This window comes from Cydia strobilella, chromosome 4 (genome assembly GCF_947568885.1).
Source record: "Cydia strobilella chromosome 4, ilCydStro3.1, whole genome shotgun sequence".
Lineage (NCBI taxonomy): Eukaryota > Metazoa > Arthropoda > Insecta > Lepidoptera > Tortricidae > Cydia > Cydia strobilella.
In genome coordinates, this window is record NC_086044.1 from 9,690,256 (window position 1) to 9,834,434 (window position 144,179).

The 144,179-nt window shown below is 36.7% G+C and overlaps 1 protein-coding gene and 1 non-coding gene across 2 annotated transcripts; one reads left to right on the forward strand and one right to left on the reverse strand.

Moving 5' to 3' along the window:
* The first annotated feature begins 6,129 nt into the window (after window positions 1–6,129).
* On the forward strand, window positions 6,130–121,207 carry LOC134741026 (neuroligin-1-like). Its single transcript, XM_063673755.1, has 15 exons — window positions 6,130–6,381; window positions 56,643–56,701; window positions 59,163–59,507; window positions 60,872–61,089; window positions 65,117–65,272; window positions 80,885–81,073; window positions 81,991–82,076; window positions 84,506–84,673; window positions 103,978–104,098; window positions 105,127–105,323; window positions 105,990–106,112; window positions 108,808–108,953; window positions 114,953–115,080; window positions 115,412–115,561; window positions 115,647–121,207. The coding sequence occupies exons 3-15, from the start codon at window positions 59,317–59,319 to the stop codon at window positions 116,552–116,554; spliced, it is 2,781 nt and encodes a 926-aa protein (XP_063529825.1). The 5' UTR covers window positions 6,130–6,381; window positions 56,643–56,701; window positions 59,163–59,316; the 3' UTR covers window positions 116,555–121,207.
* An 18,581-nt stretch (window positions 121,208–139,788) lies between these two features.
* On the reverse strand, window positions 139,789–139,861 carry Trnat-agu (transfer RNA threonine (anticodon AGU)). The gene has a single exon. It is a non-coding gene; the product is annotated as a tRNA-Thr (tRNA).
* Between the last annotated feature and the right edge of the window lie 4,318 nt (window positions 139,862–144,179).

Consider the following 144,179-nt stretch of genomic DNA (forward strand, 5'->3'; position numbering starts at 1 on the left):
ACTCAATTTCCCGATGCCTTCTCTGGTAACTTTGTGTTACTTAATTCTTGATTATTGTCTAGTATTTTTACTCAAGAAGCGTCCTGATGACTGGGACTTTTACGTACAAATGTACAGTCGCCATCAGATATATCGGAGCGGCCAAGGTGTTCACAATATCTGAACACGCACTCTGACGCCTTGATAATAGAGGCGGGTTCAGGTATTTGTGAGCGCCTCGGCTGCTCCGATATATCTAATGGCGACTGTACATAAAAGCTTAGATATAATAATAATAATAATAATAAGCCCGCAGGGCAGCTTGTGGCGAGCTGTTGGGGAGTGACGACCCCACGGACCCGAGTGCTCCAGAGAGTTGGTCAGGGTCTCCGTCTCCGGCGTGTCTTCGTCGGTCGGAGTGGACCCCAAGGGGACCCGCAGGACGCTCAGCTCTGGCTTGCCTTCATTGGCCGTCCAGAGGGGAGTCGCAAGAGCTATATGCTCCAGGGGTGGAAGTGAAAGATGCATAAGACGCGAGTTGGCACAGTGGCTGCTAACAGCCACTGGGTAGAAAGCGGCGCACACCTCTCGACACCCCTGAACCGCTCACACCGGTGTTGCTCCTGGTCGTCTTCACGATGGCAGTTTCAGGGGCCCATCTAGTCAGCGGCAAGTCACCACCTGCCTCGATAACGTGTATTAACATTGTTATGGCAGGTGTCCGGAGTTCTTTACAATAGCCCAGTCTCATTGTCCACCCAAACTTCAATCCATAGACCAGTATACTGTTCACTTTTTCTGCAATAGGTCCAATGCCTGCTGCGACCGGTTCTTGGGTGTCTATTGTTGCGCCTATGAACGGGTTCCAGCAGGCGTTCTACATGACATTAAAGCTCTCCAAGGGGCCTCTACGTGTTGGATCTATATCCCCACGCAAGCCTATCAAAAGACCGGGATTTATAGACCCGTGATATCCAAGGAGATACAAATAATAATAATAAAATACTTTATTGCACACTACAAAATAAAGGTTACAGAGAACACATTGGAATTTAACGGCGTAGGTTACAACAGGCGGTCTTATCGCTAAACAGCGATCTCTTCCAGACAACCTTCAGATAGCGAAACGGCGAAAACATAGTTAAGTGTACGGGTGGCGCAAAAAAATAAAATGAAATTAGCAAAATTTGTGAAAACAATTTAGACAAATATAATAAAATACATAAACTACAACTATCCAATAAATCATACACTACATAAATTAATACATACATTTTATATATAACTTATACCTATATATATATACGGGTATGTCGAGGTAGCCATAACAGTGAGTTTCATAGAGAGTACGGAAGGATTAAGACTTAGATAAATAATGTTCCTTTAAACGATATTTAAATATAGAGAGGGATATAATTATATAACCATCACGTAATAAGATTGTAGCACGCCTTGACGGCGAGCATGGTTGACGGTGGACGGAGATGAGTAGGGGCGGTGCTGGAGGCCAATTCGAACTTACAATTTGATGTCAAATTGATATCTAGTTGATGTTATTTTGTTATCATTGCTCGTGCATCTCGCTCGCGCCAATACCTGGCGAACAAGTACGAGCGTAATGCACGAGCGAATTATGACAAAATTACATATATATAATATATATACCTATAGGTATATAAAAATCAATCAGTTGGTCACGGCATCACGCGTGAACGGGTGGACCAATTTCGCTAATTATTTTTTTGTTGTGTTTGTTTTGTTATTATTGTCAGGAGAAGGTTCTTATGAAAGAAAAAATTAACCCTGCAAAAAAAATAGATATAAGTGAAACGAAGTTTGCCGGGTTATCTAGTCATTTATAATATATAACATATCATTTGGGCATCAAAATGTAAGTTAGAATTGGCCTCCTGGTTTTGTGCCGAGCGTTTAGATATGCCCCAACTTATAAAGTACTGAAACAACAATCTTATTCTCCTTCTTTAAACCTCCTTGTTGTGATAAACACAATAAGGGCTGCATAATCATTTAATCATTATGTACTTAATCACATTATAAATCACATTATTAGAATCCCTTTCTTTTGATACCTCTGTCGACTAAAGCGCGGTTCATATTTGTCTGACGTGTCGTGTTGTATTAAATGTATGAAACCGATATGCGTCACGACACAACACCACACGACACGACAGATAAATGTGAACCGGGCTTAAGTGAGGGTGGGAAGCATTTTTTGAATGATACATTATTGGTATTTTTTTAAAGAATAATCTACTGACATATCATTTATCAAAATCGGTTCAGTCGTTTAGTATGAAGGTACATGGCGACGATCATACATACAAATATAAGCGACTTTTTAAATAATTTAAAATCCTATAATTTTATTTTATTATCACCTCACCAGTTCCTCTCCAATATATTAGTAGCCCTTTAACCCAAGCCAATAATATAAAAAAAACATATTACCTATCAGATGATACGTCAGAAGCGTTTTGAAATTTTTGAAAAAAATTTGTTACGAGCAGTCGAGCAACCTATATCACTAAGATTTCACTATTTTCCATTTAAACAGTTACGAAACACATTTAGATTTTTTTAAACATTTTCATTATGTATATGCCATATTTGCTACCGGCGTTCTATTGTAGTTATTATAAATAAGTAAGAACTTAAAAGCATTGTCGAAGTTTACTTTAGTATAAAACTCCATGAAAGCCCCAGAATGTCACCCTTCCTTATCTTGCCGAGACCTACAGTAATGTCAAGCTGCCCTCAACTCCCTACGGCCCGGGATACGCGTTGTCAACACGGGATGCAGAAGACAGCGACGCATACGTCACCATTTATTGCCTACGGCACGTCCGCCCGTAGTTTGCTCCAATTTCCCGCACCGATTTGTGAAATCCGGTAAATCTTGACTATTGATTGTCATCGTAAAGAATAATCTATTAATAGAAACCTAGAAATACGAGTAAAAAACAATAAAAACCTATTGTAACAACACCAATTGTAACATTAACCTAGTATTCAATTTTATTTCTTATATAATTTGTATGATTGCTCTTTTTATCTGTTAACAGAATTAATTTAGTATACAGTAGGTATACTATTATTGTATTGTCTTCGTTCAGCAGTTCCACCTCATCAAATGTCAAGAACCAAAGTACTATTAGTTTCAATTAAAATAATCAAGTCACCATAGGCAGCAATTTGAGGAGCTCCCTTAATTTCGCCAATATCCTATCATTCGATTCTAACCTGATGACAATATTATAGGACTAGTAACTAGTAAATAACCCTTTAAAAAACAAGTATTTTCGAAATCAGTCTAGCCGTCTCCGATCGATACAAATTGAGAACCTAGTCATTTTTGAAGTCCGTTAAAATATGTCGAGTTTAAGCTGTAATTTAACATAATAATGATTTTGGGTTTATTGTTGGCTTCGGTTGTAATAATATTATAGGGCTGATAGGAACAACGCCAAGGAGGATAATGCGAAATTGGGAAAACCTTCATAATGGGTATGTAAATTTACTCGTAGTCACGGTCCGACTGGACTAATATGCATAAGGTTACTTAAGCCACGGAAAATCCCATATTTAAAATGTGTATTACCACGTGTTTTTAGCATTAGAATGAAAACGGTACAGGTACAAGTTAAGTATATAATAATCTTTTCATGATATGATTCATAAAAGAGTACATCATAACTACTTTCTGGCATACAGTCCGCCGTTTGTATGGTGTTCTTTATTTGTGCAATAGTTTAAATAAATAAATAAATGAACTACTAAAATACCTATTGACGGTGGAAATAATTTATTTTTGAAAGTAAAATCCGTCGAGTACGTTTAAACTTTGACAAGAGATGCTCCGTTGCGCTTTACAGCTGTTAGGTAACAGGTGTTTTGTTTAGCCATATGAGAAACACTGTAGGTATCAGTTACTGAAATCTTACTTATATTGAAATAACTGTGGTCTCCGAGTTAGTTTATTAAGGAAAAAGGTTTTGAATGAACTTATATTTCATAACGTAACTGTAAAGGTTTAGCGCCGGAAGGCGGGATGCCAGACTTCATGAACGAGAGAACATCTTCATATTTACGAGATAGCTTATCCGAAGTAATATTTATTAAGTTCAAGTTTCTAAGAAATTTTGCCTAAAGTCGTTAATTCCCATTTATATACCTACTCATTTCACCTTGCACCGTCATTAGCAAAGTACTCATTTATTTATTTCCCAAAGAACATGCACACTGAAATAGTTTTTGTTTGATAAAATTAATTGATTTATCTCGAGTAAATCAAATATTAATTACATACTTACTTTTAATTAATTGTCTCATTTGTACAGATAAAGTACCGCTATCGCCAGTTACAAATCCTGAGGGGCTCGCTCCACAATGAGTTCTTTGCTGTGGAATGGATTGTGCGATTTAGCTCCACGAAAAATGTATAGCCGTGGGGCCTGATTGAGAGCGCAATAAATTTGCGTTGCGTTTCTAAAGTTAGACTACACGAAATAAAGACCCCGTCTTCATCGATTAGGAAATATACGCGCAATGCAATGCGCGTCTATAACAGAAGAGTTATTTCAGTTATTTGTATTAATAACTTACAATCAGACTTTGCTTTTTGAATAATACTCGTGAAATGGCAACGAAGTTACAAGATTTGCAATATCCCGAGCAACAGTTTACGGTATTTGTGTGTAACAACACACAAATACCGTAAACTGGGATTATGTTGATTCGTGGGGTAACATTGATCATCGACTTTAAATTATAAGGAATTCGTTTCTGAACGCTTTCATCATCTATTTCGGTTAAGCATGCCAACCACATCACGAAATGTTTAGTTCGCGTTCAAAATTAACTGCCTATTCCTCAACAATCGATGATCAATGTTGTCCCGCGAATCAAAATAACCCCATTTTTCGGTACCTATTATGAATTTGCGCTTCAATAGAAAATCTAAAATGTCAATAACTTTAAGCTCTCCAAGTTTATAATTTTCATGCCTCGGCAGTAAGTAGGCGCAAATTTGCTATCCGATAATATCAGTATGAATTTAAATTTACTTGTTTTATTTTAAACCTACTTAATAATGAAATAAAACTATGAAAACGGATTATATCGCGTATATTGAATTTATAATACATCCCGACGTTTCGAACTCTTTACAGCGACTCCCACCCGTCACCCGTTGACCACGAACGCTGTAAAGAGTTCGAAACGTCGGGATGTATTATAAATTCAATATACGCGATATAATCCGTTTTCATAGTTTTATTTCATTATTAAGTAGGTTTAAAATAAAACAAGTAAATTTAAATTCATACTGATATTATGACTCCCACCCGTCACCCGTTGACCACGAACGCTGTAAAGAGTTCGAAACGTCGGGATGTATTATAAATTCAATATACGCGATATAATCCGTTTTCATAGTTTTATTTCATGAGTAACTATCGCGGTAACCTACTTAATAAGTTTAATATTATGTTTTGTATATTTAGTTATTTTGTATTGTTTTTATACCGTATTTTTTTTGATCCTCATTTCAAATTTAATTTTAAGTATGTCACATATCATATGTAACATACAATAATTTATAAGGCATATAAAGTTTTTGTAGGTATCTGTCTCGTAGGGTAAAATGTCAAGAAAACTTTTAAAAAGGCATGCCCTCGCAATATCAGTGTTCTGTGAGTGTGATATGATATCAGTGGCCGGTGCGTGTATGCGTAGGTGGGTGGGCTGGGGGCTAGCGGGCGGTCGAGCGGTTGGGGCGGGGTGTATCGATTCCTTCGGGGGCGCGTGCGCCGAGGCGGGCGCGGGCGACGGCTCGGGGGCGAGCGAGCGCCGCCAGCCGCCAGCCGCCAGCCGCGCAGTCCGCAGCCGGCCACAGCCGAGCGACGCCGACCCAATCACACCGGACGATACACTTTCCCCGCGTAACATTCACCGCGTCAACACTAACAACCTCAAACCGTTACACTAACTGGAATTGCCCTAGTGTAACATCGCCTGAAACTGTTGAAAGTTTATCATACATCGTTGTATTAACTGATACAAGCAGATTTTTGTTAAAGTGATAACTTTATTTATGATAATACGAAATATTTATAATTGGACCATTTTATTAAAAAAAAAAAAAATGGTCTAAAGAGTTATGACCCACGATAAACTTAAGTAATCATATCATAATTTGTGAAGTGTTACGATGCGTAATATTTTAGTGCTTCAATATTAATATCTCAAGTGTTCGTGCCAGTGACTGAAAAAATAACTAAGCGTTGCTCACAAGTTCACGGGTCGTTAATTCAGTGGAGGAGAGAAACCGAAAAAAGAGGTCTTCGCGTCCGTTCATCGGAGTGATAAAATTTATGACAAACGGTAAGGAAGATAGAGATAAGGGTCGGGTACGTTATCGCGGGAGCGGTGGCGGCCGGTGTTTCACCGCGTGTCGATGGAGACTTGCGCTAATTATCGCAACTTGTGAGCACCCTCAGCGCGCTCTTATCAGCTGACGTGTATATACACGCTACGTGCTGCGTGCGAGCTCAGCTGAGCTGCTACGGCGTGCAGGGGACGAAGTCACAGTCTAGGATTTACCAGTATGCCATCTCCGCATCCTGCGGAATATAAATGCTGACTTTGAAAGAGGGTTATTAATGTTATTATCGTAGCACGTACTGTTATTTTGTCGAAACAAATAAATCACTCGTTGTGTAGGGCCCCAATTAAAGAGAGTCGACGGATATAAAAGGATGCAGCTAATAAATTTCTTGATTCCGGTTTATGATAGCTTCGCGCATAAAATATTTAATATAAGAGTAACTCACCAATGTACCTATAGTAGACCCTCTGCGCCGTAATAAGCATAAAAATACTAGACGGCCGCTAGGCACACCGGGTTCAAATTTGCGTATAGATTTATGAGCGTGTCGTGTGTCTCGTGGAGATATACGCGGCGTGCTCATCGCGAGCTTCGTGTGTAGCAGGGGTTGTTGACTTGACGTAGATTTGCGACTCTCAGGTGATCTCTAAATGTACACGACATTTGTATTAACTTTACATTCATATGTTATTAGTATTAGTTAACTAAGAAAATTTTGAGTCTTTTCCGCGAATAGCAACGAACGCTTTCATGTAAGTAGTAGTAGTACGTAGCTAATACAAAATAAGGCCACTTTTTATGTATTGTAATGTAAACAATGGATAAAGAAATTACGAATATCTTATTAAGAAGCACATTGAGAAAACCGCGATTCAACTTTTATAATTTCCATTCAACATTTGTGCTACAGTTGGGAAAGTTCGAACAATAGAAAGCAGCAGTCGTTAAGATAAAATAGGGTACCTCATTACTTTTTATAACTTTAACAAATAAAGAAAGAACTCCTGGGGAGCATAGAGTTTGCATCAACCGTGTTCTGCATGAGTATAAACATTATCTGCAGACGAAGCATGTCGACTGAACAAATCGCCCCGTGATGCGAGAAGTTAAATTTTGTGTGAAAATTACGAACGTATTTCTTACACCTCTGGTAAACGATAATATGTCGAGATAGCGGAGAGCCATGCCCGTCAAATCGGCGGCGACAACGGCGTAATTTAAAAATTTCTCGCCCGAAGTTGGTTGACCACCCCTGAATATGCCTTATTCAACCCTTTTGCATACAAAAAAACATGACTAGGGGATTTGTGATGAAACTAATGACAGAGCGAACCTAAACAATATTAAAATATGATTGCAAGAATTCCTGTGTTTCTAGTGTTTGCATAGGACTTTTTTGATATTGTGATGAAAGTATTTAGAACAGGATCGTATTGAGAGAATGCTAGTTCGATTGCATTATAAATCTTGGTATCTCTGACTCGTATTTAAGATCATTTCAAGCGTCAGCAATATCGGAGAAGGCGCAGCATTCGTTTCTTGCTTGTTATCAAATACGCGTCACCATAAGAATCGCTTTCAAATCGCTTTTAAGAGTCGCTTTGTAAGCAAGATTGCAACTCTTAATGAAGGTGCATCATCCTTTGAGCGTTGCATTGAATGGTACAAGCCTATGATTGTTAAACATGCTTAAATGCGTGTTTGAAATGAAAGATAATGTCATGTTTTCATAATAAAAAATATGATTCATTATGTTGGCATTTTTCTATTTGTTATGGATTTTTTTGTCATCAGATTTTTAATAAAATTTTGTAAATTTGAAGAGGTCCTCGTTCTGGGCGGAATAAATACGAAATCCTAATTTGGGACAAAATGTACCTATTTATATGATTGTCCGATTAGTTACCAAGATACCATATGTTATCGTAACTAAGCAACATTTTTAGTACATACGGTGAAATTGAGCTTATATTGTACAGAATAGTTAGGATACTCTATCTATCCACCAAATTGTATCAAAATCTGACACACTAAATTTTGAGGGTGAGGGATTATATATATAATCTCGTTTTGATATCATAGTGAAATCGACTAGTACCTACATTTTAAATAGGCTTCCTGTCATGTTGTAAGAAAACCATTAAAGGTGCCTTGACAAGCGGAATATTAGAGCTAAGGATCATTTTTCCACTTCAATTTTCCAACATGTGTATAGACTAAGTCATGAATTAACCGTCCCTACTAATATTATAAAGTAACTCTGGTTATTCTGTCTGTCTGTTACCTCTTTACGCTTAAACCGCTGAAACGTTTAGATGAAATTTGGTATGGAAATAGTTTGAGGCCCAGGGAAGGACATATTAAGGTAGTTTTTTATTAGCAATCATCATTCCACGCAGACAATGTCGCGGGCAGAAGCGAGTATGAAAATAAATAATGTGCACTCAACTCGTAGTACTATATAGTCGTACATGCTACGGAGCGTGCTACGCCGTAGCGTGCCTTCTTAGCACTTTGTTCTCGTAGCGCTTACAAGAGTCAACACTACAAAACACGCTTCTCTAATTAAATAGCAGGAGCTCGTGGTTCACCGAGGATTTTCTCGTATTCCTAAACGGCTGTAATCGCTGAGGTACATAAAAAAACTTCCAGGAGTTGATTCAGGTGGATTACAAGTTTCAACTCCTAAGGCTTTACTTATTCTCGTGTAGCAAAACTTCCCTAAAACTTTATCCAGCTTAAAAAGTTGCTTTTTATTTTATAATTAAACGCTTTTGTCGGTATTATACAATCGTTTGTGGGAATAATAAATCCGTTCCCTATAGGTTTTGTAACTTTATTCAGGTCGCGAAGTGGGTCGTAAGAAGGTGTTAAAGAGTGAATTGGCAAAAGGAGCGGATGAATGGAATATGCGAGCAGGTGCGCGTCAGCTCGCTGGTCCAATCGCGTCCGCGGTGAATAATGAATGAGTCCGGAGCGGGCGCGGGCGCGGGCGCGGGCATATCGCTCAGCGGTTCATCGCTGACGCGTCTCACTAACTCACACGCCCAATCATCGCCATTCCGTCGATACTCATTCATATTTAATGTTTATCCAACAAACAATGTGAACATTAATAATCAATCAGTCACAACAACTACAACTGACTGATAACGCTTTTGTATTTATATTGCCGACATCATATCCGAACAGATGGATGACGTTTTTTTGAATTTTTATTTAGGTAGTAGTTTGTGTTTTTGATGACGAGATAATATTGGAAATAAGTTAACTAACGAAATAATTAGTAACATTAATTTTAAGACAGACACACAGACAGACACACATTATTAAAATCTACATTAAGTGCCCCAGATATTTTAATTAAGCCCGGCGCCAACTGCGGCATGAAAAGTATGATTCTGCCCGATTCATATCTCAGTCTAGACGGTTAAATGTAAAAAAAAACGATATTCTCATTTAATTATCTTCTTCCGAAGTCGCAAATATAAAAAGGCATCGAAGAAGAAATTGTTCTAGTTTAGTTCGCATTTTGCTTGATCTTACGTATAGGTATTGAAATGACAGGCCATTCAGTAAAATCTTGGTAGTTGGTTTACCTGAACAAAAATAACAATTTACGAATTGTTTCTCTACATAATTTATGGTCGAGAGACTAACTAGACATATTTATTATTTAAAGAAATATATTTGTAACTATATTATACTCGTATTGTAATATATAGCTACCACAACTCTAAATCATAGCGCCAGAACATGTAAAATGTTTCGATTGTTTGGCATATACATTGTTTTTAATCTAGATAAACGAATTAAATATCTGTCTTTTAAATAAACGGATTTATTATGATTTATTTAAATACCTTTTATTATACTACGGCAAATCAAAAGAATGAGATATGGTTATAGTAGTCTATGTACTTATACATACCTAAAACGTATTGCACCGTAGCGTCGATACTTCTATAAGACGATCATAGCTAATACTAATGAAGTCTAGGCGGACAAAATCGCGAGCAGTGACATATAGGTATACCTACTTGTAATAATATTAGCAGTAGGTATATTATTAAAAACCGCAAACAGTAGGTATGTATAGTATATTTCTGTGCCATATTTGTGTTCTGTGTTTTGTACAATAAAGAGTTTATACATACATACATAATTATCAGTTAGCTCAGAATGATGAGCTGAAAGGGTACGCATTGCTAGAACGCCAAAAACATATATTATTACCACACAATCTGTAGTAGTAGGTATTCAGAATCAGCCGAATATAACTTAGTACACTTGATTTAAAACATTATAGAAGGTATCAAACAAATCAATATATGTATTTACAGTAACGCTTCACATGAATAGGAAACGAGTTATAAATGTTTATTTACTTACTCATAAACATCATGCTCTTTAAGTAGGTCTGTTGCTTTTTCCAAATGTAGTTTATTTCATACTAGCACAATCGGATTAAGTCTCACCTCGAAATCCTTCCAAAGATATGAAATTTGGTATGTATGTTGTTAATTAAAGGTCTCTTTTTTATATCCACACTATTTGAAATTTGGGGACCTCGAGGAATCGCAGCCATCTTGGAAAATGTGTACCATCCTGGAGAAATTTGCGTTTTACTCTAAATATACGTTCTCTATGAAAATATGGTGTATAAGGCAACATTAAAGCTTAATAAATTCTACACGAAAAAGTCCTAGATATCTTTGCGGAAAAAATACATCTTGTTATAGAAGATAATAGCTGAATCCAGATTTAGCGCTTATATTCTTTCAGGGGATATTCTTTTAATATGAAACTTGGAGGAATATGAATTCCACTTTTGTCTATACATTTGTATACGTTCTACTCCAATATCAACATTTTACTCGACTGCGACTGCGAATCTGTTCCAGTAATTATAATGTAAGGTAGAGATAATTAACGATTACGCGTGCTCACCATACTTTTAACTTCACTTAGTAATTTGATTTGAAAACGGGACCTTATTACTAAAACTCCGCTGTCCGTCTGGCCAGATGGCACCAGGCTGTATCTCAAGAACCGTGAACTCTGGTCAGGATATAGCCTCTCTCATTCCTTGTCTGGTCATTTGGCGATACCCATACCCAGGTCCACTTCTTACTATGTTTCTTTTTATAGCTGTTCATTATTTTGAGATTGTAGGTAAAGGCTAGGTTTATCAAGCGTTTTCGTTGTCATTCCTTTCTCCAGTGCTGAATTTACCAATGACTGCATTTTCTATTTTGTCGATTGTCTGGTTTCCACCATTTTCTTGACTTTTCTTGCCTATTTTGCTATTAGTCTACCATGACAATAATGTTTTTATAAGCAGTTTCTAGTGTAGTTAAAAGTTGCCGGTAGAACTCATCTTCTTTAGGGTTTCGTACCCAAAGGGTAAAAACGGGACCCTATTACTAAGACTCAGCTGTCCGTTCGTCCGTCTGTCACCAGGCTGTATTTTATTAATCGTGATAGCTAGACACATGAAATTTTCACAGATGATGTATGTCTGTTGCCGTTACAACAAATACTAAAAAGTACGGTACTTCGGTGGGCGAGTCCGACTCGCGCTTGTCCGGTTGTTCTCTTAATTATATCACATTTATAACGACTGTAAAAATCTTTTTAATACAGTTGCTCAAAAAGTGCTACTTTACGTGGCTGTTTAGCGTGCGGAAAGTTGGTTTTCGCGAACTAGTGCTATTTACTTTTCCATTTTTTTTAAATTTATACTTGTTCCAATTCATGACTACTTATTGATGAGTGTTAATATTAGTTGCCTTTAAACGTCGTAATAAACATAAAAACCTACTCCTAATGTAAGAATACGAACAATATACATATTTCATATTTTATTACTTTACCTCTTCATCATTATAAGAATTATAACACGTTTATTTTTTAATGTTGAAAAACCGTTCTTAATAAGTTGTCTGAATGGAACGGAACGCCTGTCAAAGAAGAGGCGTTTTTTCTTACTGCAAGAATGTTTTAAGTTTCCAAAGGCAACATTCGATATTGTTTTTTGTAAATATACGATACACAAATAATCGTAAATAACGATATTTAGGTAATAATAGTACACTGTTTTATATTTACAATTAACTCCTAATGTAGATAGAGAAAGCCAATTATAGGAACTTACAGGTAGTGACATAATATTAAACTAATATCATTACATATTAGACAAACATTACAATTGTTTATGTCTAATAGAACATGCATTTAAAAAAAAAAACCTGTCATTGAAGTGGGTTCAATAATAATAACAAAATCCATTCTAGTCAAATAAAAGCGAAAAAAACACCTCTTCACAATGTCAATGATGTCACAGAATTAATAATATAAAAGTTTCGAATTCCTTACTTGTTGTTTTTCTTATTTTTTCGCAACTATATTAAAAAACGTCGTTCGATACACGTGCGAAAATGTCATTCTTCACTCGTCCCGAGTCTTGCCACTCGCCTACGATCTTTTTGATACCAAATACATATATGTAAAATAATACTGCTTGCACTTGGCGGGCCATAATTCTGTAACTTAATTATATAAAACAAAGTTTTATTCTATTCCATTCTATTCTATTCTATTCTGTTCTGTTCTGTTCTGTTCTGTTCTGTTCTGTTCTGTTCTGTTCTGTTCTGTTCTGTTCTGTTCTGTTCTATTCCTATTCTATTATATTATATTATATTATATTATATTATATTATATTATATTATATTATATTATATTATATTATATTATATTATATTATATTATATTATATTATATTATATTATATTATATTATATTATATTATATTATATTATATTATATTATATTATATTATATTATATTATATTATATTATATTATATTATATTATATTATATTATATTATATTATATTATATTATATTATATTCTATTCTGTTCTGTTCTGTTCTGTTCTGTTCTGTTCTGTTCTGTTCTGTTCTGTTCTGTTCTATTCTGTTCTGTTCTGTTGTGTTCTGTTCTGTTCTGTTCTGTTCTGTTCTGTTCTGTTCTATTCTATTCTATTCTATTCTATTCTATTCTATTCTATTTTATTCCTATTCTATTCTATTCTATTCTGTTCTGTTCTATTCTGTTCTATTCTGTTCTATTCTGTTCTATTCTGTTCTATTCTATTCTATTCTATTCTGTTCTGTTCTGTTCTGTTCTGTTCTGTTCTGTTCTGTTCTGTTCTGTTCTGTTCTGTTCTGTTCTGTTCTGTTCTGTTCTGTTCTGTTCTGTTCTGTTCTGTTCTGTTCTGTTCTGTTCTGTTCTGTTCTGTTCTGTTCTGTTCTGTTCTGTTCTGTTCTGTTCTGTTCTGTTCTGTTCTGTTCTGTTCTGTTCTGTTCTGTTCTGTTCTGTTCTGTTCTGTTCTGTTCTGTTCTGTTCTGTTCTGTTCTGTTCTGTTCTGTTCTGTTCTGTTCTGTTCTGTTCTGTTCTGTTCTGTTCTGTTCTGTTCTGTTCTGTTCTGTTCTGTTCTGTTCTGTTCTGTTCTGTTCTGTTCTGTTCTGTTCTGTTCTGTTCTGTTCTGTTCTGTTCTGTTCTGTTCTGTTCTGTTCTGTTCTGTTCTGTTCTGTTCTGTTCTGTTCTGTTCTGTTCTGTTCTGTTCTGTTCTGTTCTGTTCTGTTCTGTTCTGTTCTGTTCTGTTCTGTTCTGTTCTGTTCTGTTCTGTTCTGTTCTGTTCTGTTCTGTTCTGTTCTGTTCTGTTCTGTTCTGTTCTGTTCTGTTCTGTTCTGTTCTGTTCTGTTCTGTTCTGTTCTGTTCTGTTCTATTCTATTCTATTCTATTCTATTCTATTCTATTCTATTCTATTCTATTCTATTCTATTCTATTCTATTCTATTCTATTCTATTCTATTCTATTCTATTCTATTCTATTCTATTCTATTCTATTCTATTCTATTCTATTCTATTCTATTCTATTCTATTCTATTCTATTCTATTCTATTCTATTCTATTCTATTCTATTCTATTCTATTCTATTCTATTCTATTCTATTCTATTCTATTCTATTCTATTCTATTCTATTCTATTCTATTCTATTCTATTCTATTCTATTCTATTCTATTCTATTCTATTATATTCTATTCTATTCTATTCTATTCTATTCTATTCTATTCTCGGCTCGGCTCGTGGCAAGATATCTCGGTACTCGTGAAGTAATGACATACTTTCCGCACTAGCATCGAAATGTACTATTATGCACATGTTGTATACGTTTCTTTAGTACATGGCCTTATTAGAAACTGATTTATGCATACGAGTCATAGATTTTTGACGAGTCTGCCTTTGAGTCATCTCGTTTCTATGTATGAAAAAATATTGCTTAACTTGACTTAATTAAACTTGTAGAAAATTCAATTAGCTTTCGTTTTGTGTAAGTAGTCATGTCGCTAAGATGCAAAGTTTCTAAGATATGTGCAATACTGATTTAAGTATTTAAGTTTATGTGAAATCAAATGGGACCTTCTAACCCCTTTCTCCCCCTCGGTTCAAGGGCTACGGCGGGGCACTTTTGATACATATTATGTTCACCTCCAAAAATTGTGTTCTAAGTATTTCCCTCTATACCTACCTTCTTGTTGCTTGGCCTATACGGTGTTCTAGCACTATTATAAACGGTTACAGAGCTAAGCTGTTAATGGATATATAGCCTATCGGTGTACAAATATACATGTAAAAACAGATGACATGATAGGCAGCGTCCGGTCCGGAACGGACGGGTAACAAATTGTGGTGGCGGGGCAGGTGCGTGCCGGCCGCACTGTCACTCACCTTGAGAAATGCACCCTTCAAGATCCCTCTCCAACCTAAATAATTACTCCTACGTCAGCAGTGGACCTACACTCGAACGCCAATTTAATATGTATATTTGTTTGTGATGTGATATGATATAATATAACTCAGGCCGCATTCGAACTTCAAAACCAAACTTGATTCGATATTGATTTGACATTATAAAATATTCTCGCTCGGATATATGTACCGTGTATAAGTGCGAAGCGAACGCAATGCACTAAGAATATTATCAGTTTGTAGTCAAATTAAGACGCATTTTTAAAGTTACAATGCGTTGTGTTGAAGATAAGTTAAAATACGTTTTCTGCATATCGTAACTGAAAACAGTTGTTTTGTATAACAATGCCAATGTATGTAGTTCTGAAATGCTAGACTTATACCTACTTAACAATAGACAAAGGATTAGCCGTTCGGGGCCAGCTAGGAATCGAAATACTATAGCAATCGAGTAAAATTATAAAGAGAGTGACCTAAACAAGAAACAGAGTAAGAGTACCCAAACGCCTTCCAGAAGGCCGACGAACCGCAGAGGTAGAGGCAGGCCCAAGCTCAGATCGTTCGACGGTGTATACTAGGATATTAGGACCTTAGAAGTCAAAAATTGGAGAAGGAAAGCCACGAATAGTTCCGACTGGAGAGATTTGCTTGACCAGGCCAAGGCCCACCCGCGGCTGTAATGCCTCAGACGATGATGATAAACTAAACGAGAATCTTTTGCAATTATTAATATTATATTATTTAAAGAGCGACAATAGTTGGCAAAAAAAACTATACTCATCCTTTTCTTTTGGGTTGAAGAGGCGAGATGGCGGGAGCGCGTTTTCTTTCAGATTGTCGGGTTTATGAATAAAAATCATATTCCTGAAATACGGGGCACAGTTTTGTATTGAATAAAATATAAGTATTTTTTTTGTACGTACAAAAAAGATTACACGTTGCCCCTCCTCCCTGAATATTATATTGCGATTCATTCCAGTCACGCTTGTCGGTGCTGTTTATTCACATTCGCTTTGGTGGAGGAAAATAATGAAGAAACTCCTTCCATCTACCCGGCTACCCAACCCATCGTTTTTAAGTAATTTTTAAGTTAGAAAACCGGACAAGTGCGAGTCGGACTCGCCCACCGAGGGTTCCGTACATTTCAGTATTTATTGTTATAGCGGCAGCAGAAATACATCATCTGTGAAACTTTCAACTGTCTAGCTGTCACGGTTGATGAGATATAGCCTTGTGACAGACGGCCGAACGGACAACGGAGTCTTAGTAATAGGGTCCCGTTTTTACCCTTTGCTGGGTACAGAACCCTAAAGAACACAAAACATACCGACAAAATACATAAGGATAATCCAACAAATATATAAAAATTCAACAGCTAAAATACGAATAGAAAGAGATGGTCAACTATTTAACATGCTGAAAGGAGTGAAGAAGGGAGACCCCTTATCACCTAACCTGTTTTCTTGGCAGGTGGCTGGAGCTAAGGGCAACCAGACAAAACGTCTGCACAGAAAGGCTAGCAGTAAGTAAGCAGTAAACTAGACCAAATTATTTGTCAGTTAGGATAAAGTGTTTAAGTTTGGACCTGGCGTCTGGCTTGGAGGCTAATTTGACATGATTTCATGTTAACTCGTGACTTATGTCAGTTGCTATGAGTTACGAAGAGTAATTTTACATTTGCGGCAGTGTATTAATCACCTAAATATGATAGTTGTTATGGGACATATAAATTATACAGATTTGTGGCCGCCTTCGAGTTTGTTAACGGATTCACCGAAAAGGGTCTTATCCTAATTTCTCTGAATATGTTTAATATTCATTACACTTAAGATGGCTGATTGGACTTTAATACAATGACCTCAAACTATTTTTGTCCTTAGGAGCCAATTCAAACTTACATTTTGACATCAAAATTATATCTAAATGATGTCATTTTTTCTTCATTTGCCCGTGCGTCTCGCTTTGACCAATATTTGTACAAACAAGTACGAGCGAAATGCACGCGCAAATGGTAACAAAATAACATCATTTTGATGTCGGAATGCAATTTCGAATTGGCCTCTAGGTTTGCCTTTGATTTGAAATTGAACTCACTCCCGATGAATGAATGAATGAATATGTATTTATTGCCAAAACAGCGAATACAGAAAACACAATATCAAAAAAGTTACTAAACGTTATACCTATAATCTATAATCTTAACCTAATATCTGTAACTTAATAACTAAACATTTGCTGTGACAAATGGACGAAAGTACCTATACAACGGTTATAACGTTAAAAATATATGTATTATCATTTAATTTAGCTTTTAATACCTTGAAGTATCTCTGTTTTTTTTCCCTACAATAGTTTCTCTTGCCCCATGGTTTCTCTTATCCCACCTAACCATAAGACATACATATAGATATATTAGGTATATACCCGAGTGCGGATGTTAGTTCGCTACCCGCTAGTTAAATCTAGCTCTCATGTTTACAAGTCTCCCACACTGTCCATAACAACCTACTCTACTTGCCTTAGCACCGGAGGAACGCAAGTGTATACAAAGCCCCATTTAGACAATATCGAATATTGCATGCGAACTTGAACAGTCTAAATGGGGCTCCATGCAAACCCGGTGTCGACGAGACGCATGAATTATTATGGCAGGGGCGGCAGCGGGTCAGCTAATTGATTCTTGAACTTTACACTCACAGTCTCTTTGCCTTCGCACAGTGAACCGGACAGTCCGACTGACAGCCTAATAGAAAAGTTTCTCTACCTACTTACGGTTCTTTAGTTATTTGCTACCACGACCATGACCTTTAGTAGTGAATTATTTAACAGTACTTATAGTAAAAGGCAAAGTTAAGGCCTCACATATAACTTTAACGACCTTGTGCAAATAAAAGAGATCTCTGAAGCATTGCATATATTATGATCAGATTTATATTTGAGGAGCGATACGCAACTTTGGCAGCTGGCATTAACAGTGGCATTGCCACCAGTTGTCAAGCTTTTCCATGGTATATAATTTAGAGGTGATTTTGACTCCCGCCGCCATCTTGGTCGGAGTCACCACGTTTTCGCATCTTAGGTACTTACTTACAGGCTAATTCGAGTTTTATTTATTCGATCTCTTTTCGATATGATACTGATCTGTCAGTATCAAAAGTGACGTTTTTGGTACAAAACCAATACAAAACAATACAATAACAAAAACAATATAAAAGGTAATCACGGTCCATATCCCGAACAATATAAGTCTTTATTAACTTGTTTCTAATAATTCTATTGGTGCTCTCGATATCTCACCGATTTAGGCTTTTGCCATTTGGCTACGGAGCCCTAAAAACTCTTTGAACACACAACAGCCTTTCTGTAAAATGGCTCCATCGAAACCGTCGATGATTTCGCCAACATCAAAGTGAGAAGAGAACTAGCCTAAATCGGTGAGATATCGAGAGCACCAATAGAATTATTAGAAACAAGTTAATAAAGACTTATATTGTCCGGGATATGGACCGTGATTACCTTTTATATTGTTTTTGTTATTGTATTGTTTTATATTGGTTTTGTATTCGTCATGTCTGTCAGTCCGTATGTCAGTGTCACAACCACTTTTTTCCGAAACTATAAGAACTATACTGTTGAAACTTGGTAAGTAGATGTATTCTGTGAACCGCATTAAGATTTTCACACAAAAAAAAACAATACATTTTGGGGGTTCCCCATACTTAGAACTGAAACTCAAAAATTTTGTTTTCATCAAACCCATATACGTGCGGGATATCTTGGATAGGTTTTCAAAAATGATATTGAGGTTTCTAATAAAAAAAAAACTAAACTGAATAATTTGTGCCAGAGACACTTCCAAAGTGGTAAAAAGTGTCCCCCCCCTGTAACTTCTAAAATAAGAGAATGATAAAACTAAAAAAAATATATGTACATTACCATGCAAACTTCCACCGAAAATTGGTTTGAACGAGATCTAGTAAGTAGTTTTTTTTATACGTCATAAATCGTAAACCGCAATTTACCATTCATTCAATCAACTCGAATATAAAAAAGTACGGAACTTCAGTGCGCGAGTCCGACTCGCACTTGGCCGGTTTTTTATTATTATTTGTTTTACATGGGTTTTTGTATTAATTCATTATTAAGAAGCCTTAGTTTTGTTTCGAACTCTTAAGAGGTCCGAAAGACATATTGCCATATAATTTATTTGCAACATTGTACACTGTAATTGACAAAGTGGTTGTTACGCGTTTTACAGGACAGAAACAGGCTGGAAGTGGGCTGGAAGCGTCCGCATGCCACATTACTCTAACGCGAGGTACTTGACATAATTAGTGCTTACCATGCCTACAGTGAGATATGACGACAACCGCGGCATGCGGCCAGTATGAATCAATTATAGTGCTTGAATACAGCAATTCGTAATAGGATATTTTGCAACTCCCTCTCGTTAAATCATATCAGATATAATAATATATTATATAACAGCACCATAATTGTTCTGTGGCTTGTACTTACAACTATACTGATTTCTTGCCAAATATGTAGAAGTTTCTTGTTCATGCGTGAACATTAATCGTCAATAAGTTGACGATTAATATTAGCTTCACTATTTGAGCAGGGCATTAATTTTTTTTTATACCACGTAGGTGGCAATCAAGCATACGGCCCGCCTGATGGTAAGCAGTTACCGTAGCCTATGGACGCCTGCAACACCGGAGATATTACACGCGCGTTGCCGACCCTTTAAAAACCTGTACACTCCTTTTTTGAAGAACCCCATACTGTAGCCCCTCGGGAGAACCTCGGCAGGGAGCTCATTCCACAGCCGAAGCGTACGCGGGAGGAAATTCCTCTTAAACCGCACAGTACGCGACCATTTAGGTGCTAGGCTGTGAGGATGAACACCCTGCCGATGGCGAGCGGTGCGGTGATAGAAAGCGGCCGTTGGCATCATGTCAAACAATTCTTCAGATTACAGCCCATTGTACAAGCGGTAGAACACACACAAGGAGACGAAGTCTCTCCTTAGACTTAAAGGTTCAATACCGCTTGTGAGTTCAATACCCATTCTAAAAACACGTAACAATTTACCTGACCATGTTATGCCTAGTACTTGATTCTAAAGGTTTTCGGAAGTCGTAGCTTAGACTGTAAAGGTATATAAGAGTTTTGAATGATTCACGGTTAGTTTCACTAGACTTATATTGACCGGGATATAGACCGTGATTACCTTTTGTATTATTTGTGAACATGATGCATGTAACTGCGTCGAAATGTCGGGAGCTCACAAATAATACAAAAGGTAATCACGGTCTATATCCCGGTCAATATAAGTCTAAGGTATATAAGATTCGGGTTACAGAACAGACAAAGGAGGTTTTAGCTTGAGTCTGAACGTCATTTTACATGAGAACCACCCGTGTATGGAGGGTAGAGGTAAGGAGAACAATCTACGTGTCTGAAAAGTGTCCATCAAAAAACTTACATAAGTGGTGCCAGTGCCACAATACATCGCGAACAAATTTTTGAGTGATACAAAATTACAAATCACTGACAGCGCACTTCACTCCGTCAATCACGTCTAAGTACATGTCATGTCCTTGTGCTACCCTAGCGCCACCGGAGTGGTTTTGAACTATTATTTACAGCTGCCAGCTGGACACTTTAGCAACAGTTCTTCCATAAGAGATTGTTCTCCTGAGTACTTTTGACAATTATTTGTCGTAGCTAGCTAGTAAGTTGACTAGTATATTAAAAAGCCATCAGATATCAAAGACTATAAAGATACTTAATAATACATTAGAATTAGACCAAGAAAAGTCTGCAGAGATTTTGACAGCACACGCAGTGCCAGTGTTATTTATACGGCATAATTTCATAGAAGTTTGACGTTTAAAATAACACCTGTACTGCGTGTGCTGTCAAAGTCTCTGCAGACTTGTCTTGGTTTGACTCTAATATATTTAGCGATAGGAACGTATGCTAAATATACTAGGGGCGGCGCGCTAAACGAATATGTAGGATAAGTTGAAGCTTATTTTTGGTAACTTTTTCTTACAGTGGTAATCATTACTGAGTTAAGTTCACTTCAAAATTGGTAAGCCATTATGAAAAGAGTTTTACAGAACTAGCCAAGGTACTCTTGATATCGGCATGACTCATTGGTCATTGTATTGTATTACATTTTTCAAAATAATGTGCTAGTTTAATGTTTTACTTTGCGTCCTTGCTATAAGTACTGCACCAAATGGCAAAAAAATTGACACTGGCAATAGCGTGGTGACCCGGGTGACGACGCAAGCATTACGATTATGATAACGCTTAGCCCTAGCGCTAATCAGATCGATAATAGAAAACAATTTAAACATTTTGGCGCCCCATTAAGAGACGATAAAGTATTTTATTTAAGAAAAAAAAACCTACTTCGCCGCCCCTGCAGCCTGCCGCCCCGGGCCATGGTCCCCTTGGCCCTAGGGTAACTACGCCCCTGATAGAAAACGCTAATCATAAGTGAAATAATGTATGGAAATAAATACGTGACTTTTTGTTGCATCTGCCATCCCGAAATATTTTTTCTTTTCGATCGGCGTTTGTATTCGTAGATATAGTGCCACATAAAATAGTACAAATTAAATAAAATGGAACTAAAAAATTTCCATACTAAATTGTTGCCATGTTTAAGCATTTTACGTCAAAAACGTGACAGTTACTTAGGAAGTGGCGACCTCATTTATTTTATACAATTTCTTGTCGGACTTATACGTACGGTTGTCATCTAGGCTAGTCCCCGTCTGTGGTTTTAGAGTAGATACTTTACTTTCGGTATATATATATATATGTAGACCTTAGATATTGTACTTATATTGCCGTGCGTGTCAAGTGTCAACCCTGATTGTTATTCATTACAGTTTAAATACGTTCTCAAGTTTGTCGAGAAGTCTGTGTAAGTAGAGGAATTGGTAATTAAGGTTGATTTGTTATGAGTCGTTAGAGGCGCGAATTTCGTCGGAACACATTTTGAACAAACTTTGTTTGTTAGATGGAAGTCTATGTGCGGGCCGTGCCTAATTATAAAGCTTGTGAGAGTGTTGCTGGCCGGAGCTGGTCCATTCGTTATTAGGACGGTCTCGCTGAAGGAAGTTTTAATGAAAGTGCTGCTGATGGAGATTTACTGATACCTACCTACACGCCGCACGTGTAAGAGCTCAAAATGAACGGAATATGGTAATTTTATATCATACATTAATATATCGAATACTGTTATCGTTACAGTAGGGTTGGTATCGTACAACAAGCAAGGAATTATATAAATAAGTCATGCATTAAAAATAATGTAAGTACTTATTCCTATACTTACTAAATATTTTACATATTTTCAAAACCGGACAAGTGCGAGTCGGTCTCGCCCACTGAGGGTTCCTTACGTTTTAGTACATATTTGTTGTTATAGCGGCAACAGAAATACATCATCTGTGAAAATTTCAACTGTCTGGATATCACGGTTCATGAGATACAGCCTGGTGACAGAGAGACGGACAGCGGAGTTTTAGTATCTAATAGGGTCCCGTTTTTACCCTTTGGGTACGGAAACCTAAAAGCCTTTCGTTTTTAATTTACGGAACCATTAAACCTTAAGTATCCATTAGAAAAACGACGAACATTCTACCTTACACATGAGGAGGCGTTGAAAAACGTATCAGTAACAAAATAATTGGCTGTTCACAGCTTTATTAGGCACGTCACTTATATTGCCCGCGAGCGCTCTCCGCGGCCCCCACAACACAACACATCACCTGTTTATGGCCCCATAAAGTAAAAATTTCATTCTTGGCTTGTCTGTACCTATATATTTTATGGGTCATTCTTGTTGATCGACACCATGAGCTTTACCTTCCCTATTTCAAAATGATGACGGCGGAAGCTTATGCCTGTTTATGTTTATAGAGCTTTGCCATCAAGTTCATTTTTACAGGCCCAATGACAGCTAACTGATATATGATTCTTATATCTTTCTAATATCGGTTTGATGTCAATGTAGTTCGAACGTTCGAATTGGCATATATGTTGCCTTTACTCTCGATATTACCTAAATATATTGTTAGAAAAATAAGTAATAGGTAGATCAAATAACTGAAGTTATTGGAATTCAATATAATTGAAACTATAAATATATCTTGTTAGCTAATGTTATGTCTACCTATGAAGACATTGAATAAAATAAATGAATAATTAAATAAATATTATAGGACACTTACACAGATTGACTATAAGTCCCACAGTAAGCTCAAGAAGGCTTGTGTTGTGGGTACTTAGACTACGATATATTTAATATATAAATACTTAAATACATAGAAAACACCGATGACTCAGGACCAAATATTTGTGCTCATCACCCAAATAAATGCCCTTACCGGGATTCGAACCCAGGACCTTCGGCTTCATAGGCAGGGCCCACAAAAATGTAAAATAACAGCTTAATAAACTGCTAAAATTTAAAGTTCTCGCCAATATTCGAAGTGCGGTGTGACGTTGTCGTTCTAATGCTCCTCTCCCCGCGTTCCCGCTCGCAAACAGCAACAACTTGTTTGTAGTTGACGCCATGCTTCGCTATAGGGTGCACAATACGCCGTCTTACAGCCAAACTGCTGTCGTGCTGATAGGGACCAAATGGCAACATATCTATGGCCTGTTCAGATAGATTTTGGGACAGCGCGAGGGTGTGATGCAGTGATACATACCACGCGGGCCTATGCCTTTGCAAATGAAGGTACAGACACTGTTATACATAAAATAGAAGGATGCTTTCAACAGCGTGGAAAGAGACGTCATTCTTGGTGAGGTAATGGAAGAGAGAGGGCACCTGTTCTTTCAATTCCTTCACCAATGCTATTCAACAACTAGCAACTTGCTATTTAATGCGGTTTCAATTTTGTCGCAGGTTGGTGCTCAGCAGGGTGATCCATACGTGCGATCCACTTTTGCTTGGCGATACAGAAGATTATTTCTTCTCTGGGTGCACCCCTAAATGTTTGGTACTTGGACAATTGGGGGTGATCCAGAGACTAAGAAGTTAAGATTGCTTTTTCCTCTTTTTTTTTGTTTATAGTGTCACATAATAAATAATCGAGTAAAGTTTGATTAAAAGTCCGAGTTAGAGGATACTTTGGGAATTAATTGTATCGAGCGAAGTGTCATAATTCGTATATCGGAAGCTGTGTTATTAAAAATAATATAATCAAGAACTATGTACATATATTTTTTTCACGTCTACGAATATCATTGTCTCTTAGAAAAATATGATCATAATCATAAGGGATACGGAGATTTTTCGCCTTCTGACTCAGGGAACGGCCTTAAAACATATTTTACACAACTCTGTTTCTTGCTAAAATTATTCTTTTTATATTTTTTTGGGCGGTTGGGCCCCGTTGGTGAAATTAGTGTTCCCTACGGTTAATACACATTTTTTTCAAATTCGAATAGATATTTAGAATACATAATCCGAATGTCTATTTCTTTCATATTTTACACTTGTGGATATATGCCAAAGGATTCACAAATACAAAAATTTCAATCGTGAAGATGGGTTTAAACTGTCAAATGTGTGGAATCCTGTGATTTGTTTGTGTAAAAAACCAGTGATATCCGAATCAAACACGCGTAGTGACACCGTGAGTGTAGTGTGTTTGGACAGACCAACGAGTGTGAACGCGACCGGACCAACAAGTGTGAATGCGACCGTTGGTAACGTTGAAAGTGAACGCAGCCGACGCGCAAGAATGAGGGTAGACAGAGCGCTGTCTACACAACTTTGACACCCACCCGCTATCTTCAGTCACCCGTGAACATGATGCATGTAACTGCGTCGAAATATCGGGAGCTCACAAATAATACAAAAGGTAATCACGGTCTATATCCCGGTCAATATAAATCTACGTCTACGTATTAACATGTTTTTTTATTATTATGATATTGGAGGCAAACGAGAAGACAAATCGCCTGATGGTAAGCGATTACCGTCGCCCATAGACACCCGAAACACCAGGAGGGGTTGTAAGTGCGCTGCCGGCCTTTAAGAAGGGGGTACGATTTTTTCTTAAATGTTTAAATTAAAAGGCTTGTTTCAGCTTGGGCAAAAATGCTTTCGTATGGATTCCGGACGTTCTCCCCTGAAGGTCCCATTTCTCAACAATTTCCGTGTTTTGTGAGCAGATTCGGTAGGTACATACTTAAATTTCTTTCTGTTGTTTGGTTTTTTGGAAAATGTTCATAGTAGTGGAAATAGGCACATGACACTTAAGACCATTGTAAGTTCGCTGTGATAATGACTCAACGAAATAAGTTTTTTTATAAGTTTATTAAGCTTATCGCGAGGTCTACAGCTCTCAGAGCCCCTAAAAATATGTCTGGTTTTTTTTCAAAGGCATTATACATTAATTTATTTTAAAGTTACTCGCCAAACTGCTAATGCAGCTTGTTGGCGTAGTAAAGTACGTATGAGTCATGTAACTGTAGGTACATAATAAGGCAATTTCAATATGTAGCAGTCCCATTACCATTCATATAGCAGTTGAATGATCATTTGTAATCTATTTGAATCGATGAATCTGTAATCGATTGACTAGGTTCAAATTCTGCGTAAGTATGTGGAATCTGTACGGCAGGTTTACGCCGGAGTGGCTGGCGGCTGTGGAGGATTATCCTAATGCCCGCCTGGCCGCCCCGGACGCGACCCGTCGTCCGGCCGTCCTCTGAGAGCAATAACGTTAAATGCATTTTTAAATTAAACGAACTTCCAGCGAGCCATTGGGCTGTGGAGGTTCGATTTTTTTGCTGATAGAAAATCTGTTGCACCATCATTTTTCATTTAATAAAAAGCTTTGCAAAATTTTGTATTTTGTATTTGTATACTCATTAAATGTAGAAGATTTATATTGATATGTATATACGTTACCATTATAAGTTTATATAATAAGTGCCTTAATCAGTTAACTTAAAGTGCATAATACCTTTGTTCTGTTCGAACCTACACCCTATTCCATTTTCGCATCTGCAAGGAGATAATAAACGTGCATATAGCACTTAGCAACGTATAATTACATTAACGTTAGACTAGAAGGCCTTTTGTCAGCCATATTTAATTTTGATTTAGCTGGAGTGAGCCCTTTGACATATAATGTTACTTTGTAATTGATAGCCTTACCCTACCTACCTATTACATTTTGTAGGATTTGAGTGTTTGTTGCGAAATCTATTGTACAATTTGTACTATTGTTAGCGATCCAACCTTTGTTATCTAGCGCGGATGCTACGTATAAAAACTATGAATTCAAATGTATGTGATTCTTATAAAACAATACTACTCATGTCAACAAAGTCATGTAAAAATACGGTAGTAAATATCGTTTAATTTCTTATAAAATTAGTTTTTATGTATACATCTACAAGAGTCAAGAAATAGTTCACGCCAAGTAAGCGCGTTAACAACTATTTAAAGAGGTATTTAAAATTTTAAGATAATTTGTACTGTTTTTCTCTTAGCATGTGGAATTTTGATCAGCAGGCAGCATCAGCAGGCAGGAAATATGTGTGGTCAGATTCTTCACTTAGATTTACCAACTATAGTTAGGCTACACTACTTGACAGACTAGACATAAAAATAACCTACCTATACGTACAAAGCATCATATTTACTTACCTACATGTAATTTTATATAGTAAAATACACCTTTTATTCTATTTTTATTCTAATATTTAGGTAAACAAGAGAAGGCTGCCTACGCTTACCCCCGCTTAACTAAGTAAATTATAGAGCCGCAGTTAATAAGCAACATACCTCATAAATCCTAAACCCGCTAGGAGTTTTAGAAACTCGCATAAATTTTTGCGTATACGAGTCCGACAGAGGTGTCCCTAATTAGCAACCGGTGGCCGGCGAAAGCGAGCGGAGACCGGTTTTCAAATCTTCCATTGTAATAAAAGAGCGACGGGTTGTCAAACTATAAAATGTATTGTTGTGGAAAAGCGCAATAAGGTAAATGCAGTGGTATTAACGCCCCCTTAAGGCAATTTTAGAATCGACCATAGTTTTTAAGTATACAGGTTGCCCTCAAATATAATTTTCCATTTTTATATGCTAATATTATGTTTATAAAAGGTAATTACTATAATCCTTTATGTACACGTAGGTTATAATTTATAAAATTACTGAGTCGATTGTTACTACATAATAATGGCTGTGAAGTTATTTACGATTTTTAAGCAGCTATTTCCTATCGTGATAAGTTATGTGCCCAGCAGTGAGACCTAGGCTGTTGTGGTGACGTAGTTTCCATAGTGGATTATTTTGAAAATTTCTAACATTTTTATAGGAAGAATAAAATTTTCTATTTCCAATATAAACGAATTCTTATGGTTGTTTTTACCAATTCCTATGAGTCGGTGATAAAATATGTAAGTACGAACATAAAATGCATTACCGACTCATATTTTTTTGTAATTATGTAACATAAAAAAAAAGCAATTTTAAGTTATAAAAAGTTTCACATGAATGTTGTTACTGCACAACATCAGTTCTCCAAAAATATCATAGCTGTAAGTAATTTTACAACGCTTAAATAAGAAGACTAGATAATAACGTGTATGTCGGTAATAGATTTTTAAAAAGACTAATTGTTTGAGATTAAACAGGTCCATAAAAATACTTGTGTTGGTATGTTATAATAATATAAAAGAATGAAAAACTAAACGTTACGCAGTGGCCGTTATAGACTAACGGATCGTTTATAGCTGGCTGCAACTAAAAGTAGTGACGCTATCACCGTACTATTTTAATTTAAAGTTTAATGGTTTTAAAAGCCTTTTTTTTAAATAAATTGTGATGTAAAAAACAGAATTTACAATTGAATGAATACACTTAGTAATAAAAAACCGGCCAAGTGCGAGTAGCAATGTATTTTTATGTGAAACGTGAGTGAAAGGTAAATTGCGGTTTACGATTTGACGCATTAAAAAAAAACTACTTACTAGATCTCGGTCAAACCAATTTTCGGTGGAAGTTTGCATGGTAATGTACATCATATATTTTTTTCAGTTTTATCATTCTCTTATTTTAGAAGTTACAGGGGGGGGGACACATTTTACCACTTTGGAAGTGTCTCTCGCACAAACTATTCAGTATAGAAAAAAAATATATTCGAAACCTCAATATCATTTTTGAAGACCTATCCATAGATGTACACGTATGGGTTTGATGAAAAAAACAAAAGTTTTGAGTTTCAGTTCTAAGTATGGGGAATATTTTTTTTCTCTATTTTTGTGTGAAAATCTTAATGCGGTTTACGGAATATATCTACTTAATAAGTTTCAACAGTATAGTTCTTATAGTTTCAGAGAAAAGTGGCTGTGACATACGGACGGACGGACAGACAGACAGATAGACATAACGAATCTATAAGGGTTCCGTTTTTTTGCCATTTGGCTACGGAACCCTAAAAAGTAAAGTACAGTAGTCAATTATTTACATTAAACATATCTTTTAAACAGAAAAGTCACGTACTTACTTGAAAGTACCTACAAGCGCCAGTATGACGCCACCCGCGTCGTGATTTGCATATTTTTTTCGAACTACCACTCAAAATAACGTTAAACCACCCGATACCCAAGAAACAAAAGCTTGTGCAAGTTTACCTTCCTGCCGCTTAAATAGATAGGTAATAATCGGCAAATTTTCGATCGGTCGTTTTTAGCTGCGTTTATCTTATATATTGTTTGTGTATTATTCTATGTTTATTCTATTCGTCCATATTTCCAGGTGTCATAGAACATATTAACAGGAAGAATTCTCAATGCAACACGTATTAGAAAAAAAAAATTAAGTTTTGGACACTAATATTTTACTAGGTCTCATGCTGTAAAATAATGCATATTACTAATAAACCAAATAATAATAATACATAAGTTATTTATTTCGATAACCAGGATCCACATGTTGTTAGTTACATATTTTATGTTTTACTTACATTTTAACAGAGGTTAGTAGGTTTATAATGAAAAAAATGTAGATTAAATCAATTAAAATTAAATTGCAAATTAAATAACATTACATTGAAAATTAACTAAATTACATTATTGTCCATTCATGGATCACCACTGAAAGCTTCCACTTGAGACTTGAAATAACCAATGAATATTTACATTATATAGCTTGCTATGGACTGTTGCGAATTAACGAGGGTTTTTTGATGAATTCATTATTTAATGACCTTTATGCCTTTTTCGGAACAGGTAGTTCTTATATTTTTTTGCGAAACGAGATATAACGAAAAAATCGCATTCTATTTACTCGCGAGTTTAATTACTATTTGGCTAAGCAGGGTACTAAGCGTACGGCAGAGTTTGTTTTGTTATAAATCAGCAGCCACTTTCACAAAAGACCCCGCTGTCCGTCTGTCCGTCTGTCACCAGGCTGTATCTCATGAACCGTGATAGCTAAACAGTTGAAATTTTCACAGATGATGTATTTCTGTTGCCGCTATAACAACAAATACTAAAAACAGAATAATATAAATATTTTAATGGGGCTCCCATACAACAAACGTGATTTTTTTTGCTGTTTTTTTCCGTAATGGTATGGAACCCTTCGTGCGCTAGTCCGACTCGCACTTGGCCGGTTTTTTATAAAATTGGGAACCGAGGAATATTGATAGCGTATTCAAATTTTAATTTCAGCAAAATCTTTACGCTCCTGAAAAGTAGGTAATTATTATTCTATCTCAGCGACTTAATTAATTGCTCGGGAGGTACCAACGAGATCTTAGATATTTAACGAGGGCAAGCAAGCATTTAGAATTTTCGAATAACTTTCCACTTAAGTCTGATCAACATTATTCGGTTTAAACAAAACTCCAAATTTACTGCGTTTACCGTAATAATAAGTCGGAAGCCTTCCTAAAAAGGCCCTAATTTCAGATTTGTCTTTTAAGTATTACTTAATTTTTACTTGACGCATTTGACAGGGACTTCCGAGGATAGGGATACGTGGAAGAATAAGAGGGAGGCCTTTGCCCAATAGTGGGACAATATGGGCTCATAATAAATATAAATAAATAATATTTTTTGTTGTATTGGCGGAAATTAAACAGTGAGAAAATTATATTTTCTTTGTATTTTAATGGGACAGCCTTTGTTTCTTATTGTTGTGTTGTTCGGCGTCTTCCTTTAACATTGAATATGTCCATTTCTTTTAACAAACAACAAGAATAGCAGCTTATATTTATTCATATTTTATTCCTTACCAAAAGCAATAAAATATGAAAACAAATGTTTAATACATTAGGTGTCCGAAGACCTGATTATACTCGTACGAGGACTACAGTCTCATACTACTAATGTAATGTTGCATAAACAAGAAAGGGAAGATTGTTTACTTCGACCAAAATCATAATTGATTTTCGGCATGTTGAAATTGTAACTTTTGTAACTTAAAAGAAATCGTCTTTCTCACAAAGCCATGATGTGATATGCGACTAATCCACTTGCTAGCTTAGTCGTTCAGTTTTATCTCTTCCGGGGGGCCTCCAGTAGGTATATTGGATGGATTATCAAGTAGATTAATTCTTTGGAGTTAAATTAAAGATTTCTATGTATCTGTATAATATAATGCCATACGATTAAATAAATAAAATGCGACTATTAAAATTATAGCGGATCAAGAAAGGCCCATAACGAGACATTACTTTGTTTTCTGCTGTTAACTGCTTAGTATCCTTGTTTTCATTATATATTTATATGTCCACTCAACAATAAATCGAATTCTTTGTTGACAAAAAATATTCCGTCCATTTAGTTAGCTTCGGTGTTGAAAAACAAGTGAAATTCAGTCAAGGTAACATGGAAGCGTGGCGGAAGCGGGCACATGGATACTCGATGGGGTCCCGGTACATTTGTCACAGTGATTAAACGACGTCACAGACAGGCAAAATCGTCCCGAAAAGGTTTTATACAGGCTACTCGCATCACTTGTTATATTGAATTTTTAATATTCTTGCAATGAAATTAATCATTTATTTAGCAATTTGTCAACCGTTATTGTGTTAACGTATAGAGTGGAAAAAATACACTAGATCTTATTTATCAGTGCATAATAAATAGTAACATAGCTAGGTGTTAGGTGTTCATGAAATGTCAGAATCCGAACACTAGTTGAGTTAAACTTCAGCCTTTAATGTTCATATCATAAAGTACTATCTTCTTATACAGTATATCATTTCTATCTTAGTATACAATTGACAAATTACCTTTACATTTAAATCCAACGACAACGCTTATTTCGCTACAGTCGTACTCTAAGCACTGTTGACGCCGCAACGTTCTGTGTTGAATTTTAATAGGTCTTTCTAACTTCTTAATTGAAATTCTAAACGGAATTGTTCGCTGTGTGTAATATTCAATAATCTCCAATAGGTATTTTGTTTTGTAAAAAGGGTTATTTAGCCTTGTTCCCACTTAATTAAAACTTATTTTGGTTACCGCCTCGTATAATAAATAATTGGCTCAAAGTGGGCGGGAAACCACACGATTTACGACTATGTATTGAGTATAATGACGCTATTGTTTTAGCTTCGGTTCCGTTAGATTTCCGTACCTGAAAATAAAGGAACCCTAAGTATCATTCCTTTATTGTGATCCAAAACATACGGGGCCTAATGAATTCTAAATACTTATTCCATTCTTTTACAAAGTTTTTTAGTAAGAAGTGAGAGACAAAAAAATTAAACTGTCAGTTGTCAGTTGCAGTTTGTTATTGTCATTGTCATTATATTATTGTCAGTTTGTTATTGTCATTATATTATTGAACAAAGATTGAACGCCTTTTTCTACTGACAAGGTTTGCTTGACCAACTATATTTTAATACAGTAACATTGGTCCAAAATACAAAATTTAATTTAAATTTTAAAATTATTATATTGTGATTAGTATGTTGATTATATGCCGATTTAAAGTAGACTATCATCATATAAAAAAAAACTGTTGGAGCACAATTACCTAATGGGGAACAAATTAGGTGCCTACTTTTAACGGTAGCTATGTTATAAACTCAGCCTGGCTCTATATGTATGTAGGTACCAGTACCAGCGATTAAGTCTGCCAATATTTATATTTAAATATGGCTCTTTATGGGGTTATTAACTAGATAACAAAAAGAGTATCTTTAATAAAAAAGCCGGTTAGTATAACAAATGATTTTATTGATTGATTGATTGATAATGTCTATCAGAAAATAACTAGCTATACTAATTTTGTATTCGGTATAAAATGAAGTCCATGATTCTACCTTTTAGTCTATAAATAAACCCATCCATTTAAAGTGTCTATTAGCAACAGCCCTAGGGAAAATTAATTGAGTCCAGACAAGTTGTTTCAGTACACTCAGGCTAACCCAAAATAAACAATGTGCTTTCTGCTCTTTCATTGTTTGTTTCATTCATATTTTTTATTTAATTAGAAAAAAATAAAGAGGGGAAGATTTGAAGGAATGTTTGTAGTAGGCGCAAAGGAAATCTTTTAATTAATCATTACAAATATTGTGCAAAGAATAAATAAAGTGGTCTTCAAAAAGATAAATAACAAGGCCTCAAAACTGGTTCATTGAGTACCTACTTAACGAATTGTTACGAATTATGTATGTACGAGTAGGTAAGTGATATTGTGTGATCTGTTTATCTATATGTGTATATAGCTTATGTTATATATAGCTATATTTTTCTAAGGTAAAGTTTACTCAAACGCGAGATTTTTAACGGAAGTTGTAGTACTTTAAAGTTATCGGTGTCGAAAACACACACTGGTATTTTTTTAAGTTAAAATTTTATCTTCCTTAGGAAATTTTTTTTAGGAAACTTCGTATGCTCGACATATTTCACATTCTCGTCCGTTGGACCACTTTTTTTCAAAATAATAGTTACCTTGCCATAAATTTCCATTTTAAGTGACATATGATTAGTCCCCCGTAAATCCCATTACGCAAAAACAGCTGTTTTTTACACATTTTGGTCGGTATGACGTACCCACATTTTCAAAGTTATTTATTTTTATTTTCGGATACGGTGACCTTAAATTTTCTTGGATGTTTGCCGATGCCCATATCTTTAAGATATTTTTAAACATTTTTACTGCCATATTTGAATAATCTCATGACCTCTCTGTAAGATTTTGTGACTCAGCGGGCCGTCATTTTCTTCAATCGATCTCTGCCAGGAAACTGGCTAATACTGGAAGGTTTACCTGAACCAGACTTTACAGCAGTAGTTTTTATAAAGAACAAGGATGTAAAAATATTATAAACATATTTACCTCTAACTCGCTTCCACAAAATGTTCCACTATCTCCGCTTTCGGCCATAAAGAAATAGTACTGGTGAAATTACATACAGTTTCGCGATGGTGTTCTTCTAGATTGACCACAATTTCAAGAGAAAGAATCAAATGCCCATGAAACTTACCGGATTAATTGACAGATATATAGACTTTAAACTGGCAGTTGGATATAATTTCAGTTTTATTTTTGTTTACTTTTTACATGTTCAAAACTTTGTCCAGATTTCACTCCGCATACGTTATTGTATGTACCTTTTACGAAAAGTTTTTTTTTATGGCGTTTGATTGAGCAATAACATGGGTTTAATGTGTATAATAATACCTACACTCAAAACCGACCGCCTTGTCCGTCCATACAAAGTTATGGTCAGGTCATATTTTTGACAAAATCGATTTCGCCTGGCAAATCGTGTTACTTTTTGGCAACCGGGTTTTTTACCTAATTTGACCCCCGAAATCTTGACCGGAAGTGAGATATTCATAATGGCGGCCATTATTACCGACCCTAATGAGTTCCTTGTATGGAGACCCATATTTTTTGAATATTTTTTTTAATAATAATTATTGCAGAAAATAGCAGTAATAATAACACGTATTTTTTGAAAGTTTAGAGTACCCATCTGCTATGGTTTGAAATATACAGCCCTTTAAAGATTAAACAAAAGCTTTTTTAGGTTTTCGTAAATAACTCTTAGCAAAAAATATTCTTGTACACAAGTAATTTGCATAAAATTACCTACAAGAAAGATTTCGTACAATTTTTCGCTAGGAACAATATTCAGAGATATTAACGCGGGTAAGTTAATTATCAGCAATTTTAAGGTTTCTTTTTTTAGGTTTTCGTAAATGACTCGTAAACTGTGGCGCATAGCAAAAAATATTCTTCTACACAAGTAATTTGCATAAAATTGCCTACAAGAAAGATTTCGTACAACTTTTCGCTAGGAACAATATTCAGAGAGATATTAACGCGGGTAAGTTAATTATAAGCAATTTTAAGGTCCCTTTTTTAGCTTTTCGTAAATAACTCGTAAACGGTGGCCAATAGCAAAAAATGTTGTGTACCTTAAATAATCTACACAAAATTTTCTACAAAAAAGATTTATTTCACTTTTCGCTGGGATCAATATTTAAATAGATATTAAAGAGGGAAAGTTAATTATATCCAATATCGTTTCGAGAACGGCGTTGTCCCAGTGGTCTCGGAGAAGACTACGGGGACACGGGGACAACGCCGTCCTCGAAACGTCGGAGGTAAATTTAAAACTTATTTTACGCGATTAAGTCCCGTCGTTGTAAATAATAATGAGTAAAAATCGTGAAAGTTTAAATCAGTGTTATTCTCATATTTCTCATACTAGACGCTTTGACGGGGGAATGGTCATTTTTTGCTTATTTTCTTGAATAACTTCTAAACTGTTTATCCTAAAATTATAAAAAAAAATATTTGAGTTTCTCACAATAAGCTCTTTCATTTGATATGAAACACGATATAGTTTGAAAAACTTTATTTTTAATTTTCTCATTTACCCCCCAAAAGTATCCCCCTTGTTTAAAATTCATTTGTTTACATTACGTGTCCGTCTTTGGGTAACAAAGATACATATGTGTACCAAATTTCAACTTAATTGGTCCAGTAGTTTCGGAGAAAATAGGCTGTGACAGACGGACAGACAGACGCACGAGTGATCCTATAAGGGTTTCGTTTTTTCCTTCTGAGGTACGGAACCCTAAAAAATAAATAAATAAATAATAATTAAAGCCCTTCGAGTGAGTTTTGTAACATAACGAGGCCTTACAACAACTGGGAATTCGTATTGCGGTGCGCCGCTGACGATGACATTTTCCACCTTTAAACGACTGTATATTTTGAACCATACCAAATAGATACACAAAATTTTCAGAATATACGTGTTATTTCAACTGTTATTCTTTGCAATAAAAATTATCAAAACAAAATTAAAAAATATATAGGTCTCCATACAAGGAACTCATAAGGGTCGCTATATAGCGCAATAATGGCCGCCATCTTGAATATGTTACTTCCGGTCAAGATTTCGATCGGGCAACTGACAAATTCGGATTCAGCGGGGTCAAATTAGGTTAAAAAGTCCGGTTGCCAAAAAGTAACATGATTTGCCAGTCGCATTAAGAAGGAGAGCGATCTTAGATTTTTTTTGTCTAGACTATTAACCGCTTTCATTGCTTTTGTGCTTTACTGTACCTACCAAGTTCAGCTGTTATCTACTCGAATCTGTCAAGTTTTGTGGCGAGACGAAAATACAAGCTTTATTTGAACATTTTCAATTTGTGCACAGTTACGATTACTTGTTACTTTGTTCCGTTAAACCTTTTAAGACGCCCTCAATTATCTTTGATGGCCGTGACCCTTTTACCTTTGACTCGCGCTCGCTCAAAGGTTCGGGACCTTCTATGCTCAGCGGCTTCAAAGAGCACTGTCTTAAATTGCCGTTCTTTTATATTTATGATTTGGAATCAAAGTTTCTGAATTGAGTAGCCACATTGCCTTCAACTTAACATCATTGTGTAGTTACAATTGGTTGCATTAAAATACATAATAAATAAGTGCATTCAGATATTTATGCGGTTATCATAATGCTGGGAATTTGGACGTCGCAGCAGAGACAGCCCTAAAGCTTCTGCGTAAAAGTTTTATTAGTTGCATTTAATACTTATAATTATGCGCCTGTGCAGTGGCATGAAATATCAAATGACAAAATACATATTGTACTTTAATAAAATTAGTTTTTTTATTTTATTTTTATTTAACACAAAGTACAACACAACAATTTTCTTATAATTATATTCCTCGCCAAACTGCGATTGCAGTTTGTTGGCGAGATAGCGCTCATTTTTACATTTTAAACATTTATGCACTTAAAAAACTAAACTTAGATACTATCCGAAAAGCGAACATGCATGGCGACAGTTATTATTTTATCTTTTTGTTCAATTGTCACTACTCCTTTTAAACTATTTTAACAACTAATTAAGGTAAAAACAAATATAGTTTACAGCTTTAATATTAGGGTATCTTTTCCAATAAACTTTTTTTAACTCATTTTTAAATTTAGCCATACTACATTTATTTTCTTTCCTTAGGTAGTTAATTTCGTTATCAAAAACAAATTAGTCCTTTTGCTATAAGAGTTTTAGCAGTTTTGTACAATTTTTTAAGCCTTATGCTCTTTGTTCTATATCTACTTTGTTTCAGCACCTTAAATGTATCATCAAAACAACCCCTTACCAATAGTTAAAATTTAATGAGCTAAGCAATTCACTTCATTCAATCACTACATGAAGTGGCTATACCGAGTTGATGGCCTTTAAATCCAGTTGAGATAAATTACCGTCACTGACTAAATTCTAAAAGCACTGGATGGAACTATTAGCTAATTTAGAAGCTCTATTATGATGTGCGCAGTCATGCAGGAATGATGTGGACAACCACTGATTTATGCCAAAACAGATTAATCAATCATTTTCAGTTTTCCCAGTTGAATTTATGTATAGAAAAGCCTGCATTTTTAGACGCAAGACGGAAAAATAATTTCGGTTTAACGGGTTTAACGGTTTAGTTATACATAAATATATTATATTATATTTTTTGATAAAGTAAGGCCGCCAACCACAGTAACCAGATAAAAATGTAAGCAAAATAAACCTTCAAGGATTGAAAACTTTTTTATTTGAAGTACTTATTATTCGTCAATGTCATTGAACACATCAACTATCAAACAGGAATAAACATTTACCTAGGTACACAAAATGGCGGCCCTAATATTGATAGGTATCCATTGTCCCGACAGCTTTCTTGTACAGTTTTTTTTGATTGTATATGATTTACCTGTTGTACAACAGTTTCCGTCGACGAACTGACGATATTATTCCGTAGGCACGAGAGATAAGGATAGAGGTAATAAAAGCTGGCTATCGCAATGTAACTCATCTTCTTCTTTGAAAAAATAACTTCCATCAAATTTATGATGTTTTCGCCGATGGCAAAAGTGTCCTGAAAGAGCATGGTGTTGGTCGATAGTTGCTTTTAGTAAAGTTTTTGTAAAGTGATAGCTGGGCGAGTGATGCGCTTATAGGTATTTCCATGTTTAACATTGCTATTTGCGAGGAGAAACCATAACAAAAGGGTGGAAAGGGATCTAGCTGAATTGATAGAGTCGTTACTGCATCAGCCGTTTTATTTGTTATTTTTTCTGTTCAGCCCGTTGTACATCACGAGTTGTTTTAGTCAACAGAACTCTTTGTTAGAACGGTTGGTGAAAAACGTTGCTTTTTTATAGTCGACGTATTTATGTGAGACTGTTTACATATTACTACATAGGTAGTCATAGTTTTCGGTGGTGAATTACTCTTTGTGACTTTAGGCACTTAGGTAAAGTGCGCGGTTGTTTTATGCGATAAACGCAGCGTTAAGCGCAATGCGTTTGCCGCACACCCATTTTACATCAGATATTTTAATGACACTATATTATTTTACGCGGTAAACGCAGCGGTAAGCGAGTTGCCATTTTCCCTACATTCCGTTGACGCTTGCGTTCAACGCTGCGTTTATCGCATAAAACAACCGGATGCAATGAAAATGCTCGTGCTAGCTTAGCTTAGACTATTTAAAGGTTTCTTCTTAAAAAAAAAATTGTATTATATAATCGTTTGAAAAAAGTAAACTCCAGTCGTGCCTCGGAGCTGACACACTCTTTTTATTTTTTTAATAAAATAATTTTCCTAGCTTGTATTTAGCCATAGAACATTGAGTGGTCACGTAACATAACGTAAGGTTTGTGATCTTATGCGACAACATATTTCAATTACAGATATTAAATGATTTTGTATTGCCCTGGAGGTGGAAAGTAAAAATAAAAAACGAGATTAATTTGTGTGCAATTTTACCTTTATTCACTTTGAGCTTATTTGGATGCCGATTTAAACGGCTCTGCGCGGCTTGCAAACATGGTTGCGATTGACGTTATACAATTTCAACTTTAATGAATAACCGTACCTATTTTCATTGACTGTTACAAACATAAATAATGGTAACCATTCTTAAAATGTCTACATGAATCAGTGTGCCAAATCCATCCTAAATAAAACGCATCTAAACCATCACTATCCCTACTAGGGTACTTTTTTATTTTATTTTATTTTTTTATTTTATTGGTATTTTTTATATTTAACTATTTATGTTCGTTTCTCTACGCTTAAACCGCTGAACCGATTTAGAAAATAAATATAGAGATCATTATTGTGAGTGATCATTAGTGTGGGAAAGAACATAAGGAGTATTTACACTGACAAAGTAGCGTATAGAAACTACGAGTAGTATCTTATAATGTTACGTCTGCAAAGCGTTTTTTATTACGGACTATTGCTAATTTTTAAGGCATACCACACCCAAGCACTTGCAGTTGAAAACGGAATCTGTTTTATTATGCTTTTCCCATTCATAACTCGTAATTAAAAGCGTAATTGTACACCCTGTGACAATGGCTGTACCGTACAATTACAATTTATAACGAAAAATATAAAAATCTGTTTGTTGAATTTAATGACAGTATTTAGGTACACAACTTCATTAGTTCAGTAGTTTAGCCCTGTGGAACACTGACACATTTATAATATTTGTATGCATTAGTAGGTTTTAAGCAAATATGTTGAATTCAAAAATAAAATAAAAATTACATACTACGTAAATTGATGTTATCTGTTTAGCAATTACATTTTTATACCACAAAATCCAATTTGTTGGCGTCGCTGATCTATTATTTCAATTATACTGAAATGGGCGCATAAGCATCTAATTCAGCCGATTTAAAAGATTTATTAACAAAAGAATGTTTCGATTGTTTTTGTAGAAACGTAAATGAATTAGGTATTAGAAAGAAAATACCCTTATAAATGGCAGCCATCTGTTATTAAAGACGTACAATCTTGGATTTTAAGGCGTTAATCTTTGTAACTTTAAGGCCATTACATTGATGGCGACTATTTTATAAGTAAGTATTGTAATAACAGGAACGGGGGTTACGAACCTAACAAATATTATTAGAGAACTAGAGGAAAGGGGACGACCGGTTCTCCATTAAATGTATGTGTAAAATATTTCCTAAGTCATTATTTTTTAATGGTATAACGAAACTTACAAAATTCAATTTATGTTTGACTATTTACGATACACATACATATTATAAATGATATGGGAAAAGGCTAGGCGAAGAAGAAGACATACATATTATCACGACATCGACTTCGTAGACAACAAATATAAACGTAGTTTTGCTCTTTTGATATTGACATCATGGAAAATATTTTTATAAAATTATATTAATAAAATGTTTTTTTAACTATAGCTATACTCGTAAGCTCCTAACTCATAAATTATCAAGAAATCAAATGAAGGACACAATAATCATGGACAAATCAAATTGTGTAATTTTTTTTATATAATATTTACAGAAAATAGTAATCTCTATTTCCTATTAACTAATTTTTCGCCGCATTTGTCATTCCGATACATGATTACTTTTTTATTGGCGTTTGTCGAGAAAACGATTGTCAATTTTGCTTTTACTTTGGAATGGTGTCAATGTTGATACCATAAATGAATTCAGCACCCCCGATTTATACGAAAACGTTACCAAACCCTCCTAGCAGCTTCACTGATGTAGATAATAAAGATAAAAATGAGAGCCTTAAATAAACCTTCAAGAGCGGATATCTCAAAAACTATACAAGATATCAAAAAACTTGACATAATAAAACTTGTAACAAATTAAATCGCTTTCCATTTTGTATAAGTGGCCATGTTGCTCAGACGCTAGATCTCACACTCAGACAGTTTCCGAGATATAATCGAAAAACCGAAAAAATAAACCTTCAAACCCCCCCCCCCCCTTCTCCCTCCCAGCACCAGGGTCACGGTCGGGGACTTTTGATATGTTAATCTCCTAACCTAACTAGTCCAAACAAAGGTACGAAGTCAAAAATTGTGTACCTAGCATTTCCCTCTATACCTTCTTATTGCTTGGCCTCTATCCTGGCAAAGCTGTCTGTATTATTGTTACGTAATATTTTTTAAGAATAGAAAACCGACTTTAATGGGGGATGCCGTTGAGAGGTTACTTATTGTTGATGGTGTACTCCAGACAATGAAATGAAAAAGACAGCACCGTTTGCCTAACTAAAAGGAGGTAAAACCACCCACTTTTCTAGTAGCATTTCGTTTCTGTAAGGGTCACAGTTCTAACCTAACCTAACCCAATATTCTGATAGCATTTCGTTTTTGCAAGGGTCACAGTTCTAAGCTAACCTAACCCACTTTTCTGATAACAGTTCGGTTCTGTGAGGATCGCAGTTCAAAAAAGTTCCACTTCATCAAATGTCACTTTTTTTTGTAAATGCTGGATTTATTGATGGAAATACAAAAATCACTATATGTATGCCTTTACATTTGAGGAGTTCCCTCGGTTCCTTATGGATCCCATCATCAGAACTCGAGCTTGACAATAATGCGTCTTGAAAACTTAACTTGCTTAACAAACATATCGAAGAGGACAAATCGCCAAACGTGAACTATGCGTCATTGAAGAGTTCCGTTCTGATCATCATCAGCAGTTCCACTTCATCAAATATCACTTTTTTTAAATGTAAATGCTTGATTTGTTGATGAAAATACTAAAATCACTATATGAGGAGTTCCCTCGATTCCTCATGGATCCCATCATCAGAACTGCGTTTTGACAAAAACGGGACCAATCTGTATGTATATTATACTTACAATCAAAAAAAGAATTTTCAAAATCGGTCCAGAAATGACGGAGTTATGGGGTAACAAACATGTTACCAAGATGACTTTTCCAATCCACAAAAAATGGCCGGCTAAAAATAATATACTTATCGAAATTGGGCGTCAGCCAACTGGCTAATCATGAAAAATTACCAAGCTTTTAAAATTACCGGAACTAAGAATAAGCCATCATCGTTATCATTTGGTGTTCGGGTCGTAACGAGAGCAATTTGTATAACAAATGGCATGACACCGTCCAACATGCTGAAACATCGATTACCATGGCCAGGCACGGGACTAGGAGAAAATTTCCCTTACATTCGACGTATTGTTCTTTTGTAAGAAGAGTAATTGTCTTTGAACGCTTAGTCTAGTTAGGTAGAATGTGGCCACCACGACAAAGTATTTTATAGTTGTAGCTTGTAGTAGTAGCTTCCGGCCCTTCGTTTTCTATGGAAAGCATCACGTAATCACCGGTCATCTATCATACAAAAGTAAGCGTCGGAAGCTCCGGCCCGGACCCGGCCCGGTTTAACGTGAGTCATCCTTTAATCATTCAAGGTTGGACACACACAAGGTAGGCATTTGAAACACATACGAGTATTATCCAAATGTTGTAGAGCTCGGTACACTAGAATTGATTTTTAAATTCATCCACTACGGTTGCTTCCAAAGCTGTTTTTTTTCAACTACAACAATTACACCACTTTAAAAAATATATTATATGATCAATTGTACCTAAACTTGTGTGCCTTTTAATATCTAGGTAATAGGGAGTACAAATAAGTAAATTAAAATCAAAGTCTTGTTCACTCCAAGATCAAGTTAATTATTTATTCACTGGATTGAAATTCTTTAATTAAGGTCAAAATGACCAAATAAATGCATAAAATAATATTCATTGCTTTTCATGTAAACCAGCAAAAACTAACTCTACGGATATGAGAAATAAATATATTTTCAAGAAATATATCAAGTACATTACAGCCTACAATACAAATTAAAAATACTCATACCAAAATAATTTGTTTCGCACGCACTATAAAATAGTGGAATCCATTTTAAAGCAATTGCCTGGAAATTCAATGTGTTGGAATAGTACGAGATTCCCATTTCAAGTGTTTTATGTACTTGTACCTATGTGTACAATGGGCTGCATGGGCTGCAGCTGATGTGCTTGCACTAATATCACTAGTCTTATATGACTAACCGCCCGCTTCGAACAATGCTTATAAGATGACACGGCTCTCGCCGTTTCAATCAAAAACGTCACTTGACACTGACAGATCAGTATCGTATCGCTGTGACAACTTATAAGCACTGTTCGAATCGGGCCGTAATATTGAACGTATCTATCATCATATACCTACTATATACTATATTTTAATAATGCAGGTGTACGCGGTGGGTAAATAGTATTTTATACAATCGTGATATAATAGAGAGCTTTTCAGTCGAATACCGTGTTTAAGCAACGAAGCTTGCTGAGTTGCTTAAGTAAGGTTCGTGATTGAAAAACTTGATTATATCACTATTGTATACAATACTTTTTCTACGAGACAAAAAATAATACTTTCAACTAGTAGGAATAGGTAAACAAAGCAAAACTATACAGCTAAGATACGCGAGCTGCCGCAGCCCGCGATACCTTCATACTCGTACGCGCCCCGGCCGCCGGGCCCGGCGCCCCCGGCGGGTTGGTCAACGACACCTCGTAACTCATGAGTCATGAGGCCCTGGTACCTGCTCCTTGCTAAATTCAATTTTAATACAGTTTTTTTCTCGATTTTGGCCACCGTAGCCTATGGAGACTAACAAGCAACGCTAAGCGGTTTTCGTAGGGTATGGATGTTGCTATATGAAGGGTGTCACATGCGCGTTTCTGACTTATGAAGCAATTGTTTCTAATACAACATGAAATGAACTGTTTTTGTTGGCCAACCAATCACAAAGCAGGGCGACGCAGCAGCGTGTTTAAGTAGGCTAATTTGCATTGAATCGAGTCTCTTTAAACAAGAAATATTTTATCGAAATGTATGAAGTTCTATTTTCAAAAAATTTCAATGTCGGAAGTGCCATAGACTATCCAACGTTGAAAAGAGTAAGGTTGTAGTGTTGCATATGAGGTTGTAATACACAGATTATATAATAGTCGACGAGTAGAAAAAAAAAGTTTCGTTTTAATGATTTTCGAAATTCGAGTTGTAATTAATAGAATAGAATATAATAGAACAGAATACATTTATTAAAGTCACATGATGGTAGGTTACATAAGAGAGTGTATTAAAGGAGCGGAATTTAAGGACTCAGGGTATATAATACAGGGTGTCATTTATAAATGGCAATGAAAAACACTAGGCATAGGACCTATTTATGTAGGAAATTCACTATAGTAGCCTTAAAATATGGAAGATGTACCAACTCTTGCCATATTTCCTTGTATTTATTTATTCTTAGGTAGGCAGTTTTGTTGTGTTGGTTTTGTAGACTTAACAAGCTGAAGGGAATATCTTCGCAGCACTTAAGAAGAAATGTTTTTTAGCAAAAACTCAAAAACTGACATTACTAAACTACGTATAAGGGTTCCTAGTTGACTACGGGGACCATAAAAAGCAGTGGAATCGGGTATTTCCAAGCAATATTGTTAAATCTGTCACATTCCAAAGAGAATTGTTTCAGCATCCAATTAAAATTCTAAGAAAACGGCAATAATAAGAGAACGGTCGGCGACCGAACGCCAAAACTGGCCGTGACTGTCAGTCAAAGATAAGACAATTTGCGGAACGCACAAAATGTTAAAAGACAAACTTTGTTGTAATTTTGTCTGTTTACCAAGGCGACACTTTTATCTACCTCTGTGCATCAACATATTTTTTTAAAGGCTTTTCTTTTTAATAGTACATTACTACAGAGGCCGGGAAGTAAGGGGTTGCCGGCCGAATGCATATATACGGCCGAACGTAGTGAGGCCGGATAGTTATGAGGCCGACAACCCCTTTTCACGCCGATGTGTGTATAGTGCTTTTCTCAAACATGCAATGAAATAAATAAAGAAATCTCCACGAAATCAAAGTTTTAATTCTAAAGAAACAAAAAGTAAACTAGGCACAAAATATAACTACCACTTGTACCTATCTTTATCACACGTGTCGTATATTTTACACATGTAGTTAATCAATTTATTACACAAATGTTCAAAGGTATATTTATGTATCTTTGATTTTTCGCCTTGTATCCTTCTGACTGTAGTTTTAGCCACATAACTAAGATTACATCGTTTTTTATGTTGATATTATGCTTCACATACATCGTTGCCTTAAACATGGAGTATAATTAACAGGTATTCATTTAATATTTTCGTCGGAACTCATATTAAATAACACAATAAATAACGCACAATAAATCCAATAAAATATAATTACAGATACACAATGAAAAATGTTCAACTTTACCTCCAAAACGATTAAAAAACCACTAACGCGTGTTTGAGTAGACATTTTTACCGCTAATATTTAAATGAAATATGTTTGTCAAAGGACTGTCTCATTTCAAACATAGACAGAGATAATCATACTATCTTTGTCTTACACTGGTACTAACACCCAAAAGAAAAGGATGAGTATAGTTTTTTTGTTCTTATTTACTGACAAACTGGTTTGACCAACTATATTTTAAATCTGTATTTGTAGGTAAATTTGTAATTAAATATTATTGGAATTTGTTGATAATGTTTTATTTATATATTTTTTGTAAATTCGATACAAATAAAACTGCAAAATATATTAATAATCGTTTATTGTTTTTTTAAGGGGTATTGGCAGAATGTCATTCCGAACCATAAGCAAATATTGGTTATAATTTTTTTTTTGGCTGAATGCCATGATGCTGTGTCTCAAATATATGTGAAATGGAAATTAAAAAAGAGCCACTTCCCGGCCTAGGCCTGCAACTTTGTATGAAATTTCATTACAGGCCCCTCGTCTAGCCGCGCCGGAGTCGTGATACTTCCCAGCCTAATATAAAGAACGTAATATCAATATTACATAGCATGTTTGAGAAAAATATAATACATATTCTTATATGTATTACAGTATATATTTAAATAGGTCAATGCAGTTATAACATTTAGGTAAGAATAGGCTGTTGCGTTCAGACAGCAGACAGAAAATAAGGTATATAAATGATTTGATTCGCAGTTTTGTTCTTTTGTGCATAAACTTAAAAGGGACGAGTGTGGTTTCGTTTAATTGATTTTATATGTATTGCCGGCATTACTGGCCGCTTGTATATTTTTGTAGCGATCCGGGAAGAGTCGCACACTACTTAAGTTTCCTAAACTATATTCTATGGCTTTCACGTTTGTCGTATTGTTACTAGTACATTTAGTGTTGTCTTTAAATTGGAATTTCGTGTTACGTGAGAATTAGGAGAACTAAGCTAAAATGAACATTATAGTACATAGTAGTAAAGTACTATATTTAGGTAAATTTTTGGCGTTTTATATTTTATGATAATTATGATCGAGCAGATCGTGTCATTTTTGTGATAAAATTTTGTGATTTCGTATTGATATTATTATTTAATATTGAAATGTTAAAATAATAACTAGCAATTAAACTAAACGTATTAAGTAATTAATCAGGTATAGTAGTTGCGATCAGATATATCGGAACGGCCAAGGTGCTCCAAAATATCTGGACATGTATTGTAACGTCTTGATAATAAAGTCTTTCTTCATATCTGTTGGCGACTGTACCTAAGTGTGATTTTGATTTATATTTATCGGCTTTATTTGCAGCAATGCTTAGTTTAAATCGGAATATAAGCTGCAGAAATGCTGCATTGTTTATATTGGTATATGAATAGATAAATTATCTATTTATCTAAAAACTTCTTGGCAATAGAGAATACAATACGGAGACAGATATACTTTCAACGCCAAACAGATGTTCCTTAAATGGACACAGTTTCATTTATAACATAAAATATTGAACGCGATGTAATAGCGGAGGGCGTAAAAGTCGGGCACGATGGCGAGGTCGGCGAGTTAATCTAGTTTGTTCACCGGCTGCGGCGAGGGTGCTCGAGCACCGAGAGGCCCAGCACAAATAGCCCCACATTTCTTCCTACACACCACTCGAGGAGACAGCCGATATCGCTCGAGCTCTCCACCTTTATGAGACAAGTACCGGAAAACCTGTGTCACCGCATCCGTTCATTTCGTCGTATTTCATTATGAGTTTTTTTTTACGGTTGAATTCGGTTTACTACAAAAAGTTTAAAAATAGAACCGTTTTTCCCCCGAAGGGTGAAACGCGGATATTTAGGTTCCTGACGAAGCTTGAATTGAACCACATTATGAGATAACACCCTTGTAATTCAGTCCTAATTAAGGGAATTTATCTGCGCCATCTATTTCGCCACTCAAGTACCCTAGCGCTTGGCTGCATTCTCCTCAGTACCGTAAGCCGTTTTTTACCCTTCGGGGGAAAAACGGTTCTATTTGGGTCTTCGTGCCTTCGCTTGAACCACATTATGAGACGCGTGATTATGAGACCTCTGCAATAAGTCCCATCTGGAAGAAACCATGAAACTTGGCATGCGCGTGCATGCCAAGTTTTATGCAAGCTACGTAGCTTATGTAACAACACGCCAAGTGGTTAACGGAAACAACGAGACACGTGATTACGTTAATTAATGTGAATTTTAATAATATAATCCGGTACAGTGCTATCTATGAAAAAATGCTGCTCAGGGGTTTGAATAAACTACAAATTTTAATAATCTTCACCATATTGTCATTCTTAACCGAACACTAGCTTTCATGACTTTATATTAATGAGATATAAGAGATGCTACCTCAATGGGTCAATAGAGGGCAAAGTAGAGGGCAAAAGAGGTAGAGGAAGAAGGAAGCTAGCCTGGATGGACAATATTAAAAGCTGGACTCATATTAACGACGCTGCCAACCTGAGCAGATTGGCACAGGATAGGAATAAGTTCCAAGAGATGGTCGCCGACGTCCGATGAGGACATGGCACAAGAAGAAGAAGACCTCAATGGGAGTGACCCGAGTGACGTTTTGGATTTGATTAATTGTAGTTCATTTCAACATCAATTCTCGAAAGTCCTAATGATATATATATCGTTCATACCATGTAAGAGATTATTATACTGATGGGTTGAAATGAAATGAAAGTTTTTCGAAGGTCCAATATTATAAAACGTTTTTTCACATTTAAACTTAGGCAATAGGTATCTATGAATTTTCTGCTTGTTTCAATATAACTTGTCTGACAAAACGTAGTAGCACTGCAGTTACAGCGTAATAATTAATAATTTGTTTAGTAGGTCATCAGTCATCAAGCATCATTGTCACGATTTTGCAAGGAAACTAAATGTGACTGAAACTTGAATTAATATTATATATATTACCGGCCGGTATTACAACGAGATTCGGAGCAGTATTTAAATTGTACAATCTGTGATGGTTATATGATACAATCACCCATGTTTATTGGTGCGCCGCAAATGCGAGTCATGTCATGTCATAAGGCATCACGTCATTCACGTCACAATATGAGTTGCGCAGTGTGGTGGAGGATGCACCGCAGTGGGCAAATCACTGGTGCGAGAAAAGCCAAAGCCTAAATGCAAGCTCTATAAATACTTAAACTATTTATAGATAGTATTCATTTGGTCGTATAATTTCATAAAAAGTAAATGTTTCCAGTGTCAATTACTATCCTCTTATGAAATAGGCATTATTGAATACGTACCCAAGTCTGTAATCGCAATGTGAGGAGTTATTGTTTCGAGGTTGAGCCAGCACGTTTTAGTCGCAAATTAAAGTCACACAAAACGAACCATACGTTGGTGAAATACTAAAACACAATAGATGCCGTTAAGCCAGCATGAATGTTAAGCCATTCTCCACGACGATTAACTTTCAGCGTACTTCTGACTAGTACCGGGGATTAAGGTCGTGAGTCCGTTATTTATTGACTAGAAAGAAAATATCAGGACAAATACATTTTGAAGCTTTCCTAACAATACTAAATTTGATAAAATAGCACATATAACACAGTTTGATAGCATATTACTTTTCAGTAAGTTACAGAAGACGTACTATTATATAACGCGATAAGTATATTAAATATAAAGTTCTGTAATTTTTATCAGACACCTCGTTAACTACTTTACCAAGACTAAAGGCGAGTTGTTCCAGCCTCAATGAACAGATTCATCAACGTCACGCAGCAGAGATCTATGAAATTTCCCATACAATAAAATTTTGCGAACGCTTTAGCGGTGGCAGACGGTTTGGTGCAACCGACCCTAACTAACTGAAAAGATGTCAGTCAAATATAACTTAAGTTAAAAATCAAAACAGGTGGCTATTTAACTTAATTAAAACCATTGACTAAGTAAGGCTACTTTACCGAAAACCGCAATAAAGTGTGATTAGCAATTTAGATTAAATTGGTTAGGTCTCAAGTGTAATGGGTATGGAGTTGATCGGGTATCGTGGTGGAAGACGAGCCCGACCCATTACGGCGTTGCGGCGGCAGTTGTGATTGATGACGCCAATTCGCCACTTGTCCGGGCCCGCAACGCGCGTCGTTTACCGGCCGGCTTCGCCCGTCCTCGTGCCGACAACCTGCGACGATTTTTAGGGTTCCGTACCTCAAAAAAAAAAACGGAACCCTTATAGGATCACTCGTGCGTCTGTCTGTCTGTCCGTCTGTCACAGCCTATTTTCTCCGAAACTACTGAACCAATTAAGTTGAAATTTGGTATACATATGTAAGTTTGTGACCCAAAGACGGACATGTAACATAAACAAATGAATTTTAAACATGGGGGCCACTTTTGGGGGGTAAATGAGAAAATTAAAAAATAAAGTTTTTCAAACCATATCTTGTTATATATCAAACGAAAGAGCTCATTGTGAGAATCTCAAATGTATTTTTTTTTATAATTTTAGGATAAACAATTTAGAAGTTATTCAAGAAAATAGGTAAAAAATGACCATTCCCCCCTTTATTTCCGAAACTACTGGGTCTAAAATTTTGAAAAAAAATACACAAAATAAATCTTTACCTGTAGATTACAGGAAAAACTATTAGAAATTGCAGTCTAGCGTGAGTAGGACTTAATTACTTAGTTTTTGATCCGACCCCTACGGGTTTTTTAAAGACATTTCACTCACGTTTCGCATAAAAACTACATTGTCTAAATTGTGTTATGTACGGAACCCTTGGAACGCGAGTCCGACCCGCACTTGGCCGGTTTTTTTCAGTCTATTATTTACAAGGGGTATGAACTGTTAACTTGAAAACGTTAGAATTAAAAAAAGGGTTACATATCAGAATACCGAAAACCGATTTAAAGATGACTCACGTTAGACCGGGCCGTGTCCGGGCCGGAGCTCCCGGCGCTTCGTTTTCTATGGAAAGCATCACGTGATCATCTGTCATGTCATAGAAAAGTAAGCAACGGAAGCTCCGGCCCGGACACGGCCCGGTCTATCGTGAGTCATCCTTTACTTAATGTTGAATCACCTATGCTTGAATAACCAATTTTTAAATTACCTAACGATCATTTTACTTAAACATTGACTGACCTAAGTTTATAACACCTAATGCACGATATACCTAATGCACGTTTTACCTTATGCACGTTTCACCTAAAGCCGATATACCGAATGCACGTTACACCTAAAGCTATTATACCTAATGCACGAAGCACTAATAGCTGATATACATACCTAATGGACGATATACCTAAAGCTGATAGACCTAATGAACGATGTACCTAAAGATGATTTACCTAATGGACGAAATACATAAAACTGTTATTGTTTTATTCTTCAAGAAGCGGGTATTTAGGGTTCTCAAGGGTCGGCAATGCTTAAGTGGCTCCTGTGATGTTGCTTACGTCCATGAGCGACGATGACTGCTTCCCATCAGGCGGCTCGTCTGCTCGTTTGCTGAATATCACATAAAAAAAAAAGTACCTAGGTAACGAACGTTATACCTAAAGTTGATATACCTACTGAATGAATTACCTAAAATCGTTATACCTAATGAACGGTATACCTAAAGTCGATATACTTTATAGCACGGAATTCTTATCATTTTGCCAAATGATCAAGTGGCAACTCAACCTAATGAATCGTATGATTTCCCAACCTTACAGTAAAAACTATTTATGTTTTGATATCAACTCAAAAAATACACTTTTTAAAACGCTACGTCTTAGGTAGTAGAATGATTTCGTAAGTCTAATACAAACCACAAACTTTATTTTTATAAGTTAATATCATGACGATGAAATAAAAGTCAGTTTTGGCACTGTTTGGTCGCAGTTAACCTAACACGCTCCTCCTTCCTTTGCTCGTCGTCGCACCTATCTATTCTCGACTATGTCAAATGACTGTGTTTGTACTTTGTACTGAATTACACAAAATGGATTCTTAATTTTGTTTCATATAAGTAATACATCATTTAACAAAAAATACAATAGAAAACACTCAGTACCGAAAAGTACCGAAGTACCGGGAAATCCCGGTTCTTTCCCCGTACCGGAAATGTCAGTCCCGGTTCCGCATTCCCTCCTGCTTGGAAGCAGGCGAGATCACTGTAATTGTCAGTGTACTTGTAAGTAAATGACGAATTGAACGTTCTAATCGCGATAGCAATGCGAGCTGCAAGTTGCAGCCTGCAACACTGCTACAATGGCTGGTTTTTTTTTTCAGGCAACTATTGGCCCGTAGATACATACCTTTATGAGTATTATAAAATATATCTTAAAACTAAAAAACACACAAGTATGCGATGCAGTTCGCAACCCCGCAGTGCCAGGAAGCCGGCCGCGGAATCGCCGGAACTTGACACTCTACGGCCAAAACTCCTCCTTGGTGAAGGTCGTGTTCAGTGTAGTTAAAAAAAACCCTGAAGTTATTCAACGGCTGATTTTCTGGAATTGTAGGTAAGAATGGATATATTTTATCAACTCAGTAAAAATCTAAAGAGGACACTTCAATATACGTCACTTATTTATATAACAGGGCTCAGGGTAGTGGGTTAGGACTAAAAAACATGGTTTCCTTTGTTGGTAAAATAATAATCTGATATATAATTATACAGTTGCCAACAGATATATCGGAGCGGCCTAAAATATCTGAAAATGCTTTTACAATAGAGGCGTGTTCAGATATTTGTGAGCACTTTGTCCGCTCTAATATATCTGATGGCGAGTGTGCATTGCCTAACTATTTATAATTTTAAGTATTTTAACTAACTATACTTATTACGTTTGTTGTTTTAGACTTTTACATCTTCACATCTGTTTCTAGATACTTACACAAAAAATTGCGAGAGATTCACAAGCACTACCTAACAACATAACATACCTAATTATTATAAAGAGAAATAGGCTCCAAGAATACTCCTCTCGTTTCCTCTGTAATTGCGTACTTAGAGTATTACCTGAATCAAGAGTATTTATTTCATAAAACAACAGCTCGGCTCAGCAGTTTTCTCAATCTTGAAAAAGCTTGTAGTAGGGTATACCTATATAATTATTTAATTAAGCAAGTATCTGAAACAACTCTCTAGCGTTAAATGTTGTACGCTTTAATCTAATTGCTTACCGTGTAGCGCTTCTGTAATGAAACCTTCAAGTCAGATAGGTAATGAGTTCTTTTGGTATTTATCAATTACATTCTATGCAGGTAATATATACGCGATGTAATTTCACCGGGTAATCATAAATTAATTAACACTTTGTCAGCACCTGCTCTGCACGTTTCAGAATGTACTAGAGTTAATCCAACTTTACACGTTCGCAAGAGACACAAACTTTCCTAACAAATTGGGACACAATCAGATGTGTTGAGGGTCGGTGTTCACATTGTATTATTAGAATGAGATCGGACAAATTTTGTGTTCGTTCGTTGTAATATATCAGCGTGTTGAGCAGTAGAGCATGTAATGATGGGTATGTAGTGAATGAAGTTTAAGACGGCAACATTTATGCAAAGCGGTTGAATGGGCAAGCGATCGATCACAGAGCGCGGCTGGCACCGGGCGCGAGCTCGGCAGAACGCGTTATCTCCAGCAAGGCGACGTGTGGGTGCCACGCGCAGCTCGATCACGCTTAAAAAGATTAACATGTTACCCGCAGATTGATGTTTCCCGAAATTGACGGCTGAGATTTATTACAAAATATTACACGCCGTTCAATTAATATACAGTAAATCTGGCCCTACCAGCTTTCCGAGTGCGTACCTACCACAGCGGGAACGGCTCTCGCTCTGTTGGTGCTCGAAATATGCAATCACAGTCGTCTCATTAGGCATCACGCTCGCACGTTGGTGCGCGTGAGATGTTTAATGATACGACTTAATGGCGTAGTAAATAATAGTTAGTACTAAGGTGTACCCTAATTTATTAGGAAGATCGTTCTTTATTTGTCATGTCTGTAGAATCTACGCAGTAACGTTGGCAGTAATATTTTTAAGTTGTACAAATTGTCACATTATGAACAGAATGTGTAGGTACCAGGGAGCATGACATGAAAAAGGATGCGGCATTGCTAAAATCCCTTAAAACAATAAATCTACAAACCTTTCAAGATGAAATGTCCTCCATAATGACCTCATTTTAGATATTTCGAGAGCACTTCTGTCCCGCGCTTATTCTTTCGGATGTCCGCAACAAAGCCCGACCATTTTCATATGCAAATTAATAGCACTAATTAAAAAGGTTTGCACTGAATTATTTATTGTTATAATAACAACACCTTGATTAATTTGAAAATATTATATTCTGTATTTTTGTCTGTTGTAGACAATAGCAAATGACGATTTTCTTTTGGGATTTGATAACACGTTATAATAAATACGATGCGTCATACGCGAATTAAAAAAATATTGCTACGCAGCAATGATGGCATTTATAGGTACTTAACGTACCAAACTAAGCGTAGCGTTCGTAGTAAGCTGCAAAGTTAAGTGACCCCCCCCTGCATAGAAATTTGTTTGCAGGGGGGTCACTTAACTCTGCAGCTTACTGTAGGTACATTTTATTAACATGTCTAAAGTTAGCAAGCAATCTAAAGCAACCAAAACAATTTCGTTACCTACCTAACATCAAACATGTGGAACGTGAGGCCGTTGGCTGCATTTAGAAATGGAATGACACCAAAAATTAATTTCATCAGAAAATTTCAGTCAGCGTATGGTAGACATAAAACAAACTTATGCAATACTCCGCTAATTGTCATGTTTATTCAAATATTTAATATATGTTCTTTTATAACCGTATCACTGTACTTAGTCGTATTTGTATCATTAAATTAAACTCATGTGTTGACGAGACGTCAAGGTTTGTGATGGGAAATGAGGGACAATCACAAAGCTCTTGCGTGTCATGGCTGTGATTGATGTCCGTCCCGGCTCTTTGTAAGTCGCTTGCGCAACTGAATAAGGGTAGGCATGCGGATACATTTATGAATACCTATGTTCTAGATTCTAGACACCTGTGCATAGCATATCGTGTTCAAATTTAAAAGAGAGCAGACGGCTTACTGAATATTAATTATGTAGTCTATTAACTTTATTTCTAAAGATCTTGTATCATAAACGTGTGTGTATTATGTAGATCATTAAGTACATAGCTTTTACTCCGCTATGATTGGAAAATAATCCATAATAAAATAAGTATTCATAATGCAGAATTTATTAGCACAAAATGTAAATTAGCAAATTAGCAACATATATTCAATTTTGGTATCACGGTTATTTATGTATATTTTTGCACTTCATTTAGCTAATCTGATCAATAATTATCCTTACCTAAATACTATTCTATAATATCAAAGAAATATTGAAATGCTATAAGATATTTTGATGTTTAGTTATACCGGTAACGGTCCTTGTCTTAGGGTAGTTTCTGAAGTCCTAGGAAGCTGAAATTTGGTATGTAAGATAGTATTAGTACCTACACAAACAACAAAAATATTCAAAAACTTGAAATTTTTAGCCGAAAAGGGGGTCGAACTTTGTATGGGGAATCAATAACCGCTGAACCGATTTAGTTGAAATTTGGTAAGTATGTAGATATTTATTGTTATGGAGAAGGTTATAGAATAGTATTCAACCTCAAAATCACCCCGTAAGGGTGAAAAGGGGGTGGAAAAGGGCGTTAGGAGGGAAAAGGGGGTTAAAGTTTGTATGGGTAATTAGTAAAAAAAAACCCGGCCAAGTGCGAGTCGGACTCGCGCACGAAGGGTTCCGTACCATTACGGAAAAAAACAGCAATTAAATCACGTTTCTTGTATGGGAGCCCCATTTAAATATTTATATTATTCTGTTTGTAGTATTTGGTGTTATAGCGGCAACAGAAATACATCATCAAAAATTTCAACTGTCTGGCTACCACGGTTCATGAGATACAGCCTGGTGACAGACGGACAGACGGACAGACGAACAGCGGAGTCTTAGTAATAGGGTCCCGTTTTTACCCTTTGGGTACGGAACCCTAAAAAGCAGATTGTATAAAAGATGCCCCCAGATACGTATTTCAGGTTTTTTAGTAAATCACTCCAACCCAACCCTTTAAATTAGGGGATGGAAGATTGTCATAAGCAACTTACAAAAAGAATTGAAATCCCACCAAAGCATTTTGGTATCAGCATCGCTCGTCTCATTAGTTTTTCGTTTATTTCTTATTTCGTATCTTCATATTCGGCCTACAAACATATATGAGTCTTGCAAATATGCAAAACGTTTCTATCCCATATGATTTTATGCTTGTAGTAGCTTAATAAAGCGGTAGGGAGCCCGCGTTGCTCGAAGCTTAATAGCGAGTTATGCAAAAATAAATTATTACAAATAAAATTATGCGAAGTGAAACAGATAACAGATCTCGATTCGAACATTATTTTTTTGCCAAAAGATACGTCAATCAATAAAAAATATACCTACGTAGAACACTTATGAGCAACTATCCAATACCAAGTGACTATATGCTAACAGGATATTATGCCTAAAGTTATTATTCAGAATATAATTATTACAAAAAAAAAATGCCATACATAGGGGAACCCATCAAAGAAATGTTCAGATCTTTTAACAGCTTGTTAGTGACGTTGCGCCTTTATAATAATACCTACTTATTATAATACTTTTATGTTGAACTCTATTAACTAACTAAAAATAGTCACTTTTGGTCGCCAGAGGGCACTTGAAAAGCTTACTTGAAATGTTCGTAATGTTCGTTCCTATCTGGAACTTAATCAAATACAAGTACCAAGAAAATATCTAAGCTTGAGTGATAATGATAATTATATTCGTCGAGGAAAGACAATTAGCTATGCCTGAAATTTTAGCAAATTAAGATTCGTTCGAGTTTGAGTTGGAGAGGAACCGCACTGATACCGTGGGAGGTAACGGTGCCAAATGCTTATAATTTTAACTCTAATTGCAAGGGGCGTAGAGTAAAATTTGTCAAGATTTGTTTGGCCGTATTTTGCACGAGGTTACAAGAAAGATTGCAAGTTTCATTTACAACTGCGGCGTTGTTGTCGTGTTTGTGTTTTATTAAAATCAGATGTACAAATATATTTGCACCGGGAGTATTGCGGCTGAAAGGGTACTTAGGTACCTGAGGGGCCTTAGGACAAGCTGTTCTGCTGAAAGAAAAATAATATTGACAGGTAGTCATTCAAGTTTTTGGTGGCAAGGCTACAATAATTTATATATTTTCTATTTAAGTAGTATAAAATTGTCCGAATTTAATTCAGATTAAATAAAACTTAAATGACATAGAAAGTCAGTGGCATTAGACCAACCCAATTTATACTTGTCATTGGTATTAATGTTGACTTGACATTTTGGGTAAACGACATACGTTCAACACCAAATGATTTTTTTAATAACTGTCTTCAAGAATATAATGGCATGGAACTGTTATTTCACATTTGTGATGATGTCACGGTGTTTGACGCCGAAGCAGGCAGTCTTTTAGAACACCATCCTATTTTGCCGTTTACTGTATTCTTTCGATGTTACGTCGTTGACGATGGCAGATAATGTAGTTATGTCGTAGTTATTACCTAGTAGTTAACGTAGTAATAAACGCTGACCCGGTAAGCGAGGGGAACGGTTGTCAATATCGTTCACCAATGCTTGCATGCCAAATACTTGTTAAATAAAAGAAATATTTGTTTCAGGTAAAACCAATGGTTGACTTAATTGGGCCGATTTGCACCACGCCAAAAACATGAGACGGGTAAGTCGCTAAGATTTCTAGAAAACAATGTTTCTCTAATCATGGTTACAATCTCACTCAATCATAACTAATTTGTTTATTTTTTTCAGTTTCTAACAGTGTATAACCTAATCAAATGTAATATCAGTAATATGTAATGTTTAATATTAATTTTTATTTGTTTGTTCATAATAAAAGGTGTAATCATAATAAATCTTCTTTATAATATAAATGCGTGTGTACTACTCACTGACTGACTCATCAACGCAGAGCCGAAACTACAAAAGCTAGAAAGTTGAAATTTGCACACGGTTACATTTATAATAATATGTACAAGAGATGAGAAGCCATTTTAAGAAATTGTACTCCTAAGGGGGTTAAAAAGGAGATGAAAGTTTGTATTGGGTTCAAGTTTTTTTTAAGCTAGGAACTTGAAACTTAGTAAAAAGTATTTTATTAAAATAGATGAGAGTAATTTCAGCGTTTTTGAAAATTCATCCTCTAAGATGGTGAAAAAGGGGTTGAAAGTTTGTATGGATTTCAAACATTTTTTTAAAGCGGGACTTGAAACTTTGTATAAAGGCATATTATTAGAAAACAAGAAAAGTTATATCAGGGTTTTTAAAAATTCATCCCCTAACAGGGTTAAAAAGGGGTTGAAAGTTTGAATCCATTACAAATACTTTTAAACTTCTTAGGAAGGTATAATATAAGATTCTTCTTCTTCTTCAGGCCTTATTCCCATCTCTATTTGGGGTCGGCTCTCCTAATGTTTAGTCTCCAGAGTGGTCTTTTCTGGGTCGTCTCTGCGTCCGTGTTGGAGTTTTTGAGGTCTTTCTTTATGACGGATTTCCATGTAATTCGAGATCTCCCGCGATGCCCTGGTCTCGGTTCAAGTTCCAGCACTTTTCTTGTCATGTGGTCGGCAGGCCTCCTCATGACATGACCATACCAGCGAAGTCGTGTCTCTTCCAGCTTTTCAGGTATAGGCCTTATTTTGAAGCTGCCACGGATATACCGGTTAGGAACCTTGTCAAGAAGTGTAACTCCTGACGACCACCTCAGCATTTTCATTTCAGCAACATGAAGCTTGTCGGTTTGTTGTTTCTTCAAGGGCCAGCATTCCGCTCCATACGTCATAGCTGGTCTCACTGCTGTTTTATAAACTTTTCCTTTAACCCGTACTGGCATTCTAGTGTCGCATAAGGCAAGGTATAATATAAGATTATTTACAAAACAAGTTAATTCAACGTTTTTGAAAATTCAACCCCTAAGTGGTTTATATGTGGTAGAAGTTTTCTTTTAAGTTCAGGCACTTGAAACTTGGTAAAAGGGCATTATATTAAAATAGACGAAAACTGATTTAACCGTTTTTTAAAATTCATTCCCTAAGTTGGTGAAAAAAGAGAGGGAATTATATCGAGAAGAATTTTTTTTCAGTTAGGGGCTTGAAACTTCGTAGGTTGAAAGACAAATCTCATGCGTTGTATAATTATTAACAAATGATTAACCGTTCTTACTGCTATATTTTGCTGCACAATGTTCTATGCTCATGTAGAACATATAACTACAAATCCACGCGTACGAAGTCGCGGGCAACAGCTAGTAGCGAATAAATGAAATGCCTATGAATATTAGCCTAGCAAATATTTACTTGCGATAGGTACTTTATATTTATAAAGGTCGCGACTGAGTTGTAACCTTTGTTTGTAATGAATCGTTCGAGTCGATCTTGCTAAATGACAGCATTGTAGACCGAAACCAATAGGATCACAAGGTGAATCGGATCATGATAAAAAATCCGTTGATGCGATATTTGAAATATTGCATTGATATAAGTGCACTAAAATAGCGCTGTCTTCTGTTAGCCTGCGATGCCAGCCATGAGCTCATGAGCAATATTTTAATATCATTTTTTTTGAGCCGATTCGCCCTGTGATCCGATTCGCCTCGGTCTTCTATAGATCTCGGTCTTACAGTTACTCGAGTAAGCTCCATTTCCCAAGCGGATCATTCACTTGTACTGATTTGTATTGTAACCCTCAAAGGGAATGTTCGCTGCACTGATTTGAGTTGTAATGTAACACGATATATTACATTGAAATGTTCACATTCAGTCTCCCCCTATGAACATCCTACGAACGTCAAATGCCACTTTCATATAATTAGTTACCGTAAAATGAGGTAACTTTAGTCCACAACTTACAACTATGGTTTAAGTTCCAGTAAAATATGTATAAATATTTTTAAAATTATAATGAGTAAGCAACAAAATAAATGGGATGTAACGAGTACAAATCAAAAAGGCTCGTTGATAATCAACGTTAAAAATTGGACCATAGTTGTATTATAGGACTATAGTTACCTGATTTTTCGGTATGTGTTTGTTAGAAAGAAAAAAAATGGATGATTGTTAAGCTTTATGAATAAAGTGGTCAGTATGGATTTAAACAATCAACGATATTTATTTCGATCTAAACAGTGGCCGCGGGAACGGGAGAAGGGTGTGTAAGGATGAGCAGGCGCGTGGGGCGGTGCGCGAGCGCTTGCGCGCGGCGGCGGCGGGAGGCGTGACGCGCAGGTGCGGCGCGTCCCGTCCGCGCCCGCGCCCGTCCCGCGGCCGCCCCGTGCGCGTGATGCGAGCGGACCGCGCCGCGCTTCACGCGTGGCTCGTCTGCTGCGCGGCTGCGCTTTCCGCTCACAAGTACAGCACGCGCGTTGTGAGGACTAAGTATGGCCCTCTGCGGGGAATCGTCGTGCACTGGCATCCGCAGGTCGAAGCTTATCTTGGAGTGCCATATGCCACACCACCACTTGGTAGCCTTAGGTGAGTTTGAGTTACCTAATACTAGTTAATACTAATAAAGGCTGTCCCGGAAGTAAAGAGACAACTTTCAAAGTCTTACTGGCCGAAAGTATTATTAAAACAAAAGAAAAGTTTTGGTGTCGTTACTGTCGTTGCATCTACGATTTCGTTATCTGTCATTTAAAGCGGGAATTTCGTTATTACATATTAGTTTTTCAAAATGAATAATCAGAATATGAAGCACTTGTTAATAGGAATATTCAGAATTGCCTTTATTTTACGAGTATCATACTAAAAAGGATATCGTAAAACACTTTCTTCAAGGAAAAACTAGAGAAACTAGTATATACATAATAATAAGACTTTATGAAGAAACGGGTGAGATCAATTAAAAGATTCCGGTTAGAAATAGGACAATCACGGTACATCGAAATATTAACCGAGTTAAATCTATCATTGATAAGACTACTTTAACGTCCGTCAGAGTGTCAGCGGATAAATTAAAAGTATCAAAGTCTTCTGTCACCAGAATGATAAAAGAACGAACTAGGTTTAAAACCATATGTACAACAAACTGCTTCTAAATATGTAAAGGACCAAGAGGAACATGCCAAAAGAGGTAACCAATAAGTAGATAAAAGTTAGCTGAAAAAAATACTAGGTTGAAAGATTTATTGACGAATGTTCCGGCTAAATCCCAATGATGTTCATGAAGGAAACATTTCCGTACAACCATTCATTAATTTCCATTCAGTCGTATGTATAGATGTCTTAGGACCGAAAAATTATACCAAAAGCCATTTCTTTTACGAAATACTTTGTATGGCCAAACGAGACGGCTGCAAAATCAGGAACAGCCGTAATGTGACTGGTCGCAAACAATCTAAGATTTAAAAAAAAAAAATAGTTGTCGTGGGAGCAAATTCGGTATCAATCTAATAATTTAATTAACTTTGTGACTACTTTCAACCAAAATCATTACTTTTAATGTTTACCTTAAATTACATATTTTGGAAATAAATTTGTCTCTTTACTTCCGGGACACCCCAGTATATTTAATATATTGTGAGATATCTAATACTAATATATTTTCTTTTTTCAAGTCTTATAAATAAAAAAATCGTATATATTCTGTGACATAGTCAGATTCGAATACAAAAGTAATTTTCGTGGATTTTTAACAAAAAATGGTGGCGCAAAGAAGAGATCTTTGTGTGAAGTGGCTATGAAATATTTTACAATATAAAAAAAAACAGTTTTTTAACTTCAGTCAATTCCAAGTATTGAATTGTACGAGTAAGCATACCTACTGAAATGATAAGGGGAGGTCCAATGATACGCAAGAACACCAGGGAATGGAGGGTACATGAGGTATTTATCGGCAGATACATGCCGCCGGTGACCCCATCCCAGTGGCGCACGACTCGGCTGGCGGATGCGTCAGGCCCGGCGTGCCCACAGGTGCCGCCCGCCGCGGCGCCGCGCGAGGAGGCGCTGCTGCTGCAACCGCGCGCGCGCATCCGGCAGCTCGAACGCCTGCTGCCACTGCTGGCCAATCAGAGCGAGGATTGTCTCTACGTCAACATTTATGTTCCTGTGAATGGTACGAAATATTATTTAAGGTTTATTACTGCAAACAGTACCGCAGCGTACTCAACTAGGTACAGATCACCCATCCTATTACAGTGTTCTGTACCTAACATGAGTATTGAGTACAGATCACCTACTAGATACAGTATTGGAGCTGTATTTGAACCGGACCTATAAGTAACCAAGTTGCTGTTCTTTTTTTTATTAAGAGATAGCACTGATTTAAATTTTACCGTTTAGCATATCTGTGTCCGAAGAAACTAATTAAAATGTTCTAATAATTTTCAAATTTCAGGCAATAGGCCAGCCAACTGTTAAAGTTGCGAATAAAAGGAATTAATATCGTGTTTATCAAGAAAGGGGTATTGAAACGCTCGCTTATCAAGTATTAAAGCAGATTCATTGTTAACTTTGCTGAAACTCGATGCGGCGATGCGTAAACAGAGTTCGGAATTTGTTATTGTATTGATTACTGTTCTAACTAGAACGTAAAACTGAATGGGGCCATGACGCGACACACCACGCGGCTGGCAAAACTTGGAAAGTAAGCTTACGCCGCAAGGCGTTAAGAGCAATGTATGCAACGCACGGCTTCTCATAGAATTTTATACGAAGTTGTCGTCTTTTATCGTGGCAATTTTCAAGTGCTGTAGGGCTAAGATGGTCAGTTTTTTATCATCTGTCATCATGCCTGTCACGTTCTAACAAGTATGTAAGTGCGAAAGTGACGCATGACATGACAAGTGATAAAAAAGCGACCATGATACCGCCGCAGGTGAAGTGCGTGCAAGACCGCTTTTTACTGAAATGCTGGTTTCTTTGTTAGTTCTAAATAGGTACCTAGAAATTGAAGCGCGAACCCTGAAAGATATAAACGCGTTGAAGCGTTTAATTTGTTTTATTAATTTTATTATGCAATAAACTCCACGAGTGCCAACGTGAAAATTCTTACGTTATAAATCACCCAAGATCTGTTTTAATGAGTGTTTTAATGAACTTATTATACGCAGATTCCTTCTCTGTCACCTGTTGTTTAGAGTGGAACAATAATATAGCATAATGGGTCTGACGTCGTTTGTTGACGAGTTATGGTGATGATGGTTCGCGAGCGAGTTAATCTGTGCTGGGGGCTCGTGCTTTATTCAGTTTATTTCCCCGCTAATTCACCGTCCGTTAACCATACCGATGTATAAATATGCACGGATTTGCGAACTCTGTACTAATGTATTTAAGCATTTTCTGACGTAATACTACGTACACCGTACACAATACTTTTTCTATACTACTTAACAAACCTGCTAAATATCTGTTGCTAATTATTAGAATTTTCGTAATTCGGATAAATACATAAGGTAAGGTGGGGTAAGACTAACATAGTTTATTTTGCTCGGGGCAAGACTAACAGTATGAGGGTTCCATACAGTTTTGAACAATACAAGAAAACGAACTGTTTGCCAGAAAAGAGGGTTAGGTTAGGTTAGAACTGCGATTCGACCCTCAAGAAAACGAACTTTAACAATACCTTAAAAAATTGGGATATTTAAAATAGGAATCACGTTAATTCAATTCGGAATTATAGAATTCGTGATTTTAAAAATCGCAAATGTAAAATTCGTCTTTTGTCACTGTCCGAATTGTTATAATCGGAATTATGTGGTTCGGAATTTAAAATTTCAGAATAATGGCAATTCGGAATTCGTGATTTCAAAAATCGTAATTATTAAATTCGGTGTTTGTCACCATCGGAATTGTTATAATCGGAATTGTGGTTCGGAATTTACAAAATTCGGCTTTTCGGGTTTTCGGAAATATAAATCTTCGTGATTTTCATCATTCGAAATTACGACAGTCGGAATTTTGATGGGTCGAGCATTTAATAATCGGAATGATAAAATTCGACATTCTAAAATTGGAATAAAAATTTTCGGAATTATGTAGTGTACCCCTGTAAAACGTTGTAAAATACACGTGCGAAAAAGTAATTCGCAACTCGTGTCGATTTAAAACACTCCCTGCGGTCGTGTTTTAATTTATCGCCACTCGTTTCGAATTTCCTCTTTTCCGCACTTGTAAAATAACTATTGTTACATTTTGTAAAACCTCACCTTATTTCTAGCCCATGTTTAACTTTAATGTTGGATTTATAATATAATATATAACTTAATAATCGTACGACTCAACCTACACGTTGATTTTACCGTAAGCGTTTCTCAATAAAAAGACACGTCAAGATTGTTTATCATCTTTCTAATGCTAAAAAAACGAGGTATAGTACTTACATGACTGCAATAAATCTACAACAGTACATATATTTAAATAATGCATCATTTTGAGAAAGTCTCGCACAACGCACAATCATCAAAGGTGGAAGCGTCTCCGGCGGAAGGTATCGAGGCCTCAATTCCGTAGTGCATTGCAGTGCATCCTACCCCTGCAAGCAGTGCGGAAGTGAGGCTGAGACACCTTGTAGCGACGCCTCAACACAGCAGGAAGTGAGGCTGAGACACCTTGTAGCGACGCCTCAACACAGCAGGAAGTGAGGCTGAGACACCTTGTAGCGACGCCTCAACACAGCAGGAAGACGAACAGCGAGATTTGCTATCTTGGCTAGAATTGGGAAGGCAACAGAAATAAACAATGACATAACTGACATAAGATTATTGAAATAAAACACCGGATGATAATATCTGGTAATTAAGTTATATTTATATATTTATTTATTTATTCTTTGTTGCGCAATACATGATGGTAGAAATGGCGAACTTAAGGCATTCTCTACCAATCAACCACTGGGCTAAACTTGTAAAGTAGAAAAAAAACTTTTACATTTTATATTATATTTTTAACATGTAGTTTCTAAAATATATGTGGCTTTCCATCACAGAGACGTCTCTGATGGAAAGCCACATATTAAAATTCAAGAACAACTAAACATTAAATGTATCTAACCTTAATAAGGTTTATTTTTGGAATGGTAAGAGATTTTAACAGGTTGTAAGCTACTTCAACATTTTGTACATAAACGTAGCACCTAAATCATTGTAGAACTATATATGTTGCAAATTCGTAGACAATAACCTTAAGAATTATATTGTTATGCTCCTTGTAATTAGTTTTTAATTGAGAGCTGTCACTTGCAAATGGTGTTTCGATTCCGCTAACCTTATGAGTTCTTTCTTTTATGAGAAATTCGTTATTTTTCCTTAATCCCCGCTCACAATCCCCTTTTTCCCGATGCGAGTTTAATATTTCTTAGAATTAGAAAGAAATTACTTTGTCACCTCCGCGTTTAGATATCTTACAATATAAGTTTACCGCCATCAAAGAGTCGCAGAAAGGGTACAAAGGCTTTTTATGGTTGACTTGTTTTTGTTAGAAGAATACATTTCTTAACTTTCTCTCTTATTCTTATTTTGGAGGCTTGTTTAAAGCCCTTTTTACTCTTTTATGCTTAAGTATTAGCGGAAATCGAATAATATTGATGTTGACACATCTGCTCTTAATTCTTTTATCTCTCTAGTTGGTGTAAATAATCCATTTGAATAGATATTTAAATTATAACGGAAATGCCTGTATAATAATAAATGACTAAAAATATAATAATATTTTTAGTCAACCCTTGTTTTATCGACGAATGCAAGTAGGTAGGTACTTACTGTAATATACCTTAGAATGAACCTGTGAACTGTAAAGTTAATAAAAACAATGTTGACGTTTCATTATTCAATTCCAGTTGCCAGTGCTTTGTTTATTTTGGGTTTAATTATAATGTAAAAATCAGGACATGACTGATGCTGATGACAGTGATATTATAATAAGTTTGATAATAAGTATGTAGCTGATCCATCCGTCGTTTGAACGTCGGCGTCTAGTCAGCGCTATGCAAAATGGCGTCGCTGCGTAGTTGCGTCAACGTTGCGTCAAGCAGCAGCCATAGAGTTGACTAGACGCCTTGGCCTTAAGTTAACCTATGGTAGTATTTAAAGTAAAATATTTCTGTTTTCTTAGCTAATGGGTGATACAAACATTCAAATTGACAGGTGAAGGCGAAGACGAGGGTGGAGGGCTGCCATGTCTGGTGTTCGTGCACGGGGAATCATATGAGTGGAGCTCGGGTAGCGCCTACGACGGAACCACGCTGGCGGCGCACGGCAACATCATTGTTGTCACTATCAACTTTAGGTTAGGTGTATTGGGTAAGTGAACACCTTACCTTTAGACTAATTAATTAGTGGAGTAACTCGACAGAAGTCAATTTAAATATTAAGTTATTTAGCATTTAACTTATTAAGATACACGATCCTTCTCAGGGGAAATTTTTCATATAATGTATAATAAATGAAATTAATCTATTATTATTAAATTATTATTATCTTATCTGGTGCAGTCTGTTTCATACAAAGGCGAGGAACACAGTGGCATTGCTGCAGCAAATGCATTTGCTAATTACTTTAGCAGTGTTTTTCTTCCAAATAGCCCAACTCTTAGCGCTGACAACTGTAGTATTTCATCCGGCCCGCATATACATATCCGTATGATTACTATAAAGCAAGTCTGTGATGCTCTTAAAGCCTTAAAACCTAACAGTGCTGTTGGACCAGACACCAGACGGAGTGCCTCCATACATTCTCCGCTCCTGCAATGGCATCCTTGCCAAACCACTCTCATATTTTCAACCTTTCACTCAAAAAGCACACATATCCATCCATCTGGAAACACTCCAGAGTAACACCTATACCAAAAACCGACGATAAAGTCAAAGTCGATGGGTTTCGACCAATAGCCGTCCTTAACTCAGCAGCCAAAACTTTCGAGACCATTTTACATAAGGAAATATACAGTTAGATTGATCCGTATATTAGTGATGCCCAGCACGCGTTTAGATCAGGGAGGTCAGTTAATAATAATTTGCTTATTCATGTTGATTGTATTAGTAAGTGTTTTGACAACGATATCCAAGCTAACGTCCTGTATCTTGACTTCCGGAAAGCATTTGATACCGTTGATAACGACGTGCTTCTATCTAAGATTTGGAGTATCGGGTTCAACTACCTAAAAGACAGAAAGAAGAAGAAGAAGATTCGTCAAGTATGGACCCTTCTCTCCCTACCATACTCGATCCGGAGTAAGTCAAGGATCAAGTCTGGGACCTCTGTTGTTCCTAATAATGGTGAACGACCTTGTAAGCGACCTCCAGAATGCCAAATGCTTGCTATACGCTGATGACCTCAAGCTGGTGATGGGCATCGAGTAGGAGTCAGATTGCCTAAAGCTTCAGAAGGATCTCGATCGAGTGTCACGATGTGCATCGATGGAGTGTCACAAACAAACTTCACTTCAACAACAGCAAGTGCCAAATAATGACATTTACACGTCGTCAATGCCCCATTAACCTTCGGCATAAACCAGGTGGTCAGGTGATAATCAGTGTAAATTCAGTCAAGTACCTTGAAGTGAAGTTTGACCGCGTGATTCCATGAGCATATCAACAACCTAGCGAAGGAATCGTATAGGAGGTTAGGTTTTATGACAAGAAACGCTAGGGACTTGCACAATTCCCGCGTCATGAAACTCCTGTATACGGCTCTTTAGTTAGATGCAAACTGGAGGCCAGCGCCTGTGTCTGGAGCCCTAGTGAGGCCAAGTACAAGCTTTTGTTCGAAAAGGTCCAAAAAGCATTCCTGCGCTTCCTTTACAAGAAGTTGTATGGATATTACACTTTCATGTACCCAACTAAGTTTTTACTTGGCATCCTAGGTTTTTACTCTCTGGAGGTGCGTAGAGACTGCGTGCGCTTGGTTACTGCTTGTAGGATGTTCCACAATAAAATAAACAGCACGGAACTGCACAATATTATCAACTGTCTAGTTGTACCTCCTAACAAATCTCGACGGCGAGTATATCTGCAGCTGTGGGATGGAACAGGACCGCGCGCGACCGCCGCGCGTCGCCGCTGTGCGACATGCTACACTTACTGAACGGACTCCTGCGCATGGATCAACAAGTGGACATCTTCGCTAATCATTGGCCTAGGTGCCTCGCCTACTGTGAGAGTGAAGTAAATGACCGTACGACAGTGTATATGACTGGGTAACCGATAATGTATTAACAAAATGTGATATAAATATCTTGACATACTTAATTACATTTTGCTAATGTAGCAATTAATTATCATAATAGCAAAGTAATTAAACCGTTCTTGTGAATATAAATATAAATTAATGCCACCGCTAATATGAGGGTATTTTAATTTATAAAAAACTCGGCATTGCACTTAATTACGTTTTTGACGCTATAGAGAGTTTTCGTTATATAGAGAGAAATTAATATTAAAGTAAAGCAACTATAAGCAACACATGTCGACGTTATAGGGAGTGAATCGTTATATCGAGTGACGTTATATGGAGTTCACACTGTATTACATCAAATTATGCAAATATCGACAATTTATGATGCCAAAATAAATGCCACACTCATGCACCATACGGAGTATGAGTAACAGGAAAATCTCGCCTGAGAGGTATTATTTCGCGTTCCATTTGGTTGTCAGTTTCAATACAGCTCTGCTTACATGACAGTTACTTCCCATTTTGCTTTTGTTTGCAGCATTTAATATCAGTGATAAGTATTTCTCGGAAGGTAGGTAACTAAATATTTTTTTGAAGTAAAACTTCTTTAGGCGCGACTAGAGGGTATCTCAGATTTTTTTTTCTGACGGAAGTAACGCTCAGTAGTGACACACGCACAATAGGACACACGTCAAAGTGCCAACATAGCGATAAACATCATCGTTAAAGAAGTTTTACTTCAATTGCGCGTAAAGATTACACTAACACGCTTTTTTATACATGTGTTGTTTTACAAAAATAATGCTCGTACAATTCTAGAAGTAGGTATAGGTTGTTTTATACTCAGCGTAAAAGGATTATAAGAAAAAAGCTTATTTTCCAAGAAGGCAATCATTCTAAATTCTAAATTTTACCGAAATATGGCTTATTTATATTTTGCGTTCCTATTATTCCTTATTTAATAATTTAATTTGTATTGCCTCCCTACTGTAGTATAGTACTATAGAGTAGTAGGTATGTATGTGTTTTAAAAGCTGCGCTGTCTAGATATGAACTAGGCTGGGGCCTATTTCTCGAACGGTATAAGCGTATAAGTATGGAAGGTAGAGTTATAAGGCTAATATTATAAGTCCACAAACTGTCAAATCGTATGGGTTTCCATGACAACACACTAGTAATATTAGCCTAATATTGTTAGAGAAATAGGAGAAATAGGCATATAACACACTTGTTTCTATTTTCCCTGTATTCTCTCACTCTCTCTCTCTCTCTCTGTGGTCGCTCCCTCATGACTGAGGATCGTGGTCATCAGTGGATGTGGATGCTTCACACCTGGTTCTTGTAATCTGCCTCCATCGGTGCCTGTCCATCGCGTCTCTGACGACCGAGCAAAAGCTGGTTGAGGATGGGGCCCCTTTTACTTGATCGCTCCATCTAGTTAGAGACCGTCCCCGGCCTCGTTTGCCCTCCGTGTTTCCAACAATGATCAGCTTTTCAAGGCTTTCATCTCCCCTCCTCATTATGTGGCCGAAGTAGGACAATATGCGCTGCTGACAGACTATGGATAGGCGAGTTTGGACACCTTCGTATTCTCTCACAAACATCCGGTATTCTAGGTACCTTAATTCAAAACAAGAGTTAATTAATATGTTATTACTGAACTACTGAGATTCACCTTAAACCCCGGCCTCATTTATTACCCTTTAGACTTAGGTCAATCAGTGTAATCTAATAAAAAAAACACCTTTCGGTATTTACATACCTACTTGCTTCCTACTTACTGTAATTGGACTAATGTCGTTTAAAAAGTACTCAATAAAGCTTTGTGTGCGCACTAGTCTTGTTCGAGAAGATTTTCAGTGGATTTCTTGGCGTAACTTTGCGGCATTAGTCATCAATTTGACGTATAAAGAGCCCATTTACGGCTTATTTGCTGCTTGAAGCTTTTTATAATAGCCATGAGTGAGTGAATCGAGGCTGCTCGAGTTGAAATATTGAACGGGCTACTTTATTTATTTAAGCTTGTTTCAAACATGGCTTCGTTACTGTAACAAACTGAAATATTTACAAACTTATAAATTTAAACTTCACAGAAGATATAGGCAATCACGGAATAACTAGGTAGGTACATCATTATGTGCAATAAAGTGACATACAAACCTTTACTACTTACTTAAAATGAGCAATAAAAGTTTAAGAAATAGAACCATAGTAAAGAAGATAAGGTTACTCAAATGGAACTGGGCCGTATGTGAATGGATATCCAGACACGAGAAAAGAAAAGATGGAGGCCCAAGGAAAAGGTGGCGAGACATTTTCACCCAAAGGGTTAGGCCAGGCTGGATGCAAATGGCTAGAGAAAGGCAATTGTGGAAAGAAATGGGGTGGCCTACGCCGCTGATGCGACTTCTACCTAATCGAAATATTATGTGTTAAGTATTTATTGTAAAGTTTGATAGTGGAAATAAAGGCTTTTTATACTTTATTTTATACAATTATACTTACTTAAGTTGGAATGGGCATTGGGACCGCCATAAAACAAAATACGTTTGTGTTGTAAGATGGTAAAATAAGGGATCAGAGCAAATAATAGACTTTCTTATTCCATGGATAACACTCCGGTAATATAGTAAGTACCATAGAGTAAGAAAATGCTATTTCAACAAAAAAGACTGGGCGAAGTTGGAATGGTGTCGGGACGATATACACCCCAAGCCAAAAGTTGTAGTTTATTATTTTCTTTAATATTTCATGATTATATTATTATTATTGTATATTGGTAACCAAACTTACATTAAGCAACCAAAAAGATTAAAAATACACTAAGTATTAAAATATCCTTTGTAAATACATTGTAAAAAAGATAAAAATAAGAACTTTGGAAAAGTTACATACCACTTGTTTGTTTTGTAACTTTAAGTAATAGCGTACTTTATTTCCTCCACATTCATTCTTAAATATTTTTTATGTACTTAAGGCGTGTACCGAAAAAAAAAAACTGTAAATATCAAACGGCTGTAATTTTATTTCCAAGCAAGATGACGACAGCTTTCTAACCGCAGTTAAAAGTCCTATTATTAAATTATATATTCCAATATAAATAATTCTGGTTTTACGCCAATGCGACATAACACCGGTGAACAGAAAAGATCAAGAAAATTAATCTTTTCCATTTGGCAATTTTTGGCAAGAAAAATTTCAACTACCTTCATGCTTGCTTTCGATACACTTAAAATTACCTCGAAGTTTCGTGCATTTCATGATGTAAATAAATAATTTTGTACGTTGTCTCTTGAACAGAGGTCTCGAAGCGGCAGTCCTCTAGGTACAAGTTACCCTAAAACCATCAGAAAGATTGTTAGGTAATAGAATTTGCGCCCGCCCCCGTATGCCCGTTATATTTATCGCGAAAAATTGGGGTACATATGCGGCTTAAGTGAAACGAACTATAAAAAAACCGGCCAAGTGCGAGTCGGACTCGCGTTTCAAGGGTTCCGTACATTACAAAATTTAAACACTGTATTTTTTATGTGAAACGTCTTTAAAAAACCCGTAGGGGTCGGATCAAAAACGAAGTAATTAAGTCCGACTCACGCTTGACTGCACATTTCTAATAGGTTTTCCTGTTATCTATAGGTAAAGAACTATTTTGTGTATTTTTTTCAAAATTTTAGACCCAGTAGTTTCGGAGATAAAGGGGGGGGGGGATGGTCATTTTTGCCTACTTTCTTGAAAAACTTCTAAACTATTTATTCTAAAATTAAAATATATATATATTTGAGATTCTCACAATATTTAGAAAAACTTCATTTTTTAATTTTGTCATTTACCCCCCAAAAGTGGACCCGATGTTTAAAATTCATTTGTTTACGTTACATGTCCGTCTTTGAGTCACAAACTTACATATGTCTACCAAATTTCAACTTAATTGGTCCAGTAGTTTCGAAGAAAATAGGCTGTCACAGACGGACAGACAGACAGACAGACGCACGAGTGATTCTATAAGGGTTCCGTTTTTTCCTTTTGAGGTACGGAACCCTAAAAATTTGCATTATTAATTTCTGGGCCAAGTCGAAAGTCATACAATTTCCTTCGTACAAAAAGTCGCATTTTGTAATAGACGATGAGCAAAGTAAGACCACCATACGTCCTGCAGTGCCGTTCTCTCGACTATTCATGGGCTCAAATCAGAAGTGTATTAAAAGAGAAGGATAAAACAGCCAAAAACTTTAACAACTCCAGCAGGTGTTGGGATGGTGCAGGCAAATATGAAAAACAGCTCTGTAAAAAGCTACCACTGAATGCGCTAGGAAAAAGCTTCTGATCACTTCTGTAGAAAATTTAATAATAAAAAAAAACTGATAATTATTTAAATTAAAAGTAGCTTCATATTCTAGTAATCCTAAATTCCAAAAATCTTTATCAATTACATCAGTTTATTTCATTTGAAATTTACAGTTTTTTTTAGGTACAACCCCTTAAGTAACATTAAAAAAATAAATATACTTAGGGCCTGTTTCACAATGTCCAAGTAAAGTCCTTAATAAGCTACTTGCCACTTATCTGACGAATAAAGTCATCTTTTGCGTTTCACAATCTTCAAATAAGCTTAACTGGTAGATAAATACCTTTACAACTGAATGTAATTTTATCTGGCAGTTAATTTATTTGTTAATTAACTATACTTGGACATTGTGAAACAGGCCCTTAGTAACATAAAATATTTTCATATACAATCAATAACTCTTTCATTCTAAAATATGTTCTTTGGAGTTTCAATAAGAACGAATGAGAAAATTTCAGGGTTCCGATTTGTAAGTATTTATTGGTTGCTTTTAAATATCTCGTTCCAGTATGCTTAATCTGCGGTGTGATTTTAAAATGTTACGGTGAAAGCTGTAGTCTTATATCGTGGAAAATGTTCTTCGAGGCTTTATTTATTTTATAAACGCTGGAGCTTTAAAACACATACTTATCTTTAACCACTCTTTAACTAATGAATGACTCTAAACGGTATAGAAATTCTTAATACAAAGGTGTTTTGTCAACTTTTTATAAGTCCCAATAGTAAATAGATATCCTGTTTATTGATAGATATCTATTTAAGAATTAATAAGCCGTAACCAGCATAAGAAGGTCATCGGTTAAATCAAAAGTCATATCGAAGTATATTTTCATGAAGTAAAATATATGAATAAAATATAATTAGAAAAACTATTTTTTTTTTCATATTAAAAATGAAGCTAAAGGTGTTTTATTATCTGCAATTTGGGTGTGTAATGATCGCTATAACAATAAATGATCTTTTTTCATTCGATATAACAATATATGTTAAAAATTTCAAGACATATCACTAAGGTAATATAATCAACCAACCAAAGAGGAATAATTTTATATAGTATAATTAAGGGTAGATTATAAAATAAATTAATATTACTATTACCCAATATAACTTATAAAAGATATAATTTCTAGCTGTATAATATATGATATTACATACATTAAATATTTCGTATATAAAATTGAATCACCCACAACATTTGATTTAACAATGACTGAAAAATGTTTATTTTTTGTCGTGTGTAAAATTATATTAGATATTAATTATATTAGGTTGTAGGCGATAGTTCTTTATTTCATGTCTAATTTAAGTTTAGGTATAAAAAAAAACCCTAGCTACTTATTACGTCATTGTGTTATTAGCTGTAATTTTAATTGTTAAGATTTATTTCGTGCATACTAACTCCATCTGTTGAGCCTTACACTTATTTGTGATAATTAAAAATAAAGTCACAGAGGGCGCTGGCGTGTATACTTAACCTAAAAACATATGGCGAATTCCCGTTACCTATCTGCTCACAACGCGACACGCGAGCACTCTCTCTCATATTTCACTTAAAAAACCTAGTTTTAATCCATCTTCCACCTGCGTATCCTACAATAAGCTGGTCTTCAAACCGGATCTAATGTGAACAGTGCCGATTAATGTTTACTACGCCACCGAAGATGGTAATAACGCGACGGCAAAAGGAAATGGCCGCCGCGAAGGCGAATTCGGAACCGCCGCCTTCAGCCGAAATGGGCGACGTGGCCGACGTTTTAGCTGGTACTACCAACTCCAAAAACGAAGTCAAGACCTCAGCACCTTCTGTTGCAAGCAGTAGAAGATCTACAGCATCCTCCATAGCAAGGCGTAAACAGCTGGAGTTGCAAGCAGCGGAGGAAAAGGCTCGAATCCAGATGGAGTTGATCGATAAACGCCTAGAAGCTGACCTTGCCGCCGCCGAGGCCGAAGATCAAGAAAAGTTAGACGTCGCTAGTTTAAGTGAAATAAATCAAGAACGAGTGTCGGACTGGTTGACCCAGCAACAGCATGCTGACGAGTACCGCCCACCTGTGCCCCCCGAGCCGGTCGCGCCCGTTTCCGATCGTGCAGCACCAGCACAGCATGTGGACACCGCTAGCAGCATCATGGAGTTGGCGAACGCCCTAAAGAATATGATGGGCCAATCATCGTCGCATCGCGAGGAACGTCTACTCAGCCGTCTGGCCACTCCGCGCGACCTACCTATATTTAGCGGAGACAGTCTAGAATGGCTGCATTTTAAAAATGCCTACGATGAATCATTATCGTCTTGCAAGTACTCAGAATACGAAACTCTGTCCAGACTTCGACGAGCACTGCGAGGCGAAGCCAAAGAAGCCGTCACCGACTTACTGATTGGCAATACTTCGTCCAAGGATATCATGGATGCTCTCGAACTTAAATACGGACGAGCAGAAACTATTATTTGCAACATAACTGAACAATTACGTAAGTTGCACCCATTACCTACGCATTATCAGCAAGATTTAGTTACCTTCGCCACAAAAATAAACAACTGCGTTGCAACTATACGTGCATTAAAACAAAGTGATCATTTACGCAATCCCGAGCTCGCGTCCGCTATTACAAGCAAATTACCGAGCACACTTTTGGGAAAGTGGACTGAATATGCCTACGAGAAGATTCTTGCAGGAGAATCCAAGCTAGAATTGCTGGCTCAATTTCTTAAAAAAGAAGCCAACATGACCCTGGTTACCGGAGCTGTGCAGCCGCGAGAAGTCAAAAAGCCAGCACCCACCGAGCCCCATTTTAAACGTGATAAAAACGATGACAAAAGTCGTTATACGCACCACGTACTTGCTACTAGTACGTCACGAATAGATCATACTTCGTGCTCATTTTGTAAGAAAGGGGTACATTCACTACCCGAATGTCGCGTATTTAAACGTGCGATGCGAAGAGATAAATGGAAATTTGTTAAAACACAAAGATTGTGCTTCAAATGTTTGATCGCACGCCACGATATAAACAGCTGTGATGCACCTGACTGCGATATAGAGGAATGCGGACTAAGACATCACCGCTTACTTCATTGGAAACAAGCTACATCTTCTACGAGTACATTATCATCGGATCCCGTGACTCCCGTGAGCAACGAGCAACCGAGCACGCCGCTCCCGCCGGACCCGCCGCTTGCTCAACCGCGCCGCGCCGCCAGTGACGCTGATGCTACGATCGCTCACATCGCGACGCCTAACGATAACGATGAGACGGACGATTCGAACGCAAACGTGTTATTAAAAGTGGTTCCAGTGAAATTGTACGGACCCCGTGGTGAAATACAGACTTATGCGTTACTTGATGATTGCGCTGCCCTTTCGATGTTGGACTCTAGCCTAGCCGACGAACTAGGTCTACAAAGTGAGCGTTCTAGTGCGGTAAGACTCATAGACGCGTTCGGCCTTGAAGTGTATCAATCTGACGCGCCTAAAGTTCGCGCCAAAATATCTGAACGGGACAATACCTATTACGATATAATATTACGTAAGAGTTCTAAGTTAAATGTACCACCGCAAAATTTAACCGCCGTAAATCAAATTTCATGCAACAAGTTATCTAAAATATAAAATGTTGTTTGTAAAGAACGTGTTGTGCCTCGCTTGCTTATAGGTGAAGATAATTATTATTTAATAGCACCGCTCGAGATCATTCATGGTGGCAGAAATACTCCATATGGAACCCGCTGTCGGCTGGGATGGTGCATCCACGGCTACTGCAGTCGCGCTCACTCCTCCGCGTCTCAGGTAAGTCACAGTGTTTGCCATCTCGCTCACTCTTATGATGGGATCGACAGTACTACTAATCTTGATACCAGTGCACTTAATGACCTAATAAAGCAATCGTATTGCCTAGACTCCATAGGAGTTTCGACCTTATGTCGCGAGAATAAGGCACATCTGCGTGCTATACAGATTTTAGACGAAACTGCACGTTTGATTGATAACCGATGGGAAGTAGGTTTGCCATTTAAACAGGATGACTTTACTATGCCCGATACTTATAACTATGCATTATCTCGCATGCAATCTTTATTACGTAAATTCGAATATGACCCTGTTTACGCGAATAGGTATGCCCAGGAAATAAATAAGTTATTATCCGAGGGGTATGCGCGTGAGTTACAGGAAAACGAGCTCTCAGTCAATCATGCATGGTATATTTCACATTTCGGCGTACAAAATGTAAATAAACCCGGTAAATTAAGATTGGTTTTTGACTCAAGCGCACGCGCTAGGAATAACATGTGTTTGAATGATTATCTGTTGACCGGGCCTGATTTATATAACTCGCTTTTAGGTATAATGTTGAGATTACGCGAGAAGGAGTTCATCATTATTGGTGATATTAAGGACATGTTTTTACGTATTAAAATTCGTCCAGAAGATCAACATGTTTTTCGATTTCTATGGCAAGCGTCCGCCACTGATACGATTAAAACATATGTGATGCAAAGCCTTATTTTCGGTGCAAATTGCGCGCCTTTTATCGCGCAACATATAAAAAATAAAAACGCACTTAAATACGAAGACCAGTATCCCGAAGCTGTTCAAGTAATTATAAATTCGCATTATATGGACGATTGTTATTATTCCACAGATAGTGAGGAAAATGCTATTCAGTTAATTAAAGATATTACGTACATACATAGCATGGGCGGCTTCGAGATACGTGGTTGGTCTAGCAACAGCAAAACGGTTTTGAACGCGTTACCGGCCACGGCGCTGGCTCAGTCAGCTGTTCAGTTCAAGGACGGAGCTACGAATATGACTGAGCGCGCTCTCGGTTTAATGTGGCATCCTGCTGACGACACCTTTAGCGTAAAAGTGTCGACTGGGCAGATCTCGCCCGAGATTTCAAACGGAAGCGTTCCGCCTACAAAGGCTAAAATGCTAAGCATTATTATGTCAATTTATGACTTACATGGTTTTCTCACTCCGTTTGTCATAAAGGCTAAAATTTTATTTCAAGACGTACATCGAAGCGGAGTCGACTGGAAGTGCCACATCCGGCCTGAGGAACATACTGGTTGGAAAGTTTGGCTCGACGAGTTGAAACAACTGGAGTCGCTGCGTATACCGCGCTGGTACCTGCGCGCCGGCACCTGGACGCCGTGCTATGACTCACTGTCTACGTCTGCGTCTTGTGAGAAGATAATGGATATACAGATGCACATTTTTTGTGACGCATCGATTAAAGCCTACGCTACGGTTATATATTGGCGTTTTACGCGTGCGGATGGTTTCGTACTAGTATGTTTGGCTGCTAGTAAAAGCCGCGTAACTCCCTTACGTCCGATTTCAGTCCCGAGACTGGAATTACAGGGATGTCTTCTTGGCACACGGTTGGCAAGGACTATTGCCACTGAGCAAAAGAATCTGGTGCCCAGTAAGCGATATTTTTGGACAGATTCCAGTACTGTCTTACAATGGATAAGAAGTGACCCCAGGAGCTACAAGCCTTACGTTGCTCATAGGCTTGGGGAGATCGATGAGCTGACTAATGCCAATGAGTGGCATTACGTGCCATCTCGTTTGAACATAGCTGACATTGCTACCAAGACGGATAGCCCTCCGCTGGACTACAGTGACGCGTGGTTTCAAGGTCCTGCATTCCTGTGTCAACCCGAAGATCAGTGGCCAAAGGACTTGAAGAATGCGAAGATCGTCGAAGAGGCTACCTGTGAAAAAAGAAGTGTTAATGTGGTTAGTACACTTGAAATACACTTACCTGTACCCGATGAAGGACGCTTCTCCAGCTGGATCCGACTTGTACGCACTGCTGCAAGAGTTTTATATTTTATAAAAATATGTAGACTGAAGTGTCAAGAAAGAAAACTAAATCAAAGAAGAAAGAAAAATGAACAGAATAAAGACACAATACAGCTCGATTCTGCAATGATGAAGAGCGCAGAAAAACATATAATAAAAAAGTGTCAAAGTGATACCTTTGCTGCCGAGATTGCCTGTGTAACACAAGGTAAACCGCTGCCGTCAAACAGTCGTCTACTAAAAGTGACTCCATATTTAGACGACGATGGAATCCTTCGTGTTGGCGGCCGTATAGATCAAATTGCAGGGGTAGAACTGTCAACCACACGACCACCGATTCTGGATGGAAAACATAGAACTACTCGGTTGTTGGTTGAATACTACCACCGACGTGCCATGCACGTGGCACATGAACATGTTGTCAATGAACTGCGTCAGTCTTACTGGATCGTGAATCTGCGTCCGACTGTACGCAGCGTCGCCGCGCAATGTTTGTTCTGCCGCTACTGACGCGCTCGACCGCAGCCTCAGAGAATGGGTGATTTACCTGCCGCGCGGTTACAGTACAGTCGTAGGCCATTTTCATACACAGGAGTTGATTTTTTCGGCCCTATGGAGACGACCGTTGGTCGAGGAAGACAGAAAAGATATGGCATGCTCTTTACATGTCTCACTGTGCGAGCCATTCACATCGAGATCACAGAATCACTGAGCACGGACTCTGCAATTATGGCGCTCATACGTATGTCTGCTCGCCGTGGCACCCCGCTGGTTCTATTTTCAGATAATGGCACAAATCTACGGGGAGCCGACAACGAGCTGAAGACTAGTCTTCAGCAACTGAACGTAGACAAACTGCGCGAAGATGGAGCCGTCCGAGGGATTGAATGGCGATTCATCCCTCCCGGAGCCCCTGAAATGGGCGGCGCATGGGAGCGTATGGTCCGCACAGTTAAGACGGCGCTCAAGGTCGTCATGAAGGAGCGCGCACCACATCCTGAGACCCTATGCACATTGATGGCGGAAGTTGAGGCTCTCGTAAACAGCCGTCCTATCACACACGTCTCGACGGATCCCGGTTACCCCGAAGCGTTAACGCCTAACCATTTTTTAATCGGTAGTTCGTCTACTGGAGTTCCTATCGGTAAGTACGACGATTCTGACCTTTGCCTCCGCAAAAGGTGGCGCGTAGCTCAGCGTCTTACAGACATGTTTTGGGCTAGGTGGATAAAAGAATATTTACCTACGCTTCTACCTCGTCAAAAATGGACTAGGGAATCTAGATCGTTAAAAGTAGGAGATTATGTAGTATTGGTCGATCCCAATTTAGAGCGCGGCTCCTGGCGACACGGTGTAGTGAGCGCGGCGCACGCTGGCCGTGACGGCCGTATTCGTGTGGTAGATGTGCGCACACGCTTAGGTCAGCTGCGCAGACCTGCCACACGCGTCGCATTACTGTCCCCAGTTGATGGCTAGTGCTTATCAGCACTAAGGGGCGGGGATGTAGGCGATAGTTCTTTATTTCATGTCTAATTTAAGTTTAGGTATAAAAAAAAACCCTAGCTACTTATTACGTCATTGTGTTATTAGCTGTAATTTTAATTGTTAAGATTTATTTCGTGCATACTAACTCCATCTGTTGAGCCTTACACTTATTTGTGATAATTAAAAATAAAGTCACAGAGGGCGCTGGCGTGTATACTTAACCTAAAAACATATGGCGAATTCCCGTTACCTATCTGCTCACAACGCGACACGCGAGCACTCTCTCTCATATTTCACTTAAAAAACCTAGTTTTAATCCATCTTCCACCTGCGTATCCTACATAGGTTCTATCCATAAAATGAAATTTATGCAGAGACACATGCTTACATTTAAAAATCATAATATGTACATTTTTCATACTAATATAGGTTTTAACATAGCAAATACGACTTGGTAACATATCAACGAAGCTCCGCTTTGCGGGGCTTCTATTTTCTGCTCTGAGGGACAAAAGGTAACTAACGAACCTAATCTAACCCAACCTAAAATAGCGGTTTTACATACTCTTCTTTGAAATAAAACTATGAAAACGGATTATATCGCGTATATTGAATTTATAATACATCCCGACGTTTCGAACGCACGCGATACAATCCGTTTTCATAGTTTTATTTCATGAGTAACTATCGCGGTAACCGAAGACAATATACTCTTCTTTGTTATGCGCCTTCCTCTTTAGACACGGGGATACCTGTGTCTATTTTTTTAACCTATACCATACTTGATACGACACCCCAATATCAAAAAAATATTTCTATAATACATAATAACGGAAGGTTCTGGAGTGGCGTCTGCGTACCGGAAGACGAACTGCCGGTAAGCCTCCAACAAGATGGAGAGACGACCTGGTGAAGGTCGCGGGAATTCGGTGGATGCGAGCGGCACAGGATCGGTCGGAGTGGCGAGCCTTGGGGGAGGCCTATGTCCAGCAGTGGACGTCTATTAGCTGACATGATGATGATGATGATGAATACATAATAGCCAATGAATGTTATAAAGTATGTGCTACCTTAGGATTAGGTTGAAAGATATTATATTATCAAATACCTGTTATACTGTATGAGAGATATACCTATATCTGATAAAAATATGTCATTCGTATGTATATGTCTTATAAATTATATCCCTTGACGTTATATCGACTAATAATATATCCATAGTTTTTAGATACAGTGAAACGCACCCCTGCAATTTACACCAATTGAGGAATGGAAGAATGCAGTCTTTGAATGCTTCGACAATCGAAAATAGCGTGTCAGTGTTTTTGTAAAATACGAGTAAAAATAATGTGATCGTGTGAGAGGATCTGGATTGTCTTTGTCAGTTCGCATGAGTTAACATGCATGAGATGAGGGGCGAAGTATGTTTATTGAAATGCAAAGATGCTCATAGAAAATAGCATGTCTTTATATGCTGTGCTGTAGGTATAGAATCTTACCGTATTAACGGGAACGGTCAAATGTAAATACCTATACCTATGCACAATAAACCTGTCACTCCATTTATTTAAGTAACTAGAATTTAAAGAGGTACTTTATATTGCTAAAATTAAAACTTCATGAGAGATTGGACGCTACATATGTTGACAACTGACTTTTAACTGTGTTCTGTGATAATTGAACCACTTTAAGGTGCAGTAGGTTCAGCCAGCAGAGTATATAAACATCGTAGCGCTTTTTTAGATCACAATACCTACGGTTGTCAAAATTTTACTATCAATCTTGAGGCGTAGCAAATTCTAGTAACTTTATCGATTCAAAACCTGTTTTTTTGACTTTCGCTCGATTGAAAAAAATCACGAACTTAGGTCTATAATGCGACTTAAAAATTTGTAACCATTTTTGCACACAAGCTAAAAATACGAAAATTGCTTTTGAAAATGCGCAATTTTATTTTTTTGTCAAACTTAAAAAAAATATCACGATCCAGGGCATGCACATCCATCTCACTGATGCTTAGGCTTAGTGATAGTGAGAGCAGAACCTGAACCCACGGGGCCACATATGTATATAACCATGTATATAAATTGTTGTTATCAGGTTTTTTAAAGACTGGTGCTAAGGGGTCGGCGCAGGGTAACTTCGGACTGATGGACCTAGTTGCGGGCCTGCATTGGCTGCGAGAGAACCTACCCGCGTTCGGTGGAGACCCGGAGCGGGTGACCCTCATGGGCCACGGGACGGGTGCGGCGCTCGCCAACTTCCTCGCAGTCTCTCCTGTGGCTCGAGGTGAGGAAGGAACTTATTCAAGTCAACATATGTTTAACCCGCGCGCAAAGGTCTATCGCTCCCATGATTATCTTTCGCCAGCATACGCGTGAGGGAGCTATAGTGTCCAGAACGGAAGACGGGAGTGAAGTGGGTGAAGACATAGAACCGCTTAGAATAATAACTAGAGGTAAGGGTGAGAGTGATACTCAGTCCCTCAAAGATGCGTTGCCTTTTGTTTAAAAATCGAGGTAGATAATTACATTGTCAACGTCATACTCGTATTTCACAGTATCTATTGCCGTTATGACACGAGCTCTAATTAAAACAAATCAAAATCAGAAGCAACTAATTTTTGCTCTGTATTTCGACCATAATCGATTAAAAGATGTGTTATAAAAATATAGCAATAATGAAAATCATAACTCAAATATAATGCTTTACAATTTGTAATATATATTATATTTAATGATTTCATATCTGTTTATAATAACAGAATATAATATATGTTTTTATATCTGATCTGTTACAAATTGGAACTTACAATATTTATTTAACCCTTTTAGAGTAACGTTTCCCGCATCTGTATATAATACAATTAGCTGATGTTTATTCGTTCACCGAGGGTAAGCCCTGTGGAGATTTCATTACTTATTTCGCGTAGCGCACCTACATCCCGTTTATATCCTCCGTAACTTAATGCGATTAAACGGGCTAGCCGCTTAAGGCACGCACAAGAGCTTTCTCAAACGTAATTAAAAGTAAGGTCGGTCGACCAGAACTTAGTCCTGCATCAACTTGAAAATACAAAAAAACAAGCTTTGAAATATTAAGCGGAAGGAAGCAAACAAATGTTTTTCCTTGAGGACAGATTTCATTATCTTGCCGATTCTTGTGTTCGAAATAACAAAATTAAATTAGGTTTTTTTTTGTTTCAGAGCTACTGAAGCGTGTCATCTTGTTAAGCGGGTCGGGTCTCAGCTCATGGGCATTGCAGAGAGAGCCACTTACAATAAAAAGAAAGGTAACCCATAAGGATTATGGATCTGGCAAATGTCGCCTCTAGCTATAGAACGCTATATTTGTCGCCGGGTATTACTCGTACCGGCTGATAGCTAGACTATGTAAATAACTCAAGATGTTACCGTATATAGGGTAACATCATTTAGATTTTAACTTAAGGTCTGCGTCTTCTGTCTAGTTAAATGATTTTGCATACTCATACATATCTGAACCGCCAAATGGGATTCGAATTAAAATCGTAAACTTAATAATAATGTAGATTCAGTAATGTTTGTTTGTAGCATAGAGACACCGACAAGAACCAATAAGCGACACTTGACCTAAGATAAAAGGAGTAGAAAACTGATTTCTCAATTTTGCAATACTGTGCACTAGACAGCACACTATTGACTGGCACCCATTGAAATTTGAGCGAAATCCGTCTTTTTGTTTGAGTATAGTTTGAGTAGTATCTTAATAACAGAATTTCTTATAGAAATTCTGAAGGAAGTGAGTACATTTTTTTTAATAATCCTGATGTAATGTGATTTACTCGAATTTGGTGTTTTTCACGGGTATTATAAGAACTATAGGATTTATTTTTGTTATAACGGAAGTATAAGGTTTATTATTTTGATATCAATTATTAGTGTCGATTAATGATTTTCATAAACGTGACTGTTCCAATTATCAACACGTGTTGATAAACTTTTTTAAACAATATCTCTTTCGACAAGCGAATATGATTCCTTTTGCTTTGCCTGATTGGTAGATATTTGAAATAGATTAATTAAATAAAGTAGAGCTACCAGAGGGCCTACCGCGAACACCGAAGTTTGCAAGTCTGTGCAGAAAGAAAAGAGTCAGATAATGTTTTGGTTCCCTTTTATTCCACGACTGTTCCCTTTTACGCACAGACCCTATTATACTTACTTATTATGTGTATGTATTTGTATAATCAAAGATGATATAATAGGATAGAGCGGTACCGTCATAGTAAATTTATTAGCCACAGTAAATTCACTACTATCTATTGACACACGATTAAAACTAAAAATATCAAAAATGTATTTATATATGGATAAATGATTTTTTTTATTTGCATTAGTTATTTTTATATGATTATGACCCATGTTCTTTCACTGATATGCGTTAAAATTGTTAAATAACAAACGAAACCGTCAACGCCATCTATTCGAAAGTAGGCCAAAGGTAGTGGCGCCATCTGATCGAGAATCAAATTTTATTGATTTTCGAGGCACGTTTTTTCCTTAGACTGTATCCATCTATTACGGAGTTATATTGATCTTTGGTATAATTAATACTGTTTAGCACGAATGTTACTAATGTAATGGGTACTGTAGACAATAAATAAATACTTATTGAATAGTTAATTTTATTTAATTACCGACTAAGGTATCATGGTATCATTGTGTTGATCTGGCAGATGCACATTACGGGTAATTAATAGTCGATAACTGGGTGTCGGTAACTGGTAATGTCGATAACTGGGTGTTGGTTACTGGAGATTCAGTGTCGATGATTGGAGATTTATACCCTTTTTCCTGTTTTTGGATTTTCTTCTAGCCTGTGTATAGTTAATAAAAATAATACACCCTAGATAAGTCTCAAGAATATACGTTACCATACTGAATCGTTACTATTGGGTGAACTAAATAACTCCTAATTTTATAGAGAACCCCAAAAGTATTCCGTTCTCCTAAAAGTATTTCGTTTATTGGTGCCACTACGTTACTCTTTGGTAGCAAATGTTTATATTTTTTGTAATGTCATTCCTTTTATTATATTTAGGAAATCAGCACCCCTAAAGAAATGTGCCTTGTTTGTCAACCTACTATTTTTGTTGTAATATTTGTTTACTTTAAAATGACATGTTAGACGCCACCGTTCTTTTTAATAACAATTTTGAAGCACACTATCAATTTTGACTCATACAGTTTTTTAGAGTTACTAACTTGCTCGTTAGATTGCGCGTTTCTATCCTTAAGAGCGCTATTAGGATTGTACCCCATGAAAAATCCTAATATCCCAGACCTAGGTACCTACATAATATTACTATAACAATCACTTGATGTACCAATTATTCACAATACGTGATAATCACAAGTCATTAAACAAATCACTGCATAATATTTAGTTACCTAAACAACAGAAATGCTATGGATATTGAATACCTTTTAGGTACACACAAGTAAAACAAAAAAGAAAAGAATGGCAACTGACAAGGCACCATTATTTTCCTGAAGATTAGAGTGTTAATTTTTAGATTAGCGTCTTCATACCCTATTCATTTTCTCTAACACGTTCGTTTTGCTTATTGCCCTAGCGAGAATTCAGCTGATGGTCAGCACGAACTGTTTACTGTCTTCTTCAATATTCGGCACTGATAATAGTGAACGTTTTCGGAATAATAGTATAAATATTTGTTAGGTGGCGGAGCAGACTGGGTGCCATGGCGACCTACAGGAGGACGACCTGGCGCCGTGCCTGCGAAACAAGCCGCTGGCCGAGCTGCTCGCCGTTCGGCTTGATCCGCCGCGGTTCCTGCCCGGCTTCGCGCCCTTCGTCGACGGCACTGTTATAGTCAATCCGTCTTCCGTAAGTTTCTTATTTGCAAAAATGAGTTCCAGTAACATATTTGAGGCGTTTACATTAATTAGGTATGCAATTTTAAGTACGTTCTGTTAATGTTTGCCACAATACCTACCGACGCTTAATGTCAACGCTATTCCTTTCATCACAAAATGAAAAAAACGTAAATATAACTTGAAGTCAGGCTATAAATTAAAACTACCCCTCAATGTATTACACAATAGTTATATGGATTTACTTTTCTCAAAAATAACTACATATGTACATAGGTAAAACGATTTAAAGCAATAAAAAAAAAAACGAGTATACTGTCCGCGCGCGAATTCCGTGCACGGCTGAGGAATGTTAGGAATGTTGGGCGTCATGACAGAGTGCATGGTGTCATTTTGTACGTACGGCCGCGGCGCAACCCCCCCCCCACTTCCTAAACCTCCGAATGCGAACAGGTTGTGAAGGGCAAGAGGAATCTACTAATATGTCGTTTTAAAAAATCCGTCCAGTATCCTGAGCTACAGGATGTACTGATTTTCAGTATTTGAACCCATAACCCTACTTTCTGTTTAAGTCGCAGTCGAGTAAAATGTTGATATTGGAGTAGAACGTGTACAAATGTATAGACAAAAGTGGAATTTATATTCCTCCAAGTTTCATATTAAGAGAATATCCCCTGAAAGGGTATAAGCGCTAAATCTGGATTCAGCTATTATTTTCTATAACAAGATGTATTTTTTCCGCAAAGTTATCTAGGACTTTTTTGTGTAGAATTTAATAAGCTTTAATGTTGCCTTACACCATATTTTCATAGAGAACGTATATTTAGAGTAAAACGCAAATTTCTCCAGGATGGTACACATTTTCCAAGATGGCTGCGATTCCTCGAGGTCCCCAAATGTGAAATAGTGTGGACATGAAAAAGAGACCTTTAATTAACATACATACCAAATTTCATAACTTTGGAAGGATTTCGAGGTGAGACTTAATCCGATTGTACTATAATCTAATGCAGCTGCTTTAATAAAAAAAAAATCGCTTACATACGCAAGAGAACGGCTAAAGAAATCGGTATAAGTAAGCTCTCCGATTACGCATATTTTGTTACGAAGCTTACGGTCACGTTACACTGGTGGGTCCGAGATATCTACACGCTTACGAGTAGCCAGCTGTTGAGAACTGTCTGTTGACACCAGTGACGTCAGTGACATCCGAAATTAAAAGGTCATATGTGACTGTAAGTTTCCCATTATATAATACTATTTGCCATTCGCCGTAGCATTTGAGTAGCGCAAGTTATTTGACATTTAGGATATCGAATATTCTAGTCAAATATAAAGAATAATGACAAAAGAGTATGAACTCTAAGTTGTTACAAATAAAATAGAATTTTACTAACGTACACATGTTATGCAAGCCATATCTAGTTTGTATAGAATGCTTTTTTACTCCCTTCTTTTTTTTGTGTTTCCACTTAGTTATTGCATGTTAATTGTACTTTTGTGGACATCTGTTATTGGCTATGTTTTCTGTTCACTATGATTTGTATTAATTTTTGTATTACTGTTGATGCCCCAAATAAATAAAATAAAACGTATTACGTAAATATAATGCCAAACAAACTGTATTTTTGTGTTTATCAGGTTTCATTCTAAAATAATATTTTCTGGTTATAGAAAATACCTCCGCGTGAAAGATTTTTTATATTGCTATTATTTCTGCAGCTTAATACTGCACAATACGGCGTTTTAAATTTAATAAACAATATTTTATTGTCTTCGGTTACCGCGATAGTTACTCATGAAATAATACTATGAAAACGGATTATATCGCGTATATTGAATTTATAATACATCCCGACGTTTCGAACTCTTTACAGCGTTCGTGGTCAACGGGTGACTGAGGAAAAATTACAAAATGCAAAAATACCCACATACTAAAATAATGAACAATCATAGACTACAAACTTTAAGGCTGGTTGTACATGCAAAATCGGTTCATAAGGCTAGTTATACAAAATACGCGAAAATTACGCGTAAATTCAATATACGCGATATAATCCGTTTTCATAGTATTATTTCATAAACAATATTTTGTCAAGTACATAAACATACGTGTTACATGAACGTCATTTAACGTATGTAGTTAACAAAACTACTGATTATAGTCTGCGCATAAAGTGAGTCGACCACGACAATATGTACAATACACGGGAACGGCCACTTGCCATCTTCATCCTACTCCGTGCACAAAACAGATCCAATATAGAAAAAATAAAGTTCCCAATTGGACAGATTTTGGTTCATGATGGTTACTTTTTTCATATATTTATTATAACGTACATTAATATCTTCTTAATTCGATTTTGAACGGTAGGGAATAGATAAATTAACTTGTCTGTAAGATTTTTCATGAAGTTTTGATTCGTATAATTAGGATCAATTGGTAATGGAAATAAGGTTTTTTTTGTAGATAAAAGAGCTTTGCAAAGTCATCTAGCACATAGATTACAGCTTTATGACACATCATCACTCATAACATATGGTCTTCGCATTCGTCAACGCTATACTGTTCGTATATTAAAAGTAAATATTTGGTATGGTTTCTGAACTCTGAACGATTTATAAAAGTCGAGGACTTGAAAGGCGTGAATGGGATAACGCTCCAGAAAATGCAAATCGCCTTAAAAGAAAACATGGACCAGTGAGTATATATAAACCAACAACAACAATCTTTTATAGGCCTTTCATCGCCCGCTGGTTTTACTAGTGCAATCTGTCCACGCAGGGCAGCTTATGGCGAACAGTTGGGAAGTAGCGACTCCACGTACCCGAGTGCTCCTGGGGAGTTCTGCTACCCGCAAGAAGGGTGGGTGATACAGGTCTGGCTTGCCTTAACAGGCCGGCCAAAGTGGAGTCGTTAGAGCTATTATAAGCTCCAGGGGTGGAAGTGAAATATGCATAAGACGCGAGTTGGCACAGTAGCTGTTAACAGCCACTGGGTAGAAAGCGGCGCACATCTCTCGACACCCTTGAGCCGCTCACACCGGTGTTGCCTTGAGCCATCCGAAATGTCGCTTTTTGTGGGGGCCCATCTTGTGAAGGCGAGTCACCGTCTGCCGAAAATAAAATTGTTTTTATCGTTTTATTAGGCAGGTGTCCGGTTTTTTATCCCATAGCTCAGTACTTAGTCCATCTCTTTCACCCAATAACCTAGTTTATTTTAGATTCCATCAACTCTCAATAGTTCGTAGTAGTTAGTTAGTCAACATGTCGCGCGAGTAACTAAAACAAGTGAGTCTAAACCGTGAAATTATTTAATGTTAGTATGTCTCACAACAGTTTAAATTCGAGAAGTCTCAATAGTCCTTACACCATGGCGGGCGCTGCCTCTGCGTGCGTCCCATGACACGGGCAAAGGCAGCATCCGCTCGGTGTACCACTTACATTTCATTAAAGTTTTAAAAGGGCATCTACGTGTTAGCTTCGGCTCCGCGCACGCCTCCTAAAGGTCCGGAACACCATTGATCCGTGATGGGAAAGACAAAGAAATAATAATAAAGCCATTTATTTCCACAAAAACATGAAATTCAAGCACACAATTACAATTCATAAAAAGCAACAAAAAGAGTACATTATCGTACATGTAAACAGATTGTTGATTGTGTATGTAAATTAAACTAGAGAGAAGTAATGTGATGGTACAATGAGGATCGTCTAGCTTAATTGATTTGTGATCGAGTGCCTTAGAGAAAATTACCTTCCTTTCTTGTCTTAATAGGAAACAAAACCAACACTGCAGTTAGGGGACATTTCGGTCTCCGGGTCAGTCGTTACTAAGGTCAATATATTAACTGGAGTGAGTACTTTGTTCGGCGGACAATGCAGACTCATCACTCACTCTACCTGATTTCTCCGAGATTTTGACGTAACGAATTTAGTTCAATGCGATATAGTTCTAAATAGTTAACTATCCTGGTATAAATAAGGACCGATTTATTTTCTAGCGCGACCGATCAGGTTAGAATATGTGATTGAGTTGATACATGTATGAGGCTCTTAGCCCATCGTGTACGACCGATATCGTTCTGGTACAGGGACGCCCTACGCCGATCCACGGCCCTTAAACATTGTTATTGGGGGCAATTGACCTCCTTATCGCTGCGAAGCGTTACGTATTCCCATTGTCCAAAGGACCGGTACTTAATAAATTGGGTTCTAGACCCTCCCCCAGTAACCATGGTTCTATATTTATATATATATATGTATTCAGATAAAGAGTTTTGGTTTGGCCAAACCAAGGTCGGAGGTCAATTGTAAGACATGACGTGTTTTGGGTACCAAGTTATCGCCGCCGCCACGCCGCTCGGACTAAGTACTTCAGTTTCGCCTTTTAGCGGTCAAATTTAATTCAAATTTAAATAATTGCCTCAATATCCCGTACTCTGCGTCACCACCCAAGTTTCTCTTAAGTACTTAGTATCTGTTACCTATCTGCCCAGTGAATACCTACTCAAGCTCCCGGCTGCTCAACTCCCACTCTGGATCTCGCCTCTGCACTCGTTGATTTAATCAGCATGACGAATAGTACTGCTGTAGCCTAGTGCCAGTACTCATACGGCTTGAAACTTAATAGAGTATCTTGGGCCTAACTCAATTGTTATGTAGCGTTAAGTAGGTCAACTACCATCGGCTGTGTCGCCTCTGGCTCACTGCATCCTCAGACCTAAGTCGGAGAGGGCTCTAATTCCCTTCCATGACGATTCAGTTGTTTGGCTTTAGTTTAGTCCCCTTTACTCATCTAAATTTAGGTAGTAAGGAGTAGTGTATCTAGTAGTGACCAAGTGAAGTAAGTATCGTGACAGAGTTGTATGAGAGCGGGATTTTTAGTACTGGAGATTCGATCAGGCTCATCTCATGAGTTCAGGATAGTATCTGTGGACTGGCTATAATTATACTTAAACGAAGTCTGAGTCTAGCGAATCTCCATTATTAAATACCCGGGGACGGGTCTTAATCTTAGTAATAAAAGAAGGTAGTATCAGTTTAATTATTTTATTTCCAAAATTTTTAAACTTTTATCTACCCAGACACTTGGGTAATCTAGACTAACACAAACGAAACTGGTTGATTATTTAGACCGCGAATGAATGCAGTGGCATTCATCCGTAGGCCGGACATTCCATTCCTAGCGCCATTCTAGTCAAGGGGAAAACGAAATGTCCAAATGAAAAACCCCTTCGGCATCAATCAATATAATATATGTATATACGTGTATATATGTACATCATCGTTATACTAGTGCATGCTTGCAATTTTCTACTCAAAAGAATATTTATTTAATCATTGGTATCACCGAGGTTGAGACACACTGACTTATCATACATTATTCTAGAAAAGCATCTTATCTACAGCGCGTCTAGGTAGTTTCACAGTCAGACCTCAAAGTGGTCCCATTACATTTAAATCTCGCCCATCTCAATATCTACCCGCGAAGAATCCCCCCCGGCCCTGGGACCTCTAACGACTCCCCCGCGACGACAGCAGACTCCCTTATTCCAGATCTCCCGACATAATGCCGCTAGTAAAATGGTAAGTATGATCACCCCCACGACAGCGACTCCAATTTCTATTTGGTTCCACTGCCGGATCCCTTGTTTCTGCCCCGTGGGATAAATGTTGTAAGCTATCAGATAGGTATCCATTTTACCCAATCCGCAGCAAATTGTGAAGCTTTAGCTCTCGATTCTATTACCAAAGCTGTGAAACAACCTGTGACTTACTATGCATAAAGTTAGAAATACTTTACCCGGACTCCCGTAGCCCCACTTATTCTCTTAGAATTAGCTCCTCGAAGCCTCTCGAGTCGCATAAACTCCCACCTCAGTGGATCACAAACACTTCTATTTATTTACACTAGTAATGGCACTCCACTCTCCCGCGATGTAAACTTAGCCCACCAATCACTCAGGCTCTCTCTCTGAACGTGACTCGAACCTTTCGCCGGACTTGCTCGACTCGCGCCCAAATTCAGACTGACTTCCAAATCCCGTTCCCTGCTTTGCCTCCCGTTTCAAGAGACTCCTCCCCCTGGAAAGAGAGATGGTATCCCCAAATAAATCTGTCCGGGCTTCATTTTTCGGCCCATGCGTTCACATGCTCGTGATTGGAGGATGACCATTCGATCATCTTAGATCCCGCCCTCCCCAATTCTCAGTAAATGTACCTTTTTTTTCCGCCACAGTTTTTTTTCACAATTTCGCTTCCGTCAACATCTGTTATCAATTCGCATTGACTGGCTATTCCAAAGAATCAATTGTACAACTAAATTTATGTCTTCCCGTCTTTGCCTAATTGCCTTAGCGTCGTGTTGCACCCATTGTTTCTTTCCTCTTAATTCTTTGGGCGTAGTTATTTTAGTGTCAATAAATCGTGAATTGTTTTTGTTTAACTTAATGGCTATAGATTGGGTTTTTGTCTAATTTTCGAACAATTCTGACTAAAATTTACCAACACCCTAACCCTTGTCACGCTTTCTAAAATTTATGACAATACGTTATTGGAAACCATTTCGAGTATAATAAATGGACAGATAAATCCATGTCAACCATCTCACACTCCCCCAAATATATTTTTAAACACCTACCAAGTCGTTTAAGGATATATTTCTCCTTCTACTGTTTCTGTTGACATCGAACCCTTATTCCATTCAAATTCCCACACTAATCCAAATTTTCACACGTCTATCTCAAGTTTCCCACGCCTATCCATTATGTCTCAAGGACGGCAATAAAACCTATCCAACTCAGGTCTCCTTTTTGTTCATACACTCTCAACTCCCCGTGTTTATGACGGTGGTCAACATTCTTTACTTCCCTTTGTTCGCCCTAACCCCCAATAAACCCTATTCTGTTAAGCGTTCCCATAATAGCGGAACAGGTGGATTGCATTGAAATTGCCCTTGACACTGTCAGTATGGGGGTCAATCAGGGTGTATACGTTATTGTACGGAACTGCCCCTATTACGTAAGGTCCCTCATACAGACGCATGAATTTCTTCGTTATTTTTTTGTCGGCGTCGGACTTTGCAAAAGTCTTAAGTTTCACCCGGTCTCCGATTTCGAATTGTACTAGCTTATGGTTCATGTTATAATGAAGTTCTCTACTCTGCGCCGCCTTAACTATGTTCTGTCGCGCCTGTATCCGAATCTGCTCTAACACGTCTCCCTGTAGATTTACCCCCTTCGCTATGGTTTTATCAAAATCGGTCGATAGTAGGGTCCTTGTCCCCCATACTATCTCATTTGGCGAGTACCCTGTCGTAGTATGTGTTACCTGATTGTAGCAATCTTCTATCTCCGGTAATATATCTACCCAAGAACGGTGCGATTTATTGCAATATGTTCTAAATAACCTCCCTAATTCCTTATTAACTCTCTCTGTTGAATTCGGTCGCGGATTTCTAACAGATGTGTGTGTTAATTCGATACCTAATTGGCGAACGCCGTATTCAAAGATTTTTGATGTAAAGTTAGCGCCTCTATCCGAGCATAGTGTCCTAACCTTGACCTGGTTGCAGAATTTTTTTACGCATGTTAGTGTAGACTTCCCGCTCGCCTGTCGTAGTGGATATAGCCTGATCAGTTTACTATAAGCGTCCTGTATTACAAATATGTATTTGAACCCGAAACGACCTGCCGGCAAGGGCCCATAGATGTCACAAAAGACCCGTTCTCCTATCTCGGTAGCTATTACAGTTTTGATCGGTCCCGTGTGTGCCTCTAACGCGTGCTTAGACTCCTGGCAAGCTTCGCAAGCTCTCACAACCCGTCCTATTATGCGCGTCATATTTGAGAAATAGTAACGACGCTTCATTAACGCATTGACCTTGTAACGTCCAAAATGACCTATTTCTTCATGTATGCTAACAATCAAATCCCTCTGCAAGACCTCAGGAACATATAACCTTAATGTGTCCTTGTGTAAGTCTTTCCTATAGAGGACCCCTTCTTTTAACACATAGTATTTTGATTCAGGTGTGCCCGCTGTTTCCATACGCCTGGTTATTTCACTAGCTACCCTGTCACGGCCTTGAAGGCTGCCTATTTCCTTCCATCTGTCTTGTACTACCCGCCCTAATAGCACCTTGAATAAATTCATTTCGGGCCCTGTAGCCTTGCTAGTCAGTACATCGGTTGTCCCCTTTATGTGTCGAGATAACACATCGGCTACTGTGTTGGATTGCCCCTTTACGTGCTCAACCGTGTAGTCGAATCGCCCTATGTAGTGTACCCAACGTATCATCCGCGCGCTCAGTAATTTACATGTCTGTAGAAATATCAAACTCTTATGATCTGTTCTAATTACTAATCGTGCCCCCCTCAGGTATGTCTCGAACTTCGATAAGCTAAAAATGATAGCCCACAATTCCTGTTCCGTAACCGTCCATTTTTGTTCCGTTTCCGATAAAGCCTTACTACAGAAGCCTATTATCCTTTCCTCTCCCACATCGTCCAGTTGGTAAACATAACCAGAGACCCCTAAGTTACTGCTATCAGTCTGTAAGTAGTAAGTCTCCTTCGGGTTCGGATGTGCCAGGAGTATTGTGTCTACGAATAATTTCTTGACCCTCTCAAAGCAATCGTTTTTCTCTTGTGTCCATACCCATTTTGTATTTTGTTTTAATAAGTCGCAAAGTGGCCTAACCTCTTCGCTGTACCTCGAGATAAACTTCCTGAAATAGTTCACTAGCCCCAAGAACCCTCGTAATTGTTTGGTTGTTCGAGGTATGGGGAAGTCCAGTATGGATTCCACTCGTTCAGGATCCATACGCACCCCATTAGTATTCACTATGTGCCCCAATAGTTTTACTTCTACACATAAGAATCGACACTTTTCGAGTCTGCCAGTTAACCCCGCGCCTTCCAATCTACCTAGTACTTGGTCTAGATGTTCTAAATGTAGCCTTATGTCCCCTGTGGTGAATATGACGATATCGTCCAAATAGTTCACGCAGTACTCGCGTACCCCCTCTAATATAGAATCCATTGCCCTGGAGAATCCCGCCACAGATGTCTTTAATCCTTGCGGTAAAACGCGGTAAGTGTAAGTCCTCCCCATAAAAGAGAATCCCGTATATTTTCTCGAATCCTGATGTAAGGGTATTTGAAAATAAGCGTTATTTAAGTCAATCAAACTGATATAATTTACTCCATGAAAGGATTGCAAAATCTCTGAAGTGAGTGGCGGTGACCCCGCGTCACCTATCATTTTCTTGTTGAGTTCGCGCGCGTCTAACAAAAGTCTTATTGACCCATCTCGTTTCTTAGTGAACGTGAGTGGGCTACAATACGGGGTTGCCTCCTGCCTGATTACACCTAGCCTTTCTAATTCGTCTAACTCCTCTTTTACCTGTTCCCTATACGCCAATGGTACCGGGTAACTATATTTCACAAAAGGGGTGTCGTCCACCAACTCAATGACGTGTTCGTATTTGTTAGTCAGCCCTAAATTGTCCGTAAATACTTTACAATGCTTGTCTAGTACCGGCATTAAAAGTTCCCTTTGTTCATTACTTAAGGCTGAATCGCCCAGGTAGTACCCTTTATTTTTTTCACTGTCAGAATCATTATCCAATCCACTACGCCCTATCGGCCTAATATCTCGGCTGAGTACCGAATTAATAGTAGCCGCGTTCGCCTCTCCCCCTAACCTTTCAACCTTGCAATCTGTATTCAATCTGACACAAGACTTGACTCCCAAATGCTCGATAGTCAATGTCCGCTCGCTACCGCAGTTCACTACCCCCTTTACTCTTTGTAACCAATCGTACCCCAGGATCAATGATCTAGGTAACCGTCGCATAATTAGTACGGGTGCTTCTACTAAAGTACTTCCCAACTGAAACTCTATTAGTACTAGACGGTTCGTGCTCTCGCTTCGCGATCCAAATGCCCCGTGCACTTGTATTGCTGGAATAGCGATCGCAGGTAAATTCCCATTCTCCCTTTGAATAGAATCGTGCAACTCTCTAGTCATTCCGCTAACCTGACTCCCCGAATCAATAAGCGCATTTATATCCCTCCCGTACAAACACACACATATTTCCGGTAACCTAGGTAAAGAATAGTCAAACCCTAAGTTGTCCAATTCATCGGTTTCATGGAGCATCGTGTACATTCTCACTCCTCCCTTTGTGCAAAACCCACAAGCAAAGTCCATTTCATTACATTCTGCCACGTTGCTAAACTGGTCCTCCAATAAGACGCCTATGGCCCTAATTACTGACTGACTACTATAATTGTCAACGCTTGCACCGCCTTTCAACAATCGTTTTAGACCCCCTTCGCCTACTCCCAGACTCTGTCCTGGCTTCCATCCATTGTTAGTTAAAATTTTATAAGCCACATCTGTCCTTACTCGCTCCGAAGTCCCTCTATCCCCCGTACTACACAACATTAAACTATCGGACCTCGATTGTGTGGGGAAGTCTAGTTTTTTGACTGTCCCTCCCCCACATGTTTCATTTGAGTAGAGCTTTCTCCCTCTTTCACAAAGGCAATAGCCGGTCTAGTGCTGACCCCTTCTCGCTCAACCCCAGATAATGCAGGTCTGTTAAAGTTTGTCCTGTACCCAAATCGACCCTGGTGATAACCCCGTCCTCTCATCGAGCTTCCCCTGCTCCTCCACCTATTAGCTGAAATTGTCGCCACGGTAGGACGTGCAAGTGGAGACATGTTGTACCGTCCTCCTCTAGAGCTACTACCGACTACCCCTCTCGCGACCCCCCTTGACTTCTCAACTATATTTTGCTCCAAGCTTCTCAGAAAGTTCGCCCCGCTCATGATGTTAACTCCCTCAGTCCTAGTAAACCACAACCTCTGTATATCTATCGCGTAGTGTCGCATAATGGAATTTACTAAGTCTCGCTCGCTAAATGCAATAGTCAGCGACTGCATTGATTCGGCATGCTCGGCAAAATGCTCAGACATCGTCATTCCTGAATCGCTCGTATATACTGCATTAATCAGCCTATACCTCACGGACTCCTGAATCTGTTCAGTCCAATAGTTTCGTCTAAAATCAGCCTCGAAGTCGGCGAATGTAACCCACCCCTTCGAATATAAATCCATAACCTTACGGGCGTGCCCAGTAATGCAACCTAGCGCTATATCAATCTCGCGATCTGATCCATTTACTGCCCTTATATACTTCTTTAACCGCTTTAAAAATGCAATAGGATTAGTGAATGGTTTACCGTCGAAACTCGGCTTGCTAACAGAGGGTTGTACCACATATAAATTCCGAGCCTCTGAAGCTGTTGTTACGGTACTCGCGGATGCAATACTACCCGGCCCCTGCTTGTCGATTCCATCACTTCCTGCACTAGCTACCCCTGTCACCTCACTTATAGAACCGCTCGCACTTTCCCTTCGTACCCCGCCCGCATTCGAACTCAGCTGTCTTAGTTTCTCTTCGAATTCGTTAATTTTATTCAAAATCAACTCTAACGTCGCATTTCCCCCGGCTTCTGTTCTCTCGTTCACCTCTACCTCGCTAGTATTGGTCCGGCCTAGTCCTACCTGTCTCGCATTGCGTCTCCCTCTACGCGACGACATCTCTTACAAATCTGTATTAACGCAATCTGTACTAAATCTGTACAATTGTAATCTGTAAATCGGTACTATTGACCGTTCGAACCCACCAAGGTTAAGTTAGTTTATATTTTGTACAACCTTTGTCATATAATAGATAAAATTTAGACAGTAGCGAAATGTTTATAACGGATGTTAACGAAGCTCAAAATGTGCTACAAGCATATGAAATCTCAAGGCCCAAGGAACTTAGTCTAAGATATAAGCAAGAAGTAATGTCTCAAACGCCGCAATCTCCTCCGTGGAACCCTGTAAATGTTACATATTTGAGACATACAGTTTATTTTTGCATCCTTATACATAAGGTAAATGTAAATGCACAATATATATACATGATAACAAGCACAGTGTGTCTCTTATCCCACCTCGTATTAAACTCAAAATCTCTCTCTCATAGACCCGGTCACGATTCCTACGTTGTGTTCTATTTTTATGCTATTAAAATAGATCTAGTCGTATCGTTATTTCGAATACGTACTTAGATCCTTGGTCACACGCACCATTTTCTGTGATGGTACAATGAGGATCGTCTAGCTTAATTGATTTGTGATCGAGTGCCTTAGAGAAAATTACCTTCCTTTCTTGTCTTAATAGGAAACAAAACCAACACTGCAGTTAGGGGACATTTCGGTCTCCGGGTCAGTCGTTACTAAGGTCAATATATTAACTGGAGTGAGTACTTTGTTCGGCGGACAATGCAGACTCATCACTCACTCTACCTGATTTCTCCGAGATTTTGACGTAACGAATTTAGTTCAATGCGATATAGTTCTAAATAGTTAACTATCCTGGTATAAATAAGGACCGATTTATTTTCTAGCGCGACCGATCAGGTTAGAATATGTGATTGAGTTGATACATGTATGAGGCTCTTAGCCCATCGTGTACGACCGATATCGTTCTGGTACAGGGACGCCCTACGCCGATCCACGGCCCTTAAACATTGTTATTGGGGGCAATTGACCTCCTTATCGCTGCGAAGCGTTACGTATTCCCATTGTCCAAAGGACCGGTACTTAATAAATTGGGTTCTAGACCCTCCCCCAGTAACCATGGTTCTATATTTATATATATATATGTATTCAGATAAAGAGTTTTGGTTTGGCCAAACCAAGGTCGGAGGTCAATTGTAAGACATGACGTGTTTTGGGTACCAAGTTATCGCCGCCGCCACGCCGCTCGGACTAAGTACTTCAGTTTCGCCTTTTAGCGGTCAAATTTAATTCAAATTTAAATAATTGCCTCAATATCCCGTACTCTGCGTCACCACCCAAGTTTCTCTTAAGTACTTAGTATCTGTTACCTATCTGCCCAGTGAATACCTACTCAAGCTCCCGGCTGCTCAACTCCCACTCTGGATCTCGCCTCTGCACTCGTTGATTTAATCAGCATGACGAATAGTACTGCTGTAGCCTAGTGCCAGTACTCATACGGCTTGAAACTTAATAGAGTATCTTGGGCCTAACTCAATTGTTATGTAGCGTTAAGTAGGTCAACTACCATCGGCTGTGTCGCCTCTGGCTCACTGCATCCTCAGACCTAAGTCGGAGAGGGCTCTAATTCCCTTCCATGACGATTCAGTTGTTTGGCTTTAGTTTAGTCCCCTTTACTCATCTAAATTTAGGTAGTAAGGAGTAGTGTATCTAGTAGTGACCAAGTGAAGTAAGTATCGTGACAGAGTTGTATGAGAGCGGGATTTTTAGTACTGGAGATTCGATCAGGCTCATCTCATGAGTTCAGGATAGTATCTGTGGACTGGCTATAATTATACTTAAACGAAGTCTGAGTCTAGCGAATCTCCATTATTAAATACCCGGGGACGGGTCTTAATCTTAGTAATAAAAGAAGGTAGTATCAGTTTAATTATTTTATTTCCAAAATTTTTAAACTTTTATCTACCCAGACACTTGGGTAATCTAGACTAACACAAACGAAACTGGTTGATTATTTAGACCGCGAATGAATGCAGTGGCATTCATCCGTAGGCCGGACATTCCATTCCTAGCGCCATTCTAGTCAAGGGGAAAACGAAATGTCCAAATGAAAAACCCCTTCGGCATCAATCAATATAATATATGTATATACGTGTATATATGTACATCATCGTTATACTAGTGCATGCTTGCAATTTTCTACTCAAAAGAATATTTATTTAATCATTGGTATCACCGAGGTTGAGACACACTGACTTATCATACATTATTCTAGAAAAGCATCTTATCTACAGCGCGTCTAGGTAGTTTCACAGTCAGACCTCAAAGTGGTCCCATTACATTTAAATCTCGCCCATCTCAATATCTACCCGCGAAGAATCCCCCCCGGCCCTGGGACCTCTAACGACTCCCCCGCGACGACAGCAGACTCCCTTATTCCAGATCTCCCGACATAATGCCGCTAGTAAAATGGTAAGTATGATCACCCCCACGACAGCGACTCCAATTTCTATTTGGTTCCACTGCCGGATCCCTTGTTTCTGCCCCGTGGGATAAATGTTGTAAGCTATCAGATAGGTATCCATTTTACCCAATCCGCAGCAAATTGTGAAGCTTTAGCTCTCGATTCTATTACCAAAGCTGTGAAACAACCTGTGACTTACTATGCATAAAGTTAGAAATACTTTACCCGGACTCCCGTAGCCCCACTTATTCTCTTAGAATTAGCTCCTCGAAGCCTCTCGAGTCGCATAAACTCCCACCTCAGTGGATCACAAACACTTCTATTTATTTACACTAGTAATGGCACTCCACTCTCCCGCGATGTAAACTTAGCCCACCAATCACTCAGGCTCTCTCTCTGAACGTGACTCGAACCTTTCGCCGGACTTGCTCGACTCGCGCCCAAATTCAGACTGACTTCCAAATCCCGTTCCCTGCTTTGCCTCCCGTTTCAAGAGACTCCTCCCCCTGGAAAGAGAGATGGTATCCCCAAATAAATCTGTCCGGGCTTCATTTTTCGGCCCATGCGTTCACATGCTCGTGATTGGAGGATGACCATTCGATCATCTTAGATCCCGCCCTCCCCAATTCTCAGTAAATGTACCTTTTTTTTCCGCCACAGTTTTTTTTCACAATTTCGCTTCCGTCAACATCTGTTATCAATTCGCATTGACTGGCTATTCCAAAGAATCAATTGTACAACTAAATTTATGTCTTCCCGTCTTTGCCTAATTGCCTTAGCGTCGTGTTGCACCCATTGTTTCTTTCCTCTTAATTCTTTGGGCGTAGTTATTTTAGTGTCAATAAATCGTGAATTGTTTTTGTTTAACTTAATGGCTATAGATTGGGTTTTTGTCTAATTTTCGAACAATTCTGACTAAAATTTACCAACACCCTAACCCTTGTCACGCTTTCTAAAATTTATGACAATACGTTATTGGAAACCATTTCGAGTATAATAAATGGACAGATAAATCCATGTCAACCATCTCAGTAAGGTCTTTCAAAATACAACGTGGAGTTCGACAAGGTGACCCGATATCCCCAAACCTATTTACTGCTCTCCTCCAAACTATATGTCAATCTCAAATGTGACGTTTTCGTTTGAAGAAACGTTACTTTTGACACTGACACATCTTATCTAATCCATATCGTTTCTAGACCTAATATTTGACGTAAGTTCGAATCGGGCCTAAAATATTTCGCAACTTAGATTGGGAAAAAATTGGCATAAATATCAATGGCGAACTGCTCAACCACTCGCGATTCGACGATAAAATGGTACTCATTAGCGATAACCACAGTCAAGTAATAAGCTAGACAAAGAGAGTCGAAAATGCGGTTTAAATATGAATATGGATAAAACCTGCATAATCACAAATAAGTAGTAAGAAAATAGACACAAACATTATGGGAAATAAGATAGAGTACGTCGAAGAGTATGTTTATTTAGGACGGAAAATAACGTTTAAAGCGCAAACTAAGGGAGTGGTAGAGCGTCGAATTAAAATGGCATGGAAAAGATACTGGTCGCTAAAAGATATTTTCAAATCTAACCTACGACACGGTGGTCTTTCCCACACTTCTCTACGGCTGTCAAAGCTGGACTCTAAATAAAGAAATAGTACATAAATTACATGTATTTCAACGGGCAGCAGAACGGAGTATGTTAGGACTAAAAATACGAGACCAGGTTAGAAATACAGAAATAAGACCAAGCTAGTAGACGTAGGTGACTAAGCCTGCAGGCTAAAATGGCGCTGGGCAGGTCACGTCGCCCGCGCGCACGACGGCCGCTAGAGCGAGCGCGTACTGCACTGGTGGTTCGTGATGGAGCCCGTAGGCCACCCGCGCCGACATGGAGAGACAACATCGAAGAGTTCTCCGGCTGGCGGCACCTGGAGTAGACTAGCGCAAAATAGGAAATCGTGGTCATGCATGGAGGAGGCCTTTACCCAGAATTGAGTCCCCAAAACCTGTATTTAATTTTATTATAGTTACCGAATATTTTAGGTTTCAAAAGAATTTTATTATATTTAATTTTAACTCCATTTGAATTTATATATATATATATACATATATATATATATAAATTCAATATATATATATATATATATGTACGTATAATTTATTTTAATTATTTTGTCATATTAATTTTATATTATATACCTAGTGGAATTTATGATGTGCTGATTATATAATAATAGTCATATTCATTTAAGCTAGTAAGTAGAGAATTGAATATAATTTCAATTGCTGCTTACGTATATAATTAAATACAAAACTATGTTTGTTTGCACAAATAAATTAAAAGAAAGAAAATAAAAATTAAGCGTGAATTAAAAGCTAAAGTAATTGATAACTTGATAAGACTATAAGTTAAACTATGCACATGTAAGTACCTATATAAAATGTTTAGGTAGTCATTAAAGTGTTCTTTAATAATTTTTACTTAGATGATTAAAAATGAATCTATAATAATATATTACTTGCATGATATGAGTAAGTTGTTAGGTATGTTATTATTTAAGTATTTGATAATAATCGATTTTATAGAATTACTTCAAATAAAATACTTAGGTTACTTAGGTAACGATGATTACGAGGGGCGTTCAATAAATTCTCGATATTGATATCTTACAACCTTTTTGAGTATTTCTTTTGTTACTGGCCACTAAGAGTCATTCATAGACTTTTAAAAAAAAAGTAAAATTCAAACCGATATGTTCTTGTTTTTCTGCAATTGCCGAACAAACGTGAGCACCATGAGCGATTTAACAATGTTAATTAAATTAGAGCATCGAGCCGTAATAAAATTCTTGACCAATCAGGGTAAAAATCAAAAAACTATAAAAGAAGAAATGGATTGTGTTTACCGTGAGTCTGCTCCTTCTTTATCTACCATTCAAAAGTGGTCAAGTGAATTTAAACGTGGGAGAGAGAGTATTGAAGATGATCCTAGACCAGGCCGGCCTGTAGTAGCTACTTCACAAGAAAATATTATCAAAGTGGAAAAACTTATATTGGAAGACGGCCGAGTGAAGGTAAAATCAATAGCTCAAATAACCGGTCTTTCTGTTGGTACCATACATGATATTATCCATTACCATCTTAATATGTCAAAAGTAAGTGCGAGATGGGTTCCGCGAATGCTGACACCGGTTCAGAAAGATATGCGAGTAGCTTGTTGTTCCGATTTTATTGACCTGTGCGGTGAAAATCCTGATGAGGTGCTGCAAAAGATAGTTACTGGAGATGAAACCTGGGTTCATTATTATGACCCAGAAAGTAAACAGGAGTCCATGCAGTGGCACGTTAAGGGTACAGCTCATCCCAAGAAGTTCAAGGTCATCCCTTCAGCTGGCAAGGTCATGGCCACAATATTTTGGGATTGTGAAGGAATATTACTGATCGATTACAAACAAAAGAGTGTAAATATCACAGGACAGTACTACGCTAATATTCTACGTCAATTAAGGGGTGCAATCAAAGACAAGAGGCGAGGAAAATTAACCAAAGGTGTTCTGCTTCTGCATGACAACGCCCCTGTGCATACTGCTCATATTGCCAAGGCGGCTATTCTTGAATCTGGGTTTGAAACTATTACTCACCCACCGTATAGTCCGGACTTAGCCCCCAGTGACTTCTTTTTGTTCCCCAATCTTAAAAAGGATCTGCGTGGAAATCGATTTTCTGACGATGAAGCGTTGAAGGCGGCAGTGGAGGAGCATTTTGACACCAAAGATAAAAATTATTTTTATGAGGGATTAAAAAAAATAATAGATCGATCTTTTAAGTGTATCAACATAGGGGGGGAGTATATTGAAAAATAAAAATATTAAACTTATCGTATTTGTTTGTTTTCATTCACATACCGAGAATTTATTGAACGCCCCTCGTAATTAATGCATTAAATTACCTCTAAATGTTTTGTTTCTGATATTTTCTACCATTTAAATCTTTCTACAATTAAATTGTAAATTTAAACCTCTCTCTCTCTCTCTCTCTCTTTAGCCTTTTTCTACCCTTTGGGTGTAGGCCTCCTTCATTTTGCGCCATTCGTCGCGGTTCTGTGCGACTTGGAGCCACTGTTTCCCCACAGTCTTCTTAATGTCGTCGTCCCAGCGCATCTGGGGTCTACTTTAAAATTAAACTGAATATTCATAACTTCAGAACATAAACCTCCGGAGATTGAAGCCCTTTGGGTCAAAAGGCACTGCAGCTCCAACTCAATCACAAAAGCATGTAACCTAAATTTAACCTTGTCGTGTCAGGGCTTTGTTTCGATTATAAAACCATTTTGCCTAGGGCGGTTATATATATAACCGCGGTTATATATATAAGGGCGGTCCTGAAAACGGACAGGCTATACAGTACAGGTCTATATTCGGCTCTTATTCAAATCGGCGTTATATATGGGCTAGTATGTAGTTAGATACGCCACAGTTCAATTAGATTAATTGATCGGACATCTCCGACGTGGCAACGTTGCTTCACTAACGTGTAATGCAATGACACCTAGATTCGAGCAATCTGGCGGGCAGCATTTCTCATGCTTCTCTACACATGATTTCACTAGTGTGTTGTTGACACCTGATTTTAGTTCTAATTACGGGAAAAAGTTAATTCAAACCAAACTTTATTAAGCTATACCAGGAATCGTCGACAAATCTCCTGTACAAAAGAAATCAAAATAAATAAGCAATCTAATTAAGTTGAGTAGGTACCTACTCAAGCACTGATCGGTTTGAAATAACTTTGGACGAAAAGCCTAAAGAGATTAAACTAACATGTCTTACAAAACAGTTGAGTTCTTAACTAATCTGGATTATTACAGCCGACTTCTACAACTTCACTTTTCGTGAAGTTTTGTGCGCAGAACCTTAACATATGCTGCAATGCAACTAAACTTCATTCGCCATCTTGTAGCTTCGTAAAGCCTGTAATAAGTTTCTGAACTATCCATGTTTTAAAATTTACTCATATTAAGTGTTTTATTTTTAAATACCTAAATACAATAAAAATTTCATTCTGTATTTTGCTAGATAATACAGTATTAAGATACAAATAAAAAGCGAGTCAGTAAAATATATAGCTGGGCGGCAAAAAGGCGGCAAATTTATAAAATGTAGGCGCGAAGGGATATCGTCCCATAAAAATTTAAATTTCGCGCCTTTTTCTACTGACAAGATTTGCTTGACCAACTTTAAGCATTTGTATTCCATTCCCAGGCCCCTCCGCCCACCGACAGCACACGGCTCGGCGCCGGCGCCGCCGCGGTGGCGTCCGCCGCCGGCCACGAGCTCGCTGACTTTCCACATAGGGAACTATTGTTCGGCCTCACCACTACTGGTAATTTTACATGGGTTTTGAAGTAAAACTTCTTTAGGCGCGACTAGAGGGTAACTTAGATTTTTTTCTGACGGAATTAACGCTCAGTAGTGACACACGCACAATAGGACACATCAAAGTGCCAACATAGCAACGCTTAGTAAATATTCTATAGTCTATGTAGATAATAGTTGGTCAAGCAAATCTTGCCAGTAGAAGAAGGCGGCAAATTTAAAAAATGTAGGCGCGAAGGGTTATCGTTCTATAGAAAATTTGAATTTCGCGCCTTTTTTTACTGACAAGATTTGCTTGACCAACTATAGTTTCCGCTATTCGAAAATATATATAGTTTGTCAAAGGACTGTCTCATTTCAATAATAAGTAATAATTAACTAATTATCATGAATTACTGATGTTTCTTACTGGAGGTTTTAATGTAAATTTTCGTTCTCAAGAATCTCAGCCGTTAGTTCATATTTGATCTAACAGTTAGATTCTAAAATTTAGAGAGTAAAAATTATGTTTCACATTTCAGTTACCATAATCCTATAATTTCATACATAAAAATTATTATGACATTCAAATGCCTATTTTGAATGAATAATATGAATATAACATGATATCATTTATGTAAAGTAATATAATTAAATTATAATATGTTATTTATTTTAAACGTCGAAGAAGTTTTTCTTCAATCGTGCGTGTAATCTTTACGCGCACACACTTTTTTATTTATATTTTGTTAGGTAATGTTTGGAAAATCCACATTTTCCATCGATTTATGGATACATTTCGGCACATCAAAAATAAATACATAATATACTTTTTCTTAAAGCGCAAGGAAAATTCAAACATTATGGCTATGCATCAGAGTATTCTGAGCTCTTAGGACAATCAAACGATTTTTCTATTAAAAGCATTGTTAAGGTATTCGTAATATTTTATATTTCTCTTAGTTTGGTAGATCTATTAAAAGTCTGTTCTACTTTTCTAATAGATTCCGTGGGTCTGGATCATAAATATGCAAAGTGACATGCCATTCCTTGCAGAATCTTACCTGGAATTCAACGCTCAAGACTTGGAGTTCGGTTTCAACGAAAGCCGCCGGGACCGCATTCTGCGCACATTCGTTAGGAACGCCTACTACTACCACCTTAACGAAATATATTCCACCCTGAAGAATGAGTACACGGATTGGGATAAACCTTTGCAAAACCCCCTCAGCGTCCGCGACGCTACGCTTGAGGTAAGTGTTGAACTTTTTTCTTAGTTAAACTTTTAATCAACTTATAAATACTCGTATCTGATTAAAACCTTCTTCCATAGATAAAGTTTCAATTACTTCTAACTAATAGAAAAAACGCGTGATGATACTGCTAAACTACGCTTCTGTTTGGGGATACGCTTCTGGTTTGCTCCAGAATACCTATTAGAGAGTATAGCTATTAATTATTGATGCTATATTTTCTGCAAGGTAACGATGTTGCGTGTATTTATGGGTTCTGTGTGATCACGATATCGATAGTGGGCTCCTAGTTGATAACTGACAGGCTGAGTCGACTATTCTCGAGCGCCCCGAGCCGGCAGTATCGCAGACGATCTCAATTAAGCTTCAAGTGGTTTTCGCAACTCACCGAGCGTTCCCGCGTCCTACAAAGGAAGTTAATGACGCTCGCGTACATTGAATACGAGATGGGCCCGGTGAAAGGCTTTATTAGAAAAGACTTGCATCTTCGGGTAAGAAATTAGCGTCGGCTCTGTTGCAACAATTACGCCGCTTGGTCGTCGTAGGTACTTAAAGATACGCAAACATTTTATCACTGACTTTAATTTAACTTTGCGTTTCAGTTAAGTAGTAGTCTGTGGTACACACATGTGGTAGTTGTGTAATTCCATTTTGCGCTTCCATTAGGTGCTTAGCGACGGGCGAACGGCGGCCCCACTTATCAGGTTAGGGTACCTGCACGCTCTCCGCGGTGGAACCACTTATTTTTCGCACTTTCACCACCTCTCGCCCGACAAGGATTATCCACAGGTATACTTTACTCTTGAAATTAATTGACTTTTTTATTTAAGTACTGACAACAGAGATAGATAGGTATATATTTTATTTTATACTACTAGATTATGCTAGATTTTTTGAATAAATTATTTTATTGAATTCAATTAATTTCATATCTTATACGAATGAAGTATTTGCAAATTAAATAAAACAATAGAAGTATTTTTCTTTTTCAATATATTTACCCTCAAATTTAATGCATTTTTCAGATCGACTAATTAATTTATGTAGACCAACAAAAAAATATCTTTTCTTTGCCCTCAATATGAGCCGAGCCTACTTCACTTCTTCATTTTCACAAAAAAAAAATCCTCGTAGTTCTTTTTTTAAATTTGGAAACAAATAATAATCGCTGGGGTCCAGATCCGGGCTGTAGGGAATTAGCGATTCGAAGCCGCACCTGTTAAGAGCAGCAGTCGCAACATAGCTCTTGTGAACCGGTGTATTGTCGTGCAACAGCAACACACCCTTTGACAGTTTCCCCCGCCTTTTTTTTAAATGGCTTCACGGAGTCTTTCTAATAGCATTGCATAATATGTCCCAGTTATGGTAACACCCTTGTCCTTGTAGTCAATCATGAGAATTCCTTTTGAATCCCAAAAAATCGTAGCCATCATCTTTCTGGCCGATTCTGATAACCTATACTTCTTCGGAGGTGGTGCACTCTTCTTATGCTACTGCATACTCTTGTTTCGACTCAGGTTCAAAATGATGAACCCAAGTCTCATCTTCAGTCACAATTCGTTCCAATATGTGGGTAGGATTGTCACGTTGTCGTAGTATCTGCTGCTGCGGTTTGAGCATTCTCGGTACCCACGTAGCACTCACTTTCGTCATGCCAAGATGGTCATGTAGGATCTTCAATATTGTTATATCTGATACACTAACTAATGCAGCCAAATGTTTCTTCAATCGTCGTCGTCTTCAATTAACTCTCTGCCATGTTTGAAGAGGTCATGCCATTTGTAAATCATGGTTTTAGCAGGGCACTGGTCCCCGTAGACGACATTTAAAACTTTCGCGTTTTGAACACATATTAAATCACATTTACAATCGGGTCTATCGCGAATTTATTTTATTACCTTTATTTACCGACGTTTCGATAAAGGTTTCACTAGTCGTGGTCGCGGCTAACTGACGTCCCAGCAAAATGTCAAAACAGAGATTTGTGTGACTACCCGACGAAAAGTGTATGAATGAAAAAGTTTGGGGTAGACATAATATATGTTAATTATTGTCAATAGTCCGACACGCAACATTATTATTTAGGAATATAAAATTATTTATTTTTTAGTAAAATTTCAATTGAATTTGTACATATGTAAATAATTGTGAATATTTTGAATGTTATAAATGATGGCTTGATGTTATATTGATAGCAAAATAAAATTGATTGATTGATTGATTGATTGAACACTCACAACATCCACGCACACATCCGATGATCGATCCCTTGGCTTTAACTTCTGGATCACTGGTCCCCAAGTTGCCGATAAGTTAAAACCATCTTTCATATTATAATTTCTGGTGTGCTTCTTGATTTCAATCGCTTCTTGCACAACTCGAGGATAATAATGGCGTTCAGTGGAGACAACTTTTGGTTTATGAAGCTCAATCCAGTGATTTGCGCCGGATGTAAGATGTTCGGCGATCGCGGATTTGTGAACTTGTCGATTTTTAACTGCCGCTATGTGCTCTTTCAGCATCTCTCGCACGCTCGATTTGGTTTGACCAATGTGCACACTTCCGCAACTATATTCTATTTTGTTAACGCAAGGACTTTGGTACGGAATGACATATATCTTTTGGACTGCGTAAAAGATCTGCTACTTTGAATAACGGCTTGTATACAGACTTGATGGACAATTTCTTAAGCACTGCCTGCTGCTGATTTCATTTCATTAATCAAATGCTGAGGCTTTCCTTGCTTCAATAGAAATTTTATCACGGCACGATATTCAGTTTGCTCCATAGTCGCACGTTTATTCCGAAATAATTTGTTTGAAGGGCGATATCTTTAAAACAGATGACGGTTTTGAATTGACATTTATATATTTTTTTCTAAAGAGTTCTCATACCAGATAAGCAAAGAGGTTTTGTACCATTTTACCTCCTTCTACTTCATTCCGCGAATATACAAATATTAAGGGAGGTACAAACTTCCCCTCGTAATTAAAAAGTTTTTTTAAATTAAATCCTTATCAATATAAGGATTTAATTTAACACTGTATTAAATTCTGGACCAAATTACAACTATATTGACATTTGTACAATTAATTTAAGCAATGTTATTTATTTTTTAATTGTTGGTAATGTGTTATTTCTAGGACTCCTTTTTGTTTGTTTATTTATTTTTATGATTTTATTGTTAATTATGTGAAATGATTAGTGTTAATGTGACATGTTATTACTGTATTTGCATGGCTTATGTCGATATTTGCAAATAAAGACTTGATTACTGATAACGGACATAACCTTTTTTATATGTTGAAGTATCAGATTGTATACGTGAATACGTGATACGTGGTTGTAGAATACGTGAGTGAAACCGCTAAGTTAGTTAAGTTAATATGTCTCACGATAGTTTAAATTCGATTATCAGATTTTGTGTAACAAAATAAAAGGTAATAAACTAACAAAATCAAATGTGTAATGTATTATTTCGTAGCGTCCTGGTTCAGTGCACGGCGAGGAACTGCCTTACTACTTGGGTGTTCCACTGTCCGTGGCTCATCACGCACAGAACTACACTCAACAGGAACAGAGAGTTTCACGTTTATGCATGCACTACATCACCAACTTCGTTAAATACGGGTAAGTCCTCAACAGCATGCATAAGCATCCATCTAAACGCAACCTCTCTGCATCTAAACTGAATTTAACTTGATTGTTTTAAAACACAATACATGCACATTATGTACTTATTGATGAGTTAAATAAATAGTGCACATATATGTGTTAACACAGACATATGTGACGTTTTCAACCAAAAGGTACCACATTGTCGCTCGTCGATAAGGTTGATTTCGAATTGAAGCTATATGGTAATAGAGCCGTATTGACAACCGACAATAAGTACCCTCTTGGTTGAAAATGGCATATATGTCGTCAGGTGACAACCAAAACTCACTAATTACTAAAACATAATTAAACAAAAATCGACCTTATTTTATTATTAATATGGTTCACTATGGCTATGATTTTGTGGTGGTAATTAAATTAGTGAGTTTTGGTTGTCACCTGACAATGTGTTGTTAATAAAATTATAAATACCTATCTAATCGTATATTTTAAATAACTGAAAGCCAGCTCCTATTTACTTGAAACCGATGTATAAGTAGCAATTAGCTATCATTGACTCTAAATTTATATATTGTGCTCGTCATGCTATTCGCACAATGTCTTGTCTGGTACAATTGTACCTACTACTACTACTAACTAATAACTTAAGTTATGTACCTACATGTGCAATCTAAGATATCCAAAAGGTTAGCAAATGTCACCGGCGATCGTAGAGCTGGCAGCTTCCTCGCTCAAAAATTAGTAGTGCGATACAACGAGGAAATGCTGCCAGCACCTACGGCACTATGCCGCAGAGGGATAGTTTTTAGTTATTTATTTTAAGACTAGTTTTTTTTTTGATGTAGGGGTTTATAGTTTAGTTATATTTAATTATGTTAATTGTTGTTTTCGTTTTCAATCAAGTATATTATATTAAAAGTAAGAAACCGAATAGTTTCCTTGACAGCAGCCACACGGGGAATTGCACGTTTTCTGCCCAAAATAACGCGTTATATGATTTACAACTCCCTCATTAAGCCACATATTGATTATTTGATTGAAGTCTGGGGCTCGGAAGCCATAACAAATCTACAGTTACTACAAGTAGCCCAAAACAAATTAATAAAAGCATTATTTCATTATGACTATTTAACACCAACAACAAAAATATACAAAGAAACTCGGATACTTAATATCAAACAGACATATACATACAATACATGTTTATTAGCATGTTTGTTGTTTATTGTTATTGTTTATTAGTACGAAAAATAATCAATAAAAATATACACACTCAAATAGGTTTTTCGAAAAAGAATACTACACAAAAAAAACTCAGAAATGCCAATGACCTAATTCTACGGCAAACCAGAACAAAATTCGGAAAAAAATGTATACTATATGAGGGCGCTCAGCTGTATAATAAACTGCCAAATAATATAAAAGAAATCAAGTCTATGTACAGCTTTAAAAAACAATTGAAAAAACACGTAAGCAATGATTTGCCATACAATAAATCTAAATATTCGGAAAATAAATGTCAATCATAAACAGCAGCTGTAGAAAATAAAATAAAAAATCGAATACATATATAATTTTTATAAATTAAAAATAAAATTAACAAAAATAAAAATAGACCATTTAAAATTTAATATTGTCTATATGTACCTAAATAGCACCTTTATAATATATCATTGTATATATAATCTACATATCACATTACCAAGAACGCTTAGTTATAAAATTAAACACCTAATAAATAAAATAAAAACAATAACTGTAATAAAACTATAATATAATTGTAATAAAAACATAAAAACATTGCCACTTCCAGTATCTGTAAGTTAGCGTACTTGCTGCACTGCATTGTACCATTTATACGATAAATAAAATACATGACCATTACAAAAAAGACCCTAAAATAACTAGATAATTAGATCGATAGTTGAATATTTAATAAGCTCATAGCAACTAAAAACCAGTCCCGACATTCGCGACACCTACGGTCTACTTACCCATTATACTGACCAGTACAGGGATGATCCCCGCTGACGCACAGTTATTACGAATCTCGGAAATAAGTTAAACTGGGCCTTAGCTTACTGTCAACTACAAAACGTTTTGTGTACATCTCAAGTAGACGAAATGTTAACCATATGCACCACTAATCACCTTGTTTTGTTTAAGTGTATCTCGGCCGATTTTATTTTACTGTATGTTTAAATACCCTCTATGTTATTAGTTCTTTCGCTAATTTCATGCAAAATAAATGTATTTGTGTAGTTTTAAGTTCTCATGTAAGTGAATTGTCAAATTCTTAGTGAGAATAAAGAATCTTAAACCTAATATAGATATTTGTTACATAAGTACGTACTTTTATGGAGGTGGATATCAAATCATTATGAGAAACGGCTATAAAAATGACGGACCCCCGAAGTATTAATAGAAAAGCTTTTGAAAAATAAAACGTAACGTAGAAAATGAAATGTTATTGTATATATATTGACTTCATATTTATGTTAGTGTCGATTTAGCCAACCAAGTTTATAACATACTATATTACATAAATAGAGACTAATAAACGTGCATTAAGCATTTTTATCTTACTTTGCGTATCGTAACATCGTGACGTAAACATTAACCCACTGTAAGGATTTGAAGAAATCATTAAGATTCCTATCACGTATGAAATATAATTACGCGTACCAGCCCCTTTGCAGTTGACTTCAAGTTACACAATATGCGGTAATCCGAGAGAGCACAACTTTCTTTCAGTTCACGCGGTTTATACACAAACAAACAATTATTTTAATTATGTTCTGTTATTCTATGTTTCTTGCGTATACAAAATTTGTAATATGTTATAGGTAGGTAGATATTAATTCTTCACAAATAAATAGGGTCAGGTGGGGTAAATATAAGACACTGGTAAAAATAAAAGGTGCATTACATTTGTTATATATTATAGTTCGATATATTGTTATTTTAAATAACGTAATAAATGGCATAGTACCGTAATACCTAATTAACGGTATACATAATGTTATTATTGGTATAATGGTCATAAGGTATATTTACACTTCGTCTAATATACATTGCCATAATGATTACATACTCTATAGCATATTATCTGTTATAACAAGTGACATCACATAATTATTTGTATGGCATAATAGTTGCATGACATAAATGGGTTAGGTTAGAACTTTTGACCCTCCGTAGAATAAAATAGAGGTTTAGGTTAGGTTTAAACTTCGGCCCTCGCAGAATCGAAAACCGTAAAAAATAGGTTAAGTTAGATTAGAACTGCGACCTCCCTAGAATAAAATAGCTAGCAAAATAAGTAGGCATGCGTACTGGTTATAAAAAAGTATGAAAAACTTTACGTTATAATTAAATGAAATATGTTAAAAAATGTTATACAATATAGGTATGTATCTAAACTTAATAAAATTGTATGAAGTATTACGTTATACAAAAATATAATATAACAAATGTCATTATAACACATGTCCATATACTATTTAAACATTATAATATTACCATAGGCATTATAACGGGTTGGCTTAAAGTAATAATAATTGTTATTTTCGAAAACATAAAAAAAGACAATAGCTAATGGTTTCTGGATTTTATAATGAACAACTAGATAATATCTAACTTTGAAAGCAAATGCTATAATATATTAAAAGGCTCCCTTTTATTTTTTGTTACAGTTAAGTTACCTTTTTGTTACATGCTTCTGAATGTTCGCATTACACTTTGGTCAAGTTTCAAGTCGACTCTCTTTAATTTATTTTGGATTTTCATTTTTAAATTTATTTTATCCTCGAATATTCTTCCCACGCATCGTAATATACATAACAAATGTATATAAAATTGGCCACAAACCTTCGATTGATCGAGCCTTAGAGATATTAGAGGGTTGGCATTTTAGTAGTTCTGTCACGAGTGCCTAAAATTAGTGAAAAACGCCATTGTATACATTTTTACAAAAACAATCAACTTTCAGATCGTCTCTAACGCTCCATCAGTTGCAGATTTTTGGGCAATTTCAATCAGTTAGCATTGTGAACGGTGGCATTTTATGGAGAAGAAACTAGCAATCCGAAATAATTAAAATTAATCGTCGAAAACAGGGTATGAAAACTAATTTACTATAATCTTGTCCAAAGCATGATGCGGATGGTTAGAAAACAGTTACGAGAAATCGAAGGCGGAGGACTTTATTTTATATTATTATGTTTCCTTGTAATATCAAAGATGCTCTAGTTTGTCATTATAAAATCCTGAAATCAATAGCTATTGTCTTTATATTTGTGTTTTCGAAAATAAAAATTTTCACTAAGTAGTGAGAATTAACGCTTAAAGTTAAGCTAACCCATTATCAATAACAGTTTAGATGAAATCACAATATAACAAAGAAAACGTATAATAAAAATTACATTATAACATATAATAATATATCAAATGGCGTTATAACAAATGAATAATAGTTTTTTTATTATATTCATCATTACACACGCAAAAATAAGACAAAGTTTTTAACACTCAACAACTTATTACATACTTATATTTCATTTCTATTCCATTTAAAAAGAAGTCTACACACCAGACTTCTTTTTAAAGGAATAGAATATGAATGAGATATAATAAGTTGTCGAGTGTTAAAAGCTTTGTGTTATTATTACCCGAGTCTTATTTTTACCCCATCTGACCCTATCTAAAATATTTGTTAAGGATTATTTTCCAATCAGATGAAACAGATATAATTTTAAGAAGTATGTAGTAGGTATGTATGTAGCAAGAAAAATGCACCTAGTGTTAAGAAGTTTATTGTCCAAATATTTTTAAGCATATTGGTCGATCCGATATCACAGATGCCGACTGTACCTATACAAATTTTATTTCGAATCTTATTAATGTGCGTAAAGCATCAGTAAAAATAAAAAATTGACTTTCGTGTGAACAAAAAACCATAGTTTCCACACCTGATTCATTCATTCATTGTCATTTTGATAATTTTAGTGCTAAATTTTAAGAAAACCAAATAACATGAAATGACACCGCATTAACCCTTATCTTGGCATCGTAACACCCGTGATACATGGAACATTAAAAAATCTAGCAGGTTTACTTTATTACTTAACATAAAAATTATGCTATAAATATATCGATCAACCCTCCTTTATCATAACAAAAAATAATGCACACAAGTGGCATTGTAAATTAATTACTAATAATAAACATGGCGCCGCAGAAACAACAGTTTTCATTTCTTACTGTAAGTTTTGCATTTATTTCTCTGATTAGTGTATATTTTTGTATTTTCTGCATTTTATTGCACTTACTATCTATTAGTGTATTAGGATTTACATAGTGGTCGTATTTAAAAACATTTAACACACAGAATATTTACATGAAACTGTTATGTATCATATTTGATACATTGCCAAGAACTCATAAAAGTACATATTACATTTAATACATTGCCAAGTTATCGTCAAAATAGGTGTTCATAATTTATTTTAATTTTCAATTTTTTATACTCGAGGGGGTTGCAAGACATGTTTCAAATATGTCATATTAGTCATCATACTATTTAGTTAGTGAACTTTGATTTTTGTAAGTTAGATATTATTTAAACTGTATATTCGTACGCTGTAGCCTTATTGCTACGCCGTAGACCGTAGCGCGGCAAATTTTATTTATGGCAAAAAATGCCCCTTAAAAACAGTTTCTTTTTTTAACTATTATAGTTATTTGTTTACTTGCCCAATTTTACACAACTTTTTGTTAACGTGTTTTTTGAATCTATACGGGATAAAAATTATGGAAGCATCCTTATGTTGTTTGAACTTAGAAACTTTTGAGTACATACACTTAAATATTTCGTTTTATATGTTATAAAGGGCGAGTAATAAATTATTTGTCAAATAAAATGAAGATAAAACATTATGAATTATGACTACATTGATGTGAAAATGTAATTCATTTTGTAATTTAAATGATTAATAAGCATTTTTCGGTAGTAATCCGAACGATCCGACTGCAACGCCGCCACCTAGCCCACTGTTGGGCGAGGCACCAAGACTTGGCCCCAACCAGACGCCTTACTGGGACACTTATGACACCATCAACCAGCTCTACCTGGAGATCAGTGCGTAACTGTCTTTTATTATAAATATATTATTTTTGATTTAATATTCTTTAACTTATGGTATACACTAGACTTATATTGACCGGGATATAGACCGTGATTACCTTTTATAATATAAGTCTAGTGAAACTAACCGTGAATCATTCAAAACTCTTATGGTATACAATTTATACATCGGTATATCTTTCCTAAAAGTGCTGGAAATATTGCCTACTAAATATATCGAATGAATAACTTTACGCTTTTAACAAACTTTTGGGTCCCAAACATTATAATTGCCACGAGTCCGTTGTGCTCATTTATTTCAATTAGATTTCGTTTTGCGGCACAGGTAGTAAGCCTGAAATGCGCAGCCATTACCGGGGCCACAAGATGTCGCTCTGGCTGTCCCTCATCCCGCAACTGCACCGCCCTGGTCCTGACATGCCGGATGCCGCCATGCGGCACCATCATTTTCAGGAAGATCCTAATTATTACGAAGGCAAGTCCACTTGATAAGTAATTTACTGTGTCTTTTTACTTACGAACAAAATATGTAAATATTATCATATTTATTTTATTTGTAGGCGCTGTAAGAGTGCAGTCTCTGTCTCGAACACATGTGCCGCATGTCGTGAATCTGGATGGAGCTGGACGTGGCGACGGCGGCCGCAGCACACCATCGCCGCGCACAGTACCTCCAAGGCCCTCCGTCCCACCCGCACCCTCCACTGAGTGCCCCCCTAATGTCACGACGACACCCGTGCAAACTGACGACGCTCTGTTGCGGCGACTAGCTTCTTCTCATTATCAGTCTTATACTGCCGCTCTGACTGTCACAATCGCAGTCGGGTGTTTCCTTCTACTTCTCAACGTCCTTATATTCGCTGGCATATATCACCAGAGAGGTTCGCGTCCCCGGCGATCGAAAAATGATTTGGCTGAAACAGGAAGCTCATCATCTTCTGACAATTATGATGGAAAACTCGACTATGAAGTGCGCGCATTTGATGGGAAGGGTTTCGGTTTCGAGTGTAAATCTGCTCACGTGCCACGGGCTACTGGGTCTAAGTTTGACTTGCGGACGTTATCAGACTGCGGTGAGCCTACGTTTGGTGAATACAGTTGCTACGACGAGAAACATAGGGCGGCGCGTCGGTCGTTACCGGATGTGAGTGTGGGGAGCGCGATTGAAGCCGGTAATGTAGTGTGTATCGGTGTAGACACACAGAAACCTGATATTCAAAAAGTGGATGGAAGACAAGAACTTATAGGTAGAACTAGCACTTTTGAACCTAGGTTAGTTGATAGTTCTACACAAGTGAAGTTCGGTCCAGTACCCGACCCGTCAGAAGGGGCATGTGAGTCCAACCCCGAGTCGGACACTGGCGGTGCGAGCGGCTCGGGGATCCTGCGCGTTCCGCCAGCCGCCACGACTCCCGCGCCGCCCGGCATCATGAAGAAGAGAGTACAGATTCAAGAGATATCAGTATGAGGGTTTCTTGATGCGGCTGAGATTGTTGTTAATAAAAGGACAAAATTATAACGAACTCACGACCACTTCACGTGTAATGTGTATATTACTGAAATTTGACAGACTAAAGAAATATTGTATATATTGATACCAGTATATTAGATAAATAATAAATGTGCGTACAGCGAAATGGAGTTAGAGGAATATAATTATGTAATTTTCTCTGCCTTATGTGAATCTGCGTCTGTAAATATGTAAGTAATACTTCTTCTCTCTTCCGCTCTACATGCTATCGTATAGAAGGTGTGGGAATAGCTTAACAGTCTGTGTAGTTAGTCAAAGTACTTAATCAGAAAAATTCAAGCTAATATTATAATCTGACTGTTACTGCACGGTGACTGTTATATTATTTCTACCCTTTATATAGAATGAAGGAATTGTAGGTTCTTGTGAACGTATTTGTATGTAAAGTTATAAAATTTACATGTGAATATAACAATAACTTAGTAATGAAGTGATCTAAATACTTACAAGTGTACATATGGATACAAAAAGTATTTAGGGTAGTATAGTATAACTTTCGGGCCAATTCGAACAATGATCTAGATATCAACTAGATATCCACTAGATATGAAACAGAAACGATAACGAGATATTTAAGAAAGTCATGTTAAATTCGACATTTCCGCGATTCCGAATGTCCTCTTGAATGATCTCTTTAAGATATTACTTAGATATACAATGGATAATATCTAATGGATATTAAATGAAAATTGGTTTCTCGAATCGAACTGCAAAAGATAACTAGTTGAGAACTAAACTATAACGTATCTATTAAATTTCGTATTGGTCTCGTATCTAGTAATTATCACGTTGTTCGAATTGACCGGTTTGAATGTTGTAATTTTTTGTAAAGTTACTTTAAGTGACTATTACTTTGAGTAGTTTTATATAAGTAACAATTGAAAATTAAAATGACAAACGGGTAAGTACTCAAAAGCACAATTCAAGTTAACTAAACCATATGTTGACGCGAGGAATGTTCATTTTATTTAACTGACTTCATGGTAAACAGGGTAAAATACCATTCTTTTAGGGTAAAACACCCCCATCTGATAATATTTATACAAGATGATAATGTCTCACAAGAGTAGTAGACTAGTATTATAATAATTTCAAATGTAATGAACATAGGTACATGATTGATCCATAGCAAGATAAGTAACCTGTTGAACGCCGAAGTACTGATGGATTAATTCAGTTCCATAATTATATGTGAATCGCTGGTCTCACCCTGGATACCTAATATTATTAATACCTACACTAAACTTTAAAACAAGAGTAAATAGGCTGTTACTGAACCGGTGAGCTCCATCCTAGGCCCTGTCTTCACTTTCCATCAGGTGTGACTAGGGCCAATCGCCGATCAGTTTATAATAAAAAAATTAAAAAAAAAACTATCAACTTAATCAACTATCATAGGCACATATTTCCCGCAGATTTTATATGGTTCTTTTTTTTATGACCTTGTTTAATTTTACTCTAAAATTAAATATAAATAAGAAGTCTTTTGAATGAAACTATTTCTGATACATAATAATCCAAAGTTGCATGAATCTACCTAGGATCTACCTACCTACCGCGATCTTCCTAGGATTGTAGTTATAGAAATCGTCCAATGTTGTCCACTTAATATAAATATTTTGGTTCCACTAATATAAATCAATGTCAAAAAATATTGAATCGAATAAAGCGACAAAAATATGTAAACACTAACTTTTATCTCATATATGTAAGTGTAAGGGCGTGTAGAAAATGTTCCCCCTTTGACAACGTTTATTTTTGAATATTATACTTGAAATTCATTGTGCTTAAAACAATTATGCACTAAACATAATTGTTTTAAGCACTAAAACTATTTAGAAGTGCGAGCTCATATTGTAATTAAAGTAAATTGTTTCGTTTATCATTTTTGTATATATTTTCTATTAAATTTCCAATACAATATAATTAGGTATATTTGTTTGTTATATTTTTTTGCAATCAGTCAATGCAATTTGTAAAAATACTTAGACATTTTACTGTACAATTTACTGTTTAAATTGCAGTAGGTAAGTAGCTAATGTGGCTTACCTTTTAGCCACATATGAACTATCTCGATCAACAACAACAATGAAGAACTTTGTGCGTGAGTACTTGTCCGTATTTTATTTTCACAGGAATTGATGATAATGTAATAGTGAGTGAATAAATCATTAAAAACATGTTAGTACAGATGTAGTGCATAATTGTTTTCCATCGTATTTTCTCGGAAACGTTCGTATTCGTCATGCTACTTCAGTCAACCTCAGTACTTTATGTACCGAGATTGACTGAAATAGACATGTTCGTATGATTCCGTGAAAATACTATGGTAAAATAATTATGCACTACATCTGTATCCACATTGTGACAAAATGTGAACTAGCTAAGAAATTATTAAAATTATGTTCAGAGGTGATATTGAGGTGAAAATGTATGAATAATTATGTAACTACTCGCTACAAGTTATTTAACTCATTTAATCTTCAAGAATTGACGTGTGCATTTTTCATCGCCACAAATATCAAGTAAGTTCATAGAGTAAAACTAAAGTATTCATACTACTCGGCTGTTCGTTGCTGCCCTACTGACATTCGCACTTTACAATATGTTTTTTTCTCGTGTTACATAGAAACATGAAGATTGCCGAGAAAAGTTAAATAAACATGTAATTTATTAACAAAAAAAATGTTAATATTCTGGTTTCACTGTACCGCAACTGTTAGGATATAGCGACAGTTCATAAGTTGGACAGCGACTGTAGTGAGTAATTATAAAATGAACAAGTAACTGTCAAAAATTTTTTTTTGAGACACACTTTTATTGCTGGCTGTACTTCTTCTCATTTGCATGTCTATCGAGTACTTCTTGAGACCTTTCTAATGAGCCTAAACTTGATGTGTTTGTGTTTTTCCATTGTGGAGTTCCTTTGGCTACCTACCGGCTGCATCATCCGAACACCTCCATGTTAACATATTATGTCACCGAAATTACGACAGTACTCCAAATTTCAACTGAATCTGATACCGGGAAGTGGTTCAAATTTTAGTTACAAGATTTGAAGCACTATATACATGTACATACAAAGGTATATACGCAGTGAAGCTAAATAAAAGTGTGTAAAAAGTCAGAAATGTTGCGAGTTTATGACAAATATGTGTGTCGTTTTCTATGTATAAAATTAAGTATCTCCCGGAACAGACTTATTTACAGTAACAGTACTTAACGTGGCGGTTATAAGTTTAGTAAATTACCTGCCACTTTTATGTTTTCACTCAATTTTTTTCGAAATCGACATTCTTGAAGTTGCGTGCTTTTGCTTCACTTGTTTCTCTTTGAATTAATTTACAATAGCCAATTTATTTTTCAAAAGGTAAATATAATTGTGTAGAAAAGCTTTCGGTATTTATAGGCATTGCAGAATGAAACAAACGCAGAATGAAATCTACTTAAGTAAAAACTGATTTTACTGAATTGGCAACCATTTTTTTTTAAAGACGTTCTACCACAATATAAATCCAACATCCTCTAAACGTAATTTTAAATTCTAATATGGTTTATCTTTCAGGCGTAACGACCGAATCATATACCTGATTGATTTGTTTAATAAATTTATGAGATGCTTACAAATATTTTAAATTATTTCGATATTCTGATCAGATATCAACTTATTTTGAAGTCAAATGTATGTTGTAAAGTGTTATAAAGTGTTAAATGTATGTTTTTTTTAAATATTTTGGTTATATACTTATAATTAGTACTATTTGAAAAAAATATGTTTTGAATTTAATCAATATATTGCAAAATTTACTGCCATTATTGCTTGCCATGGTCGTACGTAGCCATGGTTAACTACAACTGACATCAAACAAACTCTCTAAATCATATAGGAATTGATTGTTAATGTTCGTACGTACCTTGCTTACACACGTAAGCCTAGAGTTGTTATGGAGATAATGATCATGGCACATTGAATAATTATTGTTATGTATTTACATTTAGTGATTTGTTATTGTTATGTTATTTAATGAAATAGTTCTTCATCAGCCTAAGCCAAGCGATTCGTGCCAATGGCATTGATGATTAAAAAATATTGATTATTATTTACTTATTTGAAAATCGACGTGTCTGCTGAAAATGTGTGTTACTGATTTATGATTTCGTCGTATGGACTGCTAAATACATATGATGAAATTGTAATGTCATATAAAAATGTTTTCGGTTTTAATTTAAAGAATGCATTTTGCTCATGTTAACATACTGATCGAAAAACCTCCAGTGGATTATAAAAAGTTAAAACTTATTTATCAAAATATGTTGTTCCGAAATTTAGTCACAGATGTTAACGTTTAATATTTAATATATCTGTTATATTGTAATTATTTTCATTACTACGTAAGTACCATCAGCTGCAAAAGTGCATACCGAATTTATCAATGAATTCATTCATAATTTCTCCATGCAATTTCGCAGCTCACTGTACATTCCTTGTTATTGTCCTAATTAACGTATACATTTTGTTACAATTTGGCATTTTAAAATGAAATGCATAAAGTAAAATATGGTGTCGAATAATAAATAATTGAAGTATAATTCCAAGTTTATTTAAAATCAACCCATGTACCTAATGGAAGCTTCTGGTGACAAATATTTCGCTCCGCGGTTCAGCATTGCTATCCTGCGGGTCAATGCGGCCAGCCTTCTGAGCACCCTACCGAGCGAGAGCGACCAACCACGACTTAGGGCAGTTTTTTACCCGATTGCCAAAGGAGGAGGGTAATGTTTTTCGAGTGTATGTATGTATGTATGTCTGTTTCTTTGTGGCCTCCTGTAGCCTAAACGGCTTGATGGATTTTGATGTATGAGGTATCGTTAGATTCGTCTTGATCACCGGAGTGTCATAGGATACATTTTATCCCGAAAGTCCTACGGGATACAGAGATAAAATTTTCTTTACTTTCACTTTGAAAGAATTTGACGTATGAGGTATCATTAGATTCTTCTTGATCACGGGAGTATCATAGGACATTTTACCCCGAAATTCCTACATGAACATGTTAATTCTTCGTAAACGCAAGCCACCCACGCGTCAGCAAGCAATGAGCAACTAACTTGTTCTGCAACTCCCGCGCACCTCTCGCGTAGCGGTTTGGTAGCGGGCAAAGAAGGGCGTGGTCTGCCTTGTGGCGCGTGGTGCGGTACGGAGGGGGATATTCTCGAGTGCCCAACGCGGGCACACGCGCATGACATGAGGGCACACGTCGTTGATGGTCGACTTTTCTAAGTGATTTTTTTCGATACTTCCTCGTCCGATTTGTTCTTTTTTTTAACTAAAAAGTTATAAATAAAAAAATAATTATTATAAAAAAAAACAAAAAACCCGACTGCACACTAAAAAGAGGAAAACAAGCCCCACAAGAAATATTGTTTAATCAAATGTTAAAACCAAGCTATGGAATGTAATCGATAGTTAAATAAATAAAGACTTATTCTAAATACTAACTAAATATAATTTATAAATGTTGATGGTAAGTATCGCAGGCGGGGACCAACTTGACCGCCACCAACGAAAATACCTACCTAAGTAACATTCTGCTAAATAGTGAACTTAACAACCAACAACCAAAATGACTATAAGTAACCCAGTGTTGGTCCCCAATTATATACTTATATCTAAATAGTCATAAAAAAGCCTGAACATTTGGCTGGGTCTTTGACCTTGCTTTCGTAGTCGACATATTTCCTACTGTTAGTTGACAATAGATGTCTCGACAAACGAAATCTCTAATGCTCAACATTTTTCAGCTAATATTATAACCGAATTAACCGGAACTCTATTTTCAACTTCTGCTTGTAATATTAGTTGTAAATTGTTTTAGCAGTACATTTTTCGTCAGTAGCGACACTTTTTTATTTATTTATTATTTACCACGTCGGTGGCAATCAAGCATACGGCCCGCCTGATGGTAAGCAGTTACCGTAGCCTATGGACGCCTGCAACACCGGAGATATTACACGCGCGTTGGTGTCAAGTAGCGGTACTGATGAATCCACTACTTGATGTTAGTTGTCAACTACGAAATAACTCGCGTTTTGGTATTAACAAAGATATAACTCCGTAATAGATGGATACAGTCTAAAGAAAAAACGTGCCTCTAAAATCACGAAAATTTTATTCTCGATCAGATGGCGCCACTAGTTTTGGCCTACTCTCGTATAGATTTTAGTCGAAATGAATCACCCGCTAGAAGTTAATTAAAGCGTCCGCAGGTGGCATTGTGTGAGGATTCATTTAGATCGTTCGGTTACGTCGCGACAAAGCTCCGACGTGTTGAAAATTGCAATGACCAAATGCGACATCGACGCGGTCAGAAAACGGACCAATAGCATTAATCGAATGGGACCAGATAATAGTCGATCGCAGAGTGCGAAGGCACGCCTAGTAAACCAGCCTTTCGAAAGGCATCTCAGTTATTTCTTATACCACAGCATCAATCAAATTCGAGACTGGTAGAGGTCGGAACAACTCCAATGAGAACAGACAGAACAGAACCACAACAGAACGTAGGTAATCAGACCATTTTGCGGTAGAAACTACCGGGTGCTGGTGTCCTGGGGCCAAAAGCCTTTTTCGGGGGAAGTGGGGAGACGCATGAGGGAGAGAGGTTTGCGGCCTCGCTCTGGGTCCTTCCTGATGCAAAGGTTATCCATAGCGGTTGAACGTGGCAACGCGGCGAGCGTGATGGGCAGCGGGACGATTTCTACGGCTGAAATGTGGCTTACTGGTATTATTATTAGTTTCTATGGTTGCTGTAGTATAGTTTAGAGTAAGAGTAATTTGTGTTTTATTGTTTTTATTTTTTAAGACTATTTAATAATGTACTGTAATTTTAATAATTACAAATAGACTATGGTAGAACAGAATAGAATAGAATAGAATATATATTTTATTTGTAGTAATTGTACATCGTCATATATATTCAACTACACTACACACATACTAGGTACATGTAATGTATTTTTAAGGATATGCATACTGAGAGTTGATTTTTTGTAATTTTAATCAAGAAATAAAATCGGATCATTCAATCTTTTGATCGTAAAAAGAAACGGTAGTCTGGCTGGCTATTTAGATACAAAAATGACTTAATTATTACTTATTTATTAATAGCACCAATATTTTGAATAACTAATCTTATTTCATAGGAAAGCTTAGTAAATCTTAACAAATAATAAATATCTGTACCTGTACCTGTAAGAAAGTATGTAAAACCCAAAATATTGGCTTCATTTGCAACACCTTCACATGGATGGCTCATCCGTTGCGTAAAATTAATTAAGTTAATTTCTGTCGTGCTTTAAATAAACTCCACGGGCAATGAATAAATAAGTGTCCCTTATAAAAAGTTTGCGTAGTCTCAAAGGTGCTCGCTTGTTGTCGTATTAGATGCGCATGTAAGCTTGTTATGCTCGCAATATTGGAAAAGTTTAGCGAAGGACAGAGGATTACAAAACTTCCAGACGGCATTGAGACGATACGGTGCAACATCAACTACAGAATACTCCATCTCTGCACTCCCCACACTTTTGGTTTTCTTGTAGTCTATTACTTTTTCCTCTTTCAGTCATTCAAAAGATTTACTTCAAACGTATCATCTTCAAAAATATTTAGACCTACTAAATTATTTGCACATAGTTTAAGCTTAGATTTTCATTATCAATATTTATTCCTATAAAAATCTTTTAAGAAACGCTGAACATCCCAGGGCGCCGGATAACTTTAGTTGGTACCTATCTAATTATTCCAACTTTTAAATTCTTCTTCATTAACCAGCTCCACAATGTTGGCTTAAGTTGTTGAGTGCACCAGTTGGGTGTGCGCAGGAATTGCACAACTTAATTCCATCACCGCCGATTCACCGCACGTCCAGGCGAGGAGGCGATTTGATTTACGTTAAATATTATATTAAACGGGTCACACTTACGTTATAGACATAACACTTGTTAGCATCAATCGACTTACTCTCTCAATGCAAACTACTAAGGAATGGAATTCGCTACAGTTGTCTTTATTCTAAATATGATCAATATATCTTTATTTAAAACAGTGTACATAATTATGTTACTGAACCAGTGAGCTTCAATTTAGGCCCTGTGTTCACTTACTATCATTATGGATCATTGACCTATTACGAGTATTATTTACTAACGTAACCGGCACAGAGAACCGGTATTTTGCACCATGAGTTGATGCTGTTTTGGCATCAAACCATAGAAGCGGAGCGTGAATCTCGCGACCTAAACGCGTAAGCGCCATGAATTTTACGGTGCTTACGACGTTTTGGTCGCGTGGTACAGGCTGTGATTGCGACAATTTCATTGTTTGGTATGTCGTCTCTATAGTAATAATAACTCAGTGGTATGGATAGGATAGGATGATTGCGCTTTTATCGTCTCTCGTGTTATGCGGCACTTTCGCAATTAACTACTTACCTAGATGATTCAATCCTTTTCTTGGACTTATTTTTTACTCACATCTTAATTATTTAAATTTTAAACAGTTGAAAGTGATTTTGACTAAGTATCTAGTAGTATTAGATGGCACATGCAGTGCAAGTGTTATTTTAAACGTCAAACTTCTATGAAATTATGACGTATAAATAACACGCACTGCGTGTGCTATCAAAATTATGCACTTATCATGGTCTAACTATCATACTTAGGGTCACTTGCATCATTCACTAACCCGGGGTTAGCCGGATAAACCTGGAGTTACCATGGTTAATTTGACACTGGGTTAACGGTTTAATCGTTTAACCCCGGGTTAGTGGGATGGTGCAAGTGGCCCTTATATATGTTTTGATTTATCTTTATCAGTGCATAATTTTGACAGCCGTACAACAATAAAGACTGATATAAGAATGGAGTTATTGACTGCATTCCATGCAAAATACGGGGTAACATAATAAAATTAAAAAAAGTTACGGCTATACATATAAATGCGTTCGTTCGGATGTGTGAGCGAGTCCAGCGTGTAGCGAACGATTGAAGCGGACCGCGAAACCTTCAAATTGAATTTTAAGCATCCAATTTGTTTTCGCGGTGGCAGCGCCTGTAGGGGAGATCGGGGCTAGAAGTTACCGGGGTATGTTGTTCCGATTGATATAACTTTGCGAGGAAAAGAAATGGCAATATGGAGTAAACACGTCGTAAAACGAAACCACAGCGCATCGACGGCTGCTATCATAAACATGCCAATGGCACTCGGAGCCACGGAATGACAGCATGTGCGTCGCTGGTTAACGTAAGTATAATTTCCGTATTTCGTATTTGTGGTTCTACTCACAAATTTTAACGATTAGCCTTTAGTGTTTCAATTGAAGGATTTATCTACAGTTTCAGTGTACAGGAACCTTAGCCATTGGACACACTCTGAAATCCCACCTAGGGTTATTTCTCAGGAATGCTCTAACGTTAATATTTTTTTAATTAAAACAAAAGATAAAAAATAAATTTTCAAACAAAATTAATTCCAATGATCGACAGCAAAAAAAACATACTGTATCAATCATTGGCAGTGTTTTTGACAACTTGTTCAAAAATGTGCGGCAATGATGACATTAATAATAATGTCATAAATAAAAAAGATAATCAATAAGGTCGAAGAAGGTTTCATACTATTTATTACCTCAGGAGCTATAAACACATACAGGCTGCTCCAAAGTAAAACATTGTAATTTACTAATTTCTTCGTAACCGCTACACCGGTTGTTATGATACTTGGTATACTGATTCTAAATACCCTAAGGCATATGTACATTTCGGCTTTGTCCAATGGCTATAAGGACAGCCTGTATACTATTCGTAAATTACGTATAATTCGTAACCTACCCTATATCTTGCTTTCTTTTCAAGACGTCTGATTGGGGCTAGATGTTCCTTTTTTCGGGGGTACGTTGTGACCTCGGAACAACTTGCCCCAATTCATTTGGACCAACTAAGGAATATAAATATTGATGTTTATTGATTAGTAGTGAACGTTCTAAGAGTGAAGAGGACAGTATAGAACATTATTGCACAGTGTGTTGTGACAGTTACCTACAATTCACGTTCTGGAGTAGAAGGTTCAATGTCAAGGATGTAAGAATGGGGCCCATTCCAGGTGTAGAAATAATGATGACTTATTAATCATTACCTATGCCCGAACTGTCATCTTGATCAATTTTCTGATGATTAATTATAATTTTCTGTCTATGAATGCAATCCGACTGATTTTTTCAGCCTAAGACAATATTATTAAAAAGTGAAATAATTATCAAGTCTGATTAGCTATGAGTTATTCAATATGCATTTTATTAATAAATGGTTAATACATGTTTAAGTACAAATTATAGGTACTACTTGTTAAAACATATTAGTGAACACATAAATGCTTACCTGATAATTCGTACGATACTGTTGATTATTACTTAAATAAACAGACTTAGTTTAATCATTTATTGCTTTTTATTTCACAAATAATGGCTTGAATAGACATTGGTAACAACTTACCCCGTCTTTTTAACGACTTGCCCCAACTCGGGGTAAGTTGTTACTTTCTGACTTTATGCATTAAAAAAAAACTGTAATAAATAAATCTCACATAGAATGGCCCAAATTACTATATTTTTACGAAAGCTAGATAGGTATGTAGGTTGACATTGATCCCATTGTATGAATACTGAAATATAGTATTTTTAACAAAATTTGTGGTTAACTAAAATAGTGCAGACTTCTAGCCCCGATCTCCCCTACCGTTTATACCAGTGCCTGTACTGAGGTATCATCACCCACCGCCCGCTAGTTCCCACACTCGAAAAGCGATTTTTGTCAGCCGCGTCGCGAGCTCTGCAAGGATTTCAATGAATTATTTATTATACGTGCACATGCAACCAAGTAAACACAAAATTGCTTACAAATCCAAAGCTTTATTGGTTTCGTATCAAATACTTATACGATGACTTTTTTTAAAGTATGTAGCTATGTAGACACGTTATTGTGTACAAAATATGTGAAAAGACATTTGTAGATAACTACAAATAATATATAAAAGCGAAGTAATATCTATAAATGAAATCTTCCAATAGGTAGGTATATGAAAAGATATTAATATTTATTAGGAGCCATAAAATCAGGTCACTTTAGCTCACAACTTACAACTATGGTCCAAATTCAAGTTCCAGTAAAATATGTATAAGTATTATTTATTATATTAAATTATTTTAAAGCGTATTATTAAGTCGAATAGCTTATGTTAGCTTATGTTTCGGTCCAATTTACGAGGACCGTCTTCACGGAGCACGACACGTCTTCACTGGTCGAAGGCGCGCGAAACATGTCGAGCTATTCGACTTAATAATACGTGAGTGACCCGGTTTAAAATAATTAAACATGTTTGAGTTTCACGGGAGTTTTATATTTTTATTATGTTGAGTATGTAATATAGAAAGATCATTATTTAGTGTATTTAAGCTCCAAAATAAATGTAACGAGTACAAATTATAAAGACTCGTTAAGAATCAACTAAAAACTGGACTTATGGACTATAGTTACCTGAGTATACGGTATTGAATATGATCATATAAGTATAAAACTATGACGGGTAGTCTTTCTACCTTATTTGGTTTGGACTTTGTCTATTATACAAAATATAATAAAACATGAATACTCATAATTATTTGTTTATTATATTAATATTAAAACATTACATGTCTTAAAGGAATAAAATATTATTATTACATAATTGGGAATAATAATTTTCTAGAATAAAAATTACAATGAAATAATTTTATTTATTATAATTATTATAAATTAAAATTTCAAATTAAAAGATAAGCCATTTCTTCTTTTGATGCGTTTACAACGCTACTCATTTTCAAAAATACCAAGAAGCAATATATAAGGAACGCTTGGTGTTAAATCGAGTGCAACATATTCACGTTACCATAGAAGTAAAATCAAAGAGGTTGCCGGCGATTAGGCAAATTACGTCATTATAAAGAAAAGGCGGAAAAGGAAATTTTAAGAAAAAAACCAAAAACATTTCCGAAAGTGTCGTTTTATTACTAGAACGAAATATAAGCTAATACATCTCAGAATTCTCCGAAAATGACTTGTTCCAAGTCTAAATGACTCCTCACTGAATGTCCACTTTACTCAGTTCATAATTAGGGTTCCGTACCCAAAGGGTAAAAACGGGACCCTATTACTAAGACTCCGCTGTCCGTATGTCCGTCTGTCTGTCCGTCTGTCCGTCTGTCACCAGGCTGTATCTCATGAACCGTGATAGCTAGACAGTTGAAATTTTCACAGATGGTGTATTTCTGTTGCCGCTATAACAACAAATACTAAAAACAGAATAAAATGAATATTTGAGGAGGGCTCCCATACAACAAACGTGATTTTTTTGCCGTTTTTTGCGTAATGGTACGGAACCCTTCGTGCTCGAGTCCGACTCGCACTTGGCCGGCTTTATTTTTTTATCCCTTAAAAGTGTTCCGCTTTAACAATGTTGACCTACAGGCCAATTCGAACGTACACTGACATCAAAATGATATCATTAAGCTATCGTGCATTTTGCTTGTACTTGTCCGTACATGTATTGGCGTGATTGAGATGCACGAGAACTAAATGACATCATTCAGATATAATTCTGATAGCGTCCGTCTAAGCTAGCTTTGCACCGATTTGTATAGAACAAAGTGAGAGAGAATCATTATAAACGGCATATTTTGCAAAAAAAAATACATTAGTATATCGCCACACTTTGTCATTGCAAATGCCATACAGACATTATCCTGGTCCGACTCTATCAGCATACGTTCGAATTGGTCTGCTAGGCATTAATTAGATTGCATTGTGCTTTTGTAACTTGCTTACAAATACTCTAATCCTTTAGCCTTTCGCGCACAAAGCGTAAAGATTTGTATGTGACGACGTATGTTATCATTGTGTACCTAACGAAAAAGTTTCAATAAGCCCAGAATAAACAGAAAGGTTTTGCTTTCAAAAAGCTTGCTGTGACAATGCAGAAAAGTAAAAAGTGGCACAATGATTACACATAAAGTGTAGAGAAACAATACAAGGTCGGACGTGACCAAATATATTGCCGCATCCTATTTTAGTTAGACAGTAGGTAGACCATAATAATTAATTAATAGAAATTACTTTATATTAAAAATAAAATTAGGTAAACGTTATTAATACAGGCAAAGTTTGTAGACATGTTGTATACAACTAGATATGTACACTAGTTAGAAGCTTTCTTTTGAAAAGCATTTCTTTTATCAGCACTTATTTCTGCTGCCAGTTCGATTTTGAGTCTGTGATATCACGAAATATTATGTAATAGCTAATGAGTCTTCTTCAGCTTACTAAGATTTATAGCAATAGTAATATTTGACATCACTTGTGATAACACCACTGGCAATAGCGAACAAATACACACTCTTTGAAAAAAACGAGATACATACATCTAATTCCCTCTATATCTAGGTACAAAAATCTAAAAACCTAATGTTTTCGTAGTTTTTGCGCGTTTGATAGTACATGGCAATTTCTTAGCGTAAAAATGACCCGGATATGTTGTAACTATTTTTACAAGTAGTGCACTGGGAATTAATGGTTTCCAGATCCGAGTCCGAGGGCATTTTTTCTCGACAATGACAAATCACTACGTGCTCTTAATTACGTTGCCATTATTTCGTAGGTACCTATTTTAGATGTTTTGTGCTTATTTTTTATCAGAAATTTGCTTTTATATAAGCTATTTATTTCAATTAACTTAATTTCTTTACTTGGCTAAATTGAGACACATTTATTTAACTTAAATAAATTACAGTAAGAATATAAAACTAAAAGATACTTAAACAACAAACAAATTACAAACGAGATTAAATGATAAAAGATAAATTGGCTAAAGATTTAATGAAAACATAATATTATTATTATTTTTTATGAGAGTCCTCCACCCCTTAAAAACTTAAATACAATAAGTAGTTTTAAATTGCGGTTTAAACAATATATTTTAGCAATACAAAACTCGCTACTTGGTACTGGACCCACGCCGTCATATTTAAAATGATTATATCTATGCACCTTATGTCTTTATTTATTCTTATCTATATTAAGTATTTTTGCACTCATATCTATCTATCATAAGCTTATATACTTCCTTTAATACATATGTAACTATTAAATTCTGCTTACACACTATACCAGCAATTGTTCTGTCCAATTTCTAAAACATAGTTTACACTCATACATACATGTTAACATAATTCTAAGCCATTTAGTTTTCGACTAACAGCGAGTAAGGGATAATGTATCAAGGGTCTGCCTGAAAACCAGCGTTGTAGTAAATACACTGCAACATTATGCTGAGGCAAGCTCCTATTTAACACGCATGAATATTTCTCTCTGATGTGCAACTCAATTTCTTAGTTTTGTAAGTCTAAATTTAAGGTTTATCTGTAAAAAATGTACTACGCTATCTGTTAACTCTGCCATTTCATGTGATGTTGAATAAAAATGTTCTATTCTATTCTATTCTATTCGATGGCAAACGCCCCGAGCCCAATCCGGCCGGCAACCCTGGTTACCCCACTACACCTGGCGTACAGGACTACCTGTCGATGAAGTGAGAAATATGGTTTACTGATGTTTCGGCGAAAATTACTTGACAAACTTTCAGTTCCTAAACTATTTATCCCATATTTTTAGTTGGGCGAAATTTCATTTCGCAAATTTACATTATCCAACCTAACCTAACGCAACCTAGTACGTCATTTTCATTTCGCAAGTATGGGGTTGGGAAATGAAATGGTTGCGAAGTAAGGTTATGCCAACGATTGGTTTGCCAAATGAAACTTTGGCGAAAAGTTGGTTGCCAGGTGAAATTTGGCGAAATAAATTTCGCCAAAAAGGAAGTACACCGAGAAATGCAGTATGGTGACGTGGTAATACCAACTCGTCACAAACCGATCGGCGTCTTGTTTACTAGTTTGGTGTCGACATTTTAGGTTATACCTATTTAAAAAGGATTTCGGTTTAGATATTTAAGTATGTATAAATATTTTGGTTACTTATTGGGCGTTGAAATATCGATAGGGGAAATAAATTTTTAGTCAATATTAATTTCTAGAGAAGATTATTTAAATGCGAACGATCTGATTATAACCTTTCGTAGGCCAATTCGAACGTGCGCCTGACATCAAATCGATATTTTTATATTATTAGAATCATATTAGTTATCTGTCATTCGTGCGTTCATTTCGCTCTGACTTGCCTGTGCATGTATTAGTGCGAGCGAGACGCCCGCGCGAATGACAGCTAACTGATATGATTCCGATATGATTCAAATATCAGTTTGGTGTCAGGTGCACGTTCAAATTGCCCTGCAAGTGCAACCCTCTCGCAATCAGACATTGCTGCGAGGCAAATTAACTGGGGCTAATTGTGGTATTTTCTATAAAAAGGGATGCTCCGATTTAAATACAATGCCGCGCGACGCTGTGCGGCGTAAGCGCCATCGACAATAAGGTCCCTTTTCATAGAAAATGCCCCATATCAAATTAAGGTCATGCTTGTCATTTGTGGAAACTCGTTAAACCTTTTTAATCGTTATTGTTAAAACACTTCTAGTTTTCGAGTCTCAAATCTGATTTAAATGTTGGCAAAAGGATCTTACAAGCCAAAACGCCAGTTTATGTTAAATAAAAACGAACAAGTAAGTACCTATAGTACCATATGTGTTTTAGTTGGCTTGTGGGCTCTAATATAGAGAGAAAATCTATTGTGCTTATCATAGAATTCACAGATAACAGGGCGATTTGAGGTCACAAAGCTAAACGCAGCTGTATTACGTAGAGGTAAATGTGAACAAGTAAACCACAATACATAACTGTCTTCAAAATGAAACACGAAATTCATTGGAGAAATAAAAAAGAAAAAAGAAAGTTCACAAGAGAATCGCGAACAAGTCTGAACCCTCATGATTAATGACGGACACGACACCATTCAATTTAATTCCCAAAATCCTCTCCAATAAGATAAAAAGGGAAAGTTTTATGCTTATTTTGTTTTTCAATAAGTGTCTTTATATGTATATTCTAATAACACAACACTACTATTCCGAGAGGAATTATACATCATCACACTTTGTTTTTGATTTTCACTTTCTCATTGAATAGCTTTAGATGAATTAATAGATAAATATTATGGAAAAATCTTACACTTATTTATGTTGTAGATATAACTGAACAACTTTTACTATGGGACCAACTCCGAAATCGCGAAAATAGTATTCGACTTCGTTTATCAGTAATTCAAGGGTAAATAAATTTTTATATATTTGAATGAAAGGAAAATGCCATGAAATAATTAAACACTAAAACTGGACTTTAACCAAAATTGTAAAAGGTTAAAGTTGGCTTGAACGAAAGAAATCTCGAAAACATGCCTAATTTTAACATATTTTTTGTTGAATATCGTTACCATGCATACCATAGCCGTATCATTTTAGTATAAAATAGGTACCTAGTTATATAGCCGAGAGATCTGTGCAAAATTTTAAACAGATTGAGACAAAAGGTAAAAAACCTGCGCGATTGACATATCTTTGTTCGCAAGTTTCGCGTGGAGCGCCATATCTTTTGTTTCCTTCTAATTTCTTGGCTTTACGGGCCCTCTTGTAAGTAAATGTAGGCAGACTATAAGTAATGAATACCAGCGTAATATTTTAATTTCTTTTGTCGAGGTTGTTGTGCGCTAATACTTAGAGAGATATATAAATAGAGATTAGGCGTTTTTTACATATAACTATAATAATAATAATAATAATAATAATAAAATGCTTTATTGTGCACACTACATGAAAAAAAGATACAGACATTGAGAAAAGATATAAATTATAACTATGTAGTGTAGGACTATTTTTTTTAAATAATTACTTCTCATATATTATAAAAAAGTACATTTCGATGCTAGTGCGGAAAGTATGTCATTAATTCACGAGTACCGAGTATACTCGGGACGAGTGAAGAATGACATTTCCGCACGTGTATCGAACGACGTTTTTTTAATACAGTTGCGAAAAAATAAGAAAAACAACAAGTAAGGAATAAATAAAAACAATATCGAATGTTGCCTTTGGAAACTTTAAACATGCTTGCAGTAAGAAAAAACACCTCTTCTTTGACAGGCGTTTCGGCAGCTATTCCTACCTCTACCTTCTATAGCTATTCCGTTCGATTCAGACAACTTATTAAGAACGGTTTTTCAATATTCGATATTAAAAAATAAACGTGTTATTAGGATGAAGAGGTAAGTAATAAAATATGAAATATGTATATTTTTCGTATTCTTACTAATATTAACACGCGTCAATAAGTAGTCATGAATTGGAACAAGTATAAATTTAAAAAAATTGGAGAAGTGAAAAGCACTAGTTCGCGAAAACCAACTTTCCGCACGCTAAACAGCTACGTAAAGTAGCACTTTTTGAGCAGCTGTATTAAAATAGTTATTTACGATACAAGTGCGGAAAAGAGGAAATTCGAAACGAGTGGCGATAAATTAAAACTTGGGAGTGTTTTAAATCGACACGAGTTGCAAATAACCTATTCGCACGTGTATCGTACAACGTTTTACAGTACATATGGCTATTTAAACTTTCGACATATGCACGAAAAGTGCTCTTTTACGCACTAGTGCGAGAAAGTAGCACCATATGTACTGTAAAATACATTATAACTTCTGTTTCTTCCTCGTGTTATCCCGGCATTTTGTCACAGCTCATGGGAGCCTGATGGGGTCCGCTTGACAACTAATCCCAAGAATTGACGTAGGCACTAGTTTTTACGAAAGCGACTGCCATCTGACCTTCCAAACCAGAGGGGAAACTAGGCCTTATTGGGATTAGTCCGGTTTCCTCACGATGTTTTCCTTCACCGAAAAGCAACTGGTAAATATCAAGTGATATTTCGTAGGTACATAAGTTCCGAAAAACTCATTGGTACGAGCCGTGGTTTGAACCCGCGACCTCAGGATTGAAAGTCGCACGCTCTTACCGCTAGGCCACAAGTGCTTTTTTTAGTTGGCTTACAAAATACATTATACCATACATATAATGATTTATCAAATGGCATTATGGCAAGTGTATGACAGTTTCATTATAATTATTGGCACCGTGCCAAGTGCATGGTGAGGGTAAGTAAAGCGATAGCACTGCATAAGGTGGTAAAAATAGGCACTTACGGAAGTTAGCATCTTTAACATTTTAATACAAGTTATATGGCTCAAAATGGAACTTTAATTTACGATTACTCCTGAGATATTCATTTAAATTGTATGGTGTAAGGGACCATTGTAATCTGTATGAAATGCTTAATATAACTAACGTATTTAATTTGATAATTATTAATACTGTATCCGTGTAAATAGCTTTGCAAATACTACATATTACGAAATCTTTTTGTAGAAGATAAGAATGGGTATAGTAAGTTATCCTTAAAAGGTTCAATACAAGTACATAAGAAAACGAAATAAAATTACATAATACTTAAAAGAAAAAATAAAAACAATTATTAATTTATACAAATCAAACAAATTAGGATATATTATTGGGCAGGGTTTCCAGTCTCAGCGTGTGCCGGGCCGAGAGTCCGGCGCTGCTTTTCAGACCGGTCCCAGACTAGGAAGGTCGGCGGAGGGTAGCATAATTATATCATTTACAAATTACATCTCTGCTCGTAATTAGGTACACTTGACGCTTTGATCATTGAAATAATAACAATTAAAGATAGTTATAACACTAATAACAAATTAAATTACAAAAAAAACACATCATAGCGACAATTAAGATAGTTGTAGGTATATTGCAACAATGTACAACTTAGTATTAATTCTCATTGTCTAATTTTTACTGGCACTAAGCCTCCACATTTACATTTTAGTATCTATTTCATCGTGAGAGCTGTGGCTTACCCAGCTTTGTTGACCGACTATACGTAGACAATGAAAACTGTCGGTTAGACTATAACCAAATCTCACGTCCACATTGCTCGGCGACCCGTGCGGTTCGCCAACGATGTTCGCTATTCACCACTGTATGTACAAACTCGGTAACCACTAGGAGACGAATTAGACTTGATACTCGTATAATGACATCTTCTGTCGTGACAATCATGTAGGCAACTTATAAGGTAGTATAAGGATATATTAAAAGTTACAAGCGAATGGTCAAGACAGTCAAACTTGACTCAAGTTTCTATCTGCCGCTTCTGTTTAACAGTAGAATTTTATGAAGACAAAAAGTGTTGCAAGATGTGATCTTGCAAGTTGACTTTATAGGGTTCCGTACCCAAAGGGTAAAAATGGGACCCTATTACTAAAACTCCGCTGTCCGTCTGTCCGTCTGTCTGTCCGTCTGTCACCAGGCTGTATCTCATGAACCGTGATAGCTAGACAGTTGAAATTTTCACAGATGGTGTATTTCTTTTGCCGCTATAACAACAAATACTAAAAACAGAATAAAATGAATATTTGAGGGGGGCTCCCATACAACAAACGTGATTTTTTTGCCGTTTTTTGCGTAATGGTACTCTGTAATGGAACCCTTCGTGCGCGAGTCCGACTCGCACTTGGCCGGTTTTATGTCTCTTCATGTCCCTAAATATCTACGTGGAATTACCTACCCTCCTGTCTATTTATAACATCGAAAACTTATATAAAGATTTAAATATCGATCCATGGCTTTGAACTTATTTAGAATCTATTAAACAGAAAAGTTATAACATCCGATCCAGGGCGGCCGTCGTTTACTATCACTTTACTCATTTTTATACTCGCCATTTTGGCTTACTCGCTGTCCCCGATTCGATGTGAATACAGAGTAGACCCCCATAATACCCACGATACATGACACACTTCGTAAGTTTCCAAAGTGAATAGATAGGTATTACTTGTTTACCTAAAACTTTCCTAGTGTTGTTGTTGGTTCCCTTCCCATTACTTTATTAAGTATTTGAGTACAAAACTTTTTCTATTGCTTTTAAGTGATGACAAATTAAAAACTATTTCTTGTCACTAAAGTATGAGTAATTATTATGCTTGTTATGCGATTGTAAATGAGTCTACATACTATCTGAGCAATGAGTTATAGTATAGTTAATCTTAGTAAATAGCACAATAGGTGTATCATTTTATTGACTAAAACCAACCTCGTTGAAACTTCCACAGTGCAAAATTTGACTTATTAATCCGTAAACAAGGATTATAACAGTCACAAATTGAGCAAACAATATCCGGACCCCTCTCAATAAGTACTTTATTGAATGGTGATCTGAAATCCAGCTTAAGGCGCTATAGGCTGGTGGGCGCAGAAGGTGCCGGTCGCAACCGCAAGCGGAGCAATAATAAGGCACGCAAAGCGGCCCAGCCTTGTCTTAATTGTCAATAAACGTGAGTCCCAACGCGCCCCCGCCGAATAATTAACGAACTTCCACGATTTTCGAGTTTGTAAATTGCCTCATGGTCTGGTCGACCCGCGTCCTGGTTTGCTGATATAAATTATGTGCGCAAAAAATTAATCTTGCTAATTTAAGAACAACCCTTCTTTAGAAGCTTCTATTTAATCGTATTTTTACGAAAGCTTCTTCAAGGTCCGGCTTGGATTACTTTCACCTTTCATAAGCTTCTTAAAAAGCTTCCTAACTGGTTTGGACTAATCATTCCGGCTCACGGTAAGTATGCTGTAATATGAAGGTTACTATCAATGCTTTCCCAAGAAAGGAAAGGCATTAGGGTTGATTTTATGATTATAATTAATGTTAGTAGGTAATATAAGCAACATTTATTAAAAAGAAAATAACGAACAGAAGATAAAATGCCTTTTAAGTACTCAATCATGTGTTTATGATTAAAGACGTAACATAACCGTAAAACACACATTAAATCATGAGTTGACATGTATTTGTAACAGGTATCTACATTATTTAATGTACATAGAGGACAACGTTTACTAACAAGTATGTTTTCGTATCCATATATTAGTATAAACAGAAAATTTAGAGATCCATTAAAATGTAAACATGCTTTGAAATAATTCGCGGTGCGTAAATACATCAGCGAGATCAGTCACAAGGGCGGGCAGCGCGCCCACCCGGTGAGGCTGTTTGTGGTCAGCATTACCCACAAATGATTGTCGCTGGGAAATCCCCTTTTCCGGGAACTAATTCTCAAGGCAAAAGGAAAATAATTTTAAATTAACATGTGGGGTGGAAGCTAAATTGGATTATAAATTAACTATTTACCTACTTATTATTAATGTTACTTTTAGGTATTGTGCATATAAAAACAATGTATCTCTACTATATACATATATACGGTAGGTACTTTGTTCCTAATAATGCATTAGGTACTCCAAAAGGAATAATATTTTTTGATTTTGCTACTTTATGCACCTAAGCCGTTTTTAGGGTTCCGTAGTAAAAAATGGCAAAAGCGGAACCCTTATAGTTGCAACTATAGGCTCGTATTTTGTCACAACTATTAAGCGAGAAGTAAGTAAATCCTAATAATTTCAGTGAAAAATACTGAACGGATTTATATGCGGTTTTTACCTATGAATAGAGTGATTCTTGAGGAAAGTTTAGGCGTATATTTTGTTAAGGTTTTGTGTAAATTGGTTGAAATATGACGATAGTTGCTAATGAAGACAGAAAAAATCACGCTGGCTAAGAGCTTTAATCGACAACACTGCCCAATCCGTTTTAGATATAATAACACAATGTATTGTGAAATTGTCTCTCTTTCATTGGTCTACAAAAAAGTCCGTGATGGTGTATGTCTATCTTTAAAGGATAACTTAAGTACTACTTATACCCATTCTTATCCCTTATTATTGTCCCTTAGTTTTAAGACCAGTTAATTTTTGTTTCTGCCTAAATCTTTGTGTACAATAAATGATTTTTACTTTACTTACTTTATCATCTATAAAAAGATTTCATAATATGTGGTATTTTCAAAGCTATTTATACGGATACACTATTAATAATTATCAAATTAAATACGTTAGTTTTATAAGCATTTCATACAGATTAAAATGGTCCTTTACACCATACAATTTAAATGAATATCTCAGGAGTAATCGTAAATTAAATTTCCATTTCGAGCCATATAAGTTGTATGAGACGCTAACTTCTGTTAGTTGCCTATTTTTACCACCTTATGCACTGGGATCGCTTTACATACCTTCGCACGGTGTTAATTACATTTTGAACATATTCGGTTTTTTATAAGTAATATGTTCAAAATAGAGTAAGTAGAAACTATCACATTCGTTCAAAAAATCAACAGAAACATAACGATCAAAACATGAATGGAAAGTAAAGTAAAACTTTGCAAACCGGGGGAGATCACGGCATTCCTCAAAGCGCTGGCCTTGAACGCGGAGCGATGCACTTAGGAATTCCAATGAGCCGGTTGCATATTCACAACTCTCCTATTGTGAGAAATTTCCCGATGTTATTAGGTTAAACTCTTCCGTTTTCCGTTACAACTTGAGTTTGAGTAACTATTGCTGTTTAGTATTCATTTATGTATTAGCATACCGACTGACGGTGACGGTTAACTGGTTAAACTTATGCGTAAAAATGCTTCCACGATTCATCCACCAAAGACCATCGAGCATCAGCGACCATCATTAAAAATACTACCTAAAATTCGACCTGTAAAATACCTGTTTGATAAAAAAATCAATTGTGGCATGAGTTATTTATTTATTCATTATTCACCAATGTCCTCCAACATGTATGACGACACATTTTCACTTATATATTGACACAATTTATACTATCCATCCAACCCCCACAGTACCTGTATCAATAGGTACCTCCAAACAAAATTTGTGGTCATTAATATAGTATCGATGTGCTAGGACTAGACTTATACTAGTGCACTAGCAATACGTGCATTGCTAGTGCACTAGTAAGTCTGGCCGCCAAAAGTTGTTCCTGGAACTAACAAAAAACTCACATAGATATTTCTGTACGTAGTTAACGTCTATTTTCTGTTCCTTAGTTCAACTTTCGACATACACATAGGTCTAGAAATAAATTAAAAGTGGAAAAATTCACTGTCTTGGGTGGGACTTAAACCCACGACCACTGGATCACTAGTACAGTGCTCTACCATCTGAGCCACCAAGACCGTACCCATTGCAGTGAATATTTCCACCATATAATTTTATTATTAGCCAGGGATGGCTAATATTTCCACCATATATTAGCCATCCCTAATGGCTATCAGGGCCATATTAGCCATAAGGGATGGCTAATATATGGTGGAAATATTCGCTGCATTGGGTACGGCCTTGGTGGCTCAGATGGTAGAGCACTGTACTAGTGATCTGGTCATGGGTTTAAGTCCCACCCAAGACAGTGATTTTTCCCACTTTTAATTGATTTCTAAGCTTAATAGTATCATTCGCAGCCGTTTTTGCTTGATGCAAAATTAATACACATAGGTATCTACGACTTTTTCTCTTTAACTCTTTCACTATTGAATGACATCAAAACCCCAGCGCCAATTTTCGACACATATTTATATATGTTCCTACGCTACTGCCATTACCTATCGATACTTACATAATTGAGTCATGTATTTAGAGAAAAGTGAAGACAATAAATAAGTACGGGATTTTCATGTTATGTTGTTGTTTAACAATAAAATTTAAGGTTCCGTACAAGGAACCCAATAGTTTGTTAAATACGAGTAGATTAACGTGTGTTTTTGTTCAACCATGTTCGTCTGCACGTCTGCAGTTTAGGTTAGCGCTAGCTAACGTATCCCGTACCTATGTGTGTCCCTATATGGAATATATTACTAAATAACACAAATGAGAAGTAAAACTATCCAAAATAGACTTCATTCAGTATTTCAAGCAATTAGCGCTGGCACATGCAAAAATCTTCAATTAGTTAAATTATATGACGGAACGGACGCTCACGGCTGTCGAGTTATATATAGCTAATATGTTCATACGGTTATTGGTATTTCGTTAGAGAGTTGTAGATTTCTCTGAAACCTAGACACGCGGCAGCGTGTCCAGCCAAGTTTAGTGGTAACGGAACCCTTTATACCTACAGATAATGGCCAGATCTGATGTTGGTTTTACTAGTTCTGTGATTTCCTTAACTATGTGTCTCTATAGCAATGTACTTGACATACGTATTTAGCTAACCAACTAAGAAAGGTATTTAAGTTATCTTGGTTTGCGAGATAATCTCATTTAGGCTGTTAATAATCTCATTTACCGAAGGATAATGGCGAGACCCACCGTGTTTTTCGTCGCAAAACTATGTAATTATTTACCGACATTAGGAGATACAGAGTTACAGATACAGTTAAACTGTAAAGTAGTTGCTTCACGACACATCTCTACATGGTTCCCTTACACATGATGGCGGCATAAATTTACTTACACCATTAAATTGGAAGTATACTGCAATATATGATAATAGCCGTTTAGGTTGATATATGGTATCTGTTTCGTTTCGCATAAGGTAATAAGGCGGATATATTGCAGCTCAGTAACTATATTGTTACTTAATCATGTCCAAAGTTTTCGCTAATAAAAAAACTTTTTCATTTCTCATGCTCTGAAAGTGGGTCGTTGTTGTTCTAAAAGGTGTGCAGAAGATGATATGTTTCTGCTCTAGAGCTCTAAGTACGTTTCTTTTAACGATAAGCAATTAAAATATTGGTTTGAAATGGATTTGTTGTACAATTTCTATTCTGATAATTAACTCTCTCATTCCATAAATAACGATATTTTTACCTAAATTGTTTATTGAAAGTACTCGCAAGAAATACTACTGAAGTTTAATACTTAGCCGTGTTTCTTTAAATGCACATGTATTTTACTTTCCTCGAAGGTGCAGCGGGTCAATTTCGACTGGTAAGTTATAAAGTGCAACTTTGACCACCGAAAACTACTATTTACAGTACATTTACTAGCAATTGATTGCCTTCATACTGTAGATTAGTTATCTTTAGTTATTTTTTCACTCACATCCAAAAATGTTGAGTCTGCATACTTTAAAATGAGCATTTTATATAAAAAGGCAAAAATAGTTGTAATTACCCCGCCGAGGGCCAATTACAACTATTGATAATAAGTTTCGTTACTGTGAACTTGCACAGCTAAACCTGAGCTCCTGTGGTTAGTCATGGCGTAAGGGATCTATATACTGATTTAAACTAACACGATTTTCACTCATAATTTTAAAACTAACACGGGACAAAATCGCGTACAAACTTACGTTTATTTATGGCCTGACGTTTCGAACGTGACGTTACGTTCGTGGTCACAGGCAGACTGGCGAGGAATTGTACCACATACCATCGGATGTCGTGAGTGTTGTGTGTAGGCAAAGTAACAACCCTAGCGTACAAGTTAATAATCAAGATCAAGTGCGGGTAGTTCGCAAAACCCGCGCGGCAAGAAGATCCGTCTGCCTGTGACCACGAACGAAACGTCGCGTTCGAAACGTCAGGCCATAAATAAACGTAAGTTTGTACGCGATTAAGTCCCGTGTTAGTTTTAAAATTGTAAGGGATCTATATCGAACCCTTTTATTTATGTAGCTACGTTTATTTTTGCAAAAACAGAACAAATTTAAGCGGAGTAATTTCAACTGGTCTCTATAGAAAGTACTGATGGGACTCGTGTCTATTAGAATCAATCGATAGTGTCTACAGGTTCATACATCTTTTTTAATGTTTTTTTTTTGGTTGAATCTATAGTAAAAATTAAACAGACTGCATGTCACTAAAATGTAATATTTAAAAATTAATTACTTAAGCTTACATTTGGTAGGTACTTTCTTCCTAAAAATCTAAAATATCAACATTTATTTTGTATTTTAATTCCATACATTTAGCTGGACCGCGAGCCAGGCGCAAACTTCAGTCATCGCCTCCCAGGCGAAAACCCGTTTTACGCGTTTCGATGGCTGCCATTCCTCTATACCCACTAACGGAGCGGCAGCTGACGTTCACGAGGGTTCACCATACATAGCTGTTAACCACTATACGAGTTTTCGCCCGGGAGGCGATTGGTCATGGAAATCTGTTCCTGACCCGCGGTCTATATGGAGTCAATTGAACCAGGACTCTTTCACTATCTCATATTAAAGAGAGTAGTTGATTGATAGGGAATCATCCTTATCATTACGTAACCATGGGCGATAGGCCTGATTAGACTCTTTTTATTTAAAAACTAAATAATTAACCTTTAATAATATAGGCGCATACCCTTATAACTGTAAAAATAAAATAGTTACAGGCGGTTAAACATAAAGTGTTTCAATTGTCCCCAGTCTACTCTACGACTATCATGCTATTTTTATTCAACAAAACGCATCATTTTTTTTCAATCTGTGAAATATTTTAAAAAAACGCTGACCTTAAATAAAAAAAAAAACAATTTAAGTAGCAGAATAGTATGAAAAACAGTTGTGTATAAAACTTTTTTCTTAACAACTTCTAGTTTTTAATGCAGGATTTCTCAAAATTCCCGTCATATTTAATGATTCTGGTTTCACCATCATAATCTAACAATGCCAACGATAAATTTAATGTGTATATTGCAGTATGTACCTATACATTCAATTTAAAACGCTTAAGAAAATCGACGATCTCCTTTGATGCATACAAAAATTTATAAAATAAAACATAAATTACATTAGTTTCAGTGACATACAAACATAGTAGGCTATATGGGACTCACCTTTGAAAAACTTGTAAACACCCATTAGAAACCACTATTTTTATAGAATATTTGTAGAGCCAACTCGCACGTTCCCACAACGAATTTCGTCGAGAATTGAGAACGTCGAGAATTGAAATTGTTGAGAACGGTGTTAATGGATGGATGGTGCTTTCGATCTGTGGTGAAATTATGAACAATATTTTCGCTATCTGGACATTTTAGTTAATATGGACTCTAGTTAATAATGTAAAACATGGAAGATATAGATATAGTTGAAATTTCCCGCAGTCGAAATTGCCCCCTGCACCTTATTCGAAATGAAAAGTAGAGTTAACAATCTACTATTTATGTGCATGCTTAAATTAGCATAGCAATTATGCTATGGAAAGTAGCAAAAGTGGGACCCGTTTTTATTGTTTTTGAGAGTACCCGTTGTTGAATTTGGTATTGTTAGAATTTTGGAAATCGTTATTTTTAAGTATTGCACACCTGGAGGCCACTGCGTCGAACGCACAATATCAAAAGCGTGTCGTGTCCTTATTAAACAGCTGGCTGTGAGTGGGGTCCGTATTGTTAACGACCCGCATGGCAGTACTCGAACCTCTGATAAAACAACGTGATCTTGTTATTATAATTACAAAGGAAATCACAGAAATATCGTCTTACCTGCCTACCTGCCAAAGAATCTGTGCCAAATGTGACAGCATGAATAAATTAGCATCTAAACATGCCTCGCTTAGGATTAACAAATTA

Coding starts and splice junctions, on each gene's coding strand:
- LOC134741026 (XM_063673755.1), top strand. CDS start 59,317: ATGCGAGCGGACCGCGCCGCGCTTCACGCGTGGCTCGTCTGCTGCGCG. Junction 82,077..84,505: donor CACTTACAATAAAAAGAAAG/GTAACCCATAAG, acceptor AATATTTGTTAG/GTGGCGGAGCAGACTGGGTG. Junction 105,324..105,989: donor TCCGCGACGCTACGCTTGAG/GTAAGTGTTGAA, acceptor CGCTTCCATTAG/GTGCTTAGCGACGGGCGAAC.